The sequence below is a fragment of the Xenopus laevis genome, chromosome 6L (genome assembly GCF_017654675.1).
Source record: "Xenopus laevis strain J_2021 chromosome 6L, Xenopus_laevis_v10.1, whole genome shotgun sequence".
Classification (NCBI taxonomy): domain Eukaryota; kingdom Metazoa; phylum Chordata; class Amphibia; order Anura; family Pipidae; genus Xenopus; species Xenopus laevis.
The window spans coordinates 89,038,350-89,182,528 of NC_054381.1; the positions used below are offsets into that span (position 1 = coordinate 89,038,350).

The window sequence follows — 144,179 nt, forward strand, 5'->3', positions numbered from 1 at the left end:
TGGGGCCCCAGGCTTTCTACTGTGGAAGCATACAAGGAAGTAAGTAGCAGGAACGTAAACAAGGTACCGGCAAGGATGAAGAGAAGGCATAATCAGAGTCAGACGAAGGGTTCAAGGCAGGTGGCAATAATCGTAGTCAAATGATCAGGCAGAACTCAAAACCAGGATATAAATAAACAGGATACATGCTTGATCAAGAACAGATAAACTGAAGGCTAGCTTGGGTACTTTCAAAATGGAGACTGAACCTTTTAAGGGAGATTTGGCACCAAAGTTTGAAAATCCGCGCTTACAGATGATGTCATGATGCTCATGCTCGGCGTCAAAACGTGGAGGTCCTGATGCTCAGCATCTAACGACAGCGATGAGACGCTGGTGTCCATTCGCACACCTGCGCCCCTTGAGAAGAGCAGAGACGCGCCGGGAAGTAAGAACAGAGGAGGATCTCCCGGCGCGTCTTACAGGTGCCAAATGTATATTCAGGAAAGGAGCTGGTAAGGAAGGATTGGGACATAGTCAGACAGGCTGGCTCAGAACCAGATAACAGCAGAATCAAGAGACAAACTCTATGTTAGGAACAAGCTGGGATCAGAACCAGGAAGTCACACAGGGGACATTAGCAGGTAGCGAGAATCAAGGAACAAGCAAAGCAGTATTAAGAGCACCTAGGAACAAGCAAGCTTGACCTATAACGGGCAATGAGTCACTGCAGAGCAGGGAGTTATATAGCCAGACTAATGGCTAATACTAATCACCTGTGGCCAGATTAACAAGTTGAGTTCACCATGCCTACCATGGAATACAAGGATACCAGTAAATCAGGATCTTAGCTGCCTGCTTATATACCACAGCAGAGCCTATACAAAAACCTACATGTTACAAGTTCAAATCCAGACAGGATGTCATAATATTGGGAATAAAAGGGAGCTATATTGGCCGGGGATTTTTTAGTTAAAATTTGTGGGGAGCCCAAATAATTGAATGTTAGTTTCAGCGGAAACACAGGCCAAGGAGCAAGGGAATATATTAAAGCTTTCCAGTCTACATGGCAATAACACAGGTAAATAGATTGGTTGTAGGGTGGTCCCTCACTCCAAATGTATCACGGTTCTGCACAACAGAGTAAGTGGCACCGTCCAAGCCACAATATATCCAAGATAAAAATAAAATTGAACTCTGGAGAACCAAATCAGCTTCTGTGTATTTTATTCAGTCACAACATGTTTCGGACAGATATGTCCTTCATCAGCTAGCTAGCTAGCACCTGATGAAGGACATCTCTGTCCGAAACATGTTGTGACTGAATAAAATACACATAAGCTGATTTGGTTCTCCAGAGTTCAATTTTATTTTTACATGGCAATAACCCATGGGGGGGTGTATGAGGAACAAAAGTGGGATTTTTATATTTAATAATATTGGAGTGGTGCATTGCATCAATAGTCTGACAGCTAATTCTCTGCTGTTTAAGGCAGCTAATACTGTTCTGTCTTCAAATGAATGTCTCTTTTTGAACTAGGCATGTCCCTCTGGTGCTAAAGTGGAATTGGTTTGAAACATCAGTTTCTCCTTTTATAGAATAATAATGGTCCCTTAGTAGGACTGGATCATGCACCCTGTGGGATTTGTATTGTACAATTTGACAGACATTGGATAGAATGGTAGGTTTGAGGCGAAGCTGATTTTTTGTTAATTAGAGAATGCATGTTTCAACGATCTATAGAAGAATGTTATTGCTGTCATTTTTGTAGTGATGAGTGAATCTGTCCTGTTTTACTTTGCTGAAAAATTTGTGAAACTGATAAAAAATTTGCAAAACTGTGAAAAAATTGTGAAACTTTTTTTGTTGCGAGTCCATGGGCATTTTTTTCCTGGCACCTTGTTTCTGCTGTTGGACTACCAAAAAAATTGGGAAGGCAAAATCACCTGCATTTTTTGCTCAGTACACTGCTACACACTTGCCCTACATTGTTAGAGGACCTTCTATCCAATAGGCTTCAACTGCTTTTCCATCAGAAAAAAAGGCTCCCATGTTACCATTACCTCTGGTTGACTGTTATTGGTATATACTACTACACATTGTAACTATGTTGCTGTTTAAGTAAAAATAACCATTTATAGTTTATATATTACTACGGGTATAGGATCCATTGTCCGGAATTCCATTATCCAGAAAGCTTCAAATTATGGAAACTTAATTTTATCTAAATAATCCTAATATTTAAAAATGAATTACTTTTTCTGTGTAATAATTTAACAGTACCTTGTACGTGATCTCAACTAAGATATAATTATTCCTTACTGGAAGCAAACCCAGCCTGTTGGGTTTATTTAATGGTTACATGATTTTCTAGTAGACTCTAGGGGGTATATTTATCAAAGATTTAAGTTAGAGATCACCGCAATCCACTACAGTGATATTCCGCCACTCTCCATTCATTTCTAAAGCATTTTTAAAGGCTTATTTATTGATGGGGGAATTTTCACTTTCACCCATTGATAAATACTCTTTTAAAAATCCCATAGAAATGAATGGAGAGTGGCAGAATTTCACTCTAGTGGACTGTGGTCATCTCTTACTTTACTATTTGATAAATATATCCCAAGGTATGAAGTTCCAATTTATGGAAAGATCCATTATTCGGAAAACCCCAGGTCCTGAGCATTCGGGATAATAGGTCCCATACCTGTGCTAGCTTATTAACACCGGCACAACTAATAATAATTCTGACCACCAGCAGATAATATCTGTGTACTTTGTATCCCATATTAAAATGAATAAACCATATATTTATTTGTATGTCTTTATAAAGATAGTGGGACAACTCAGATCCATTTGTTTGATGGGGAAGGAGAGGGGAAGGATAAAATGTTACATGCAATAGTTGCATGTGCAATTCTTTTTATCTTTTTTTTGTTGTGAAACTAACTGCATGGTGAATTTTTGAAAGTTTCACGAAAATTGCCGGTGGAACTCGCAAGTTCGTGGTGAATCTGTACATTGCAAATTTTTCGCCCATCTCTACTCATGAGTCCTCCCCATTTATTTGCATGGATAAATCTGTCTATATAATTACTGTATCTAAGGTAAAACAAGAGAATCATTGGTGGCAGTAATAAGGGGGCACAGTGAGAGAGTTTTATGGAGGTTTAGGTCATAACATATACATCAGATGTTGTTTACAGTAGAAGATTGCCATATATCTCTATGCAACCTGCACAAAAATGCGTGGTACAAAAATATGATCTCAGAAATTCGGTATAACAGCCTTGCAAGGCTTAACCTTTACTTCCTTTTACCTCTTATAGAACTACAAATGTCTCTATATGACAATTCTAATCCTAATTTAGCATGGTTTCATAAGAGGTCAAAATCACCATCCCCTTAGAAGCTGATTATACCGTGTGTCAGTGCTTATGGTATAACTTTCAGGAATACAATTTCAATTCCCTTATCTTCTTCTTTTCAGAAGTCATTCACCATGGCAAGGAATTCTTGTTCAAAGTGCAAGGTAATTAATGTTATGCCATCAGGTAAAATTTCACAGTCAAATAGCTCCTAAGTAAACTCTCATTCAAGTAGGAAAGCTTACAGAACCTTTTTGTTATATGAAATGACAATTAAGGACCAAAAAATATAAATGTCGATATCCAAAAAACTTTGGGGAATTATTTATTATTGATCAGTAAATTAATTGTCCAGTTCATGAATCCCCACATTCCTTCACATTGACTTCAGGTGAGTGTTAGTGCTCAGAACTACTGCTGAGCTGCATTAAGATCTAACACCCCATTGAAAAGTTATGAGTTTGATAAATGCGTCAAGGCCAACGGGCATTATAGGAATAGAGAAAGCTCCAAGACAGTTTATTGCCAACATATTGGCCACAATAGTGCAAGCTAGAATGCTATATTTATTCTGCAGAATGCTTTACCATACCTGAGTAAATAGCCCTAGACACTGGGGCTCATTTATCAACACTGGGCAAATTTGCCCATGGGCTGTTACCTATAGCAACCAATCAGATTGCTGCATTCATTGTTCTTCTTGCAGCTGGCTTTAAAAAGCTAATCACTGATAGGTTGCTATATAGCCTCAACTGTCTCTGTTTGTTTAGGATAGAAGCTGCCATATAACCTTGGTGTTACATCACTTCCTGCCTGAGTCTCTCCCTGCTCACTTACAGCTCTGAGCTCAGATTACAGCAGGAAAGTCAGACAGCTCGAGGCAGAGAGTTCCAGAGAAAAGCAGAGGCCCTAGAGAAGTCTTGTAGATGAGAATGGGCAGTAGTGATGAAAGGAGAAGCGAGGCGAAGGTCAGAAGCAGAGCAAAGGTTGTGTGAATGGAGATCAGAGATGAAATAGAGGGAGGGGCTTCACTGTTAAGGGCCTTACAAGTAAGTGTGATTAGTTTGAATTTGATTCTAGAGGAGATTGGGAGCCAGTGAAGGGACATGTATATGGGAGCAGCTGATATAGAGCGGTGAGGTTGTTGGAATAACTGTGCGGAGTAGGTTGCAGTAATCAAGGCAGTAGATGATAAGATATGGCTGTATTCAGGCAATGTTGCACAGTTGAATATGACAAGATTTTGCAAGTGTTTGGATATGTGGTGAAAAAGACAGATGCGAGAGTAAGATAACTCCTAGGCAGCGTGCCTCTGTGGTGGAATGAAAGGTAGTGTTGTTTACTGTGAGTGATATCTAAGGGACAGGGGAAGATCATGGAGGAAATATAATGAGTTCTGTTTTTGAAAGGTTTAGTTTACGGTGGCACTGGAGGAGACAGCAGAGAGGCTGTCTGTGACTTGGGAAAGGACAGAAGGAGAGAGGTCAGGAGTAAACAAGAAAAGCTGGGTGTCATCAGCATAGAGCTGATACTGAAGTCCAAACGACTGAATACGTTTTCCTAACAAAGTAGTATAAAGCGAGAATAGCAGGGGTCTCTGATGAAGTGCAGTGACACGAAACGCATCAGACCTCATGGCGCAGGGTTTAACAGTTTGTTAAGATGTTTAATATTTAAATAAAATGAAGTTTTTTTACCAATGACTTGATGAGCAAGCGATTCCTTGATGTTATCCGAAGAGTGCTCTGTCCAGGAATTTGGTGTGTGCGAGAATAGCAGGGGGCCTAGAATAGAGACTTGAGGTACTCCGACAGAGAGAGGGAACGTAGTAGAAGTAGAGTAGGCAACTTTAAAGGAACGGTCAGACAGATAAGATGTAAACAATGAAAGAGTAGTGTCACGAATGCCAGCTGAGTGAAGAATGTCTAGGAGTGGGTGGTCATCTGTGTCAAAAGCTGCAGAGAGAGTATTTGTATGGAATAGTGACCTTTAGACTTTGCAAGTAGAAAATCATTGGTTACTTTGGTGAGTGCAGTTTCAATTGAGTGTGATGGGCGGAAGTCAGATTGTAGGGGGTTGAGAATGGAGTTGTGAGTGAGATGCTGGATCAGGCGTTTGTAAACAAGCCTTTGCAGTAATTTGTATGCGAATGGGAGAAGGGAAAGTTAGCAGGAGACATTGGATCAAGGGAAGGTTTTTTGAGGACAGGAGTGATTAGTGCTTTTCTGCATAAGGATGGAAAAGTACCAGTAGGTAGAATGAAAGGTTGCATCAGTGGGTAAGTGCAGGAGATAGAAAGTATCAGAGATTGGATAAAGGAGGCAAGAGGGTATGGGGTCAAGGGAGCAGGTTGTTGGTTTTGAGTAGGCTAAAAGTTTGCTAACTTCATCTAGGGGTCGATGCATCAAGGGTCGAATATCGAGGGTTAATTAACCCTCGATATTCGACTGGGGAATGAAAATCCTTCGACTTTGAATATCGAAGTCAAAGGATTTTGCGCAAAAATTTCGATCGAACAATCGAAGGAATAATCCATCGATCGAACGATTAAATCCTTCGAACCGAACGATTTGAAGGATTTTAATCCAATGATTGAAGGATTATCCTTCGACCAAAAAAAGTTAGGCAAGCCTATGGGGACCTTGCACGCATGTGCATCCTCAGTTATGCATGCGTGAAATTAGTAAGAATTAGTAAGGTTGGATGGGTGGCACTAGTGGCAGAATATAAGATCGAGACTATGACCCTCAATGTGGGTGGGTGAGTCCACTGAGAGAGACAAAATGAAGTTGTTAGAGAGAGGAGTTTAGAGGTGGCAGGAGACACTGAGTTGTCAATTGGAATGTTAGATAGTAATGTAAAGATAGTATTGAGAGTTCTGTATGAACAAACCCCCACCCATCACTAAGATATAGCCTTTATTAGACTTTGAGATAAGGGGCATCTTATTATTCAGAAGGAGTGCAGAAACATCTGAGCAGAGCAGAATGGGAAATGAGCAGAAAGGCAAGGTTGGCAGACACGGGTACAGAGGTAAGAGACATACAAGAGATAACCCTAGAGAAAGAGAGGACTGATACTAACATTGGCCAGAGATGTGGTCTGTGAAAGAAATATATAGCTATGGAGAGAGGAATTTACGGAGAAAATAATATGCGAGGAGAGTGTTTTGGATGGAAAGGGCATGTATCGGTGCCTGGTGGTATAGTGCGGAGGTGGGAACACCTGCAGCCTCTTCCAAGAAAGTTGTTGCATGTGTCCTGTTGGTTTTATTACACGCATCATTTTGTTTGGTGCTCCGCTTCTGCTGTCATCACGCTTGGCAAAAAATGTAAATATTTAAAGGCACCTTCATTTTCCTTTGCCTATCTTATGTCTATTCTAGATAGTTTCTAGGTGTGCTTCAAATCTGATTCTTTATTCCTTGACCTCTGTCTTTCCTTAACCACCACTGTATCACTGACTGAACTGACATTTGCCTGTTACAGACAACTTCTTTGGATTCCAATTCTACAAGGCTACAATTGTAATACTGTATATATTTGACACCAGAACATTCACCATCACCACATTCAAATTTAATACAAAATAAAACTGAAATAGCTTAGAATGGGATTTTATTTTTTAAATTGTCAATATTAAAACTGACACTGATTGACACTTCTCTCTATTGTATGTCAAGCACAAACACATTAGTAAGACTTGTTTAGCTCACTACAGACATGATATTCTTGACTATCTCGGAAAAAAGATAAAGTGGTCATTTAAACCATGCAGAGCATAGCGTGCACTAGACCTATACTTAGATGTATGTATCATGCTCCATCATCCATAGAAATATTCCCTTGAAGAAAAAGAACAGTAAGCTACAAAAACAAATACAGTGCATTATGAAAACATTTATGAATTAAGTATGACAATGCGATACTTAAGGATGTACAAACAGACATACAGACAAACCAAGACATTAAAGAAGGCCTGGCCCACAAAGGAATTACAATGAAGTTAGGATAAATTATACACAATTGTGCAAATGTATCAATTTTTAAGAAATGAATTAGCAACTCAGGAAAGGACAGCAACTTTCCCCCCCCACAATTCTCAACCAACAGTATATTTAAGAAAATGCTATTGTGTTATGCTTCAGAAAAGTCATTGCAAACAAAAATACATATTTTTATTCATTTTCAACGGGACTGTGATATCTTTTTTATTAATCTTGGAAAAAACCCTCAAACATCATATTCCCTGAATGCTTCAGCTAAAACATCCTACTGACTTGGCAGGTTTTCGGTGTCAACATTTTTTCTTCTTTTTTTTTTACTCAAATTGCGGAAAACACAATCTTGCCTATTGATAAAATTCCAAGTATGTAATTGTATATCGAGATTTATGTTTATTTCATGGCAGACAATAAGGACATACTGTAATAGGCTGGTTGAACAGTGTAAGAAATTAGTTTATGACTTCATTTTAATTATAGAGTAAATCATGCACAAGGGTTCCACAAACTATATGTTAAATACTGCTATCAGTATACCTGTGAGACACATTAAAAAATGACTTGTAAATTTTATGAAGTACATTCCAATCTTTGTATTCCCCCTACACTATTAAAAACAATTAAAAGAGTGCCATTACTCACGCTGCTGTTTCATAGTTCAGCTGGATTCATTAGATATACTCTTGAGGACAGTATTAAGTAATTAAGTATTACTTATTTCACACATTTTTATAATTTCAAAATAATTACATTTATCCCAAGCCTTGCCTGATTAGAGAATCTTACAGTGTAGGACTTATTCTAAATGGATTAGGATTTTAGAAATTTTTATTGCTATGGAAAAAAAACTGAGGTTGCTGGCCATTGTTATTCTACATACCTTGCCCATCATCTCTCAGAATATGGCAGCCTCCAAATTAAAACATTACCTAAAGCAATATCTGCTGAGTGGGTCAATTTTGACATCTAATTAACCAATAGATGTACCCTCAGTGTTTACATATGAACAGAAAGTGTATTAGCTTTTGAAATCTCTTTAATCAATAAACTGTCTACTGTTTTGGATGCTATTACTCAAAAAAATAAGGGTAAATTTTCCTTTGACAAGTTCTTGAGCAGTCATGCGCATACCATAATTTTAATTATTATTTAATTAAATAGATTTATTCATTCCGATAAAGGTAGCACTGTGGATATTTTTGGTAAATATAAGAGCTGATATCTATGCATGTTTTTAGCATTCTCCTGATTGTTTAACAAATCTATTTATTAAATGAATTGGCATTCAGATATTTCCCCCTTGTTCTAACCAGAACTGCAAGGAGTAGCTAGACTTCTTTTGTGTATCCACTGACACAGCCAGCAGCAATCACACAGTGACTCAAATCAAGGAGTTCTATGTACCAAATGTTAGGTACAACCAAGTGATTGTATTGACTTACCTGAAACCCCGGGCCAGTGAAACCCCGGGACCAAACTGCACTGGCTCAGGGTTATACCAGTTAGCACCACGGAGCAATCTTCTTTCATCTTCCTCCTTCTTCGCACGGCTGTGCATGAACAGTAGAACGAAAAGCCGAAGTTTAACTAAAAAGTCGGCTATTTCGTTCAACTTGCATGCGTTTGCATTGGGAAATTTGAAGAAAGAAGAAGACGGAAGTGGATCGCTCGGTGGTGCTCACTGGTATAACCCTGGGCTGGTTCAGTTCTACACAGACACCTATATCTGAAAGAGAATAATTATAAAGCCACATATTGCCACTAGTGATGGGTAAATTTATTCGGCAGGCATGGATGTGTGGGGAATTTTTGCGTTTGCCGCCCATGAATGTTTTTGCGAAACCGAGACGAAAATTCACCGGCAAAACATTTTTGCCGCAGCAAGAAAAAAAATTAGCCACTTTGGGCAGATTTATTAGAAATTAAACTGGGTAATCCAGAAGGATTCCAAGCAGCTTGATATATTGTGTGATTTATCAGTTTTAAGTGAACGGATAAACATTTAAAGCGGATTCCTGTGTCAGTTGTGTTATTACTTGTCGTGCTCAGCACATGCATTGAGCACTATCACCTGAATCTGCTCCCTGGTTCAAGAGAAACATTTTGACCAATCATATTATATGCTGGAATAATTTGGTGTCAGAAATAAAAAGTTGCACTCAAATTTGCACCACTTTTTCTTTGCCAGGCTTTTTCCCATTGAATTAATCTGAGGTAGTGTAAAATTATGGTGTACATTTCTGAAGTAAATTAAAATACTCACCTTCATAAATATCACTATGTTTAACTTTGTATATAACTTTGTGTGTGGTATTGGACAGCATAATGAGAAGAGTTCTAAGGGAACAGACAAGAGGAATACGATGGAGCATGATAGAAACACTAGAAGATCTAGAATTTGCTGATGACATGTTTATTGTCTCAAAGGTATATAGATATGAAAGGAAAACTGGAAAGGTTACAAAATGAAGCAGAAATTACAGGGCTATGTATCAATGCCAACAAAACAAAAGAAATGAGGATACTGCTACAAAGAGATTGAATATTAGCGACTATGAAATAGAACTGGTGGAGTCGTTTACCTACTTGGAAAGTGTTGTTACCAGAGACGGTGGTGCAGAAGATGATGTAAAAAATTGAATAAAGAAAGCAAATGGAGCATTTATCCAGTTGTACCCTATATGGAGAAATAAAAACATCTCAAAAAGAACCAAAGTTTGCATGTTTAATACTAATATGAAAGCAGTCCTTTTATATGCAAGTGAAACTTGGAAGGTCACACAACCTATTACTACAAAAATCCAGATCTTTGTAAACAGGTGCCTACGGAGACTTATGAATATAAAATGGCCGGAGAAAGTGACAAATGAAGAACTGTGGAAAAACACTAACCAGCTATCAATAGAAATTCAGTTAAGGAAAATGAAGTGGGGTTAGATAGGCCACACACTCAGTACCGTAACTAGAGGGGGGCGGGCCCTGGTGCGTGATACGCAGCCGGGCCCCCGCCCCCTCTGTACGGGCCGAATTGCAGGGATTTTAGTGGCCGCTCGCACCCCCTGCTCCCCGGTAGTTCCGCCACTGCACACACTCAGGAAAGGTAAGGAATCTATAGAAAGAAGAGCCCTAGAATGGAATCCACAAGGATTAAGAAGAAGGGGACGGCCTCGAAAAACATGGAGAAGATCAGTGGAAGAAGAAATTATAAAGATGGGAAAAACATGGAATGAGTCTGGCCCCTTATCCGCCCTGGGGCAGCTCACCTTGCCTCATGGCAGACGCATCCCTGACTGCGCCATTATGATTAAACTAATTATGGCATAAAAACAATTCTGTAAGGAAATGTTTTATCAGTAAAATTTCTTAGAAAGCTACAGGTAGAACAATGAGAGCAATTGTCTGATTGGTTGTCATGAGTTACTGCCCAGGTGCAAATTTTCCCATTTTGCCCCCACTGTGTCTGGAAATACTGTATTCGTGAGTGTTTAAGTTATCAGAAGACCTGAAATCAGCTTTGAAGTATATTACATATAAGGAAATGAAAGCAAGAGTCTGATTGCTTGCTATGGTAAACCACAATGGTACAATTCATTAAATACATTTGTAAATCAGTCACCACTTCTCAAATACACAAGAGTCATGAATATCCTGTAAGGTATAGCCTTATAAATGTTGCTTGGTGATGTTATCAGTTTTAATCGGTGCAGTAATGTAATCTGTGTCACACAATTCACTGAAACACATATATTATAATATTAATATATCCCCTGTTGTAAAATATGAGGATATTAGAAAACACTGGGGCATGAACACCTCAGTGACTTATAATATCCTTAAATTTTACTGTAGCGCTATAGTAAACTGACTTGTGCTAGGGCAGTTTAAGCTACTTTCCTTGGTGGGCTGAGACCACCCATGAGCTCTCTTTCTCAGGGGTAAGCCCTCGCAACGGTGTGGAGGAAAGGGTGTAGTGTAATTTATTGAACAATAGCACATAGATCATTTAGCACATTGATCCACAATGGAGCATAGAACATACACAGCAGCATAAAGGAAGCATATACTCACAGCATGTATAGGCTGAATCCCCACAGGCTAGGGAATATACAGCAGAGAGTAAGTTGACAGCAGGTGATGGGTATTGCCCAGTTTTCAGGATATCTTCCAGTGGCAGACTAGGGGAACTCCTGACATCCCTATCTCAATTGGGTTTTGATTTCTTCTATCTCCTCATTTAACCGAATTTGTTCTTTTTTGTATTTACGTATTAAAATTCCCATCAGGTTAAAGGAGCATTCAGATAAAGTCATATACCATTCTTGCATGAGATCCTCATCTTGTAGGTCAAAAGCCGGAATTTTTTTTAAACGTAAACCTCTTGGTACTCTTTCCACCTCCAAATAATTTTCAAGTGTTGAGATCTCCCACCATACGTTGAGTTCTTTATGTGACAGTTTATTTAATTTCTTAAAGAGATCCTCCATTATTTTTTGTGTACCTTCAGGCAAAGGTTGTTCTGTACTATCAGCTGTTACTTTAGTGTCCATACAAAATAGCATCCTTGCTCTTTTTATCCTTTCTTTATATGTAGACGAGCTTGATAACATACATGTTTCAATATCATCATTGCACTGTCCCATCGCCATCTTGTACCATATAATTAATTCGTTTTATGGTTGCTATACAAAATTAAATTTTGGGAAAAAAATATACTTTCACTTTATATTTCCACAATGTATTTTTTGGAAATTCTCACAGCAGAGTTACATGATAGGCGTTTCACATCTTTATAGTCTCTTTATATGTTGTAGGAATCAAATTCTTATCAGTTCAGTACTACGAATCCTACGGACCTATATATAGCGCTTTCGGACTGCTACAATTTCCACCTCCATGTCGCCGCTGCAGTTTCCCAGGTCGCTTATGTCTTCGGATATTCCAGCGGTAGGTACTACTTTCAGTAGGCTCTGTATGTATAGAGAACTGCAACGGTTTCCACCTCCGTATCGCTGCAGCTGATCCCCAAATCACTTATGCCTTCTGGTATTCCAGTGGTATACACTATTTCCAATATACTCTGCGTGTCTATAGCGGTTCAGTACTTCGGTCGCCACTTCATGTCTTCAGAGCGTCACACTAATACACCTTCCACATATTACATCTGCGTTCCCCACGTCTGTCTCACGGAGTTCAAACTCACCACACTGTAACAGCCAAAATGGCGCAGCCTCGCACCATCTATATCTGAACAAACTTTCACTTCAGTGTGGGTGATCTCCGATTGGTTCCAGACATCACGTGTCTCTGAATCCGGGTTCCTGGCCTAGGAACTTTCATCTACATCACACATTACGGATTTAATCAAACATGGTTTCAAATTTAAAAATGATGTTGCTTTAAAATTTGTTAGCTTTGGTACAGTGCATGACAATCACCACTGACGCGTTTCATGCCCTATGGCACTTCCTCAGAGTGTTACAGATTTCCAAAAAGACACAACTTTATAGCAAATCTGGATTGAATTATCCCCAAAAGAGAGAAAATAACATACATGGAAACAAAAAGAGTTCTTTTAATAATCTATGATGGTTTTAAAAATCTTAATGGATATATGTAAGGAATATAAATGTAAAGACAGATGCAAAATTGGGTTTGTATATGTGTAATATACTTTTAAGAAACACATTGTGTAAATTGTTTGCAATCCAGATTTGCTATAAAGTTGTGTCTTTTTAGGAATCTGTAACACAAGGAAGTGCCATAGGGCATGAAATGCGTCAGTGGTGATTGTCATGCACTGTACCAAAGCTAACAAATTTTAATGGAACTAATAAAGCAACATCATTTTTAAATTTGAAACCGTGTTAAATTATTCACTCTATAAACCATATGACCACCTACAATATTTTTTATTTCAAAGTATTGTTCATATTCTCCTGTGGAAATAACAATCTTTTAAGTAGATTAAACAAAGATCAGCATTAAGGGTGATATTTTGTGGATAAAACATACTGCTATGGTTTAAATATGAGGCACTTACAAATAAAAATGATGTCAGGACAGATCAGCTGATTGTAAGCATTAGAAGAAGGGCCTAAAGGCAGTAAATGTCAACTTACATATTAAAATGTGAATGGCTATTAGTTTTGCTGGTATTACATTAAGCTAAACCATCAACAAAGCTATGGTGGTCATTCCACCTGCCCCTTCCCACCCAAATAAAAGCCAGCTTGCATGTGAATGTATTATTTAAAGCACCACAATAAAGTCTTCCTGCTGAATTATGGTTAGAATGAATTAACTAATAATATAATGTTTGAAGTTTGCAGATTATATGCCTCTCATTTTGCTTTCCTGTCTGTTTTTCTTAGAACATTCCAAATTAGGACTTGTTACAGCAGATGGTAACAAGTTCAAGCCTCTCACTAAACGTTATTGTTGTACAGTCACAACATTTTAGCTGTCCCAAAACTTATTGTGACTTACATAATACACAACAAAAGTTCAGGATTCTGTATGCAGAAAGCTCTGAATTACAGAAAGACCATCTCTCCCAGAGTATTTTTTAAGCAAATACTTATTATTAAAAGATAATTTAAAAATACATTTTTAAAAAATTATTTCTGTAATAATAAAACAGTACATACCTTGTGCCTTGATGGTAACTACTTATTTTTGTGTGTATAGTGGTTGTATATTGTTTTTAGTATCAGGGAAATTCAGTTAACGGAGACCACTTGAGGTAAAAGACAAAGATTATTTGACACAAGCTCTGTGAATTCTGAGTTCACAAAGGGTTAGAACCCTGTGTAAAGAATTGACAGGTTTATTTATACCCTTTTTACATGATAAAGTTATGCACAAGGTGAAAAAGGAGTTACATGAGAGTGTAGAGATGTATAGGGCATGTGAAAAGAAGAAACTAGAAGTTACCAGGTGCTCAGAAATATCACTCCACTGTACAGCGAAACAAAGAACTGTTCTTATAGCAAAACAGGAGGCTTAGCCTTAAGGCCAGGGTACTAGTGACCAGAGTAATCTTACACATCACTTTGTTTCTTTCTCAGTAGCAGTTGATAAACTCAAGCGTGAAGGTTCATCCAAGCACCGAAAAAATATAAGTAAAATACAAATTATCCAGGCACAAGTATTATAATTTGTTTAGACTTAAAGGAGAACTAAAATGTAACTAAAAAAAGTAGGCTATAAATGTTGAACATTATGCTTTGGGCTTCTGCACCAGCCAAGGCAACCACACTCTTTTGTCAGTAAAGATATGTGCCTCCAAAGATTCCCCTGTAGCTCCCAATTTTCTTTTATGCTGATTCACTGCACATGCTCTGTGCTGTTGTCACTTACTGAGTTTAGGGACTGACAAAAATATACAGTACACAGAATATAAATATCACAATATAAGGCTGATTAGTAATTAATACAGAAAATTACTACATGGAAGCACAGAAACAAGTGCAACTCGAATCAGAATTTAATAATCAGCCCTTTAGCATCAGCTTTTATAACAAGCCAACCTCATTTTCTGCTTGATAATTTGTGACAATCCCTAAGTTTAGCTTCTCAACAGCTGCTCAGAGCCCTCTGAACATGTTGCAGACACTTTCCAAGATGGTGACCCCCCTGTGACAAGTTTGAAGTCCTGGATCATTGCTGCTATTTAGGCTGGTGCAATAAGTTCAGCATATAAAACATGGCATTTTTAGTCATATTATTTTTTAGGGTATACTGTAGATCTCCTTTTAAAAGCTCCCTTGCTGGTTTAAGCAATATGCTTACTTTGCTACCCAGGTCAAAATAGCATGGTGTGTGTGATGACATTGAAACAAGAGTAATTATAATGGGGCCGCTATTTTTTGACACTAGTCATAGCCATTGGATTCCTTCCTTGACATGGTTTGGTGCCCAGGGCCGGACTGGGAGTAAAAAGCAGCCCTGGCAAAAAAAAAAAAAGCAGCCCACACATAAATGTTTGCAGGTCTTTTGCTTATACACATGCACATTTTTTATATATATATATATATATATATATATATATATATATATATATATATATATATATATATATATATATATATATATATATATACACATATATCTAATATAAAACTGCGATAAATTATATGTTCAAACAACCCCTTAGTGAGTTCTAATATCCTTATCATTTACAGTTGGGGGTACATTATCCCTTATAATACATGAGTGATACTCAGAGTTCCCTGTATAACTCAGCCTGCAGCCTTGTGTCTTTATATGGTCACAGAACCCCTCAGTGACTTCTAATATCCTTATCATTTACAGTAGGGGGTACATTATTCCTTATAATACGTTAGTGATACTCCGAGTTCCCTGTATAACTCAGCCTGCTGCCTTGTGCCTTTATATGGTCACAGAACAACCCCTCAGTGACTTCTAATATCCTTATCATTTACAGTAGGGGGTACATTATCCCTTATAATATACATATAATATTTATACATATAATAATTAATGGAGTCACAGTGGGAGAAACAAAAATAAGCCAAATGCCTGCAAGAGTCTTGATAAAGGCAATGCTTAGGGGAGAGTAAATTAAGACTGGCAGATAGTTTTAGTAAAAAAAAAAAAAAGCTTTAGTTCCACTTACCACTATTCTCCCTGCACATAGTTTAGGTGTGTGTGTGGGGGGGGGGGTTTGAGGGCAGAAGGGGAATCTGGAAAGCAGTCAGCCACAAACTATTAGTCTTACACAGTTTTACCAGTGTGAAGGAGTGCAGCACAGTGCAACAGTGGGTGGGAATTTCGAATGAGTGTCTGCAGCTCATTGGCTGTTCTGCTGTGCTGGCGATCGCTTGTTCTTCACTGGCAGAGGAAAATAACAGGCAGGAGGCGGGTCTCAGACTGAAGAGGATCGGGGAAACCTCTGTGACAGTCTGCACCAAGTAAAAGCTGCTCCTGGGTCCTAAATGCTGAGCGATCGTCCTGCCCTGTGCTCCTCTCCCTCCTCCTCAGCCTGACACGTGCAGGAAGGAAAAGCTGCTCCTACGCTGGCAGCGAGCAGCCGGCCCTGTGCTCCTGTCCCCACCCCCTCAGTCTGACGCTAGTTTTAGCTTTAAAGGCAGCAGGGCAGTACTCAAAAAAAAAACGGGGCAGAGTTTAAGTGCAGCGCCGCATGTAATAAGGCAGTGGGCGGCCCACTTGAATACAGGAGAGAGCGGCCCCTCGGGCATTTGCCCGAAATGGCATATTATCAGTCCGGGCCTGTTGGTGCCTATTCCTTTAGAATTGAAGCCACTGCCTAGTCAGGCCCTCCACCAATGAGATTCTCCAACCTTTCTGTTGAAATAAGTAAGGCCTTTGGTTGAACCCCATACACAGGCAAATAATGTCCTGAAACAACAGCCGCTGGGATGGTCTAATTGGGCTAAGACTTGGTTGTTTTGCTTTTTTGCCAGTTGCGTGAATGTAGCTGAATATGACAGTTTGCATGATCTGCGTCTTCTTCGGAATCAAATGTTTAGCAGTAAATAAAACTTGTAACACTTCTAAAAATGGTCTATCAAAATGTATCGAATGTAATAGAAGCTATCGTGAACACAAAAAATATAAGATATAATGTCATTAACCAACAGAAATTAGAATAGTTAGGGCAACTTACCTAGAGATGTTTTTGTTGAATACCCCCCTTTCCAATGTTATATTTTTAGCAAGAGCTTCCTTTTAGCAGGTGCATTCTTATTCTATAAACGCAATGTTTATTAAAAGGGATACAGGTGTACAAATTTAGAAATACTTCCTAAGATCTGGTTAATTATGCACAAATTGAGATAAACAGCATTATTTTAAACAGTAGACTAAAATTTACTGTATGGCTTTGTTAACTTGCAGTGTGAGTAAAAACACATTTTATACCAAGGAAAAAGCGATCCTTTATAACCTTGCTCTGCACCATTTGGCTCATTTTGCTATTCCGATATGCTGATCATTACTTTAATGCATATTTTTGAAAAATTGCTGTACACAGAGTATAATTTGAATTGGTATTTGCAGTCAGTGATGGATGTGCATATTATATGTTGTGCTTTGGGTACTGATGAATTGAGCTTTATTTATATTATCGAGGCATGTACAGTAGAACACACATCACATTTAATTGCATTTTAAAAAGTAAAAACAGAAATGTACTGGAAGAGTAATAATTGCCTGATATTTATTTAGCAAATAATTTGTTTTGCATGTACTATTGTCAACATGCTTCATACTAGATTTTACAATATGAATTTGTACCTTTGGCTGCACATGTTTCCATTTTTTTCCAAAGCAGTTGTTCCACACAACTTTGTGTAAAGTAATTTTCAAAAGTAGTCTGCTAAGGACAAAAACAAAACAAAAACAGAAAAGGACTTGGAAAGAATGACATAAAAGTGCTCATTTATAAAGGGTGAGCACAAACTCTTAAGCGCTAAATGGCATAAAACTGTTGGTGCATCCGGTGCAAGGTGCAGAAAGTGTACAGTACTCCTGATAACACGACCATGTAGAACAAACGCTGGTACAAATGGCACTTAAAAAAAGTTTTATTTAAAAAAGTATAACACCTTATTGTGTTGCAAAAAAACCTGATTTGTTTAGTGCCCCATCTGAGTACTTAATCATATGCTCACGAGACCATAAGCACACTATTTAAGAGTCAAAAGGCCAATCACAAAGAGTTTAGCAACTCTTCCAATCATATTACACCAATCATATGACACCAATCAATCATATTACACCAAAAAAAATGCTGTCCCTAAACAGCATAGTTTTTTTTTTTTTGCATATACAAATAGTGATGGGCGAATTTGCGCCGTTTCGCTTTGCCGAAAAATTCGCGAATTTCTCGTTTTTGACGCCGGCGCCAGTTTTTTTGACGCCGGCGCCCGTTTTTGAATTTTTGCAGTGAATTTTCGCGGGCGTTTCGCGAATTTATTCGCTGGTGGCGAATCGCGCAAATTCGCCGCAAATTCGCCGCGAATTTGCGCCTGGCGCATAAATTCGCCCATCACTATATACAAATCTTTATATGTCATATACACACATAAATAGAATAAAGTTATGAGCAAGAGTAATGTCAGAATCCTACCGGTGCCTGGTCCTCGGGTCCAGCGTTGTAATGCCGGCTCCGGGGATTCCGGTTGGCGATGCGTGATGTTGCAAGCGTTGCTACTTAATTTGGCGCAGAGGTTCTCCCAGTGCTCGGACATCATTTTCCTTTGAGTAAATGACCGTCTGATACTATTTGAACCCTGCTTGGACTTTTATTCACTGTTGCCAACTCTGCTTTGCCATTTGACTACTCTCTCACAATAACCCTTGATACCCGCTTGGACATTGGTTCACTGTTGCCGACTCTGCTTGCCTAATTGACTATGCCCCGGGTTTAACCCTTGTTATCCTGCTCTCTGTGATCTTCTGTTGCCAACTCGGACGCCTGCCTGACACTTCTGTGCTATGCTGAGATACGTGGCTAACCCTTACTACCGCCGCTGACCTTCATATCTGCCAGACCACGCTAGCGGCTGATGCTAAGCTGCTTGTTGAATCCTCCCCCTTGTGACTTTAGTTCCCTGCATGCTGCCGCTTCTACCGCTAATCCTGCATTTACCTGTACTCATTTACAGCCAAGAAACCTGACCCCTAAAGCATTCCACGGGTGTTACTTCGAAAGACTTTGCAGGCTCCCATACCTCACCTTTACTAGCCTCCCTCTGTACCTAATTGAGGATGCACTTGTGGGGGTGGGGCTGTAATGGTTGTTTTCCTCAACGCCAGTGGTTGGTAAATTACATACAGTAGGTCGATAAAAGTTATGAGCATAGCTATAAAAACTAATCCTAACATTCAAGTATAATAAGAAGCATCACATTTCAAATTAATTCCATTTGACTGTCTACTATTGAGTTGGAGATCCACTTTCTTATGGCAAGAAAAATAACAAGGTAATACCTTTATTGGCCAACTTAGATAATCATAGCAAGCTTTCAGAACCAAGCTTTTCTTAATAATTTGGCCACCATATTGCTCCCTCTGGGGTTTGGGATTAGTCCTTCTATAATTGTAACTGAAAAAATGCCCCATAATTGCTGGGATTGCTTCCTCGGGTGAACACTTGTGCAAATACATAGATTATCACTTGTAACCCTTTGGTCCTATGTTTGCCAAGCTACTTAAAAGATAGTGGTCACGTGATACATGCCTGAAATAAATTTCAGTAGAATAACAAATATATTTGGGCTTGCATCCATATATTCTTGTATACCTCATCACTTAGGGCTTAAAGCCATCAAATTTGACACGCTATAGCACTTATGATTTAAATTTAATTTCTTCTCTTTTAAAAGTTTTACATATTATTTACAATGCTGTGGCATGGCTATGGGTGCCAAATTCGCTCCATCCATCCATTCGCTTAGGTTGGTGAGAATAAATGTTACAGGGAGTGTCTATTCTATGCTATTCACTATTATGGAAGGTTGATGGGTGATTTTCTTTTGATTTGGTCAGGTACAGTACAAAGATTACAAAAACAATTGATTTTATTAATAACACATTAAAATTTACTTATAAATGTAATATACAAGGTATACATTTTTTATAAATTGCCCTAAAAGGAATAGAAAATAGTGTTGTGTCTACTATTTACAGAAAATAATTCTCAGCAAATATATTATTATATGCAGATTCCTGCCATCCTAATCTTTTGATAAAGAACATACCATGAAGTCAGTTTTTTGATGACTTCATTGAAAAATCTAATATATTAAGTGAAAGGTTGTTAAACAGAGGTTACTTAAGATTTTGATATAGCTTTTTAAAGAACTGCACAAATGAAAAGAGATACACTCTAAAAACATATAGAATCAAAAATGATTTTATCCCCCATGTGTGAACAACAAAGATTTTTTTCCAGCTCTAAAGAAAAACTTGGAACTTTTTTTTATTTATGCAAATAGTCCTCAATTCAACACAAAACGTAAAATTACTACTAAAAATATAGACATTTTGCAAACAGATCCTGTTTTAAATGAAATTCTTGGAGGGACCATAGGTTTGTATGTAGAAGAACTAGAACATTAAGGGGATATTTATTAAGGGTCAAGTTGTGTTTTCCACAAAAAAAAAAAAGACTTTCGAGGTTATTTTTGAGTCATAAAAAAAAGAAAATAGCTCATGGTTGAGTTCCCTATTAAGGGTCAAATTGTGTTTTCCACAAAAAAAAAAAAGACTTTCGAGGTTATTTTGGAGTCATAAATTTATTTTTGGGTTAAAAGATCTCCTAGCATTGTGGTAACAAGAAAAAAAGAAAATAGCTCATGGTTGAGTTCTATAGGCATCTAAAATTGTTGCATTACTTGTAAATATGCAGCAAAACATTTTAATTCATTTTATACTAATAAAGTTTATAGCATAAAGCAATTTATCAACACTAAGGGGTCGATTCACTAAGGGTCGAATATCGAGGGTTAATTAACCCTCGATATTCGACTAGGAATTAAAATCCTTTGACTTCGAATATCGAAGTCGAAGGATTTAGCGCAGATAGTTCGATCGAACGATCAAAGGATAATTCCTTCGATCGAACAATAAAATCCTTCGAATTGAACGATTCAAAGGATTTTAATCCAACGATCGAAGGAATATCCTTCGATCAAAAAAAGTTAGGCAAGCCTATGGGGACCTTCCCCATAGGCTAACATTGACTTCGGTAGCTTTTAGATGGCAACTAGGGGGTCGAAGTTTTTTTTAAAGAGACAGTACTTCGACTATCGAATGGTCGAATAGTCAAGCGATTTTTACTATGAATCGTAGTCGAAGGTCGAAGTAGCCCAATTCGATGGTCGAAGTAGCCAAAAAAAAACTTTGAAATTCTACGTTTTTTACCTTCGAATCCTTCACTCGAAGTTAGTGAATCGGCCCCTTAATGCGTTAGATATCTTATAACCTCTACCAAATGTAACAAACAATATGTGGGTCAAACTAAGCAAGCACTTAAAAACAGAATACGGGAATACTTGAATAATATTACTAATGAAAGATGCACTGCAGCAATTGCAAAACATTTTTCTGATCTAGGTCACTGACTTATTTTTCAGTTACGGGTATAGAAAAACTCATCCCAAGTCCCAGAGGGGGGCGATATGGTGGCTGAATTATTAAGAAAAGAAACAAAGTGGATCTTCTACCTCAATACAAGATCATTTTGGAATTTGTCTTTTGTTATACTTCAGTGTTAGGATTAGTTTTTATAGCTATGCTCATAACTTTTTTCTATTTTTGTTATTTACACTTAATCATAACTTTATTCTAATTATGTAATCTACAGTTTTTGTGTGTATATGACATATACAAATTTGTATATACAAAAAAAATGTTTATGCTGTTTAGAGTCAGCATTTTGTTTGGTGTAATATGATGGATGTTGTTAAACTCTTTGTGATTGGTCTTTTGTCTCTTAAATAGCATGCTTTATGGACTGTCTCATTAGCCTATGATTAAGTGCCCAGAAGGGACACAAATCATGTCAGGCTTTTTTGCAACACTATACAATTTAATACTTTTGTTAATAAAACCTTTTTGACTGAAGTCCAGTTTGTGCCAGCCTTTGATCTACTTGGTCATCTGATTATTGAAGGTCTGGGGCATGTGCACCTGGACCCATCATTACTCATGGCTAAGGTCATTCTCTTGTCCATACTGTATTAAATTCTAACTTTTGAAACACTTACTGATTGCTATAGTTAATGGGATTCTAGCTACCATACAGCCATAGAGAGCTACAGAACAGAAAAATGCAGATTGACATAAAATACAATTATTAAACACTAAAAGTACATTTAAGGTGAGCAACTCTTTTAAAGGAGTGGTTAACCTTTAATGTTTAGTATGCTATTCTAAGCAACATTTCAATTGGTTTTAATTTTTTTGTATAGTTTTTGAATTATTTACCTTTTTCTTCTGACTCTTTCCAGCTTTCAAAAACGGGTCACTGACCCCATCTAAAAAAACAAGGGCTCATTAAGGCTACAAATGTATTGTTATTGCTATTTTTTTATAACTTATTTTTCTATTCAGACCCTCTCCTATTCATATTCCAGTCTCTTATTCAAATGAATGCATGGTCGCATGCTATTTTGGACCCTAGTAACCAGATTGCAAACTGGAGAGCTTCTGAATAAAAAGATACATAATTCAAAAACCACAAATAATAAAAGTTGAAAACCAATTGAAAATTCTCTCATTTCATGGATTGATTAGAATCGATTGTTCAATATTGATCATTAGAAAATCAGCCTCTGTGAATAAATTCATTTCCCAAGGCTTTAGACCCGAGAGATGATTTACTCTCCATACTTTCCCATGTCACAATGTTAAACTTAAAAGGCAATGCTGTATGCAATATATCCTAGTGCATCATACCTGGAACAAATATGTTTTTCAAAAGTTGCTTTATTTCAAAAAGATATAAAAATGCACAAGCATAAACATATACTGTACCTCAGCATCACATAGGAACCATCTCACAAAAGTACACATTGTGTTGAATGCAGCCATTTTGCTTTTATGGACGAAAAACACTGTCCCGCTGATTGCACACCAACCTTTGTGTAGAAAATGTTATCACTCACAAATCAAATCCTTTAATGAATAACCAGTTTCCTAGAATTGACTAAGCTTGACTGTTCAATATAAAGCACTAACATATATTGTGTGAAGGAGTCCACGTAATAATATTTAATATGGCTAAAATTCTAAATCAATATTTAGTAAAAAGAATAATCTAGAGCATACCTTGCCCATATTTCTTTTTCCTCTGAATGGAACTGGAAAAAAAAGCAATTAAGAGCAAGGTAACCTTAAACATCAATTTTAATGACCACTTAACACCTTTTTGTACTGAGTCAATGACTATTATTAAGTATGTATTAGGTAATAGTAATTCTTGGACTTAACTTAATAAATGTCCCCAGAGTACTATGTAATATATTTCTAGATAGACTGGCTTCAGAACAAAGCATGTGCTGATTAATGGGTATAAAATACACAGTATACATTTATTGCCTTTGTGTCGTGCAGCGTCTAATGTGCAACCCAAATTTATTGTCATGATAAAAAATAATTCATGCTATTTCCTGTTATACAGAAAGAAATCAAAGCTCAGACTTGTCTTACAACATGCTGAAATATTATTTAATTTAAATACTTTAATAAAAATACTTTAAAGTCAATTACTAAAATATCAGTTAGCTGTAACAGACTTTTGAATGATAAATGGAGGGATGGGGGTGGCTATTTTTTTGATTGTTTGAATAACTTTTTATAATACACAAGAGCCATGAATATCCTATAAATTATATCCTTGTGCTTAGTGATGTCATTGGTTATAATCAGAGTTTAGTGATGGCATTTCTATTACACGACTCATTGAAACTTCTGTTACATTACTCACTGTTGCAAAATATGAGGATATTAGAAGTCACTGCGGAGTTCCATGACCTGTATAAAAACATTCGGCCATCTGCCTCGTGTTTTTATATGGTCATGGAGCTCCTGGGTAATTTATAATATCCTTATATTTTACAAGAGGGGGTATTTTATTCACTATATAATTTACAGTATGTGCGAATGATACAGGAGTGTGTTCTATTTGATTTATTCTCTTCTGGGTGATCCCCATTATGATTTGCTTAACAATTGCCCAACATGAATGATTGGAAAAGTTGGATATTATCCAGAAGATTTAAAAGGCACTGAAAAGTGACAAGTGTCTAACCCAGCAGTTAGTACATTTAGGGGCACATTTACTAAGCTCGAGTGAAGGATTCGAATGAAAAAAACTTATAATTTCGATTTTTTTTGGGTACTTCGGCCATCGAATAGGCTACTACGACCTTCGACTTCAACTTCGATTCGAACGATTCAAAGTAAAAATCGTTCGACTATTCGACCATTCGATAGTCAAAGTACTGTCTCTTTAAAAAAAAAACTTTGACTACATACTTCGGCAGTTTAAACCTACCGAGGTACAATGTTAGCCTATGGGGACCTTCCCCATCACTTTTCTAAGCTTTTTTTGATCTAGGAAAAATCCTTTCGATCGCTCAATTAAAATCCTTAGAATCATTCGATTTGAAGGATTTTATCATTTGATCAAACGATTTTTACTTCATTCGTTTGCGCTAAATCCTTCGAATTCGATATTTAAATTCGAAGGATTTTACTTCGAGGGTCGAATTCGAGGGTTTATTAACCCACGATATTCGACCCTTAGTAAATGTGCCCCTAAGAATACAGATACTTTTTACTACTACCTTTTGGAATATAATTAAAGTCATAAAAGAAATGCAATTCACAGAACATTTCACACTTAAGGGCAGATTTATCAAGGGTCAAAACGAAAATTGTTAAATTTGACTAGAGAATTATTCAAATTCGAGTTTTTTAAAACATTCAAACTCGATTTTCGAGATTTATCATACTCTCGCCGTTTAAGAACTCGAATTTGACTATTTTCCACCTAAAACCTGCGAATTGCTGTTTAAGTCAATGGGAGATGTCCTGGGATCAATTTGAAGTTGTTTTTAGCCTTCATGACTCGAATCGAGTTTTTAAAATTTGAAACAAATGTTTCCGAATGCTAGGATCCAAACTACCCTGCAACATGCATTGATTTGAATAAGAGACAGAAATATGTATAGGAGAGGCTCTGAATAGAAAGATATACAAAGTAGCAATAACAATAATTTATAGCCTTACAGAGCATTTATTTTTTTTAAATAAATCAAATAGGCAAATAATTTAAAAATATTAAAAAAATGAAGACCAATCGAAAAGTTGCTTAGAATTAGCCATTCTATGGCATACTACCTTATACCTTATATCAAAATAACTTACCGTATATACTCGAGTATAAGCTGAGTTTTTCAGCACCCAAAATGTGCTGAAAAAGTCTACCTCGGCTTATACTCGGGTCAGCTAAAAAGTTACTGCTTACTCACTGATTGTAGCGTGCAGTGACTCCTTCGTGCTGCCCATACTTCTCCCCCCTCGTGGCTTGATTCTGTTTCCTTATCCCTCAGCCCCTCCCCTCTCAGCTCTCGTCACTCAGTACTTGCAGGGCAGGATTACCCACAACCACCTTGTTTTAGGGGCCCAGTTTCCCCTCTTCATACACGTGAGATCTGACTCCCATCGATGAACCAACAGGTGCCGCATGGCTACGGGGTCACAGTGTTCCAGTCCCGCTACATCCTCACAAGCTGCCCTTAATTTTTGCCTGTCAATCCCAAATGGCCAGTGCGGCGCGTTCCAGAAACTTTGTGCGCTCCTCCCGCAAGTAAGAGAACCTTGGCACACGTGGATGGTAAGTGAGATGTAGGCTGGCGTTGAGTTTCTTAAACGTAATGTGTTTAAGACTAGGACAGGCAGGGCCAGAACGAGTGGATGACTGGGGGTGTAGCTTTGCAAATGAGTAATGTGGTAAGTCTTTTACCTTCCGTTTGCCTTCTTTTTCAAACAAACCACTTCAGTGCAATCATTTTGGCTTGTAACCCTCTACTGAACTCTGGCCGCAGTCGGACACTGTTGGAGTCACGGAGCAGATCGGTACGGAGTTTCTGCTGTCGCGCAGTGACTGATCAGTGTCAGAGCCAGAGTTCAGCTAGAAGCAACCGATCCACATAGCTCAGTGATTCAAATAATTTGGCTGGGGCCAGAGTTTATCTCTTTTGTTCAATGTGCTCCTCCAGGTTTGTTGTACTACATAGGTCACACCATGACTGTAAATTACAAGCATGTCAAGTCTGAAGAAGAAAGGCACAGTGGAAAAAGTACTAGAGTCTAGACACAAGCTATTTGTGGATGGTGAGGAGGGGGCAAAGGTACAGGGAAAGCAGATATATATGGCATCTTAGGCATAAAAGGAAATAGAAGCAGGGGGTTTAGATAACATTAAAATAAAAAAAGTGAGTGGTGGAAGAATTGTACATTTTGACATTTGTTCATATACTGTGTAGAAGAGAATGACACATGGAAATACAAAGAGGGCAAATTGCATAGAAAATGAAGGCAGAGAAATAATGTTAAAAATAATTAAAAAGGATCAGTGAAGGAGAAAAAATTATAGTAAGAAAAAAATTTAAATTGGCCATGTCCTAAAATGTATTTCTCACCCTAGGCTTATACTAGAGTCAATAAATTTTCCCAGTTTTCTTAGGTAAATTAGGTACCTCGGCTTATACACGGGTCGGCTTATACTCGAGTATATACGGTAAATGTACTTTTTAGTAAGGAACAATTGTATTCTAAGTCAATCTGCATTTTTCTGTTCTGTAGCTCTCTATGGCTGTATGGTAGAAACTAGAATCCCATTAACTATACCAACCAGTAACTGGTAGGGATGGGTGAATTTGACCTGTTTCGTTTTGCCAAAAATGTGCCGCTGTCAAAATGTCGCTGACGCCCATTAAAGTCTACGTGCGTCTTTTTATTTTGACACACAACGCCATACAAGTCTATGGGCGTCATTTTTTTGGCGAAACAAGGCGAAAAAATTTGCCCATCCCTAGGATCTGGTTCAAAAGTTAGAATATAATACAGTATGAACAAGAGAATGCCCTTATAGAAAGAAAATCAATAGAAACTACAGAGACTTACAGAGAACTGGGTTTTAGATTAATAAAGATTAATTGAAAAGACCATGTATCACATAAAAAGTTGTTTTTTAAGTAAAAGTGTTGTTGTTTCATCTTTTTCAGTATAACTGCATTATAAATCTTAATAGATACATTAACCTTTAACACTGGTATCTACATAAATACTAAATCTGTACATTGAGCCAAATGTAATGGTATTTAAACTTGGAATGGGTAGCCTTGGATGGTCCAGATGAGGTAGAATAAAAACTCCCAGAATACCTCTAGGGTTTACTGTAGTTCTGCTACCTCTGGAGCCCTTAAGGTTGCATATCTCTCTTGTAGAATCAATATAAGCAAAAAATAAAAAGAAGTACAAATGATGAGCGCATATTTTACATCTGCTTACTCTTTAGGAACATCTTGTTTTATTGTTTATGCTGATAAAGCATTCTCTGCTCTATAAATTAAGATACATTTAAAAAAGCTAGGGGTACAAAATCAATCACAGGTTTACAACAACATCATAACAAAGTTGCAGTCCTTACATAATGTTTATGTGAAGCAACATTTCCAGTGAGCTTTACGTATTTCTCATTATTTCAGGTCATTAGTCTTTATGTTATAAGTCGGGGCAAAATAAAGATTGCTTTTGCAACTTTTCTGCTCATTTAATTTTAATGTCATTGTCATTTTTTCAAAAACATTTTTATATCATAACTGTTTAACCTTCTTGACTTTCTGCCCATCTGATTACTTTGATACCAAATATCATTACTAACTTATCAAAAATTGCTATGAACTGTGACAGTAACTACACAACAGGGTAACCCATAAATAATTGCTGGAACAGCTAACAGGTACTAGTTCTTTCCTATCTCCTCTTACTCTCATTAATCATACCTTTAAATTCAGTCAAAAGGGTGGAGCAACTCTTGCATACAAACAGTTGGAACTCTGGTTCAAAAAGTGTAAAAAAAGTGTGAATTCTCGCCTCGGAAGGCTCTGCCACACTTTGTGCAACTTCGTAAGACGTTGATTTGGAGGGAATATGCGTATTTATCAAAATGTGCAGATGAACGCTGGCGAAGTTTCAAAAACGTTGTTAACAACGATTACGTCAATTTAAAAATGGCGGATACATATAGGTCATATATATGTCTTTATTAGTGGTGAAATTGCTGGACGTGGCCACTTATTATTAAAAATGTCCAAGGAAGCAAAATAAAGACAAAATAAATCCTCTATTGTCTTAGATATGAGCCCACACTTACACAAATGTGGCATGAGCTTCAAATGGTTAAAAAAAAATTAAAAAACATATTTAACAGTGACAACTTTTGAACATAATACCACATTAAATTTTTTTAAAAAAAAACAGTGTTTTGTCTTTGTTATGACTTAGTTGACATACAGGATATGATGTCACTAACATAAGATTGTTAGGATGTAGCTTCATCTTTGCCAAGTAAATCCTGGAGAAACAGACTCTGGTGAAAAGGGTAACATTTTGGAAAGTTCGATGAATTTGATAAATTTGCGGAGTAATGATCGTTTTCTAGCATTGAGCTTTTTCGTTATCCTCTTTGCCTTTTAGTAAATTGTAAATGTCCCTGCGAATTGCCTTTATAGAAAAGCCCACTTCGACCCATAGTTTACCCAGGTGCAAAAATCCATAGCAATCAATTATACTCTTGCTTTAAAACAGGTGTCCAGTAAATCCTATCTGCTGATTGGCTGATTGACTACCCGCTGCACCTTGTATTACAGTACTCAATTGCATTGAACTCACTGTTTATTTAGTTAATAACCAGTTACTCTGTCAGGTCTTTGGCCCAATACTGAATCCTGGTTAGGCAGCAGACCTAGCAATTAACCCCTAAATACAAAGCCATAAATCTAAAGAGCAAAATTAGCAGTCAATTGCTTAAACAACTCAACAAAGCTTTAATCAGGTGTAATTTTTTGTTTCCTAATTTTGCACTGATCTTGAATGTAACAAATATCTTTAGTCAGAAGGGGGCACTGAGAGGTGTCGAGCACAACTATATTGAAGTGCAAAGAGAGCATTTTAGCTCAAGTACCTTAAAAGAATGGAGATTAACTTGCAACTGATTGTGGAGAAATTGAGGTATCGCAATAAATGACCCCTGAAAAATTGTGAATATGGTTCTTGAATTCTATATTTTGTGTTGCCTTCCATGGATCGGAAGGGACTGTTCTGAAGCTATCACCACCTGTTTTTCAAATATATGCTAAATAAGGAATACTGCAAATTGATGCATGCTGTGTTGGGAATTTCATGCTTTATAGCTGTCGTAGCTTATTCAGGTTGTTTTGGATAGGCATGTAGACATGAGTTGTGAAGTTTAGGGGGTCACAGCAGGGATTGCACCATAAATGCAGGACACTCCAAAGTGAAAGGAAAACCGTTTGTTTACTTTAGAATCAACAGGCTTCCAGCAGCGAGCAATGGTACAGAAAACAAAAAAGCTTTACTTCAGCAATACAAGTTCAACACTGGAATAGCTTACTTCAGCCAACACAGTGTCCCCTCTGAATGGAGTAAACAGCCTGACCTTTTCTTTTGAGAAACTCTTTCTCCCAGTCAACAGCAAAATCACCATCATGTGAATTCCTTCTCACTCTCACACCACATTCATCTGCTGCTCACCTCCTTAACAACCCTTGGATGTTAAGCCCACCTCTGGCTGGTTAACCCCATGGTGTCTCTTAAAGGGTGGCTCTTAAAGGGATTATTTTAAAACCTAAAGAATGGGGATATATACTTATCATCCACAATTTATCCCCTCCGGCTTGTACATAATACAAAAAAAAGGTAGGGCTCTTTCATATCACTGTCTTGCCACTTATTGGCCTCATGCAATAATGTTAAAATCTATCTTCTTTTGACATGCAGAAGAGCTTTTGCACCTGCCAAAGCCTCAAAAGGACCATCAATCTTCTCTTCGCTATAGCACTATAAAAATTATTATGATATAATAATGTATCGACTCAGAAAGCTGATAGATCCTTATGAGGGAATGTAATATGTTTGTTAGTGCAAAAATGTTTGCATAGAGCATTGCCAATGTTAGAATCCATGTTTGCATCCTTTTTGACTGATTACAGACCTTAATGACTTCCTAGCCACGTTTGCAAACATGCACAGTGAATGTAATTTCAAAATCATAAAATGTATTTTGCGACTAAATAGTTAACAAAACTCCAGAGCAGGTGTTAACGCTAAACTTTGCTTAACAATGTAATATCAGCAAACAATATTTTACACATTGCTTGGAATTTTTTTTTATATTCCCCCTTTAGTATACAAAGGACTGCAACTGTTCTGCAATTGTAGGGCTGGCAAATGTTGAAACTCCTCATTTCATACCAGATTTACTATCCATTAAGGTTCATGGCTTGGGAAATCAATGCTAGTGCCTGAACTCACTTTTCAGCAGTTGATTGCTTTTGTTTTGATGGTTTAAAAAAAAATCTTACCTAAAATCAGGTAAACCTTTTCTTTTTGGCAAGAACCAGCTTTTTGGAAAGATTTGCCCAACCACAATTCATAATGGATTATAAATCTGCTCTCAGTTATTAGTCTATTATTACCCAATTGTTTGAAAAAGTCCTTGCTAATAAAGCAACTTTTTCATATCAAGAACAATATGTCTGTTTCCAAACTACACCTGGCCTTGAAAGAGTCATCACACTGTAGTTATCATTACATTACTATCTATGCCTTCTTTGTGTGGTGACAGTTGCCATTTAGTGACCTATATTTCAACTTACATATAATTTTACGTCATTACCAGCAGGTTGAATTACATTCACTTAATGGGATATTTAACATTATACTGTAGATCCATTAGTGGCATCCTTTTAAATGGCACTCAGTAGGCACAAGGTTTCCATAATCTGTTTCAAGGTTTTCATAATCTCAACATACATTATCCACATTAGATTCCTCTTTAAACAACCTTAGCCTTTGCATGAATAATGATTTGCTTTACACAGCCCTCACGACAAGTTTTTGACGAGTTTTCATTTGCATTAGTCTCATACAGAGAATGAAGGAAGCCTTCAGGTGTCAGGAATGCAGGGGTTTATGGGTCATATATAACAGGGGAACAAGTTAAATATCCATTTAAAGGTGCTTTTCACTTTTAAACTAACCTTTAATATGATAGATCGTGATATTCTAAGACAATTTGCAGTTGTTCTTCATATTTTATTATTTGTGGCTTTTGCATACTTTTTTTAGCAGCTCGACAGTTTGCAATTTCAGCAGCCATCTGGTTACTAGGGTCCAAATTACCCTAGTAACAAGGCTGGAGGGGAGAGGGCCTGAATAGAAAGATATATATTTATAAAAATGAATAAAAATGAACAATACCAATAAAATTGTAGCGCCACAGAGTAATAGTTTATGGGCTGCTGTGCCAGTGACCTCATTTCAAAGGTGGAAAGAGTCAGAAAAAGAAGGCAAAATAACTGAAAAACTATAAAAAATAAAGACCAGTTGAAATGTTCCTAAGGATTGCCCGTTCTTTAACATACTATCATAAAGAGCAAAACAATTCGCATCAATAAGACTAAAAATCCACATCTCGCAATGCAATATTGTTCCTTAAACTATTATTGCATTGCAAATTTTAATTACGCATTGCAAATTTTAATTGCGCACTCTTAAGAAGTGCTGGAAGGTGTCATAATCTTTTGGAGCAAACATAACGACTTTTTCAGTAAGAAGTTTTATTACATTTACTGCGCATTGGCGCAAACTATAAAATTCGCAAACGGTCTTCCACTGTCGGATGTGGTCGCTAAACAGTTTCCGGGTTTGCAAAAGGCTATGTTAAATTTGCACAAAGCAAAATTTGTTTGCGCAAAGGCATAACTTTTCGCATTGCAAATAGTTTTTCCATTAGTGACTTTTATTACATTCCCACGAAAGTGTTAACTTGAAGGTGAACTACCCCATGAACATTATCCCATTAACACATGATCATGAAGCTCTCAATAAGAAAAAGTAATATAAGGTGCAAAGTATGCCAACGTCTTGTAACTAGGGATGAGCACATTTTTTAGCAAATACTTTACAAATACTGCCAAGAAATTAGCATTTTCGTGACACTCAAAACATTCATTGACTCCAATACATTTGACATTAAAGAAAGAATTCTAGAAAAAACACACTGACTTACAGTACTGGCAACTGACAAATTGATGCTAGAAAAAAAACATGAAAAAAAGTTGATTGACTCCAATTTATATGGCTTGAGAAAAAAGAAAAAGGCCCATTTACTCCAATGTATTTGCTGGGAGAAAAAAACACAGCCAAAAAAAAAAAAACTGCCATTGACTGCAATACATTCAGTGAAATTTCACCATATCACAAACCAGGTGTTCCAATTTTTTTGCTAAGCAAATTGGGCCATTTTTGCTCATGGCTACTTGTTTTCCAAAGCAAACCATTGTAACTAATAAGAAGTTTGCCTTCAAACAGATGACTTGTAATTTCTACCTGCATTATCTTTCATTCTATTTTGTTGCTGCCACCCAAGAAGCTGTTGGATTGGCAATATTGATGAGCAAATCTGTCCCATTTTTCTTCACTGACAAAAACAACCAATAATTTGTGAAATGTTTATGTTGCACAACAAATTATTTTTTGTTGTGCATCTTTTGTTGTAACAAACTACATTAGAGTCTATGGGTGTTTTTTAGGAGGGCAAACTCACATAAATTATTAGCTCAGTATACTGCTACACACGTGCCCTACATTGATAGGGAACCTCCTATCCACTAGGCTGCAACTGCTTTATCAATGGAAAAAAAGGCTCCCATGTAGCCAATTTTTTTTAAAAAACATGATTTTTGACATAATCTCTGGTCAACTAGTAATGATATCTACTACTACACTATATTGCTTACAAACACAAGCACAACTAATAAGAGATTTGACCACCAACGGATAATATCTGGGTGCTTTGCATCTATAAAATGAATAAACCATATATTTATGTGTATGTCCTTATATAGACTATGGGATGGCTCAAATCCCTTTAGTTGATGTGGAAGGAGATGGGAAGGATAAAATAATGTATGTGTTTGTCACTTGTCTCTTTTTTTTGTTGCATGTCTCTTTTTTTGTCGAGCAAAGCAAAACGAGTTGTAGGGTGACTTTTTTACACAGTTTCGTAAAAAGTTTTGCCGCCAGTGAAACAAGGAAGCTGTAGCAAATCTGTACATGGTGACATTTTTCACTTATCACTAATTGGTAACTGTAGCAGAAATAAATAGCAAGTGATAAAAGATTCCAGCTTTGTTATTATACTTAACTTGGCCTTTGTAGTCTCAATAGCTTTGGGGGAGATAGGAGGTCAGATCACTGCTGCTTAGCATCATCAAATGGACAACTAGGGAAATGTTGTTTGGAGTTTAAAAAAATTGCCAAGAATACATAATTCTAAGCAATTTTCCAATATACATTTATTAAACATTTTCAGTGCTTTTAAAGTTGTTTGTAAACAATTGCTATTGAAACTCCTGCTAGTTACTTTTTAAACAATGTTGCAAAATTCTTAGTTCCCCAGCAAAGACTGGTCTGCTTGTAAAAGCGATAACCGACCCTCCATGTGGTATATAACCTCCAGTAAAGCACACGATGCAGAGAGTTGCATTTCAAAAAAAAATTCAAAGAGTTTCAAAATCCCTCAGTAACGCAGCAGCACATTCACAGGGCTCAATCTCCTAGCCTTTTGCAGAACATTGCCCATAACAACACACTGCCAGGCACCCCTCCTTTGCTCTGGTCAGCTCAATCCAGATCTAGCTTTTTCTCTTAAACCCTGGCAGACGAGATTCCCGCTGGGAATACTATGCCCACTCACTCCTAGTTGGGACCATAGCTGCCCATGCTAGTTACCTCTCTAACTAACACTTCCTAGAGTGTACTATTTCACCACTAGGCCTCACACTACCTAGGCTCAGTACCTCTTCCAGGAGATGACTCTACTGCTGCAGAGCCCCCTGCACATCTTGCTTTCCATGACACATCTCTAATATCACTTCCTGAAATCTTTTCTTATATAACTTACTTTTCTCCACCCACTGGGCCTTTCCCTTACAACTGTTATCCTCTAGCTCCCCCTAGTGGCAAACCTAAACATATTTACTTAAACATTTATATTAAACCATTAACATTTCACCCAATTATTTGTTAATCAGCTGCCTTGTTTTACATTGTATCAACAGTCTGAGCCACCAGGGCAGAGAACAGAAAGGGAGAAATGCTGCTTTTTAATAATAATATATAACATATATAAATAACTTAAAAACCATAGAACATTTGTAATGAATGTATATTGCAAAGTTGCATAGAATTATATTTTGTTTTATTAGGCAAAAACTTGATTTTTTTGGGTTGACTAGTTTGTTAGAAGGAATTTAATAAGAATATAATAAGCAGAGTGCACTAACCTTACAGCTTGCACCACATGCAACAAAGAAGGCACAATCAGCAAATCAATACACAGCGCTAGTAAAGGTTAGTGCAAGTTGGCACAAACATGTTGTTTATAATATTTTAATGGCTACAATTCTGTGCATCCAGCTCTGTACCTTATTAGTATAACTGTGGCATTTTATGTTTGATAATTACATTGTATATATTGCTTACTGCATACTGTATAAAATAGAGTTTTTTTAAGGCCAACATGGCAAATTAAGCTTGAAAAAGTTTTGCTAGATATTAAATTCATCAAAAGGTATTCATCAAGTCTCAGCTGGTAGTAACAGAAGAAATGTAAAGAAACACTTCAGCCCACAAGAAAATCAATAACCAATCACTTAAGCCGTATCAACTTAATAAGTGAAAGAATTCCAAGGATGACTACAATAAGGGCCATAGAATATTCACTATAGGTCAAATATTCATTCTTTTGTGCAGTCAGGATGGAACATACCATATGTTATGTCTTTTGCCAGTCAAAATACTGGTCAATAGCTATTTTTCTTCCATACAACATCTCTATGAATTGTATGCTTTTTATTATTGTAGGGATTGGCAACTTGAGCTAATTGTGACTTCTGCTGTAGGCACTTGGGAAATTATTAAGGTTTTCCAGAAAATGCACATATTTGTACCTGAAGAATATTTTTCCTTTGGTTCTTTGTAAAATAAATGGAAAACACTCCTCTATTTTCTCTTTAAAAAAATAAAAAAAAAGATAGTCAACTATTTTGTGCTCCTTCTTCGAAAGGCATACCCATTTTTGGGTATTGTTCAGTAAAAGAAAGTTATAGCTTAGCATTCTGTACACTATTATGGTAAATGAGACAGTGTCCTGCCACACAACAGCAGAAGAAACATTCAGACAACTAGTTAGAACTACAGAAAAAAAAATAGAGAAACAGACTAATTAGTTATTGAGTCTTTTCATTCGTCTTAAAGAAAAATCATTGATTCTTGCTGTCAAATAGTTATTTGCAGCGATATGCGCCTGTTTGAGTCTGGAAACCTGTAGCTACTGACATTCTACTTCCTAAGGAGGAAAATCAATATTAGACTTTGGGGTATTTACAATACAAGGGAAAATGTATTTTACAGCAGTATTCATTTTCTAACCATGAAAGCTTTTCAAGAAAGCAATTGTTGAAAAAAAACAAAATGATTTTGTAAAATATGTATCAAATACAAAATACATGTAGTGGTTCATATTTATCGATATTTCATTATAAGCAGCAGGAAAATATTCTAAACTTTATACCCTATAAAATAAACAATAGACAGTACATTTGAGTCCACCCCCAGTCCGCTACTTGTTTTATCATGTATACAAAATTAATGCACAATTTCACTTAAATTTAGTTTTTCAAACAAGATTACATAATAATTTAAGTTAAACATTTGTGATTACTAACAATCAAATTAACCCAATATTTGGAATGTCCACCATTTGTCTTATTTGTTTTTCCAGTGTTTTACAAAACAATTTTAGAATATCCTAAATTAAGGTCTCTTAACTTCTTGATCTTGCCCTTCTTTGCCTAGCTTTGATGTATGTTAAGGGTCATTGAATCCTGCTCCATACAACTCTAAAGAAAAAGGATGATATGTCTGTAGAAACCAGTGGTAGCTCTCTTCCTCAGCATATCAATCCTGTGTTAGTCACTGAGGCTAGAATAAGTGCAACATTTCTCCTACTATGTTTAACTGTAGGTTTTATGTGATGTTGCTTAAACCTCTCATGCAATAGTCCCCTCACATATGTTCTTCAACTGCAGCTATAAAGCTCAACTTTGATGTACCTCTAAACACAACTTTATTCCAGTACAAACAGTAATTTTTTGATATTGTTTGTCCCATGTTTAATGTTTACATTGTGAATGTGATATACAAGCCTCATTTGAATCTTGGATGGAGATTCTATATTGCATTGTAATGAAGTTATCTTGATTTCCTGTCCTTCAGACACTCACTTTTATGACCCTGACAGATGGGGCAACTTCCTCCAAAAATACCTACCCTTCTGAATTCATTTGAATTGCTGAATGTAAAACACATTACATATGGCTATCCCAGGTAGTTGTGCAGAAATGCCTCCTTCCACATTTTTGAGTCGTTACCAGGAAATATTACCCACTCAGTGATGAAGCTTTGGATGAAAATTGTTTGGTTTAAGAAAATCTGTTCAGAATGTGCTTTCCTTAAGTAATTTTTTAATTTAGCTCAGTTTGGCAATGGAATATGTTTTCAGCAATTAGAAGAAGAACGTGGCATCGGGCTGCATTAATGAGCCCTCAGGACATTGTTAAAAACATCTGTAAAATCTATCAGAAAAACCTGAAATTTATTTTTAACACACAAATCCATATTTTTTTTAACTTTCCCCTATTAGGGCAATGTGAGATGGTGTATTTTGCCCTCCAATTTTGTAATGTGGATCTTCGTACCTTAAGTCTTCTAGAAAATTATGTAAACATTTAATAAACCCAATAAGTTGGTTTTGATTCCAATAAGGATTAATTATATCTTAGTTTAGATCAAGTACAAGGTAATATTTTTATTATTATCTTCACAGCAGTTTGAAGGAACAAATAAAACTGTCACCATAAGACAGATGTGAAGTTGTATCTTGTTGACATGACTTTCAAATTCGACTATTCGCCACCTAAAACCTGCCAAGTTCATGTAGAAGTCAATGACAGAAGTTCTTTGAACCATATGAAGATGTTAATTGCCTTCCTGACATTTGAGTTTTTTTCGGAGGAAAACTCGATTCAAATTTGATTAAAATTTTGGGGTCATTCATATTCGAATATTAGATGTTGGATTTTTTTCAGAAATAACCCCCCATTTGAGTTGTGAGTACATTCGAATTTATTAGAGTTAAAAAAATTCACATATCAAGTCTGTCCCATAATATTGCTCAAAAGATTTGTATTCTCCTTTCTGCAACAGTTAATCAACTGTCAAGATGGATAAGGGTTAACCTACCCACTGGTTTCCTCCAATCAGCTGTGGTAGGTGACTTTTTATAGATCCTGCTCCTGCCAGATAAACAAACAGGGCCTGTAGGTTAGAGGAAGGGAGTTGAAGCTGAGAGAGATCTGACTAATCTCTCTGCCTTATTAGCGCTCTCCTTTCACCGCTGTTACATTAACTACTGCTTTTTAATATGCAGAGTTGTATGCGGTGATTCCTCCTGCTCTCAATTCTCACCCTCTAGTTTGGGCCTGCTTGGATCTGAGGTGCCACACTAAGAAGTTTTGTGAATTATAGTTTACTACTGTGTTTTCCATTTGGGGGCAGATTCCAATCACTTGTTCGTTCTGCCTTCTGTACTATGTTTAAATTTAGTCACTGATAAGTGGATAATGTCACACTGATTATTTCCTTATATGGTATTCCATAAATATTTTAGTTCTGTTCCATAAACTTTGTCAAGATGTTTTTCCAAGTACCAAAGTCACATGAAGTTACAAAATGCAACCCAAGCCTCATTGGACTGCCTAGGCACACAGCATAATCAGGTGGCAGGGGGACAAATGTCACTCAGAATATTATTGTCACCATAAAGCAGCACTTTGACAACTCATATATACATATTATAGCAAAACACAGCGAGAGACTAATTTTAGAACATTACCACACCAGAAAAAGTATTTTATTGCACATAAAAAACTAAAAAACAATTCAAGCAGTGATTTTCATTTAAACCTTTAGGTGAAATGGTGCCCAATTTTTTGTCCCTGTCTCACCCCACATCTAGGGATGTAGATGCCTAGATGTGGTAGCCTATGTCAATACTACAGAAAATGGTTCACAATAGGTTTAGCTGTATTGATGTCTGACCTATGAGCATCCATGTGTAGAAATCAGTTCTATCTACATATGAAGAACAACAAGGACAAGTGATTAAACAAATTGCATGTGTGTTAGTATATGAGATATATAATGACAGATATTTAACCTTTGTCAAGTCTGTCTATAGGCAAAGCTGCTCCCTGGGTTCATATAGCGACAAAAAGTGCATGAAAAGAAATAAATGACAGATTTATAAAGTTATATATTCACTTTAACTCCACCTGATTGCAGTATTTAAAGCTGTTATTAAGACTCATAATCTGTATTGCATAACCCATTTATAGAAATAGGAAAAGTTTAAGTGTCTGTTGCATTGTGTTCTGGTATTTTACGCTGAAAACTTTTACATTGGAAATGAATACATACTGTACCTGCCAATAAGGCAGCAATGTGTGGTGTATTTGATCCCCATTTAACACACTTTGAAATATTGGCCCACGGATATAAATGTTTAATTTTGTAGTACACAGTATATCTGCTTAGCTTAATAAACTATTTATTGCAAACACTGATTGAACATTGTTGATCTTCAGTAGTCATTCTACAGCCGTGAATTGCTTTTTCTTTGCTTATTTAGGTTTGCAAATGTACAATCCTCCAATAAATGCTTGAAGGAATAATTCATTTATAAAAGTTTCCTAACCATGTTTAAAAGGAAGCTTGGTAAATAGAAAATAGAATAGCTTAATGGACACAGCATGGAACCGTCATTCAGGATATTATAGAAGCATTGATTGTAGAACACTGTTGCAATTGTCCTTCTGTTTCGTAATTCACTTTATTGTATTGTGATACAAACACAGTGCAGACTATTAAGAGCATCAATAACAATCTACACAGGAAAATAAATAGACTACTACTGGAAACCACTCCAGTTGGGAACAAAAACCCAACATGAAGGTACCTTTCTATTCCACATGGATTTATTCTTTTTCCCGCAATTAAAGAGTTGCTAACCCAGCTGGAAAGGTTTGCAGGAAATATATGGCCAAACAACAAGGTAATACTATCTAAAAGAGATTTTTTGTATTTGCTTCAGAACATGTGTTCTATACATAAACAGATGATCAATTTCTTTTTATTTCACAAATCTGGTGCAAAAGTATAATAGAAATATAATTTTGTTTTCAGACATATTTTCGGTATACAATATGTATAAAAACAAATTAACTAATTAACTAAGCAACTTCAATGCAAAGCATTCAGGGTACAGTTCAGCAACCTCAATTCAAAACATTCAGGGGTTTCCCCCCTCTGTGCTCTCACCATCTAGGGAAACTCTCACCCTCTGGAACTCCAGAGCATTTGGGCTTCTCAGCAGATCCGGCGCCAGGTGAGTGCACGCATGCGCGAAACTGAGCTTGAGCGCGCATGTGCAGAAACGCCATGCGTTCATGCGAAGAAACGGCATGTGCACATGCACAGAAACGTTATTAGGCAGAAACCCTCAGCGGCAGTTGGGGAGAGACGAGACCACACATGGGGTAGGCGACAGAGCAGGTACGTGCCTGGCACCCTCCCAGCTTTGCGCCCTAGGCACGTGCCTACCCTGCCTACCCCTAGTTCCGGCCCTGTTTCTCACTCAGTCCTGCTGGCTTCCCCTCCTGGGATTTATACTCATCAGCCGCTGCAACACTCTTTCTGGCAGCAAGACCCTTAAGCCAAGCAATGTTTCTCCCAGCAGCACCACACTTTCCTCCATACTAGGAGGTGTCCGGAGAGCCCCTAAGATGTGGCATCCCACTAATAGCTAAAAGCAACATTTGGAGGGCTCCCCATTCTGTGTTTTTCAAGCTTGATGAATATTGTTCACATTCCTAGGTACAGTAGCTCCTCTCTCATCTGCCACTTAACTACTTGGATGTTAATATAACCCTACCTGTGCTGGATATCCCTCTGCAAAACATATCATGCAACTTAAATGCACTCTTTTCAATCCACTTTCCTCCAAGACAGTGGTGTTTTCCAAACACCCTGTCACAGCATCTTCATGCTGCATATCCAACCTATGTATAGATGACACCAAACCTTAAAATATTACATATAGTAATATAAAAAGAAAAATAAATGTATGGCACATACATAAAGTAGAATAAAAATCACAGTTTATTAATCCAATTTATGATTAAGGGGTGTTCCTGACTAGTGTAAGTGGTCCATTCCACAACAGCCGCCTGAGTTTTGGATTAATAAACTGTGATTTGTATGAGGAAGTGTTCCATATATTTTTTTTCTTTTTGTCTTGGATAAATGCAGCTTGCGGAGCTCTGCAAGAATGCAGGCACACTGAATCCTCCACAGTCCCTCTGAGATAACTAATAAAGGGAGTAGGTGGTGAGTCTGAATTGCTTGTTAAAGTAATACAAATATGAGTAGTGACTAAAGACTAACATGCTATGGGGTAATGTAATAAAAAGTTTGTAGGAAAACTTGTCTAATAAACAATACTAACCAAACAGCAGATGGGATTTCCTGGTCAGCTGTTTGAAATAAACATCTGATATATATATATATATATAAACTCTCATATGGTTTAACTAGATTAATTTAAGTTTTTTTATTACTTTACCCCGTTATATACCGGTATGGGATCAGTTATCCGGAAACTCATTATCCAGAAAGGGCCATCTCCCATAGACTTTATTTTAATTTAAATAATTTACATTTTTAAAATTATTAATTTTTTCTGTTACAATAAAACAGGAACTTCTACTTTATCCCACCTATGATATAATAAATCCTTGTTGGGGGCAAAACAATTCAATTGGTTTAAATTAACGTTTAAATCATTTTTCGTTGACTTAAGGTATGGAGATTCAAATTACTGTGTTAGTGTTTTTACACAAAAGTGCACACCTTATTAAACACAGTGATTAGTGTGTTTTAAACCAAATATTATGACAAATGTTTATGGTTTTTTCCAGTCATTTGTACATGTGAATTAGGAGAGGTTTAATTACCTCCCCCTCACCTCTCCTTTAAATACATGTTCACTATGGTGTACTCATTAGGGGATTTCTGGTTGAGCACCCACCACTTTCAACAAGTGGAAACCCCACAGGTAGAGCACTTCATTATAGTGTAGAGTCATTTATATAGTCTGACTCAGTTTTCAAAGAATGCCCCATCAAATGATCAAAAAGCTTGAAAGTGTGCTTGGACAAATTAGGTAAAAAGTAACTAAAAATTTTAATAAACCTGCTCTGTGAATGAAAAACCCAATCTCTATTATTCACTCTGGATTGTAATTAGTGATGGGCGAATTTGCGCCGTTTTGCTTCGCCGAAAAATTAGCGAAATTCGCGAAACGGCAAAAAATTTGCGAAACGTTGCCGGCGTCTCGTTTTTGACGCCGGCGCCCGTTTTTGACGCCGGTGAATTTTTGCCGCGAATTTTCGCGGGCATTTCGCGAATTTATTCGCTGGTGGCGAATCGCGCAAATTCGCCCATCACTAATTGTAATGCTATTATTACTCTTTCAGCATTTTGCTAACACTCCATATTCTTATTTATATCATGAAATCAGTAATTTTGTCACAAAAAAACTGATTATTTAAAATTTGTATGCAGCATACACTAGTAAGTCGTAAACACTAGTTTTAAAAAAAAGTTGAGAGTACATCTGACCAAATATATTAAAAATGTATTCCCTTAACAATAAAACACATTGTTGTGTGCTTTTCAACAACATATCTTCCTCTCTTTTTCCTACTCATCATAACCATTCAGATCATAGCAAACAACTTGCAACAACATAAAAAAAAAAGAAAATCAGAAAATGTGTCCTTTAATAACATTAAGCTATGGAGTGAAAAGTATATATTTTTTCCTATCCAACACACTCAGAAACATCATTACAGAAGCAGCAGAAAAGGGAGGATTGTGTCTTACGTGCTCTGTGTTGATGAACTGGGAAGCCACATACTGTGTAATAGAACCAGTAAAATACAGTAATCTAGTACACAACTGACAGATATGGCGGTCTTGGAACTACACCATTAGCAAAATCAGAGTATAAAATCCTGTATGTAATGGAAGACTTATAACTGAGAGGGGTTTTAAAAAACAATTTAAAATATATATATATATATATATATATATATATATATATATATATATATATATATATATATATATATTGTTGCTACACTGTACTATATATATATATATATATATATATATATATATATATATATATATATATCTCCACTAACAGGGAAAACCATACCTCATATTCCCTGGAGGGCAGCCCAATAGCTGGTATAGTTTTGTTATTATGAAAAGTATTCCTAACCATATTCAAATTTAAACTAAAACTTGAATGTAAAATTTCCTTTTGAAAAAAAAATATATACCGTAATATAATCTGAGGCACTGGAACAGGCCAGAAATGTAAACATAAATCTGCAAATCCTCCCACGTGTTGACACTGTAGGCGGAAACTGCAGATCCCAAGACTAATTCATTCTGAAGAAAAGGGAATAAGATAATATCTTAGAATGCAGGGAAAACTTTCAGACTGTGGTGTACAGGTTTCAGAATTTTGTGAACAGCTTACTAAATGTGAACAATATTCATCAAGCTTGAAAACCACAGAACAGGGAGCCCTCCAAATGTTGTTTTTAGCTATTAGTGGGATGCCAACAAATGTAGTTCAGCATCTAGAGCTCTGCTGGGCTGGTTGCCATCATTGTTATATATTAAACTAGGTAATTTGGCTTCAATGCCCAAGAGGCCATAATAGTTACTTTTGTAGATAACCCTTACTGAGTGTACATTGAAACATAGAGATAAAAAAAAACCTTGTCTGAACAATCACATAAAAGGGAGATTTTATTTAAAACCATAAATAAAAATGAATGAAAATTAAGAAAAAAATTAAGGAAAATTGTTCCATTTCTTGAACAGCTGTAGATTTACTGCCCGTTCTTACTTGTATATTTCAAATTTCCTATTGATCCGTTGCTAGACACATTTCTTAACCAAATTACCATAAAACAAAATGAGCACAAACAGTTTCTGTAAAAAAGAGGAATGGACTTGCCCTTGTCTGTTGTATTCAGTGACAGCTGGCTTAAGTTGGTTTGATATGAATACAAAAACCTCTGAAAGACTCAAAAAGCAAAACATAATGAACAGTAGAAAGTGAAACATTTAAACAGAAACATGTGAATCTTAATTACTTACTTTTGAACTATTACAAACAAAAATCTTTAATAGTGGAAGTGTCTGTAATGCACATACAGAATTACTGTGAAATGATTTAAAGGAAAACTAAAGCCTGACAAGTGACTAGACTAAAATCTATGGGTGTAATGTATGTAACAGGTGCAAAATTTGGATCAAATCTAGCAACCTATTGCATTCAATCAAAATATTATAATCAATGTTCTATATTTTTCCATTGTATATTGTTCTATGAACTTTGTGTATCAGTGTTAAAGCTATTATCCACAAAACACATATTACTCGTCACATAATTTATTATATGTAGTAGGGAAGGGCATGACTTACCTACTATTCTCATCTTAACTTTACAATGCAACCCACCATGTTTGCTTTTTCAACATGTTTTCTAAACATATATCCTATGATTATATGTGACTTTTTGGTTTTTATTAGGGACAACACTGTTTTGGCTGCAGAGGGCACACAAAAGGACATTGATGGGGTTGCATAGTGCTATGTTACAGGGAGCCAAGGTTCAGGCTATGGGGCAGATTTACTTAAGGGCGAAGTGACTGTCACTAGCGAAAATTCATTAGAAATCCCCTCTTCAGGCACATCTGCAAGGTGTAGAGGACAAATAGCTAGCGAAGGAGATCATCGAGTTTCCTTTCTCACCTTAGACCTGGCGAACTGATAACATGAAGCTACATCCTCCTCAATCTTGTGTCAGGGACACCATATCCTGCATGCCGAAAAGTCATAAAAGTTATAAAAAAAAACAGTGGCATTTTTTTTTCCAACCATTTGAGGGGCATGCAACATTTGTTTTAGGGTGGGCTCATGTCAAGGGCATTAGAGGATCTCTTTTGTCTTTATTTTGCTTCCTTGGATATTTGTAATAATAAGTGGCCACATTTGCATCAACATCTTTAATATAGACCTCTATACGACATATATGTAATGGCCCTTTTCAAATTGACCTAAACATAAGAGTACTAACGAAGTTTCACTAGGCATAAATGAACAATAGCGAAAGTTCTCTATGAAATGCTCGTGCTGGCGAATTAACGTTAGCAAAACTTCGCTCAGTATTCGGCTTCAGAGACTCAACGTGCATAATGGGGGCACAGTAGAAAAAAGGCAAAACCAACTGAGAACAAATTAAATAAACAATGGTACCACAGTAGAGTAAAAGAAAGAGTAAAAGAAAAAATAGGCATGAAAAGTGAATAACGGATTGCAGACTGTGTAGAAAAATTGGAAATGGCAGAGAAAGTGAACAAAGGGATAGAGAACAATTTTTTAAATATAGTGGAAATACAACAGAGGAAAAGTGAATAATAAGGTATTGCAGACAAAAAGCAAAACTAGATATGGGTGAGGAAAATGAATACTGTAGTACAGCAAAACAAATGTCAATAGTAGGAGAAAAAGCAAATGGGACACAGCACTGAAGTACAAGAACAAAGACAAAAGGTCCACTGCACTCAACCAGTTATCAATTGGCATCAAAAACATTAAGACATGTTGTGAATTAAACTACTAAATATGTCCTCCACTTTAAATTAGGGTTTGGATTTGATTTTGGATTCGGCCAGATCTTTCATGAAGGATTCATGAAGGATTTAGGATTCTGTAAGATCCCAAAATAGTGTATTCTTTGCATCCCTACTAGATATTTTGACAAATTCCCAAGCTACTAATGATCTTTAATAAAACAAAAAATATAAAGATCATTCACTCATTCACTCCTCCACAATCCTCAAAAAGACATAAAGGTAGAGACAATTTGTGCAGTACCGCGATGTTAACGGTCAGAACCCTGTTAGCTCTTATACTCAGACGATCCATCGGTTAAGCAGACGGATAAACTCCTAAGTGCCAGGCACTCCCACTCGTGGTCCGGTTTGCTGCCTCTTGCTCCACTTGTCACCAATCTCTGCTCTCAATTTTTTGGCTCAAATTCGTTATTATGCATTTTGTAAGAAGAGTAACCTTCGTAGCCAAATGGTTACCTAAGAGATAGCGATACCCCATGATAGACATTTGGGATACAGTACACATAACTGATTCCTGGAAATATCCAGTTCCATTAAGGTGGCAAAGAGTCAGTCACTGTGGCATATCATGAATCAGAAATATATAACATTAATTTGAGTGACCCATAAAAGATCATTGGAGCCTTTATCACCATAAGTAAGGAATAGGGATGTAGCGAACTGTTCGCCGGTGAACTTGTTCGCGCGAACTTCGACCGTTCGCGTCCGCCGAATGTTCGCGAACGTCGCGCAACGTTCGCATTTTGAGTTCGCGTTCGATTCGAATACAAATCGTTCGACCATTCGAATTCCTTCGACCGCTAAAAATCGAACGATTTCCATTCGTTCGAACGATTGTAAGCATTCGATCGAATGAAAAGCATTCGATCGAATGGTTCGATCGTTCGATTAGAATGAAAATCGTTCGATCGAACGATTAAAATCCTTCGATCGTTCGAATCGAACGATTTTAGCGGGTGTTCGAAGTTCGCGAACTGTTCGCGAACGTTCGCATTTTTTGCCGGTGTTCGTGAACGGCGTTCGCGAACACCAAATCGGCAGTTCGCTACATCCCTAGTAAGGAAGCACAAACTTGACTATTTCCACAAACAAGGTCTATGATAATAACAAAATAGATTGTGTGTTATTAGATACTTGAGAAGAATAATCACTATGATTGTCTCGGTGGACTCTTCTGATAGTTTGAATTAGGATCATGGATTTTACTAATAATAAATTAGACCCCTGGCAAAAGGAGTGATATAAATTTAAAACAGGACCACGTGAATCACACAAGAATCAAACTTTCAATATCACACTCAGTAGCCTTTGAAGTCAAGTTCTAGCATCACTAACCCATAGTAAATTTACAACCTCAACACCGTTGCTGATTGTGTGTCTCTCTTTATACACACATATAGTTTGATTGGGAGCCATTGATTAAAGAAGGCAAGCCTTTCCTGCACTTTCTCTGCCAGGAAGTCACAAAGGAAAAGTTCAGGAACAAGTAGAGACATTCTACGCCACAGTGTGGTAACCAAATCAACTGGCAAAATTCAGTCAGAGTGAGGGTAGTGTCTGGGCAGGCTGCAGAAATATGAGGAATCAGTGTGTTGAAGACAGTCACAGCAATACAGATAGGAATCAGGCTGAGATCAAATTCAGAAACTCAGGAACCAGTTAATCAGTAGGTATAAGGCTCTATTATAGTCAAGCAAGGCAAAAGAGATCACTTTGCAAATACCTTGCTCTATATTGCATGCCTTGACACAGCAATGGAACCTTGTTTGCAAGCCATCATGTAAAGTTGCTGTAGTGTTGTAAGTAGTATAAATCGAACTGATTCAGCGTATATAGGGATTATAAATACTCATTCTATATTATTCACAAATTTGATTCCATGGAAAAGGTTTATAGATGCTATTAACTAATATAGAATGGATACCCGATTTATTTAAAATATTTTAGGAGTAACTTTGGTTGTAATGCTAATACATACAGTACACTACAGTACAGTACAGTATACTATAGTGTATCCCAACCAAATTGGGATACAAAATACAACATTAAAAATCAAAACAAAATAAAAAAAATATTCAGTTCAATCAAAATTAATATGGAAAATGCATTATCCACCACCATAATTACCTTGGGTAAAAGTGCAAGGAGGTTCATATAATCTGTAATAATATTTATACAATTTTACAATATTATATTTAGGGGGTTATTTACTATAAATTTAAGTTTAATCTAAAAATCTAAAAATAAATCTTAAATAATCTAAAAAATAAAATTTTTATTAAAACAAAGTCGACAAATTGATCCTCAAATTGAACTCATTCATCAATAATTCTTCTCAAAAAACATTTCAGCAAATTTGTATATAAATTCGAATTGTATTATTGATGATCCGAAAACTTGACTTTAGCGAATTGCTATTTATTTATCTGATTATCTAAAAAAATCTTTTGAAAAACGCATATTTTAGACAAGTTGTGCTATAATATATTCTGAACTATTAAATGACAAAATAGGTGGTTATACATCATACCATTTCTTACTAGGGATGGGTGAATTTTTTCACCTTGTTTCGGCTTGTATGGTGTCATTCGACAAATAAAAAAGACGCGTGTCAAAAAAATTTCGCCGTGTGACAATTTTTTTTGACGCCCATAGACTTAAATGGGCGTTGGCAAATTTTTGACGAAACGGGTCAAATTCGCCCATCCCTATTTCTTACCAATTACAGGTCCTGAGTACTGGGAAAACTCTAATGGGATCCAGGAATTCACTTGCGGGTGGCTCCATTAGGAAAAAATTTAACACACACACACACACTTGCTTTATAAAAATATTAACTTTATACAAGGAAGTGCAGATTAAAGGGGAAATAAACTGTAAAAGTGCACATATGCATGTAAAAGCATGACCCACTACCCTGGTGACCCTGTGCCAGTCCTATCCTGGTAATTCCCTACCAGGCAAAGTCCCACACTACTCCTTTGGTGACAAAGAGTATCTGTCTCATTTCACAACAAGAGCACAAACAGGCCCGGATTTGTGGAAAGGCCACCTAGGCCCGGGCCTAGGGCGGCAGAATTTTAGGGGGGCGGCATGCTGCCCAACCACACCCACATTGGTTCAGAAACACTGGGGATGTGCTGGAGATACAATCATTTTTTAAATTTCCCATGCACCAATCCCCATTGCTCCTGTCCCCCTGGAGGGGACAGGGGTGATGAACGGTTAGTGGGCCTAGGGGCGCCCACAATGTAAATCCGGCCCTGAGCACAAATGGTCCAGGTAGCGCTATTTTCCCAAGTACCTTTCCCAATGGACAAGGTACTGGCTATTTATAGAAAGTACACATTCTGTTTAATCTAAAGTGGGTAAATATGTCTTTCTTGGCCAGTACAGTTTTGCAGCGAAAAATCTTCTTTTGAGAAACTGCACTAGAATTTTGCCATGTGCTTTGTTTAACTGGAAAAAACACTGTATTTTGTACAAGAAAAAATGCAGACATAATTTTTATGCACCCATTGCCTTCCACATCAATCAGATTGGAGCCCTTCCTAGCACTCCTCCTGCCCCACTGTCCGGGCACAGTGTTTGCAAGAAATTGCTATTCTTCTGTGATGGGTTGTCATTTATTTCATGGCAAACATAAATTACAGCTTTAATGCTACCATGGAGAATAACAAATGAACAAATATGTACTTATTTTCCAGTAAAGTGAACGTTTTCTCCAGTGAGCAACATCAGCAATCTATCTATCTATCTATCTATCTATCTATCTATCATCTAGTGCTCTCACTCCTCGTTAAATCTGCTCTATTTTTGTGTGCTAGGCTGGTGACTTTAGACAGCCCTATCTTAGAATAAGTGGTATATTTTTAAATACAAACTAATTTCAACTAAGATGGAGGGTGGAACAAAGGGAGAGGAAAACATGTAGTGGAAGCGAGAGGAAAGTGCCTAACTAACAAAGTATTTACAATGCTCTTTATATATATATATACATGAGACCATTTAAACAAGTATAAGCCATGCTACCCTTTTCCCAGGACACCCACACCCAACCAGCCCAATCAGGTTGATGTTAGTTGTTTTTACTGATACAAAAAAGCCACACACCAACAAACTTTTCAGGTTCAAAGGCTCTATGAGGCTATAGTTTTCCAGCCTAGAGATTAGTAATTCCCAATTTCCTAAAACAACCAGTTACAACAAAAAACAAGTGTTCTAAAGTAATGAAAATATAATTTACTGCTGCAACATGGGTCACCAATGCTTTTTACCAGTGATCCACATTCAAATGTAAAAGCATTGGAAAAAGTCCCGGGGGTGCCAAATAAGGGTTAAGATTAGCTATTTGGTAGCCTCTATGTGGACTGGCAGCCTTCAAGAGGCTCTATATTTGGCAGTGCATATGGTTTTTATGTAACCAAAGGTTACATCCAAACCAAGAATTCAAAAATGAACACATGCTTTGAGACCACTATGAGCAACATCCAAAGGGTTGATGAGCAACATGTTGCCCACTGGTTGGAGATCACTGCTTCATACTAATAAAACAAAATCTGTTTGCTTCATTAAGACTACTCTAGTTAATATAGACAAGTTGCTGTGTAGCCATGGGGTTGCAATTTAAGCAAAAAAAAAAAAAAAGGCACGGGTTGCATAGCAGATCACACAATACTCTCTGTAGAATACAATGAGTTTAGTTTTTACACAGGAAGATAAAAAGGAGTCAAATGCCATTCCTGGCTCTCTGCAGGACTATATAATTAATATCTTACTCATATAAAACAGGACATTTGCTATCAAGAAATGTTTATTTGTATGCTGTAGATCAGCAGATACATATAAAAAAAATCAACTTTTGATGTTACTGGTCCTTTAAGATGAATTACATAAAAGTTTCTCATTTTACATCTTAGCTATTTTTTAAAAAGTCTTTTACAAAGGCAGTTGAGTACATTGAATTTCCCTCAGGTATCCCATTTAATAGTTCACAAAGAAATTGATAACATTTAAGTCATTGCCTCCATCTGCTTCAGAAATAAACCTTGGGCACTCCAGAAAGTGGCTTAGATCCAGATAATTAGGCTCAGCTCCAAATAAATGCACTCAGGTAACTTATACAGTAGCTTCATTAAATTATTTCTAAAAGGCAGACATCTAAAGCCTAACCTTAATAGATTAGCACAAGATCTAGTGACAATCTCTTTCCTATTATCCAATGAACTTTGTTTTTCTGCTGGACAAGGCCACAGGTAAATCATTTACAGTTCCAAACCTGGTGTTAACACCATCAACATATTTCAGCTACTTGCCATCATTAGAGTAAAGTACAGCCCACAAGATTTGTTTAACAAGAGCAATAAAATGCATTCATTATCGTTAAATTGTGGTCTACATATGGTATCTGTGAGTATCTCAACTCTTCAACATGCAAAACCACTAAATAATAACAAATGTTATTCATCTTCATAATGGCTAAATGACAAGCTGGTTAAAAATAATAAATTACTACTGTTCATTGACATTGCAGAGTGTAACCTTCAGATGCTTTGTGAAAATAACACCCTGTCTCAAAGACTTACAGTTGATAGCTACAGAAAAGAGCATCTTCTCTTTGACAGAATAATCCCAGCCATACTGTCACTAACATTTACTTTAGCTATTTCTCTTTCCAAATGATTGCTTTTTGTTTGTTTCTAGAATGGTACATCCTGTCTAATTACACAGCTAATGGATGGGTTTCATACTATGTTTTGTACTGAATATACCAGCCTTTGTAACAGCAACATGTTACACAAGAAGAAAAAAACCCAGCTTACAGCTAAAACTATGCATTCCATTAGAAATGGCTGAGATACACAGCTGGTAAAAATAAGATACCTCAAAAACCCTTACAAGTGGGATTGGGATAGATTGGTGGCATTTTTTAAATAACTCAGGTGAGGGTTCTGAGTAAAATAATTATACTAATATGCCTGTCTAACGGTACTTACCATCCTGTTGTTTTGGTAGGTTCAGTATGATGAACTGATAGGAACCTATGACTACTTATTGTGTATTTAACAGAGATCTTAAGTGCATTCATAGCCATATAAAATATTTTTAAAAATCTGTTCCACTCTGTAATACACAGACCTTTATTTACTATTTCCCCCTAAAAAAGAACACGCACCACAAGATAAAGTTAATGCAAACATAAAACCAATCACTTGCAAAAAGAAGGAAAGAGAGAAAAAAGTCTGTTGCTATGATTAGCTCTGATTGGCACCTCAAATCAAATGAGTTACGAATGTGGAAAAGAGTGCCAAAAGCACACTTGAGAAATCGCACAAACTGGAAATGGATAGCTGTTTCATGCTATCTTTTGACTATTCAGCTGAGCTGACACATTTTGATCAAAGCATATGATCTAAACTGTCTTCATGGTCATCAACAGAAAATGCCTTTGCTACCTTTGCACTTCAAGTCATTGTGCTTCAATGATAGAGGTATTGCATGCTGGAACATAATACTTCTAAATACTAATGATTTGCTGTAAGGTGAAAGTGAACATATACAGGGGATTTATATATTTATTTTATTTTCTTACGGCCTAAGAGACTGAGTGGATGAAAAGCATCACAACCAAATAAAAAGGACACAAAAGGGCAGTATATTTAAAGTAGTGCCGGCAAAGTCACTTGATAAGGGTTCATTGAATAATCTGTGTAACAGAGGGTGCTCTCCCATAGCGTAAGATATTACAGTGGTAGAAGTAGAATCAGCGCAGGTATCTTTTTCATTTGGCACACTGCATGATGGTTCCCTTGCCTGCACAGAACTCTCCCCCTGGTTCTCATCCGAGTAGTGGAGGGCTCCTCCTGAAGTGAAAGCGGCTGTTATAGGCAGAAGCTTGAGTTGTGACAGAGACTTTGGCATCTTTTCTGGGTTTGGGAAACCATACGTGACAAAGAGTCTATCGCTAACATATCCCCCCCACCCAACTATGTTAAGATGTTAGAAAAGAATAAGAGCTTTTACATGTCACTGAAAGTCTTGCTGCATAAATCTGTAATGTTTTGTTATTGATGACCTTGTCAGCTAGTGTGCCTAGTGTTTGCTTCAGCCCATAAGAAGGCAATACATTGATAATACATTCGTGCCTTTGGCAATGACCATATAAAGCCAAAAACAAATTCAAGTCTAAACAGAGCAGACAGGAGTCTCACTGGAGCATACTATTTGATCAGTTGGGTCACTGTTCAGTGTTGCTTTAAATATCCATCTATAAAGTTGCTGGAATACAGTACCCTTAATAATAAGATGGAGAATGCTGTGACTTGTAGTCCAGTCATTTTTTGGTGGAACATGACTGCTGTGGATAGATATGTCTTCTTTCGAATGTACTTTGCAAGTGTGTCTTGATACAATTATATGATACACTAAGGGGTGACTGGGGTGCATGATTACAAAAATGTGTGGCAATAACTAAGATCTTGAACTTTTTTAAGAAATTTCCAACACTCAAGCTATTTTTAGTCAAGTTTTTTCATAAATATTATAGTGATACTTAAGGGTTTGGTACAGTCAGTTGTAGCCAATGTTGATCAGATTATAACAGGTGTTATAAAGATCAAATTAATGTGTTGTGGGGAACTTCAATAAATCATTTTGTAATTGGTTATTAGGATGTAGTAAAAGATCCTTTATAATGTACAATAATATATTCTGTTTTTCTATTTATATTCTGTTACAGAATGCTCTTTAAAGTGTTCTGTAATAGGGCTTCAAAACAAAGATGTGTTCTCCTGTTTGATGAATTTCAGAAGCTGCATAATTAACATATAGATAGATGTGGCAGAAAAGAAAACTGACCCTAAGGGCCAGAGGTGAACATATTAATTTGCTTTGATAAATTTGCTCCAAGAATCGCTTTTAATAAAAAAAACTCAGGTAAACAGACATCTACAGAAATGTGAAATTCTCACTTGTAATGCTTAAACCTTTAAAACAAACCGCAGGATGCTGTAGAGCAGTGATCCCCAACCAGTATCTCGTGAGCAACATGTTGCTCTCCAACCCCTTGGATGTTGCTCCCAATGGCCTCAAAGCAGGTGCTTATTTTTGAATTCCAGGCTTGGAGGAAAGTGCTGGTGTACTGCCAAACAGAGCCTCAATGTAGGTTGACAATCCACATAGGGGTTACTAAATGGCCAATCACAGCACTTATTTGGCACCCCAGGAACATGATTGTGTTGCTCCCCAACTCCTTTTACTTTTGAATGTTGCTCACAGGTTGTAAAGGTTGGGGATCCCTGCTTAAGAGACACACTTAGAGTTGCCTTCTTAAAAAGAAAGCTATGAAATATCATTTGTGTGCAGGTATGCATCCTGACCCCGTGTTCATACATTCTATGCATGACATTTCAAATAACTTATGTATTTTTAATTTAAATGTTCTTCTACCTTCCATTTGTCAAGGGTCAAATGTATAAGGTTGTCGGAAATGTTGCCATTTAATTAACAGAAATCATTGTCAGTATTTAAAATTTTCATTTATCTCCATTAAACTTGTCAGAGAATATAGCTATGCAATGAGAATACATTAAAGCAATTACAATCCTATGCAAAATGATTGTTTAATCACATAAAATATGTATTTTTCTAAAATACTGGGAGACAAATAAGATAATACTTTACTGATTCCGTGTTGTTCAATGCCCATTATAACAGATTATCATTTGGTGGAAATGTTTTTTTTAAATACATTTCCACCAAATAAACCTGTTCTTAAAATTACTGAATAGGAAACTCTGGATTTTGCACATTTCTACAACATTGCCTGTGTAGAAAGCCTCTGTTTTTATGGAAATGTTTCAATCCAGATGCATTTCTTTCTTAACCTCATTTCCTTTATGTCAATGTCAATATACTTAAATAGTGACACCATTTGTAGTCCAGATTTAAAATCTGGCAATTAGTGATGAGTGAATCTGTCCCGCTTCACTTTGATGGAAAATTGGCGAAAAGTGGAACAACGAAAAATTTGTGTAACACATTGAATTCAATCAGTGTAACACATTGAATTCAATCAGTGTCAACTTTTTGCAAGCCCATAAAAAACTTGTGGCAACTTTTTTTGTCTCTGAGACATTTTTATCTTGGAGACTTTGTTGTGACTGCAATTTTTTTGTCACAGTTTCACGAAACAATTTGCAGATGGAGAATTGTGGAATTTCCCCTCGAATCCGTGGCTGCGAAAAAATGCACCAATCACTACTGCCAACTAAATACATTCTTTTTTGCAAAAAAGGGAGACAACCTGATCAACATGTACAGACAATTTTATTGAAATGTGCTCAGAATAATGGTATTTCAATAGTATTTTACTTTTCTGTTGCAATATATGAACTTTTTTTTTCTAAACACTAAACACTATTTGTGGTGAAACTGAGGTACTACAACTAAATGACTACTTTTTACCACCTTACGTATTCATAACATTTCAGCCAACTTTGCTGTTTGGTGGTTTGGAGTAGAAAGACATATATGCCCATTTTGGGTTTGTCTGAACGTGTATATGCCTTACAGGTAAAAGCAATAGTGATTGAAAAGAGTGAATTTTTTCTGCAGGTATGATTTTTCTGTAAAATTACACACTTTACCATCTGCAATTATTTATGCGGAACAGGTGGCAAAAAACCTGCTGTGAAAAATTTCAGTGCAACAAAAAAGTCGCCAAGACAAAATTGTCACAGACAAAAAGTTGCCATCAGCAAAATGTGGAAAAATTTGGAAAAAGGGTAATAATCTGCAAGACAGATTCGCTCATCAGCAGTTTGATGCCCAGGATGAATTAGTTTACAAAACATTGTGGCCAGCAGAGGTCTTTAAGGGGCAGATTTATCAACTGTCATGAAGTGAATTCAAGGGAATTTTTGAAGTAAAAAAATTCGTAATTCAAAGTAATTTTTTGAATACTTCCACCATCGGATAGGATACTACGACTTCGAATTCGATTAGAAGTAAAATCGTATGAATATTCGACCATTCGATAATAGAAGTACTGTCTCTTTGAAAAAACTTTGACTTCAATACTTCACCAAATTAAACCTGCCGAAGTGCTATGTTAGCCTATGGGGACCTTCTAGAGCAGTTTTCTAAGTTTTTTGAAGTCGAAGAAAAATCGTTTGATCGATGGATGAAATCCTTCGAATCGTTAGATTCGAAGGATTTCATCGTTCGTTTGATCGATTTTACTTTGACCACAAAATGGTCAGATTCGGTGAATAAAGCCATTCGATGGTCGAATTTCGAAGTATTTATCACTTCGAAATTCGATCCCTGATAAATCTGCCCCTAAATATTGCACACAAAATTTTCAGAGACATATACAAGTAATCAAGAACAATGCAGATTGTGATAGAATTAAAAAAAAGCACAATAAAAAATAAATATAAAATAATTAATAACATTAAATTAGTCAACAATAAAAAATGTATAAGTCACAGAGAAGCTCCATGACTATATATAGTATATCGGTAAGATTTATGTGGTTCTTCAATGTATTCATCACTAAAGGTTTCAGTCAAAGGGTCTCCCTGTAACAGCAGTGTAAGATAACAGTTAATTCAGCCATATTACAGTGAAAGGTATTATTTCCCTGGTACACCATTTGCTATAATACAAGGATATTAAACAATAGAACCACGATGATGCTAGACTACAGCTCCCAGCTTTAGCCTTTCATAATATCTCAAATCATGCCGTAAATTGTAATCCCGTAACATACAGGTGGAGCAACACCATTATAGATGTGTAAAATAGGTGGATTTAAAATGCAGTTTATTTGCAATCAGTATGCTCATCATCACGTAATATGGTAAGTCTTTGATTTTAATACATCACCTGCTGCTGAAACTCTAATTCCCAGCATGCCTCAGTTTATTAATGAAGGAATACATGGGGAAATGTCAACTCCAAAAAAGAATTTACAGTGATTAATACATTGTACATTTTTTTGGATTACAAAGGCAAGTTTCACACATTGCTTTGTGACATGCTGGCTTAGATCTGGATAATGATCCAGAGACACACTGCTGATTACAATGCTCTTGGTAATTATCTGTTACTCAAGGGAAGTATTTGTGGTTGTTAACTGCACTGATCTCTGGACCGACAATGCTGTTGTTGCATTACATCCCCCAGCATCACAGAATAACTGTTGTTTAACATTTTGGTTAACAATACAGGTATATGACACAGTATTAAGAATGTTTTACTTAAAAAAAAACCCTTTAAACATTAAATAAGCCCAATGGAACTGTTTTGCTCAATTGAGGATTGAATTAAGGTACAGTTTCATATAGAAAAAAAGGAGATGGCCTTCCCTTAATTATCAGTTTTATGGGTAACAGGTCTTTCATTTTCTGAAGCTCATTTACAAATGCAGTCAAAATTCTGGTCAAGCTAAAATGGACACAAATGTTGTGCTTATTGCTTCCAATCATTAAAGAGATTTCTGTCCAAACATGTTCCTTTCATCATATTACAATTGCACTAACCACCATCACAAAATTTTAATTTGCATCCAATTTGCTACCATACATGCACAATTGTGTTAGTTTTGACACAATGGTCAATAGGCATCAGTGATTATTCTAGAATTATGGATAAAAACACTGCATTATGGTTAAATATGGATTATTGTCTGATCATGCTCTATGCACACTGCACTTAGGACCATGAATAAGCTCTATTCTGTCAATAAATACAAAAGCTTGTACAGTATAGTAACATAGTACATAGTAACATAGTAAGTTAGGTTGAAAAAATACACACATCCATCAATTTCAACCTTTTATATCTATATATAACCTACCCAAATGCTAGTTGATCCAGAGAAAGGCAAACAAGCCCTTTTGAAGCCTCTCCAATTTGCCTCAGAGGGAGACAAAAATTCCTTCCTGACTCCAAGATGGCAATCGGACTAGTCTCTGGATCAACTTGTACTATGATCTATCTTTCAAAACCCTGTATTTCCTCTCTTGCTAAAAAATCATACCCCTTCTTAAAGCTATCTAATGTATCTGGCAGTATGAACTTCACAGCTCTCACTATAAAAACCCTCTACCAAAAATTTAGCCAGAACCTATTTTCTTATATTCAGAATGGGTGCCCTCGTGTCTGCTGGAATGACCTACTGGTAAATAAAGCATTAGGGAGATTATTATATGGTCCCCTTAGTATAGTACATAGTGTTCATCTTAGAGTGGTCCTGATAGGTTTCCCTGTCCTACCCTGCTATACCTGTGCTTGCTCTACCCTACCCATGTGTGCCATATTCTGTCCAACAGTGCCTGTGTTTGCCATACTCTGCCTGTGTATGACATCATCTGCCTGTGTGTGCCATACTCTGCCTGCAATATTCTGCCTGTGGGTGCTATACTCTGCCTGCCCTATGCTCCCTGTGTGTGCCATAAGCTGCCTGCCCTATTCTGCCTGTGTGTGCTATACTCTGCCTGTCCTACTCTGCCTCTGTGTGCCATACTCTGCCTGTGTATGCAATACTCTGTCTGCCCTATTCTGTCTTTTTGTGCAATACTCTGCCTGCCCTACTCTGCCTGTGTGTACCATACTCTGCCTGCTCTATGCTGCCTGTGTGTATCATACTCTGCCTACCCTACTTTGGCTGTATTTGTGCTGTACTCTGGCTGCCCTACTCTGTCTGTATGTGTCATACTCTGCCTGCTCTGCCTGTGGGAGGTGAACCTGGTGGGGTGTGTTAGCATTTGGAAATACTTGTTAGCGACGTTCCCAAGGTGTTTAATAATGTACTGGGATTTGCTGTGATATGCACAGGGGAGGAGGAGGCACATGGATTTAAGGGTATGTCCTAATACTGTATGAACTAATATAAACTTTTTTCAGATATGTTATGAGTGATTTCCCTGCAGTGACCAACAATCATTTGTTTTTTTTTGTGTGCTACCACCATTAATGTGGGTATTCTCTTAACATCTCTTGTGATAACATGGGTGTGGTTTAATAAAAGGGAGTGGTAAACACTGGCTTCCATTACCAGCCCTCCATCATGTAGGCCAGAAAAATTCCATCCCTTGATACCACCGAAGTTGGACAACACTGGTGTATGACATTATGCCTGTCCATGAAATCATCCAACCCCTGTTAAAAGCATTAACAGCCTCACTGGGAAAAACCACCTACTCTGCTTTAGAGTAATTATTTTCAAAGTTCTTGTAGCGAACCCGTAGGTGTTGGCAGTAGTCGATATGAGTCTGCTTTTCTTAACCAGGTGACACCCCAGGGCCCCAGTAACCAGGCACACAAGACGGCAGTGCAACAGGCACAACCTGACTTTATTAAACAGCTGCAGCTGTAAGAGATGATTGGTTAGAAATAAAACAATAATATGACAATTAGTATTCTGCTAACACTGTAGTAAATCTGACAATTTAACAAATACAACCCCTGTAAGACCCTTCAAACCCCGGTGTGCACACCTAAGTCCTGAAACAGTTGTGTACCGATGGGGGGGCCCCTTACTGAGTTGAAAGAACTGGATGGGCTACAAATAGCACAGCAGTCTAAATGAATGGCAAATTCCACATTGGGATGCTGCTGAACAGTGCAACTGGATTATCTCTCTGGATGTGACCACAATAAAAGAACTGGTGATGTGTCCCTTGGTAAGGGTATAGATGGTGCAATGCTGTCAGCTCTCCTTGCACAATATGTCTCACCCTCCAATGGACTAGCAGGATAATGTCTGTTTTATAACTCCCAAAGTTCCTTAAACTGGTAGCACAAAGGGTTAATAACTTACAGTTGACAAAGAACCTTGCTTCTCTCCACACTGTGGCTTTCTCCTTATCAAGATGGCTGACTGTTGTACTCCTGGATCACAATGGGTGCTGACAACAAAACTTCCTCCAGGGAACAGCAGCACACAGCTTCAAGCAGGCTGCACACTGCAGTGTTCTCCCCTTGCAGGTTAATAGCAGTGTCTCTCTCTGGCTGGTCACTCAGCAGGCTGGAACACAAACCCAGTCTCTAGATCTCTCAGCACATCTCTCCATGCTGGCTGGTCTCTCCTCCTCCTGTCCCAGGCTCCTTCCTCTTCCTGTTCCTGGCTGAGAGGGCAGGGCACAGACTGTCTCCTTTATCATTGGCTGGAGAAAATTCCTTCCTTCCTGCAGTCTGAAGCATTAACTAGTTCCTCTGTACTGTAGTGGAAGGCACGGGGGGACTACATTACCCAGCAGTCTTACAGGTACAAATATTAAGTGTGCTACATTCTTTTCTAGTCTAATGGGGTGGCCTCTGGTGCAGTGATCCTCTTTATGGAAAAAAAAAGTTCCCTGCTATTTGTCTATAATGTCCTATAATGTACTTATAAAGTGTAATCATGTCCCCTCGCAGGTGTCTTTTTTCCAGAGAAAAAATTCTAACCTTGACAGTTTACCCTCATAATTTAAATCTTCCATCCCTCAAACCAGTTGCATGTCTCTGCACTCTCTCCAGGTCATTTATATCCTTCTTAAGGACTGGGGCCCAAAACTGCACCGCATACTCCAGATGAGGTTTTACCAGGGACCTATAAAATGGCAAAATCATGTTTTCATTGCTAGAGTTAATGCCTTTTTTATGCAAGACAGTACTGTATTTGCTTTAGTAGCCACATAATTGCTCTGCCTGGAACAACTTGTTATCTACAAAAATCCCTAGATCAATTAATGAAACCCTAAGGGGCACATTTACTATGGGTCGAATATCGAGGGTAATTAACCCTCGATATTCGACCATTGAAGTTAAATCCTTCGACTTCAAATATCAAAGTCGAAGGATTTACCGCAATTCGAAAAAATCATTCAATCAAATCCTTTGAATCAAACTATTCGAAGGATTTTAATCCATCGATCGAACGATTTTCCTTCGATCAGAAATTGCCCTTCCCCATAGGCTAATATTGGTGCTCGGTAGGTTTTAGGTGGCGATGTAGGTGGTCGAAGTTTTTTTTAAAGAGACAGTACTTCGACTATCAAATGTTCGAATAGTTGAACAATTTTTACTTCGAATCGTTCGATTCGAAGTTGAAGTCGTAGTCGAAGGTCGAAGTAGCCAATTCGATGGTCGAAGTAGCCAAAAAATACTTCGAAATTCGAAGTATATTTCCTTCTAATCTTTCACTCAAGCTAAGTAAATGTGCCCCTAAGTGTTTAACTTGCATTTATATTATTTCTACCAAATGTAATACTACTAATCCTTACTTTAATATAGATGTTCTCTAGCTGAACTTAACTGCACTTTATGGAGTGTGATGTGTGCGAACTGCAGAGAAGTAATAAACTGCTCAAAGGGACATACAAAAGATGAGGATAGTTTCAGAATTTAATATTGCTTCATATTATTTTTAACACAATGTCTAGGTCCTGATGCAGTTAAAAAATCAAACTATATAAAATTCAGCAAGTGCATTTTGGCAGCATTTCTATAAAATTAATTAACCTCTGTCATTTTTTAAATTTATTATTTTGCACATTATAGTGCCACATTTAAGTTCGATTTTACATCAATATCTTCATTCCATTTTCCATTTTTAATCATTCAAAATGTCAACCCATATAATAACTTGTAAGCAATTTCTTAAAAGCATAAAATATTTTTTAACATCTACTAACTAGTCTGTTAGCTCCTGCCTACCAGGGATACATTATTGATTTCATACTGGCTTTAATAATAACTTTGATGTATTAAAATCTGGCAACTTTTGTATGTTTTTGCTTCTCTAAATATTCCTATTCATTCCTACATTGTATCCTTTGATAAATTGATATCATATTGACTTGTGGATTCCGTAGTATAATGATCAGTTTTCTGTATACTCTAATTTAACTTTTCCCCAAATTCAGTCTGTAAGATTCTTATGGGGGAATGTAATATGTTTCGTAAGAGAAAAAAAACTTTTGCAAAGACCATTGTGAGCTTTGGCGACCAAGATTTTCACTGTTTGTGTCCTTTTTTACCTCAGTAACTTCCTCACAAAGTTTGGGAACAAATGACTGAAGTGCAGTGTCTGGAGTCTAGAGTATTTAACAATCTGGTATTTCCTTCAGGATGTTCTTGTCCTTTCTGATTTCTCATCACTGTTGTTACTCTGGTGTTCTGTTTTACAGCACACATATAGTGACACCTAAAGCACCACCAAATTAATATTAAGAGCAAGTGGCAAATAAAAAGTACAATTTATTTGCACAATAATCACCCTCATAACAACAATATGCAAGGACCCCATTGAAAAAAAAATGTTTGGTGGGGCCTGGCACAGACTCATATATACCTAGCCCTGCCAAAGGATTTGCTGAAACCATTAAAAATACAGAAATTACAAAAAAAAAACCACTATGAATTTTATGGTAGGCCAATGTATTCCCAGGGAACATATGTATACTTTTTTCAAGAGGCCAGTACAAAGGTCATATACCCCAAAGAAAGACTAATGGCAGAAATATTAACATTTACCAAAATTGGTAAAGGATCCCACTAACATGTGTCATAGACTTGCTACAGAGCACAAAAAATATTTAAATACCCAAAACAGCTGGTCAGATAAGTACCTTATCTGTCTAAAAATACAACTAGTAATAGAAAACAATCTCTTTCATATAGAGTAATGTAAAGGCAATTCAAACCAAAAGCTTGGTCTAGCAAATAGCAACCCTTAAAATGACTCCTGATGTTTCTGATATTTGTTTAGAATGGTGGTTATTCTTCTTCCCCAAACATATTTTCAAGAGATGCAAAAACTGTTTCTGTCATCTGGAACCCACATAAAAGTAGAGTTTGGAAACTCATATGAGACACATTATACTGCAGATACAAAGGCTTCTGTTAACATATTAACATATGGGTCGTAAACAAAAATGCTGCTTACCTAATAAAAAATGTTGACACATATTTAAAACTTAAAGACCTATTTTTAAAATGAATTCAATTTACTTCAAAAACTTGCGAGAGTAAAAATTAGTTATAAAGGTAAACGGGAAAAGCTTCTCCAACAGGAACATGCAAAAGAGCCATGGTGTAACGGTTGGCACCCTAAAGTCGGAACCGATGCCAAGCACCCTGGTCTTGGCTCGTGCTTCTGCCTGTAGCAGCCGCCTTTGGCCTCGGGAGGAGCCCTCAGCTACTCAGATGCCGCCAGGTCTTAAAACAAGAGGTGCAAGGCAAAGGGTTCTGACCAAGCAAAGGGGCACAACGGTTAGCAAAGTCTTTGGGCAGAAGGTCATAGTACAAGACTTAGAACAGGATCGTAGTCAAATCAGGCTGGGTCAGGGTAGGCAGAGAGCAAACAATGTCAGACATGCAAGGTTCAAATCGGGTGATCAATCAGAAGGGATTCAATCAGATAACAGGCAAGGGTCAGATTACAGAAGTCAGGATCATCGAATAGCCAGGCAGGGGTCAAAACAGGAAACAAGATCTGATATACACAATAGCACAATGCTAACAGCTCCAGTAACAAACTCCTATAATGGCAAGTTCCAGTAATCAAAATAGGCTATTTATACCTTTAAATTTCGCGCGCCTCGGCGTATCTTAAAGACGCACTGGCGTGATGACGCCAGCATGCATTTAAGATATGCCGAGGCGAGCGCGCCCTAAGAGCCACGCCACACCGGGTGAGTCTTTAAACATGGTCCAAAGCATTCATGTACAACATATGACTACATCTAAAAATCCTTGTATTGTATCTATTGTGCCTTTTTTATTCAAAGGAATGTTTACTACTGAATCACCTTTGTGCTGGAGGAAATCTAGGTCAAGAGGAAGCATTGGAAGCAAAACCAGCCTATTGGGGCTATTGATCCCGAGCATTCTGGATAATTTGTCCCATATCTGTATTAACATTATTTATGCTGTAATTTTCAATTATATTTTCAAATGTTGTACAAATGCTGCACTCTTTCAAAAAAGCTTGGTTTTTAGCTTTAATAAAACAGACTACAGCTTGATACAGTTTCCATGGTTGAATCGGTTTATCTTATCAGACATCCATGAAGGTGGACTGAATCCTGATGTGATGAAGATTAAAATTCGCCATCTAAATGGGCATCTGGTAAACAATTAATGAATGCCCCTTTGGGAACAGGAAATGTAAATGATTCCATACTTTATGTACTTATGCATTTTATTTTACCTAGAGATATGTTTAACATCTGCCAGTATGGAACAAATTAATTTGTTTGCACAACATGGCTCTGGAAAGTATTTCACTTGTTTCATATAATACCCTAAAAGGCTTTTTTCTAGTGTATTACACACATCTGAATAAGCATATTATTCTTATTCCCTGATAGCACTCTGATGATTACTTTATTACTCAAAAAAACCTCAATTTTATTCAGTTTGTAAATAAGAATAAAGCACTATGGCCTATGGGATGTTAATGAATGACCTTCTGCAGTTTAGATCAGAGACATGTAAGCAATAACTATGCAATGAAAAGCTCTGTGGTGTTAAAGCCGGATCTCCACGTGTCAGACACCAGAATTTATGTTGCAAAATGCTTCACAAGAAAAACCACATTGTTCTGCTCACAAAAAACTCAAGTTGTACTACAGGTCAGAAAACACTTTAAGATATATAATACAATTTTTTAGTTCAGCTGGGTTCAGATAGTACACCAGAAATAAAGACTTTTTTTAAAATTGTTTTCTTTTTTTCTTTTTGACTTTCTTATTTCTAATAATGAAGTTTAAAGTCTCATTTTCACCTCCCTAAAACAAGTGCGAGATGGGGGTCCAAAAACTTTTCCAATTTCATTAGTTGATACATTTATTAGAAAGCATGTACAGTTCACAAGTTCAGTAAGCAAAGTGCACTTTTGAGCACAATCTACATGTTTTCCCATAATGCAACATTTTCCTAAAATTCTAGCATTGTTGTGGCAACCCAAGTGCAGTCGATGTGGCAAAATGTAAATTCTATTATTCTACATTGCGTCAATTCGATGCGTTTGTTAAGATGCTTCCAGCCAGGAAGGGGGTAAATTGCTGGATGGCCTCCTCCAATCAGCTTTGGGAGGAGATTTCTTATAGCCTCTGCCTCCATCATTCCTTGCTTGAGTAAACAGGTTCTTTCTGTGAGTGAGGCCCCAAATACACATGCGAATTTAGCGAGTGGTTTCACCATGGTTCGCCTCACAGTTTTTAAAGAAAAGCTGACCTCCACATAGATACACTAGCGGTTTAAGCTTAGGCAATGGCACAATAACAGTACCGTATATGTGGCAGTTAGCACTGCAGTGTGGACCACGCCAACACCGCTTTCTAAATTCACATGTGTGTCCGTAGCCTTAGGGTGTTATTTGTTAGCAATTGTGTATGATTTTGGCATGTCTGACTTTGAGCATATAAAATCCCTAAATCCATGTTATTTGATTGGTTATTCATGTTTAACCTGGTCTGTTTCCTGATTATTCCTTTGCTAGCAATTCCTGGTTTAGTTGCCTAAGTTCTGCACATTGCTCGGCTTGTTCTGTGACCTCCCCTCTGTAAATTTCGTGGTACTGTGTATAAGTAAAGTGTTTGTAAGCTGCTGCACCTTCATATCAAATCTCTGTGTTCAGTCTCAATATCACCTGGCAGCCTTCCCTGCACCGTATGAGCTGAACTATAAGTCTCTGCTCTCAGCTGTGAATTCTCCCAATGAAGGGTCGTTTATATAATTAGTTGCATTTGTAAAAATGTTAAAGCCTGGGTTGTGTAATCTGTCACTCAAGTTCTTGTGACTTTGTAACCGTTACAGGCAACATTCTGTGCACCTGTCTACTAGGAAACTGCCTGACTATCAATACCAGCCATTGGGATCCACTTCAAGTAGAAATTCATAACAATGTCAAAATGATGTCTGCAGGCAATTCTTTAGATGCAACTGTTTTTTTAGCAGTAATTTATAACAGTTATGTTTTAATGCCAGCTGCCACTTAAATCAAATATACAGTACATACCCCCATCTGAACCAGTCCATTTAAAAAAATCATGTAGTTAATATTTGGTTTCTAAAATGTAATTGTTACATTTTTGGACTGCATCTGGTGACTCTTTTTTGGAAGTAGAATGGTCTTCAACACTGCTAGTTTAGAGTTTAGTTTAGATGCAACTTTGCTGCACCTGTTGACACAGGTACTGGTTCAAAGGTGGCAGAAAGTCCAGGGGTTTTATGCTTCAATACATAAAGGGGCAGAACAAGAGCAGTTTTTGACCAGCTTTTTACAAAATGACCCAAAAGGTACTAAAAAAACCCTCATATGTTCTATTTTACATTAAAAAACATCTACAAAAAATTATAGCATATGTCCCCTTTAATAAATGCAGCGAGAAATCTATCAACTAACTTAGCAAATTAATTAACTAATGTAACAGTTCAGAGTCTGTGCCTGGATTACTGATCTACCAGCCTGACACCCCGGGGAGAGAGAGAGAACATTACACTTTAAACTTCATTATTAAAAAAAAGGTCAAAAATACAAAGTAGAAAACAATTGAAAAAAGTCTAACAATCTGAAAACACTGAACTGAAAAAAAACATTTGGAAGGTTCTTCGGTTCTTGAGTTTGCATAATTAGGTTGGTGAATTTGATACATTTGTTAGCACTTTAGCTAATCTCTATATACAGGTATGGGATCCATTATCTGGAAACCTATTTCCCAGAAAGCTCAGAATTACAGAAAGGCCTTCTCCCATAGACTCCATTTTAACCCACATTTTAAAAAAATCTAATTTCCTTTTTCTCTGTAATGATAAAATGGTATTTTGTACTTGATCCAAACTAAGATATAATTAATAATTTTTTTTATTGGAAACAAAACCAGCCTGTTGGGTTTATTTAATGTTTTAATAATTTTCTAGTAGATTTAAGGTATGAAGATCTAAATTACTGAAATATCCATTATCCAGAATGCCCCAGGTCCCTTGCATTTAGTATATGTCTGGAGAAGAACTCTACTAACAGTAACAACAAGCAGTGTGAGTAAAGCAAATATTCTATGTCACTGTATATGGTAAAACTTCTAAAATGCATTATTGTAAGATGGTGATGATCCTGACAAATTAATATGCAAATGGTTTAAAAACTAATTACATGGGCAATGGATTGATATACATACTGTTTATGTTAAATTTCTATGCAAATGAACACTCAGCTCTTCATTAGAGATTTAGGAGATACATTTTTAGCTCCATCAGGGTGCAATATGCTAACTAATATGTCAGAGAATTAAAACCTTCAGTGGGCTGTTGTCAGATGTCCTTTTGATTCATGTATGATCTTGTTTAAAATAGATGCCACCTGTGAAGTCTAAGACAGCAAGTTAAATATTAGTTTAGGTGTCATTTTAAATATAGGTCATTAATCAATACTAACAACTGAGCAAAAAGGAGTGAGTTACTGAAAAGTACCATTTCAGAAAAAAAGACTAGCCAGAAAATTATAAAAGAATGCAGAAATGGAATGAGGAGGAAGATGCAAGGTATCTCTTAGCTGGGTAGAACATTATGGGCCCCTAGAGTGAATTTGCTACAGAGCACAGCTGTTGAGTGTTGTGGGGATTTTTGTTGTTGAGTATTTCAGGGATGTAACAGTGTGCCTTCTGTTTATATTCTGACTGCAATGGGAGCCTGCAATGAGATACTGTACCTAAGAATGCATCAAATTATAACATTGTTCTGCAGGGTTGCAAAGAATTTGCTTACACTTTGCATACACTTTGCTTATAAAAAAAAGATTGTCAATATGCAGTCTGTCCCATTGCATAATATCTAAAACAAGAGCCAGCGCTCTTTATGATAATTACTGTATATACGTATGCAAGTTGAAAAACTCTGTTTGTGAGTACCCACCTAAAAAGTTTATATAAGGAAAGCCAAAAAATGTTTCTTCTTATTTCCTATGGTGGTGGTGCAATTGAAAGGGATTGACACATATGTGGTGGCGTTAATCAAATCCTTTGAGCACAACAAGTGGTGTCATATTTATAGCAATATTACCCTATATCACCCTAAGCAATATATACCGTATATATGTGTTTTTCTGTTCCCATGCCTTTGGGGCTGGCTCTTGTTTTTAGATAATGTGATTCGGGTTTGAAAGGATTCAAGTGTGAGCCAAATGAAAGGAAATAACTGGTCCTTTGTTTTTTTTAGGGATGCACTGAATCCAGGATTTGGTTCGGGGTTCGGCCTTAAACAGCAGGATTCGGCCGAATCTGAATCCTAATTTGCATATGCAAATTAGGGTCGGAGAGGGAAATCATATTTTTTCGTCACAAAACAAGGAAGTAAAAAATGTTTTCCCCTTCCCACTGCTAATTTGCATATGCAAATTAGGATTCGGATTCTGTTCGAATTCTTTGTGAAGGGGGAGGTTCGGCCGAATCCAAAATAGTAGATTCGGTGCATCCCTAGTTTTTCTAGTTGTAGACTTGGTGTCTGCAGGCATTGTAATTATTGGAGGGGGTTATTTTGTATCTATGTCGTAATATTAAATGCATAAGCCATGTTTTGTCAGATGTTACAAGAAAACCTTCAAAAGAATACCAGCAATAGTTGTGAATATCTCTGAAATACAACCCACATGGTATAAAAAATGCTACTACATTGCCAAGTGACCTTTCTTGTAGAGGTCTGCCTTCAGCAGTCTCGCTTAAAGCTCTGAAAGGATTTTAACCTTGCTTGCATGTTTTAGGTTGAGGGCTAACCAACTCTTTCACTTTCTCTCCCTAAGAGATTTTAAATTAATTAAAAGTCATCATAAATTAAATGAGATTATGTTAATGTTAAATAGTTACCGGTTCAAAATATGATATATACGTAGATTCAGCAGTTAGTGATAGTATGCTAGGGAATATATCACCAGGAAATTAAAAACCTTATTACCGCTTCCAGGGAGTTTGTATTTGAAAAGTCCTTGAGTTATACACGCATTTGCACTATTTTAAGCTTAATAATAGTTGCTCTGATTTGCAATATTGACTATTGTATTTCCAAAGCTCTCTTTCACTAAACGTTTAATATTTTTTTTAGAAAAAGCAAATTTAGTGTCCCCTTTAACTTTAACCTCCTGTCACAAAGTGATGTCTCAAGGTAAAAGATAGGTCATGTATTGGGATATAAATTATCATTTGGTTAGTTTTTCACTCAAAACATATGATTCCTAAAATGATAGTAAAGGTTTAGTAAAGTGCAGTCATTATAGCCATAGATAGCACTGCTGCTTTGTAGCACTGGGGTCCTAAGTTTGATTATCAGCTATTAGCTATCTGCAAGGAGTTTGTATGTTCTCCCCATTCCTAATGCCAGGTTGACTCCACTTGTAAACTGGGTGGGGAATATAGCAAAAAAAAACATTTCCGGGTTCTCTTGGGGGCCAAATACCCACAAGCCTGGGGGGAATCATGGTGGGATCTGTTTCACTCTAGGTTGCCATTGAAAATACATCTGTAAGACTTTCCAAAGGCCTTTGACAGTGGTCCAGAAGTCTAGGGGACCCTTTGATAAAGGCCCCTTGTATCCCCCCTTGACCCTTTGATAAAGGCCTCTTGGATCCCATTGTAAAACAGAAAGTGCTAGTCATAAGCAGGCATCGAGGACAGAGCTGTGCTGCTTCTCTATGCAGCAACTTCTGGAGGGCACAAATGCTGTTAAATGCCACAAAGGGAACTCTCTTCCACTTGCACTCATACCCCCTGAGTTGTAAATGGCCCCTTATTTTTCTGTTTTATAACGCTGGCAACTAATGTATCACATTTAACAACAGCTCAAAGATCTTGCCCTCAGCTGTTACTACTGCAAATAAATATTTTAAAGGGGCAGTATACCTTCTTGTTTTAACACAAGTGCAATGAGTAGGCTTGTGCTCAACAAACTTTTTCCCATTGTTTTCATCATGAAAATTCTATGTTTTTGTTATTTTTTTTTTAGCTAAAAGGTAAACAAGGATCAGCTACTCCATTTTTGGTCCTTGTAAGGTAATAAGATTAAAGTTGTAATAGACTACAGGAAACAAAAGGGTAAAGGAAGGGGGTTGTATAGTGATAACCTAATTATCTACTTTGTAAGGACCAAACATGGAATCTGTTCAAAGCAGGCCAACTGCATACTCGTGCAAAAATACTGCCTTCTGTATTTTAAACACGTAGATTCCTGTATTATTTTGAGGTATTTTAGCACCATCATGAGAGGTGATAGCATGCACAGTGTTCCATTGCCCTAACCAAGCAGTCTGTTTTTCTGACAGGTATATATTCAAAAGGTATTGTGCAACAGAATAGCACCTAAAACTAATTTGTGCTGTAGATGGACCTTTAGGTCTGAAATAAAATAAGTTCTGAATGAAAATCAAAATTACGTTGAATTAGAATACTATTTATTCCATATCCAATATCTCCAATTAATCAGCGACTGACCAGTCTACTAATTTATATACATTAAAATCTAATTCATTGAAAATGAATGAGACCTCTAAAAATGAATACATTCTCCATAAATACTAACAAATCATTAACAATTAAAATTAAAAAATAGAGCTGACCAAGCAAAAGTCAATCCACTCAATTGATAGTAAAGAGAGTCAGTACCCATTTTTATTGAAAGCCTTAGTGCAAATCAAGTGAGCCCATTCAAACTAGAACACAGAGTGTGTTAGTTCAACCTCAAAATTGTGACTGTTGTCAATTATGCAGCCTTATTGGAACACTTAAAGACCCATCAACCAAAAATTATTAAAAATCCTTTTTATCACATAGTCAAGCAAAATTACTTTAATTACACTATATAAACTATTTGAATCTTGTTTCCTTTAGTCTGGGAATTCATAATTATAGCAAGCAGGCAGGGGCCATTTTGTGGACACTGTTATTAAGACAAGCATTGCATCATCTCAGAATCTTGTTTGTGCACCAGAATGGGGGACACACTGTCCATCCCCATGCCCTGGCTACACAATTAAATGGTAAAGAGAACGGGATTATGTGTGGAGAGAAGTAGCATCTCAGAAGTGCTGAATGGAAAGTGAAAGTAATTGTCTGTCCCGCCACTATGTCCAAGACATAGAGAAGGGGCAGACAATATTTGATTGACAGCTGAGATTTTTAAATGAGCTTACAACAGCTATAAATGTTTTAATAAAAAATAAAAACTGGATTTCATCTTTAATTTGAAAAGGACTTTAATTATACAGCTTTTTGTGTCTGGGTGACAGGTCCTCTTTAAACAATGGGGGTTGGACACCACCAATTCACAAAGTCTAAAAGGGGGGAATATTGAGTGCAATTGTTCAGTTTTCAAAGCAACCAGCACTTTGCTTAGGCTTTATAGGGGTGTCCTCCCACTTTAGGAAACTAGTAGTCTGAACTAGTGTAATTAAAATAAATAACTGCAGTGCCCTTGTTATAATCAGATTGATATAAGGATTCTACAAACATAATTTCTTTTAAAATGTGATGCGTTCTTATTTAATCTTACTAAGCACAAAGCTTCATATTCAAATAAGCATATTTCAGCTGTTGCTTTTTTAATGTGACTCTTTTCAATGAAATAGAGTAGCTTTGATTTATTTCACCTTGTCTAGGCATCAATCATATTAAAGCTTCTAGAGTTAAACAAGCAAATACTAAGGGACAAGACTTTAGACTAAGATATGGAACCCTTTGTATAATAACATGAAATCTGTGTTTAAAGTAGTTTGCCTGTAAGCTTTCCTCTATTGTTCCTGTTTTCTGTATCCTTCAGATAACCTGTAACTCATCTATCATGTGAGTCCCAAGAAATGTTCAGGAACATTAGTAGATAAACAATGGGGCTCATTTATCAACACCGGGCAAATTTGCCCATGGGCAGTTACCTATAGCAACCAATCAGTGATTTGCTTTTTAAAGCCAGCTGCAAGTAGAACAATGAATGCAGCAATCTGATTGGTTGCCATGGGTTACTGCCCATGGGCAGATTTGCCCAGTGTTGATAAATGAGCCCCATATCCTTATATAAAACAGTTTCTCAAAATTTTTGAAAAAAAAGTCAAAGTAGCTTCCAGCATTCAGAATACTGTTGTTCCAAATGTGATATTAAAACAATATTGATTGAAAAATAGATATTTTTTGGCATGTTTTATTTTTTATTTGTTATACTGTATGAACTTTAAAAATGATGAAAATGGCAGCACTTTAATATCGTATATAGTGCATGCATCTTAAAACCCCATTCCTACAAAAAAGACCCCAACAACTGATGAATCCCTAGCAAGTCTGTGAAATCTTGAGTGTTGGTTACATAGTTAAATCGGGTTGAAAAAAGGCAAAGTCCTTCAAGTTCAACCCCTCCAAATGAAAACCCAGCATCCATACACACACACAGATCCATACATCCATACTTTCACATACATTATATATACCCATACCTATAATTACTATAAAGTTTAGTATCACAATAGCCTTTGATATTATGTCTGTCCAAAAAATCATCCAAGCCATTCTTAAAGGCATTAACAGAATCAGCCATCATAACATCACCCGGCAGTGCATTCCACAACCTTAGTGTCCTCACTGTGAAGAACCCCCTACGTTGCTTCAAATGAAATTTCTTTTCTTCTAGTCTAAAGGGGTGGCCTCTGGTACGGTGCTCCACTTAATGGGTAAAAAGGTCCCCTGCTATTTGTCTATAACGTCCTCTAATGTACTTGTAAAGTGTAATCATGTCCCCTCGCAAGCACCTTTTTTCCAGAGAAAACAACCCCAACCTTGACAGTCTCCCCTCATAATTTAAGTCATCCCTCTAACCAGTTAACTCATTTATATCCCTTTTAAGGACTGGAGTCCAAAACTGCACTGCATACTCCAGATGAGGCCTCACCAGGGACTTATAAAGAGGCATAATTATGTTTTCATCCCTTGAGTTAATGCCCTTTTTTATGCAAGACAGAACTTTATTTGCTTTAGTAGCCACAGAATAACACTGCCCAGAATTACAGAATTGACAACTTGTTATCTACAAAAACCCCAAGATCCTTCTCATTTAAGGAAACTTCCAACACACTGCCATTTAGTGTATAACTTGCTTTTATATTATTTTTGCCAAAGTGCATAACCTTGCATTTATCAACATTGAACCTCATTTTCCAGTTTGCTGCCCAGTTTCCAAGCTTGGATAAATCACTCTGCAAAGTGGCAGCATCCTGCATGGAAAAAATATTTCTGCACAATTTAGTATCATCTGCAAAAATAGAAACAGTACTTTCAATGCCCATCTCCAGGTCATTAATAAACAAGTTGAAAAGCAAGGGACCAAGTACAGAGCCCTGCGGTACACCACTAACAACACTGGTCCAATTAGAAAATGTTCAATTTACCACCGCTCTTTGTAGTCTATCTTGTAGCCAGTTCTCTATCCAGGTACGAATACTATGTTCCAGGCCAACGTTCCTTAATTTAACCAGTAACCTTTTGTGTGGCACTGTATTAAATACTTTAGCAAAGTCTAAGTAAATCACATCCAGAATCGAGGTCCCTGGTTAGCTTCTCATAAAAAGAAATTAAGTTAGTCTGGCAAGTTATTGAGTTATTTTGATGGTAACATTTTAGCTAGGTAAAAATATGGCATTATTATATTACATTTTAATATACAGCACACAAGCATTAATGAGAGGGGTAAAGGTTCCCTTGTCTGAAAACCCATTATCCAGAAAGCTCTGATTTATGGGAAGGCCATCTTTCATAGAGTTAAATTTAAGCAAATAAAAAACATGTTTTTTTTTCCAAAATTAATCAGTTAATAGTACTGCTTAGGCAGAGGTTGCACTAAAGCCCATTTTTCAAAAGAGCAAACAAATTTCTTTATATTTAATTCTTAAATCTGACATGGGACTATACATGTTCTTAGTTTTTCAGGTGCCCTTGGTCATGTGCTCTGATAAACTTAAGTCACTCTTTACTGCTGCTCAGCAAGTTGAAGTGATATCACACCCTCCCTTTCCCCCAGGAGCCCATCAGTCCATCAGCAGAACAATTGGAAGGTAGCCAGATAACAGCTCCCTGGTAGTTATAAAAATAGCTTTCAATAGTCAATATCCAAGTCCCACTGCAACTCCTCCAGTTACACTGTGTAGGAGAAACAATATCTTATCTAAAAACTATTCCATTGTGGAGTGCTGGCTCTTTCTGAAAGCACATGCTTGAGATGGCTGCCTACACACCAATAATACAACTAAGGAAATACATTTATTGATAGAGAGAATTATTTATAATGTAAACAGTGCACTTTAGAAATAAAAACGACACCATAAAAATCAAAACAGAATCCTTTTAAATAGCAGCAGTTTCGAAGGGGGCGTGGCCGGGATGCCGAACTAGGTAGACGTGCTGCGTGTTTGCTCCGCAATCCTGCACTGATCCTGCTTGCTACCTGCTTGTTCCCACGCCAGTGGGTAGATCTATTGTGGATCCTTTCGCTGTGGTGACACCTCCCGAGCCAGGAAATGCATAAGGCGGCCCAGAAACGCATTGATGGATACACAAAGCCGGCCACCTCGCCACGAGGGCCTACCCAAAATGGCGGCGCGTCCCAAAGCATGGAGTCCGCAGATCCCGCTTCCCATCTAGCTGCGCCGTCTGATGCAGACCGGACGCCGCATTCTACCCAACTCCTGCTACAAGCGATAGCAGAATCTAAATCTACTCTTACAGCCACGTTGGCGACCACCAGTGCAATGCTCACCTCCAAAATAGAAGAAGTGCGCATTGATCTCTCCCTCCTGCGTCAGGATTTGCAGACTGTTCGTGACCGCACTACCGAGGTGGAGCGCAGGGTGGGAGAACTGGAGGATGAGGTGAGACCCCTTCCACAGACTTTACAGCAAATACAAAGGGAGTCTGCTGACTTGGCTGCCAGGATAGATGATCTGGAGAATCGTAACCGCCGCTCTAACCTCAGGGTTGTGGGCCTGCCGGAGGGCTGTGAAGGGGCAAAGGTGGAAGACTTTGTGGAGGGGTGGCTCAAAGAGACACTTGGAGCTGACGCTTTCTCGCAGCATTTTGTGGTGGAACGGGCGCACCGTATTCCCGCCAGGAAGCCACCCCCTGGGGCACCGCCAAGAACTCTGATTATGAAGCTGCTCAATTACAGGGATAGAGATGCAGCCCTCAGAGTGGCCAGGGAAAAAGGTGAAATTCTCTATCAAAACGCAAGAGTATCCTTGTACCCGGACTACTCTCTTGTGATACAGAAGAAAAGAGGAACCTTTGTGGAAGCACGCCGCAGACTACGTGATAAAGGGATCAAGTATGCTATGCTCTATCCAGCTAAGATGAGGATTCTGGATGGGGCAAAGGCTCTCTTTTTCGACAACCCGAGAGAGATTATCCAATGGCTAGAACACCGGCCTCCTCCCCCTCCTTGATGAGTCGGCACCTACCTCAGTTGGACTCTCCACTCAGGTCGTATTGTTTTTTGTTCCTCTGCTAATGCCCAACTACCCGGGCGGATTTCCCCCCCTAACTTTGGTTCCGAGAGCCGCTTGACTGTTGGGGCCTTTGTGTCGGGACTAGTCAGACTATTAGGGCCTTACCGTTGTTCTGGCACTCCTCTTACATAAGCTGGAGGTGGGTTGTTTTTCTCAGTTTTCGCCTTGTTATTTTTGCTCGGTATTCCTGGATTATGGTCCCTATGTTGGGGTGTGAGTGGGTAGCTACTGATACACGAGGTTCAGAGACGGAGCTCCTCACGCAGTGATTTTACGCGTACAGAGACTTTTTTGTCCTTTTTTTTTTTTCATTACAAAAGGTTGGCCAGCGGCCAGGACTCTCCAAGGGAAGGTTTGTAGTTATAGGACGAATGTATCCCCATGTTCAGGGTGGATACCGGGAGGGTGCAATTCTCACTAGAAAGGGCATGGGTCTTGGGGTGGCGGATCTGCACACAGATCCCAAGGGTCGTTATATAGCCATTAAATGTCAATTATTTAGCTATTGTTTTATAATTGTTAATGTGTATGTTCCTCCCCCTTTCTCCGTGACACTTTTAGATGAAGTCCTGACTCGTATAGCTGCTATGGGGTCATACCCGACAATGTGGTTAGGGGATTTTAATGCCTGACCCCTCTATGGATAGGCTTAGGGCCTTGCCTCATGATACCTTGATTTTCCCCAATTGGATAGGGAAGGCTGGGTTATCAGATGTTTGGAGATCTAAACATCCCACTGCTCGCCAGTATTCCTGTTTCACTATAGCAACTTCGGCCTTATCCCGTATAGACTTAGCACTAGTTAACAAAGAGGCTCTTCGTCTCACGCTTTCGGCTGAATACCTGCCCCGGGTTTGCTCCGACCATGCACCCCTTCAACTAACTCTTGCTTTTCCAGGGCCTGGGCAGGTGCGCAGTTGGCGGTTGGCCCCTAAGTGGGTACATAACCAGCCCATTCAGGATAGTTTCCAGCATCTGCTCACTGAATTTTGGGACACTAACACGGGTACAGCCAGGGACATAGTAGTATGGGATACCTGTAAGGCCTGGGCCAGGGGAACCTATGTCTCCCTCATTAAAAGGGAACGTAATATAATGGAGATGGGTCTCGACAAAGCCAAATCTGAGCTTCAAACAGCGGAGGGAAACCTCAGTCGGGAAGACAGTTTATCCCACAGAACGGCTATGATGTTTGCGCAAAGAAACATTGATCTCTTGCTCACTGATAAATTTTCCCAATTCGAAATAAACAGACGGGCAGCTTGGTACGATAGGGGGGATAAAAGTGGAAAAATTATTAGCGATGTTGGTCAAGGAGCCGCACGAAGTGACTGCTGTCCCTAGGTTAGTCCTGCCCTCGGGGGACGAGATACAAGACCCGCAAGATATAGCGAATGCCTTTGGCGAGTACTATAAGGACTTGTATGGCTCTAGAATGACTTCCAGCTCAGGGATACCGGAATACTTAGCTCCCATACCATTTCCTAAATTGACTTTGGAACAAGCAATAGCCCTAGATGCCCCCTATAACTAAGGAGGAAATTGCGTGAAGCGATAGCTAGCTTTCACCGAATAACAGGTCCCCAGGCCCTGATGGTCTGCCAGTTGAGTGGTATATAAGGCAAATACCAAATCTCTTTGCTCCCATTCTTTGCCTCTCTCTGGAATACCACCTCGGAGACGGGTGAAGTTCCATACTCTTGTACTCAGGCAGTAATAGCGGTTCTTTTAAAGCAAGGCAGGCCTGATCAATGCTGTGACTCTTACCGCCCCATCTCTTTGCTTAATGTAGACGTCAAGATCTTCACCAAAGTTCTTGCTTCCCGACTTAAATTGGTTATTGAGCATCTTATCCACCCTGACCAAACTGGCTTTATGCCAGGGAGAGCCACTGATGTTAACATTAGACGCTTATATTCAAATATACAAACTCATCATGACAATACGGGCTCCAGAGTCGTAGTCTCCCTTGATACGGCCAAAGCATTCGACACGGTCGAGTGGGCTTACCTCTGGGAGGTGCTGGCCCGCTTTGGCATTGGGGATGGCTTTATCAGGTGGGTGAAGGCGATATACAAGTCGCCTGTGGGCCAAGTCAGAGTTAACTCATATCTCTCACAGATCTTCGAGCTACGTAGAGGTACGAGGCAGGGATGCCCTCTCGCTATAGAGCCCCTAGCTATTCAAATCCGTAACAATAAGGAAATTGTAGGTTTGCTGAAGGGCCAGCTAGAAGAAAAGACATCCCTCTATGCCGATGAACATGTTGGTGTATTGGCTGATCCTGAGGCTTCTCTGCTCCACCCTGCTTCGATGTGGTGAATGAGTATGGGACTTACTCGGGGCTTAGAGTAAATTGGGAAAAATCCACTGTCTTTCCGATTGATGAAATTGCCACTCAGGACCGAATTCCATCTAGATTAAAATGGACCACCTCGTTTAAATACTTGGGTGTACTTATCTCTAGAGACCCGGCTAATTATATACGGGACAATCTGGAACCGGTTCTCCAGGACTTATCGCAGGAAAACTAACCTCCTGGGTCAATTTGCCTCTCTCTTTGGTGGGGAGAGCCAACATTGTCAAAATGATTTTCCTGCCGAAATTCCTGTATAGATGCACAATGCCCCGAATTATTTACCCCGAAGCTGGTTTCAAACAAATAGACAAAGTTACCAGCTCCTTCATTTGGGCGCGGTAAGGTCCCCGCGTTAGCCTAGCAGCTCTTCAATCCCCCAACATTGAAAGTGGTCTGGCACTGCCAAATTTTTTGCTTTATTATCATGCCTCTCAACTGTGTATGCTCACTGGTGCTAGTGCCTGATTGAATAATCCTGCCCTGATGGTGGAGGCGGCGAGTGCTCCTCGCTGGAGGCATTGGCTAATCATTTATACAGGGGTCCGCACTCTGCCTTCCATGCACCGCCTCCATGACTCCGGTCATGAAGATCTATGATGTGTATATGAAGAAGCTATACCCGCAACCGGAACATGGTCCCCGGGCACCCCCTCTGGGAGAACCCAAAACTTCCCCACTTTAAACAGCTTCCTGATGCCGGACTCTGGGCCTCTTTGGGTGTTAAGTATCTGGTTCAAATTGTTGAGGGTGGGCAGCTTAAGGCTTTCCCAGTCCTTAAAGAGGAATTTCAACTACCAGCTAGAATGATTTTCCGATATTTACAACTGAGTCATACATTTCAAATGCAGTTTCAGGCTAGACCCCTTAATATTACGCAGTGCTCCCTTGAACGATACCTGAGACGACCTGGGCTGCAGAAAGTGGTCTCTTGGATATACGCTATTTTGCTAAAACCCTTGGACTCCCACCTAGAGAGGGTGCGTTTAAAATGGCAGGCTGATATTCCAGGACTACATGTGGAGGCATGGAGTGAGGTCTTGGAGCAAATTCCAATAGTCAATATCTCGAATAGGGACAGGCTTATTCAGATTAAATTCTTTCATAGAACGTATCTGACCCCTCATAGACTTGCTAGGATATATCCAGGAACCCCGGACACATGTTACAAATGTGGGACTGAGGCGAGAACTTTGTACCATGTCTTTTGGGAGTGCACTCACATGCAGAGATATTGGGGGAAGGTCCTGGGTTTTATTCAGGAAAATTTTGCACTTCCCAATATCCTCTCTCCGGAACTTTGTCTCATGGGACTTATCGAACCTCTCACCCTTCCCCCGTACCGTAGGCAGTTTTATCTGCAAATGCTATATTTTGCTAAAAAGGCCATTATTCTCGCGTGGAAAGATACTGCTCCCCCTACTTTAGCCAGATGGAAATCTTTGATTAATGATGTTCTGCCATGGCAAAAAACAGTGTATCTAGCTAGGGGTTGCCCTGGTAAGTTTCGGGCAATATGGGGTGACTGGATTGACTTGCCGGATACTGTAGTTCCACGAGTGTAACTGTGGGTGATGCCTGATTCTCCCTCTCTGCAGCTATGAAATATTTGTAGTAACTATTTGTCTAGAATTGTGTGCTTACGGACCCAATGTGATTGTACTGATGTGAGACAGTACAATCACATTGCAAATGTTTGTCTTGTTAAACAGAAAATTGTTAAATAAAATCTTTTAAAAAAAAAATAGCAGCAGTTTCTCATCTGCAATTATGTGACTTATACTCACCTTTTGTTTGTTATGTGGACTGGGCCAAGTGAGGTACAGTGCAATCCAGTGACTTTTTTTCAGAATACAATCAAACTTTTTTTCAGTTAAAATGATTTATATATACTGCAGAATTTACACACATTCACATCTTGATCAAAGGTAAAATGTAATACGATTTATCAGAAAAATAATTCAAATAGTAAATTAGTGAATCTCTTTAGTGTAAAGAGAGAAAAAACACATATCTGTTTTACAAGCCTAATAATATGCATAAACAGTAGCGTAACCAGTATCATTTGTGATATACATAGAGCATTAATAAGAAATGTGTTTGGAATATTCTATTTGCAGTAATGCTAATACATGATTTATCTGAAGTCATTAGATTAGCAAATACGTGCATGTATTACTGTTTCTTGATTTAGGAAAGTAACATAAATTCAAAAAATTATATCACTGAATTTGTCATATTCTATTTCCATATTCTTGCATTCATAAATTCTTGCAAATAAAGTAAAGTAGCAAAGGATGAAAATGTCTTTTTTGCAGTCTTTGCATGTGTACATTTGTTGATGTCCCTCTGGATGCTGATAGTTTATGAATTTATGTATTTTCAAAATAATAATGAAATCAGGATTGCCAGTTTTGCAGAAAATTCTACAGTATATTTTTTTTCACTTACTTGTTCCCTTCAGTTACATAGTGTAATCTCAGAAAAGCACAAGGAACATTTTTTGCTGGCTTAATCACAATACAAGTTATATTTAATTTGAAAATTTAACTGGAAACCACGTTGCCCTTTATGATATGTATGTGTGTGTTATTGCTGGAACACATGGTGTACATGACAAATTTTAGTGGAGCAAAGGGTGCTAGTTTTGATAATACTGGAAATTTTATATACAGTTTACAAGTTAATATAATTTTTATTCATATAAACATTTACTAAGGAGAACCAGTGTTTCAGTAGTCACCCAACTTTACTTTTGAACATTTTGTATACTTTTGATTTTGCTTTTTAATGAGAATGTTGCAATCATTACTAATATGAAAGTGTTTGCAAACAGATAATAATGTAGGAAATTATTAGATGAGTTTAGGCTTATTTCCATCTTTCTTTGTTTTTCAGAATGGCACAAAAAGAGCTGCTCAATGGGGTACCTAAAAAATGAGAAGCCCTCCCCCACCACAATGTTTTATGATTTCATTGTCCTTTAATAAATCTGCTACAATCTAGGAAATTGTGTTCGGTTTGTTTATTAAGTAACTAAATTACCTTTTTAAAAAATGTTGATGTTTAAATTTCGATCTTTTAGCATTTGATTTTGTAGGTTTTCCCTTGGCAGATAAAATACCAACACTATCTGATACTGACCCAATCCATTCACTGAAGTTTGTACTTTTGAACTATAGTCTGATTTAGTACTGGTGCTAAGATTATATTTCATAGTCTTTCATCACAATCTACTTTTTCAAGCACTGGGAGCTTAAATTCCATTACCATTATTCAAAGACAAGGTCTTTTTGGTAGGATTTTCTTGTTCATTGCCCCTGTTGGTATGGCCTTCTGATTTCCTGTTGTTCCTTGTCCCCGTCAATATGACCTTCTGATTTTCCCCCTCTTCAAATAGCATTATTGCACAAGAATTAAACATAAATCTGAAATAATTTTCTGTGGAGTTACAGAAACATGGTAACATATGCAACAGTGGCATTGATGAAAACCACTGGAGACAGGATTTTTAGGATAATTAGGAAGCTAAAAACAAAATTATGTAGTTTCCTTCTACAAATTGCCTTGGTGAACAGATTCATGCATATGAAAAATCAGATATTGGAAAGTGAAAATCCAGTGTTTGGATAGACTTGATTAAAACAATAATTCTATTTATATGAGAAATAGTCAAAAAAGTCCTGTGGGGAAGGAGAAAAGAGTAAAGAGTCTAAGTACCCCAAGGGTTGAATACAAATGGTTTTATACTCCAAGGGGCACATTTATGAAGGGTCGGATTTCGAGGGTTAATAAACCCTCTAATTCGACAATCGAATTTAAATCCTTCGAATATCGAATTAGAAGGATTTAGCGCAAATCCTTTGATCGATCGATGTAAAAGTCTTTCAACTCGAACGATTTTAAGCGATCGATCGAAGGATTTTTCTTCAATCAAACAAATTTAAGAAAAGTGTTGGGGAAGGTCCCCATAGGCTAACATTGTACCTCGGTAGGTTTAAAGTGGCGCAGTATGAAGTCGAAGTATTTTTTTTTTTTAAGAGACAGTACTTCGACTATTGAATGGCTCGAATAGTCGAACGATTTTTACTTCGAATCGTTCGAATCATATGATTCGATCGAATTCGATCGAATTTGACCCATTCAATGGTCCCAAAAAAATACTTCAAAATTCGAATTTTTTATCAATTATTCTTCACTCGAGGTTAGTAAATGTGCCCCCAAAAGTTAAATATACATGATTCAATAGCCCCGGGGTGCTGCCTCCTAGGCTCGTCCCAAGTAGGCAAAGCCTACAAATAAACATAAAAGAAGGGCCGTGCTCCCATTGTGTAAAATTGTATCAGCACCTTTATTAAAATAAATAAGGTAGTCTCAAAAGGCTAGCGGAGTGAAAAAACAAAACAAACAAGGTCCTTCTCGTTACTGTTAGTTGATAATTCAAGTTTGTACTCCTACAAGTAGTGGTTTGGATTTGCCTTATCCAGCACAATTAGCATACAAATTATAAAATCCACTTGAGAGCATTTGCAGGTGCAAGTCTTGTGCAATTTATTTAGAGATGCATTGCACAACAATTTATTTAGAGATGCATGTCACATGTAAATTGCACAAGATTTGCACCTGCATATGCCCTCCAGTGAATCATTCTTATGCTAGTGGAGTGAAAGTCGGGACACGTATTGCAAATCCCAACATGTTCCATTGGTGTCATGACTTTCACTCCACTACCCTTGAGAAAGTTGGGCCACCAACAGACAAGACCAACATCAGGGGAGGACAGGGGGGTGCATTGTCCAGTGTCCAGAGGGTTTTAGGACTTAAGGGGGGCCGAGCTGTGCTGCTTGGATAGTTGGCCCCACTGTCACTGAGCTGTAGACTTCAGAAATGAGAGTGGACGGAAATCTGCATTTCTAACTGCTCCGATTTGCCAGTGAATTGTAAGTCCTGGTTGAGCCGCATGGTGATTGGATGGGTGAAGTTTGAACCTCGCATGGTGATTGGATGGGTGAGGTTTGAACCTCCCCTCCAGCTTATCCAATCACCATATGGCATTACAGGAACATACACTTCTGCCAAATCAGAGCACATGAAAGATGAAGATGAAGAGACCTGAGCTCCCCCGAAACTGCAGCTGAAGTAAGTACACTTATTTGTTTTAAATAACTTACAGGTGCCCTGACCACCTTTTTTTTTAATATTACTTGTTGGGGTCCTGGCCACCAGTTTTCCTATATAACTTGTTGGGGCCCTGCCACCATTTTTTTATATAACATATAGGGGCCCTGGCCACCATTTTTTATGTAACTTGTAGGTGCCCTGGCCACCATTTTTTTTTTATATATAACGTGATGGGGCTCTGGCCACCATTTTTTTTAATATAACTTGTAGGATCACTGGCCAACATTTTCTTTATATAATATATAGGGACCCTGGTCATGAATTTTGTTTATATAATTTTTTATACCATGTTTTTATTTTTTTATAATAATTTGTAGGGGCCCACGCATTAATGTTTTTTTTTATAACTTGTAGGGGGGTCCTGGGCACTAATGTTTTAATAACTTGTAGGGGGTGCTCCGTGGCCACCAATTTCCTTCTTTAACTTGGAGGTGGGTCCTAAATGTTTTTTGGTTCAATAAGCAGGCAGAAGGTAGCATGGTCAAGGTTCAGGCAGGTTCAGAAATCCAGGAATCAATATCAGATGAAATATCAAGAACCCAGGAATGAACAAACGAAATCCTACAATCGGGCGTTGAACCAGCGTCCTGGGCGTCCTTTTATTTTGAATTTGGCGTCGGCTTGCGTGACGCCATCGTGCCGGTGTCCTGATGCCGGCGTTGATGCGCCACCAATATCCACATGGAGGTTATGAATGCCACCATCTTGGTTCCGGCGCTTGTGACATTGATCTGCCAGTACTGTTGCTCCAGTCAATATCTGGGTAATTAAAATCCCCCATTATCAATACTTTACATAAACTAGCAGCCTTTTCTATTTGCATCAGGAGTTTAGCCTCTTCCTCCTCACTTACATTAGAGGGTCTATAGCATACGCCTACAATTAATTTGCTGGACTCTTTACAATTGGTGAAGAACTCTACCCATAAGACTTCTGCCCCCTCATTTTCTAACATAACCTTGTCCCTTATATAAGCTTTTAAATCCTGCCTAACAAACAGACATACCCCTCCTCCTTTTCTATTGCCTCTGTCCCTCCGAAACAAAGTATAGCCGCTGATATTAACTGCCCAGTAATGCGACTCATTCAGCCATGTTTCAGCCACACCAATCACATAATATTTTCCCTCCAGCACCAGCACCTCCAGCTCTCCCATTTTACCAGTCAGACTCCTTGCATTTGCAAACATACATTTATAAGTGCAGTATAGTTTTCAGTGAGTCATGTGACAGAAATTACATCACTAAGAACCAATTATAAGGGATGATGGCTATTAGGATACAATTTGCTGGATATTCATGGCTCTTGTGTATTTTAAATGTATTTAGGTATGAGACCCGTTATTCAGAATGCTCAGGACCTGGGGTTTTCCGGGTACATACTTAAAGGGAGTTATTTACTAAAACACAAATTTATCTCATATTTTATTGAACCAAGCTAGACCAAACTCCCATCCATGATTTGATTTTATTTATCAATAAAATAACTTGATAAAGTTGGTTTGGACAAATACTCCACAAAATCAATTGAAAACCCAAATCATACAATTTTTTTAGATTATTGGAAGAAACCTAGCGCAGATCACAATATCTTCGAATTGTAAATAGGACATCTCCCATTGACTTATACATTAACTGGACAGGTTTGAGATTACGGATTTTCAGATTTTGACTTTTTGCAGCTTTGGGGTATAATAAATCTAAATTTTATTTTTCTTTAATTTGCGTTTTTGCCCAAAAAACCTTAACCAAAAAAACTCTGAGAGAAAAGGGAAATCATTTTAAAAAATCTGAATTATTTTTTTAAAGTGTAGTCTATAGAATATAGCCTTTCTGTAATTTGAAGCTTTCTGAAAAATTGTCTTCTAATGACTGGATCCCATACCTGTACATATAAGGGGCTCATTTATAATTCACAGGACAGGCACAAGCCATTGATCATCTAGGACGATTTAATGTCAGTCCCTACAAAATATTAACCTTGAGATATTTTTATTAATACATTTTAATACTTTTATTTCCTGGCTCAAAATAGTTGGTCTCTTTCATTGTGACTTTAAACCTGTTCAAAAGTATCAGAGGAATATTTCAGAAGACAAGCTGAAAGCAGTATTGAAAGTCTTTCATTCTCTTTGGAATTGCAGGTTTTTTTTTACGTGAAATAGAACTAAAGGATGTTAGCATATTTAATGCTCTGTAATGTAAGTTTATATGCACAATTAGCAATGCTATATACACTAAAGTGGGTAATTAACAGAGAATTAATTATGTCAACCTTCTTTAAATGTGTGTTTTTATTCCAAGTATGTCCATTAAATTTATAAGTAAATGTTCTTAATAGTTATGCAACATGTCTACATTTAATGAGCAGTAGTGTGCTTAGCAAATAGGAGAAAAAAGTTAAGTACTGCTTATTACATGCAGTTTGTTTGGCATTGTTCATCAGTTTTAATGGTTCATTTACTTATGTTGCTTCAGGGATTTCCAGCTGTTATAGATTTTATCACACAAAACAAAGAAAAAAAATGTAAATATTGAACTTATAATATCATGTTCTTCACTCTTCTCCTTTCTAAATCAATGCTTTTTGTGTATAGTTTAACATTCTGCCACAAATATCAAGCTTTAACAATATGGAGCCTGGGTGATAGAATGTTCATGTAGTCAAGTAAGCAATTTACTGTTTACTGTTTAGCCTTTCTGTTTTCTGCATATGCGGGATCAGACTGGGGGCCTGGGGCCCACTGGGGGCTACTGTCTCAGGGCCCCCTCTGCTGCGCACTGTGTTTTTGCAGTGACTGGCCCAAAAAAGGAAGGTCGCTGCAGGCAGAAGAAGCACAGGGTGCAGTACAGCGCCTTCTATACTACTTCCAGAGGTAAAGTCACAGACAAATACATTACATCTCCCTTCTTTGAAAGAACAATAAAATAATTGCAAACATTAATATTAAACAGTCTTTATAGTGACGGGTACCCTTACTATCCCACCACTTTTTGTAACTGTGAAATTATGGGGCTCAGCAGGATCTTCTCTATTGGTTTCAGAATGATCCTCTGTTGGTTATTGCTGTGGACATGTCACAGTTTATTGGACCTGTCCTCCTTGTTTCTCATTGGTCTCAATGTTTATATTGTATATCTCTGGACTAGTATCTTGCTGCACAGATATTTTGTCTGTCCTGAGATGTCTTCTGTTACTAAATCATAAGACCTGGGTTAATTTCTCCCATTGCTGGCTTTCCATTCTGACTCTGTCCCCCCTCTGAAAAGGAGTGAGAAGCCTGGCTCTGCAGTCATTGTATCTATTTTGGTTGGCTTGGTACTTTGTTAAATGATAGTAGGCATGTTGAGGAACTTTTGATTTTAACACAGATGGTGTTTAGTGATGGGCGAATTTGTCCCTTTTCGCTTCACCATGAATTTTGGGAATTTACAAGTAAATTTGCGAAACTGGCGAAAAATTTGCGAAACTGCGATTTTGAAGCCGGCGCCCATTAACGTCAATCATTGCCGGCAGCTAAATTGGCGCTGGCACCGAAACCGTCAACGGCATTGGAAAAACTTTGATGCCGGCATTGAAATCGTGACGCCAATTCGCAAATGTATTCACCGACGGCAAAACTGGCAAATTCGCCGCAAATTCGTGCCTGGCGAATAAATTCACCCATCACTAATGGTGATGCTGGCAAATTGCGCTGGGCTATATTTCATGCCTGTCACTGGTGTGTTTCTCAGACTCAGCAGTGCTATGTGTGGATCAATCCCAGTTTGAGCAGCTTTAAAAAAAAAGTCTTTTGTCACAGTCTGTATCGTTCTTTCAGCCGTGAAATTAGACTGGGAATATCCTGGGTTTGAAAAAGTAAAGCTGGCCATAGATGTGGAGATTTTTAAAAGATCCGATCGTCATTGTGGGACCACGATTATCTCGGAATGATCGTACAATTGTCCATCAACTAAAAAGACCAATTTACCAGGAAAACAAAGGGTAGCTGCCTGCTTGGCCCTGCAAACATAGATAGATTGCACTGGAACCGACAACATTTTTTTAACCTGGCTGATCAATTTCCTGACAGATGTCGAAAAATCGTAAGATGTTTAATTGTTTGAATCACACTAACCGCACAATAATTTCGAAGGATTGGACGGACTTCGCTAAAATCGGTCATTCGGAAAGAGAAATCTTTGCGTCTATGGGGACCTTAAGCCCATGTATTAGAAGAAGTAAGCATTTCATGACTTGCAAGTTGAACATGGTCAAAAACTAGTTCCTGCGGTCTGCTATGCTGTGCAAAGATAACCTTTAGTTGTGCAATAACTGTATTGTGCTGATTTGTCTGACAGAGGGAGCACCTCATGATATTTTGTAAAGTAATCAATCACAAGTAGGTATGAATGTCCATAGAGATCACACATATCTGCAGAAACCTTAGTCCATGGCATGCTGGTATAGGATAAGTAGTGGTTCCTTCACATTGCTGGGCAGGTATATTTTGCAGGTGCTTACTACTTTCTTTTCTAATATTTGGCCAGTACATAAACATTCAAGTTTGTGCTTTTGATCTCTGAATCCCTTGGTGTGCTACATGCAATCTTTCAATCATATGTGACCTGCAGCCTTTAGGGATGATGAATTTGTAGCCCATCATTACTAAGCCATCTTTAATATGAAGTTCATGTTTCAAAGGCCAATATAGTTGTACTACTTTGTCAGCTGACCTTTTCCAGTTTGGCCAACCATCGCTGTGCATGTGTTTAAATGTAGTGATGGGCGAATTTATTCGCTAGGCGTGAATTTGCGGTGAATTTGTGCAATTCGCCGCCAGTGAATAAATTCCCAAAATGGGCGCGAAAATTCGGCCAAAAAATTCGCCGGCATAAAAAAAAAACGGGCACCGGCGTCAAAAACAAGACTCCAGCGCCGTTCCGCGAATTTTTGCAAATTCGCCCATCACTATTTAAATGCCAATAGTTCTGCATCTGACGCAGTTGCATCTTTCAGTTTTTGCATAAGGTGCTGTGGGAGAACCACAGCAACATCAATGAGATAGACCACTTTCTCAATGTCAAAGTCAATTTCATTGTCCATTTAACTGGACTGTACACTGTAGACTTTATTCGAACACCTGACATTTGCGAAATGAGTGAAGCTAGCATGGGATTTACTTCAGCCCTAGTATCCAGCTTAAAAATATACAGACACAATAACATCTATCATACCATTATCTTTGAATGCTATTTAAAATTTTGCCATAAAAGTATTTACCTGATGCTTTTACATTACCTTTCTTAACCCCATTTTCCTCTATGACAGGGCTGCCATATTTGTGCAGCAGTAGTCCATTAGCATTAGAAAATCTAACTGACGGGCTGAGAAGGGACAGTCAGCTTGGTAAAACAGTCAGGTTTAGGAACTTCAAGTAACAACTAGAGGGTGTCGTTTCTGAAGAAACCACGGGATGTTGGCTATGAAACGCTATAGGTGTCTTGCCCAGTCGCCCCCGGTGCCTAGAGAGTACACAAAGTCGGTAGAATCCGGATTAAAACGGTGAAATTTAAAGCCAATCCAATTTTACCATTGAAATCCATTCAAACAAACTGGCTATTTTTGGCTCCGCCCACTTTTAAAAATTTGCATCCCAGTCACCCCTTCACCAAATGGACCAAGTTTGAGCACTCTTACATTAACAGTGTAAGATTGACAGGAATTTAAATATTCCCATTGAATAGCGTTTGGTAAAATGTGATTGGCTGTTTTAAGCTCCGCCCAGTTTTCTGAATTTTAACCCTAGTTACCTAGTCATGGTCAGTGCCAAGTTTGGGGCCTCCGGTTTTAAAACTGTGAGAACGGCGGTAATACAAAATTTTACATTAAAGTCAAGAGGTGAAAACTGATTGGCTGTTTTTGGCTCCACCCACTTTTCCTAAATTTTGACCGCAGTCACCCAGTGAGTAATTGAGTCAAGTTTGGTACACCTAGCATTTAAACTGTGATAATAGCAGCAGTTTATCATTTTTCTTTAAGGTCAATGGCTGAAATCTGATTGGTTGTTGTTGCCCCGCCCCTTTTTTTCCTAATTATGAACCACAGTCACTCAGTGACTAACATTTCAAAGTTTGTGAATGCTGTGATTTAATGTGTAAAAATGGCAGCATTTTTATTTTTTTCTAGTGAAAATCAATGAATGAAATTCGATTGGTTGTTGGTGGCTCCGCCCACTTTTTCTAAACTTGAAGTGGAAACCCCCAGCGGCCACATTTGTGATATTCAAGGTCCCTGACATCAATACTGTGAGAATGGCAGCCTTCTTAATTGTTCCCATTAAAATCAATCAAAGAAATCTGATTGGCTGTCTTAAGCTCCGCCCAGTTTTCTGAATTTTAACCCCAGTTACCTAGTCATGGTCAGTGCTAAGTTTGGGACCTCTGGTTTTAAAACTGTGAGAACGGCAGTAATCAAAAATTTTACATTGAAGTCAATAGGTGAAAACTGATTGGCCGTTTTTGGCTCCACCCACTTTTCCTAAATTTTGACCGCAGTCACCCAGTGAGTAATTGAGCCAAGTTTGGTACACCTAGCATTTAAACCGTGATAATAGCAGCAGTTTATCATTTTTAATTAAGGTCAATGGCTGAAATCTGATTGGCTGTTGTTGCCCGCCCCTTTTTTTTCCTAATTGTGAACCACAGTCACTCAGTGACTAACATTCCAAAGTTTGGGAATGCTGTCATTTATTGTGTAAAAATGGCAGCATTTTTATTTTTTTCTATTGAAAATCAATGAATGAAATTCGATTGGTTGTTGGTGGCTCCGCCCACTTTTTCTAAACTTGAAGTGGAAACCCCCAGCGACCACATTTGTGATATTCAAGGTCCCTGACATCAATACTCAGAGAATGGCAGCCTTCTTAATTGTTCTCATTAAAAACAATCAAAGAAATCTGATTGGTTGGTTTTGGCTCCACCCACTTTTATTAATTTTAATCCCAGTCCCCCAGTGACCAACTGTGCCAAGTTTGAGGACCCTGCCATTAACCGTCTAAGAGCGGCAGCAGTTTAACATTTTCCTATTTATTTGAATGGCTGAAATTTGATTGGCTGTTGTAGACTCCGCCACTTTAGGTAAATTTTAGCCGAGTCACCCAGTGACCCACGGTGCCAAGTTTGGGAGAGCTCTAGCTTTAATACTGTGAGAATTACAGCTGTTTACATTTTCTCATTGAAGTCAATAGGGAAAATCTGATTGGTTGTTTGCGGCTCCGCCCACTTTTTTGGGTCCCCAAAATAGGACAGAATTTTTCAGTTTCACCCCATGACTAAATGAGCCAAGTTTGGTGAGTGTAACTTCAAAGCTGTACAAGTGGCAAAAGTTTCAAGTTTTCCAATGAAAGTCTATGGGGAAAAAAGGGGTCGTCGGGGGGTCGCCACAGGGGCACGGAGGTTGGGATCGCTTAACAAAGCACAAGCAACCTATTCGAGTATGAGTCGAACAAGTGTGCAAAGTTTCATAATTGTACTCCTAAAACTCTGGGAGGAGTAGCGTTTAGAAAATTGCTCAATTTTCATTGGGCGTTGGTAGCTCCGCCCACTTTGGGGTGCCCCCCAAAATACTTATTTTTATTCGGGGTGACATCAACTATATGTGGTCCGAGTTTGGGGAGTGTATCTTCAAAACTGTACAAGTGGCAGCGATTTGAAATTTTTCCCTGTCAATCTCAATGGGAAAAAAGGGGTCGTCGGGGGGTCGCCACAGGGGCGGGGTGGGTCCCCAAAATAGGACAGAATTTTTCAGCTTCACCCCATGACTAAATGACCCAAGTTTGGTGAGTGTAACTTCAAAGCTGTACAAGTGGCAAAAGTTTCAAGTTTTCCAATGAAAGTCTATGGGAAAAATGGGGTCGTCAGGGGGTTGCCACAGGGGCACGGAGGGTGGGATCGCTTAACAAAGCACAAGCAACCTATTCGGGTATGAGCCGAACAAGTGTGCAAAGTATCATAATTGTACTCCTAAACCTCTGGGAGGAGTAGCGTATAGAAAATTGCTAAATTTTCATTGGGCGTTGGTAGCTCCGCCCACTTTGGGGTGCCCCCCAAAATACTTATTTTTATTCGGGGTGACATCAACAATGTGTGGTCCGAGTTTGGGGACTGTATCTTCAAAACTGTACGAGTGGCGGCGATTTGAAATTTTTCCCTGTCAAAGTCAATGGGAAAAAAGGGGTCGTCGGGGGGTCGCCACAGGGGCGGGGTGGGTGGGATCGCTTATTAAAGCACAAGCAACGTACTTTGCTATAAGAGGAATAAGTGTGGAAAGTTTGGCGCTTGCACCCCTAAAACTGTAGGAGGAGTAGCGTTTAGAAAATGGGGTTCGCCAATAATAATAAGAAGAAGAACGAGCTGAACTCGAAGAACAGTATGTTGGCTATTTCATAGCCAACATAATAAGAAGAAGAACGAGCTGAACTCGAAGAACAGTATGTTGGCTATTTCATAGCCAACATAATAATAAGAAGAAGAACGAGCTGAACTCGAAGAACAGTATGTTGGCTATTTCATAGCCAACATAATTACTTACAAAAGCAGAACTATCAGCAAAAACTGTCAACATGACCTATAAGTAACTTTTAATGTAGATTCATATTTTGAAAATATTTTTTTTAGTGTCAGTATCACTTTAAAGGAAAACTATACCCCCAAAATGAATACTTAAGAAACAGTTAGTTTATACCAAATTAAGTGATATATTAAAGAATCTTACCAAACTGGTATATATATTTACAGTAAGTAAATATTGCCCTTTTACATCTCTTGCCTTGAACCACCATTTTGTGATGGTCTCTGTGCTGCCTCAGAGATCACCTGACCAGAAATACTACAGCTCTAACTGTAACAGGAAGAAATGTGGAAGCAAAAGAAAGAACTCTGTCTGTTAATTCGCTCATGTGACCTAACATGTGGTTTGTTTGTGTGCACCCTGAATCCTATGATCCCAGGGGGCGCCCTTATTTTTTACTACTAAAAAGTATATGATTATGAAAATGGGTTTATTTACATAAAGCAGGGTTTTGCATATGAACTGTTTTACTCAATATCTTTTTATAGAGTCCCACATTGTTCGGGGGTATAGTTTTCCTTTAAGCGCACCATGAGCTATCTCTGGCTACGCAATGTTTTCTAGAGCAGCAATGAATAAAATGTTCACATCTTTAAAGGGGTTTTCTGTTTTTGTACTAGGATTTCTGGCCCTGCACATATTGCCAAAATGATTTCTATTTTTGCATGTATTGCATTCTACTCCATATGAAGGATAAAGCTGCGGAGGATGCTTTCTGCCACATCTGCTGCATGGCTTTGTCTGAGTGCTTGATTCAGGCTGTAGTTTTGCAGAGGAAGTACGTTTACTGTACTTAGGGGCTTGTTGTATCTCTCTGGAAGTGATTTGTATAGCATGAACACTGCTGTCAATAGTGGCACTTGCCATTGCAGTGGTTTAAGCTGAAATGATTTCTTCACCTTTGGATATTTTGATTACCCTTTCTAGAGTTAACTCTCTGCATTCATGCAACTTCTCCTTTAAAAAAGGATTTGTAATATTGAAAAAAAATTGTCTTCTGATTAAGTTTTAGTTAAGTAACAAATTTGTCTATGCCTTGATTTTCTACAAAAGCGTGGGTCCAAAACTGATGTCTTTCAAATACAAAATTTATCTTGGACTAAAATTAAGCTTTAAATGCTTGCATCACAGAGTCAAGGCTTCTGTCTATAGCTTGTGTATATGCAATCCCCATGGTGTTATACACCTCAAGTGCCTCATCCCCAATACTGTGCAGTAATAGTGAAATCTTTGTGGGCTCAGGCTTTTGCTCCAGCCCTGCTGCTGTAAGACATAGTGCAAATTTCTTGATCCATCTGCTCTAGTTTTCAGACAGATTGCTACTCATTCACATGGGCTGTGGAGGTTTGAAATGATCCATTGCTATGCAGCTTAACTAACAGATTTTGTTTGCTGTATCGGTATCTGGTACTTACTTTTACTGGAGACTGCTGAGGTTCTTTTGGGTATTTGCTGACATGTTTCATCCAACTACCTCTTAGGCAGAGAACAGGTTCCTTTTCCTGGTAGCTGTGCTTATGAAAAACTTCTGACACCATGTTGTGTTCACTGTTCAGCCTTTCAGTGTTCTGCATACTAAGGCTGCAGAAACAGGCATCACATTATCAGTAACTTTCTGAAAGTTTATTCAGCAAGGAACATCTAACTGAACACCAAACATCATGGTGCAACTCAGCTGTACGAGAGAGAGAGAGAGAGAGAGAGAGAGAGAGAGAGAGAGAGAGAGAGAGAGAGATAGAGAGAGAGCAGGCCCGGATTTGCGGCAAGGCCGCATAGGCCCGGGCCTAGGGCGGCAAAAAAATAGGGGCAGCATGCCGCCCAGCCGCATTATGGGGACGCGGCTGCCTGGTCGGACCGCGCGGCCTAGGGGCGCCCCTCATTGAAATCCGGCGCTGAGAGAGAGAGAGAGAGAGAGAGATAGCAGAACAGGCAATGAAAAGAAACAACTATAAGTGCATCACAGCACCCTTTATATTACTCCCAATGGTCAGACAAATACACTAGAGGAATGAGGATAGAGTGCAGTGACATCATGTTTATGGTTAGTCCAACAGAGCAGTGTCTTACAGTAAATAGCAGAATGTGGAATGTAGTAAATATTACAGAAAAGTGTCATATCTCATTATATAGATTTCTGCCATATATAAAACTAGTAAGGTTAGGTTACCTGCCACTTATCTGCTGCAAATATGACACAATAAAGTTAGAAAAATCTGGAAATCTGTCTAGGAAAAATTATATTTTACTTGATAGTAATATAGAAGAGAGCAGTTCTTTCAAGTGGAATAGAATTAGCTTCTGTCGGTGGTTTGTCCACATAGTTTGGAGATCCCTGCTAGCAATAACAGGTTCTCAGAGGAACACTTGGGAAATGAATGTACTCTCCTACACTTACAAAAAAAAAAGTTTTGTACATGTGTTTCCTAATGGAGTGAGGCTTCTGACCAGTCCACTTGAAACAAGCGAAAAACCTTGTTTTTGAAAAGAGACAATGAGCGGTAGTTGTTTCTCAATCCATACCTGTAAAATGGATTTGCAATGGGCTACAGATCTAATAATGATCCCAGCTCTCCCACTAACTATCGACCGGTCTCCCTTCTTCCATTCGCCTCCAAATTACTAGAAAGGCTTGTTTATAAACGCCTGATCCAGCATCTCACTCACAACTCCCTCCTCGACCCCTTGCAATCTGGCTTCCGCCCATCACACTCGACTGAAACTGCATTCACCAAAGTAACCAATGATCTTCTATTGGCAAAGTCTAAAGGTCATTATTCCATTCTAATTCTACTAGATCTCTCTGCAGCCTTTGACACAGTTGACCACACACTCCTCCTTGACATTCTACACTCAGCTGGCATTCGGGACACTGCTCTTTCATGGTTTACATCTTATCTGTCTGACCGTTCCTTTAAAGTTTCCTTCTCTAACTCTACTTCTACTACTTTCCCACTCTCTGTTGGAGTTCCTCAAGGCTCTGTTCTTGGCCCCCTGCTGTTCTCGCTCTATACAACTTCACTAGGAAAACTCATTCAGTCATTTGGACTTCAGTATCACCTTTATGCTGATGACACCCAACTCTACTTGTCTACTCCTGATCTTTCTAATTCTGTCCTTTCCCAAGTCACAGACTGTCTTTCTGCTGTCTCCTCCTGGATGTCACAGCGCCACCTGAAACTGAACCTTTCTAAAACAGAACTCATCATATTTCCTCCAAGATCTTCCCCTGTCCCTCAGATATCACTCACCGTAAACAACACCACCTTTCATTCCACCACACAGGCACGCTGCCTAGGAGTTATCTTAGACTCTCATCTGTCTTTTTCACCACACATTCAAACACTTGCAAAATCTTGCCGTATTCAACTGCGCAACATTGCTCGAATACGACCCTATCTCAGTTCAGAATCAACTAAAACACTGATTCAGTCTCTCATCATCTCCCGCCTTGATTACTGCAACTTACTCCTCACAGGTATTCCAACAAGTCACCTTTCACAACTCCAATCTGTTCTAAACGCGGCCGCTAGACTCATTCATCTAGCTCGCCGCTCAACATCAGCTGCTCCCATTTGTATGTCCCTTCACTGGCTCCCAATCTCTTCTAGAATCAAATTCAAATTACTTACACTCACATTCAAGGCCCTTAATAATGAAACCCCTCCCTATATTTCATCTCTAATCTCCAAATACACTCCTTCACGAAACCTACGCTCTGCTTCTGATCTTCGCCTCACTTCTCCTCTGGTCACTTCTGCCCATTCTCGTCTACAAGACTTCTCTCGGGCTTCTGCTTTTCTCTGGAACTCTCTGCCACAAGCTGTCAGACTTTCTCCTTCCTTCCAAACTTTCAAGCGCTCCTTAAAGACCCATCTGTTTAAAGAGGCCTATTCGTTGTACCTTAATTAATCATTGCTGTATCAAAAATGACAAAGTGTTTATATAATCCTAATGTCTCAATTGTACCCTAACCTTTTAGTTTGTAAACCCCATTGTACTCTGTAATCCTTGTCTGTTAGCCACCATTTATTCCCTGTTTGCTATAACTGCAGTAAAGCACTGCGTATCTTGACAGCGCTATATAAATAAATGATGATGATGATGATAAATAAATTCCCCAGCTTCCACAGGTAAATCCAGTATTTGCTATGGTAGGGATTCCAAAACTGCCCATTCAGATCACAGGAAAACATATTTATGTATATTTTGTGTGGCATAGCAGCATAGTGAGTTATTGATGCCCAGAACTTTTTGTTACTACACATTTGTTAATCTGGCACACGTTGCAGCTAAAATTATCGTATTGGGGAATGCACTTCCGGATGGAGCTAAAATGGCATTAGCACATGATTCTTACTGCCATCTGAGTTCAGATGCACTTGCCATTGTGAACATGAATTAGCCTAACAGATTATTCTTTGTAAAAACAAATCTTGGCTGTATGTGTCTGATGTATTTAATACTGATATTGAGGAAATGTGGATAAAAAAACAGTAGGTATCAACTTCCCCACTAGTGGTGATAGTTAGAGAGTACTTCTGACAGCCAGGGCTTGGAAATCATTTCCATTCAATGGAAACTTATTTCAAGTGTAGATTAAGCATCTACTGACATCTGAAATAGTAGTTTCCTATTTTTCAACACTTTACTAACTGTAAGAAAAATGTACTTCAAAACAGATGTTTGTCTGGCAGAATGTGTTGGTGGCTGATTGCAGCTGATAGCAGTGAAACTCTGTCCTGCTTTGCAGCATGTTAGAGATCAAAAGTGTTGAGCTCTAACACCCTCTGAGATGTTGATTCACAGTGAAAATTGCAAGTAAGGATTAAGGATTCAAATTATTCTTCAGTGATGGAAAGACTTATCTGAACGTGGAAAAATTGCTTAATGGAGAACTAAACCCTAAAAATTAATATGGCTAAAAATACCATATTGTATATACTGAACTTATTGCACCAGCCTAAAGATTCAGCTTGTCAATAGCAGCAATCATCCAGGACTTCAAACTTGTCACATGCTCAGTGGGCTCTGAGCAGCTTTTGAGAAGCTAAGCTTAGGGGTTGTCACAAATTATCAAGCAAAAAATGAGGTTGGTCTTTAATATAAGCTGATGCTACAGGGCTGATTATTAAATTCTGATGCTAGTTGCACTGGTTGTCCCTGCATCTTTCCCCCACTGCTGCTCAGACACCCCACCACCCCCTGCTGCCTCCACCACCAGTTCTATTACATCCTTCCCTGATGGCTGTTTATTTTCTCACCTTCCCCACTCATTGTTGCACCTTTGCCTGCTGTTTTGTTGCCTAGCCCTAGATTCGGTCATGCTTCTCAATTGTTTCACATATTGCTATGTACAGGTTGGACATTGTTTTATTGACATTGTTGTATGACAGTGTCACTTGCTATAGGTTTCTGGGTATTATCAATGCTAGGGATGCACAAAATGTGCCTCTCAACCCTTTGGATTTGGTTTGGGTTTTGGCAGAATCTATATTGCAAAATAGTGGATTTGGTGCATCCCTAATAAATGTGACTTTTAGGGGCAGATTTACTAAGCTCGAGTGAAGAATTCAAATGGAAAAAAATCGAATTTCAAATTATTTTTTTGGGTACTTCGACCATCGAATTTGTCAAATTTGATCGAATTGGATCGAATTGAATGATTCGAACGAAAATCGTTCGGCTATTCGACCATTTGATAATTGAAGTACTGTCTCTTTCAAAAATATTTCGACTTCGTATTTCGCCACTTTAAACCTACCGAGGTGCAATGTTAGCCTATCGGGACCTTCCGCAGCACTTTGTGGTCGAATAAAAATCCTTCTATCGATCGCTTAAAATCGTTTGAATCGTTTGGAACGATTTTTATTCGATCATTCAATCGAAGTATTTGCGCTAAAATCCTTCTAATTCGAATTCAAAGGATTTTACTTCGAGGATCGAATTCAAGGGTTTTTTAACCCTCAAAATTCGACCCTTGACAAATCTGCCCCTAGTGTTTAGAATTTTTCTGCTGTATGTGCTAGGAGTATCCACTTCTAAAAGGTACCACCTATTCTGTAATTGTAATTTTGCATAGTTTAGTTCATTTTGCAGTGTATCCTAACTGGTTTCTATAATTAAGGGCTATTTCTGGCATGGAACAAGCAGGAATTCCAGCATGGAAGATAAATGGTTACTCTGCAACATTTCTGCTTAATATAAGAAAGAGTAAAGAATGCTACTGTAGCTCTTACAATTAATGCCAATAAAAAATGCAGCAGCAAGCCAAAACTGTATGAAACAAACAAAAGATTTGAGCCAAAAGGGCATAAATAATGAAATGCATGTTATTAAACTATGCAAACTAAGTAAGACAAAAATACATTAAATGTATCTTTTTTGACAACATGCCCTAAATGTTGACTTAGAGAAATTGAATTAGTGGGTTATGTAAATGTGAAAGAGTATATTCTATATCTTTTTTTTTTCTGGCTCATAATTATCTATTTAAACCCAGATTGGACTAAATACTAAATCTATTATTAACCCAGGGATGTGCTTCACTTGAGTAAAATAATACAAAATATGTTTTTTACTATATGTCACAGACATTAAACTAACCTTATATGTCTTCATACTTTACATAATAAATGCCTTACTATGTTCCAAATGGATGATTTAAAAAAAAACACTTTCTATCTCTACAATGTCAGTTTCAGAACTTAAATATATAAACATATAGGCAAGATTATTCCAAAGATCCTTATCAACTCATTTGAAAGTGGTGGTTCTTCCTCTTTGGCCTCCATATTCTGACCCAGATGGATGTGTCTGGGGAGTCTGAATTCAACAAAGCCCATTAAAGCCCTTGAGGAACAACCATTTAACTTTCAAGGAATGTAAGATAGTAAGGCAAGCTAGAATGAGTAGCTTTGTGCTTCACTGAAGGATTGTAGCTGGAGGTAGCTCTTCTTTAGCATTACTGGCCTAAAGTGAAGTCATTGCAGTACTGAAAGGGGATTTGAGCAGTATTTACTCCCTGAACAATTTCTGCTGTAGGATTCAAAACCACTAGCTGGTAGACATGTAGAGGTGTTCTCACAGTTGCTCCTAGACTCCCTCGAGGACATGAGCATCTAGGACAACAGCTGCCTTCCAAGTGTCTCCACAGAAGTGTCACAGAACCCTGCTTTACCTAACACAGTACCTGACAACAACAGTATTAAATAATTGCTTTGTCAATAAGTCAGTGTAGTGTACCTCATTAAAACCATTTTGTTTTGTTTGCAAGAGGAATTTTTATTTCCATACAGCAGCAGAGAGTTGTAGTTGCCTCTCCCTTCCTCCACCACTACCCATCTGGGTAAGAGAATCCAGCATGACCCTTGTTCTATCTGTACTAGCTTTAAAGGCCAAGATGGGTTTACATTTATTTCATGTTTTATCGAATGAAACATTTTCATTCTTTTTAGATCATCATGTACATCAAGTACAGATATTGATTTTTGATATTGATTTTTGAAATAGGTGGATAAACATATTTTTAAAAAGAGAGAAAAAAAGAGATGTCTGAATATGTGAGACACCAGTGATTGCAAATCTGTCATACTGCGTTTGGTTCGGCCTCTTTTTTCATTTACTCCAAATCAACTTTCTGTAGATATTATACTATAATTCTCTATTTAAAGGGAACCTGTCACCCCAAAAAAATATTCTAAATCCTATTTTATCATGTTAATCAAGCAAAATTAACTCTGTATAAATTATTTGAATCATGTTTCCATCAGTCTATAATTATAGCAAGCAGGCAGGAGCCATTTTGTAGACACTGTTATTAAGGCAAGCCTTGTATCATCTCAAAATCTTGTTTGTGCACCAGAATGGGGGACCTGATGTCCATCCCCATGCCCTGATTACACAATGAAATGGTTAAGAGAACTGGGGGAATGTGGGGAGAGCAGTGACAGCTAGAAAATGCTGAATAGAAAGTGAAAGTAATTGCTTGCCTCGCCTCTATGCCTAAGGTATAGAGGAGGGGTAGCCAATATTTGATTAGCAGCTGAGTTTTTTAAATGAGTTAACAGCAGCTATGAACAGTTTAATAAAAAAAAGAATTTGGATTTCATGTTTAATTTGAAAAGGACTTTTATAAGGACTTATAAGGATTAATTATGGCTTAGTTTGGAACAAGTACAAGGCACTGTTTCTTTATAACAGAAACAATGGAAATCAATTTTAAAAATCTGAATTATTTTATTAAAATGGAGTCTATGGGAGATATAATTCGAAGCTTTCTGGATAATAGGTCTTCGATTCCAGAGCTGTATTGCACCACCCTCAAACTGTGCAATATATGAATATGGTGCAGTAATATGAAAATTTAACCAGCATTATACTTAGGTAAAATATTAAATTCATATATAAATCATGCATTGTTGTATCATGGATAAAAAAAACTCACTTGTATTTACAGTATTATTCCCTTCATTTTTTAGTATTTGTACCAGAACACCCATGAGGGATTTCCCTAAACAGTGTGGTGATGAGCGCTATCCTCTATTTTTTCCTTATTTTAATTTTTTATTTTATTTTATGAATAATCAACAGTTTTTTTTACTGCTTTAGGAAAATAGGAATAATTGCTAGGTATTATTTTAAAGCTCATAAAAGTAGGCAATCATATGATTTTCCTTTAGTCCAAACAGTGCCATTATACTTCCCAGATTTGGCACATTAATACATCATATATCTATATATATATATATATATATATATATATATATATATATATATATATATATATATATATATATATATATATATATATATATATATATATATATATATATATATATACAGTATACTCAAATGAAGCAGACAAGTGAAACATTTATCAAAATCCATTAAAAGAATGGTTCCCCATTGGGCACTGTCTGTATCATAAAAGTAGGCAATCATATGATTTTCCTTTAGTCCAAACAGTGCCATTATACTTCCCAGATTTGGCACATTAATACATCATATATCTATATATATATATACAGTATACTCAAATGAAGCAGACAAGTGAAACATTTATCAAAATCCATTAAAAGAATGGTTCCCCATGGGCACTGTCTGTACCAGATAAGTTAGTATGGTCTGTTGCATTTCTACAATAGTTGATCCTTTTTTTACTGACTGTAATGAACAACATTTTGTAGGTCCTATTGCTGCTCATTAAAATATTCTGACCATGTCATCCATCCATGTGACTTACTGTTAAATGGCAAATGGCTTAGAAAAGAGGGAGCTGAGATGTTATGAATATTCCTTGCATCCAGGTAGGTTTACAAAACTTTTTTAAAATATTTTTCAGATTTGTGAATTTTCTACCTTTCAAAGGTGACAACCCGTGCAATCTTACAGAACTTGAAAGCTTTCTCATATTTTTTTTCCCTCATCCCTTTCTCATATTTTTTTTCCCTCATATTCAGACTGATATTTATAGCATTAGAAACAGACCCTTTACTAAATAATTGACAGTTCCTTATATATTTTTTTTCCTACAGGAAAGGAAAAAGAGTAGAGTTGCTAGGCAGATTTTATGTTTTTTTAATTGTTTCACCTACAGTTAAACAGATTGGACATAAAAAAATGTTACTGGTTTCCTTAATTATTAACTACAACAGCAATAAAAGTTTAGTAAAAGAACGGACAAGACACAACACTACAGTTGTGTGTTTGGAGGAGTTGCACATATAAGACACAAGGAACATGATAGGCTCTGTCTACAGTATATACAGCTACAGAAATACAGTACATGACTTTCCAAACTGTCCCTGCTGAAATTTGGCAACTTTATTAGAAGGGAATAATAAGTAAAAAGAACAATCCTTTTTCACATAAAATCATGATAATTATACAATATACATTAGAAACTTTATTTATATAAATATCAAACACCAAACAATTTGCTATTATTCTGAGATGTTGTCATAAAGAACTAGATATTAATTATGATATTCTTTCAATATTCACATAATATTTACATAAAAGTGGTTGGAGAGCAACATGTTGCTCATGATCTACTGGTTGGGGATCACTGATCTACAGGATATGTGATGTAATGGTTTTACTGAAATACTTTTACCTTGATGTACAGTAGCTAATAAAAAGTGTTGAGATATGAGTCAGTGTATCTTAATTCTCCAAGGTGGTCTTTTAAACCTGACATGATGAATACCCTCTGGTTTAATACATCCACTGAAACAAATGGTACATGCTCTGATTATTTAAATACATCTGGGAGAACCAGTCAGACAGGGTGGAAAAAACATGAACATTATTATGTGGGCAACAGCGCAAGAAATACAAAACTGTGCGCCAAAGGTACTATAAATAATGTATGGGCTAATGTGACATTTATTCAAAGTATCAAAAGTAAAGGTCAATGTTTGCCAGACATTTAATAATGTTTATGGTTTTAGCCAGACAATTCATAATCTTTATGGACTCAACATAAGGATTTCATAGTTCTAGAAAAAAAGTAATTGTTAATTTTAAAAGACTTTAGTTGGCAACAAAGTGTATGATGGGACTGAAGGATTTCAGATATGTGTGAGTTATTAATAAAGGTTGGTCATTAATGTTTTTATTATCCAAAAGTGACATTGTCACTTTCTATTTAAGTGCTATAAATATTATTCTTCATTTAACATAAAATCCATACATATATTAAAACTGATTGAAAAGCTGTATTTTTCTTGCCTAATGGTGTGGGCTTTCCTTGACTGTAGTACCTGTCTGTAGTTAGGTCTTTTTTACTGCGTTAATTTCATCCAAACATTGTACTTACACTTCTGCGTTGTTGCACACCCTTTGTGTGTTCTGAAAATCATGTGCAAGTGCACCTGTGTAAAGGAATCCTGGAGCTCTTGCCACCCTGAATGTGGTGGTAATTCCAGGGTTCCCACCGCTGGCTGCATCAATAATGCAAAAAAATGCTGCAAGCAATTTCCTACTTCAGCCAAACTCTCCCAACCTATGATAAACAGTAGTTAACCTGTGAAGGCACAGGAAAAATGTATATAAGCTTATCTAAACTACACACTGAGACTTTACAGACAGGCATTTCACAATTTAAAAGTTGTTTAAGACTATAGACTATATTTTTCTGTCCTCAGACCCTATGATGCATAATTTTTCTTCATATTTCTCTAAAAATACTGCAAAAAATCAATTGTATTTTTACAATATTGCATATATACCTAAAATTGTAAATAATCCATTGCAAATTTAGGGGCACATATACTAAGCTCGAGTGAAGGATTCGAAGTAAAAAAACGTTGAATTTCAAAGTATTTTTTTGGGTACTTCGACCATCGAATAGGCTACTACGACCTTCGACTATGACTTCCATTCGAATGATTCGAACTAAAAATCGTTCGACCATGCGATAGTCGAAGTACTGTCTCTTTAAAAAAAACTTAGACTACATGCTTCGGTAGTTTAAACCTGCCGAGGTACAATGTTAGCCTATGGGGACCTTCCCCATCAGTTTTCTAAGGTTTTTTTGATCAAAGGAAAATCCTTCGATCGATCGATTAAAATCCTTCTAATCGTTCGATTAGAAGGATTTCGTTGTTCGAACGAACGATTTTTCCTTCGATCAATCCATCCTAGGATTTGCGGTAAATCCCTCGAATTCAATATTCAAATTTGTAGGATTTTACTTTGAGGGTCAAATTTGAGGGTTTATTAAACCTCGATATTCGACCCTTAGGGGCCCATTCACTAAGCTCGAGTGAAGGAATAGAGGAAAAAAACTTCGATTTTCAAATGGTTTTTTTGGCTACTTCGACCATCGAATTGGCTACTTCAATCTTCGACTACGACCTTCGACTTTGAATCGAACGATTCGAACTAAAACTCGTTCAACTTTTCGAGCATTCAATAATCGAAGTACTGTCTCTTTAAAAAAAACTTTGACCCCCTAGTTCGCCACCTAAAACCTACCGAGGCCAATGTTAGCCTATGGGGAAGGTCCCCAAAGGCTTTCCAAGGATAATCCTTTGATCGATGGATTAAAATCCTTCGATTCGTTCGAATCGATTATTCCTTCGATCGTCCAATCGAAGGAATTGCGCAAAATTCGATATTCGAAGTCGAAGGATTTTAATTCGGCAGTCAAATATCGAGGGTTAATTAACCCTCGATATTCCACCCTAGGTAAATGTGCCCCTTAGTTAATGTGCCCCTATGTCCCAATTAATTAAATTCTCCTTGAAAATTTACCAGTGTCTTTTCCCATACAATGGGAATTTACACCATAATGAAATGCATATTTAGGATACTAGCATGGAGGATATGACATTATGGTAGTTTGCCAGCCTAAATTTGGTGATATACTGTACCTCTTGGTCAAAATTAATTCTTGTGCTCTTGATAAACTGGAAAAAAAATAATCAATACCTGTAATGTTTAAGTAAAGTGCTAATGTTGTAACAACTTTTCATTTTTGGAGAAATTGTTTAACCATGTAATCCCTTTAGTAAATAAGACCCATAGGGCCAGATTCAATTTAAATGAGAAAAAGGTTTATTATGTGAAAAGTCATGGACGAGATTAAATCTGAGATGCAATTCAACTCAGAAAAACTTATCTAATGGTTTATCACGTGAAATCTCTATTAAAGTCTCTGGGAAAATACTTGAACTAAATTAGGAAAAAAAAAATATCTCCTCAAATTGAATCCTGTCCATGGGTGTTCAACATACTTCATAATTCTGTGTTCATGGAATGGGATCTATAATCTGGAATGCTTATCTGGAATAGTTTGGATGTGAGGGCTTAATTATGTCTGCAAATGCATATATTTTTCTGGAATTCCAGCATTTGCAGTCACAAGCAGGCAAAATGCTTTGCGCTGCGCCTATAGCAATTGCATTGGATTTGCCAAAATAAATGCAACTGCATGAACATTTTGCTACACAATAAATACAATTCCACTAAAGTCTGATTGGTGTAATTTCTGGTGTTTAGCGTGACTGTGCCTATTGATATTATGTAAAGATAACCCTGAAGCTGACGATAACTCACCTGCATCATTTGGCACAGCAACACTTGAATTAAAAAGGAAGGATGGAGAGGCACTGAGTGCAAATAAACGGAAGTAAAGGAACACATACAGAAGTGCCAGGAAGGAATCACTTGCACTTGCAGACATAAATGAGCCCTCTGAGGTTTTCTGGATCAGGAATCTTTCCATAATTTGGGTCTCCATACCTTATGTCTGCTAATAAATCATTTAAACATTAAATAAACCCAATAGGTTTGTTTTGCCAATATGAATGTGTGCAGCTTACTTACCATGAAGAGCATTAGAAAAAGGAGATAATAAAAATAACTATTTGTGAAATATTAGAATCCATATCCAGAAAGCTTTCTGGATAATTTGTTTCTGGTAAGGGATGCCAAACCTTAACACTATACTTACCTCCTGCTTTTATTATTAAATCAATTAAAGATAGTAAAATAAGTGTAATGGATAATTATAATTAGCTAAAAATAATACAGTTATGGGATCCTGTTATCCAGAAAGCTCCAAATTATGGAATTTAGCTCTCCATTATCTCCAGATTATCTCACCATAGACTCCATTGTATAATCCAAATTGATTTCCTATTTCTCTGAAATAATAAAACAGTACCTTGTACTTGATCCAAAGTAAGATACAATTAATCCTTATTGGAGTAAAACCAGACAATGAGGTCGGTGTATTTAATGTTTACATGATTTTCTAGTAGCCTAAAGGTATGAAGTTCCACATTACAGAAAGATCCCTTATCCAGAAAACCCCAGGTCCCAAGCATTCTGGATAACAGGTACCATACCTGTACTTTATTTAGAATATCCAAATGTATGCTCAGAGCTATATTTTTACAGTCATCATTTTAAACTGACAGAATTACACAATTCCATAAAAGCAGTGTGTGTGGGAAAGTCCCAAAGGATTTAATCAAAGAAAAAAATCTGAACAATTTCTTCCACATATTGTGAGAAGGATCCTAGCCATGAAAATGACAGAAAACGAGACTCGCCTCAGGGATAAACAACTACATTACGGAATTAAAAAAACTAGGGTGTCAATCGTTTATAATTATTATTATTTTTATATATCATTATCTATTATTTTGTATAATCAAATTAGATTAAAATGTTTTCATGCAGTTATGAGTTACTGAGTAATTTTCTAATTTCATAGTTGATGTAATTAGTTCCCATTATCCTCTTCTTTTTTTTTTTTAATACTGTGCTATTAATAACATAAATGTATTCTTTGGGATGAGAACCATTCAGATCAAAGTATTAATTATTAGATGTACTGCCTTCTACTTAATAATGGTTTTATCCCAAATATATATATATATATATATATATATATATATATATATATATATATATATATATATATATATATATATATATATATATATATTTCTTAAATATATTGATAATGGGTTGAGTGCAGAGGACTCTTGTATTTGATTATATGTATTTTGTGGTCACAGCCTCATTGCACCCCCGCCTAATGGTTTGTAAAATGTATAATGAAGCAATAGAATTCTTAATGAATCAGATAAAATTGAGCATAGTACTGGCCAGATATGGGATGACTTTGACGTAGTTGGCCATCTTAAATATATTGCAATATATGGACAAACAATCCCTGTTTTGTTTAAAGGGTAAGGCATTTTTTAGTAGCAGTATGCACAAAATGTCGCTGTCTTAAATATATTGATAATGGGTTGAGTGCAGAGGACTCTTGTATTTGACTATATGTATTTTGTGGTCACAGCCTCATTGCACCCCCGCCTAATGGTTTTAAAAATTAGTGGTGAGCACAACTTTCCCTTGTTTATATATATATATATATATATATATATATATATATATATATATATATATATATATATATTTATATATATATATATATATATATTTATATATATATATATATATATATATATATATTGTGGTAGAGTGACTAGAAAAAGGTGGAAAAAGGTCACTCTAGCCTTTAATTTCTCCCCAGGTACTGAGTTAGGCTCCAGGAAGTGAGTTATGAAACAGAGAATCAGCGCTCTGTTTAAAGACTTTAGTAGCCAGGGACTCCATTCCGCAGATCCAGTCCAGAGATTGGAGTTCACCTTCCACAGGAAAGCTGTCCTGTGGAAAGGCTATTTAATCTTAATTAGAATGGGAGAGTGTGTCTCTCAAGAGGGCACAGCAGGTAGGAGACCTGGCTGTGTGAGGAACTCCCAGAGGAGCTGGGAGTGCTGCCTGTTACTGCAAGAAGCAGAGGGAGCCTGTGACTCTCACAGAGATATTGTGAAGAGAGTGAGGAAGCCAGGAGGCTGAATATTACCTGGGAGAAAGTCCTGTGAGTACAGGGGTGAGCCAAACTATTTGTTGTGCTGGTTGTCCACAAGGGGCCCAGTCTAGTCAGGGACTGCTTCAAAGTGTCAAGGTAGTGCCCAGTGGGCTAGGTTTTATTTTTATGATTTATGTTTTGTATCCTGAAAATGGTCACCCCTGTGTCTGTGCATTATTGATGGTGTGTGTTGAAAAGTTGGAAAATAAACGTGTGTTTTCCTTGAAGAAGCTGTGTCCCTGTCTTTCTGCTCCTTTTTCCTATGCTGCCTGCTCACCATTGACTAATCCCCCTAAAAATTACATGTTCAAGCCGCCAGCTTGCCACTATATATATATATATATATATATATATATATATATATATATATATATATATATATATATATATATATATATATATATATATATATATATATATATATATATATATATATATATGAATATAATGAATCAGATGAAAATTAAGCGTTGGACTGGCCAGATATGGGATGACTTTGACGTAGTTGGCCAGCTTGAATATATTGCAATATATGGACAAACAATCCCTGTGTTGTTTAAAGGGTAAGGCATTTTTTAGTAGAAGTATGCACAAAATGTCTCTGTCTTAAATATATTGATAATGGGTTGAGTGCAGAGGACCTCTTGTAGTTGACTATATGTATTTTGTGGTCACACCCTCATTGCACCCCTGCCTAATGGTTTTAAAAAGTAGTAGTGAGCACAACTTTCCCTTGTTTGTTATAGTTATACAGGAGCAGTGACCAGCTCTATGTTGTAGCTCCCACCCCTCCCAGCTACAGTCAGGTGATCCCACTGGTGTCTAATAAAAGGGCAGCCAAGTTTGGGAGTTTTACTTTGAAAGCAGCTAGTAAGTTGCAGGTAAAACTTAGTCCCTTTGTAAAATGTATAAGCAATTGAATTCTTAATGAATCAGATGAAAATTAAGCGTAGGACTGGCCAGATATGGGATGACTTTGACGTAGTTGGCCAGCTTGAATATATTGCAATATATGGACAAACAATCCCTGTGTTGTTTAAAGGGTAAGGCATTTTTTAGTAGCAGTATGCACAAAATGTCTCTGTCTTAAAATATATTGATAATGGGTTGAGTGCAGAGGACCTCTTGTAGTTGAATATATATATATATATATATATATATATATATATATATATATATATATATATATATATATATATATATATATATATATAAAATTTATATTAATGACAAAAGATAACAAAATTCTAACCCCCATTGCAAACCCATCCTACAAACAAAAAATTATAGTGTATATAATTTATATATATATATGAGTCTACGAGTGCAGTGAGCAAAGTGTAACTTCAAATACAATCACCATGTTTTTTAACATAATGCATCATTTTTATCCACAATTCAAGCTTTTTTGCAGCCACAAGGGGGTGTTACACCTTACACAATTGCAGCCAGTGCATCAAAATCAATAAAATTACTGTTTTGCTTCACTTCGTCTTAAATCACACATAATTGTGTTGATGGTTTTCTTTAGGCGCAAGTGTGCAGTGCCTATTGATGCACAGTGCGAAAGAACTCTTGAGCTACCGTTTGGTCCAGAGGTGGCTGTAGCTCCAGGGTCCTCCATGTCAATAGGTGCATCTAGGCTCAGTGCAGAATGGGAAGCAGGAAGGACGGAGTAGTGCCACAGCATAACTATCTATACAGAAGTGCAAAGAATGCATTTTGATGCAAGTACCTTTAATTAATGGGGAATTAATAATGCGTAACTCACCATGGGGTATTTGCAGTAGCCAGGGCCAGATTTACATAGTGGGAGTCCCTAGGCCCACTGTTGTTTGTGGCCCCTGTCCCCTCCCTTTTATTCTCTCAAATTGTCATCATCGGGACCAGATCAATTGTTTTTTTAGTATATTAATAGTAAAAAGATGCGGGTTGAGAGTGTCGCTCCTTTAAATAATGGTACCAGTATGGTTGTAACAGCTATAGAAAAGGCTTAATAAACATGCAGGGGTTCTCCCCTCCACACTTACCTTTGTGTGCTGGGTGATTTTTTTTTTGCAGTCTTTGGGAGAGGTGCTGACCCCTCCAACCAGCACTAGGCATTTTTCTTTCTGGAGAAGCTGGGGGAAAATTGCTTTCTACTAATTCCAGACATTGTCATTATGTGGCTACTAAAGCAAATAAAGCATTGGCTTGCATAAAAAGGGCATTAACTCAAGGGATGAAAACATAATTATGCCTCTTTATAGGTCCCTGGTAGTGATGGGCGAATTTGCGCCGTTTTGCTTCGCCAAAAAATTAGCGAATTTCGCGCAACGGCGAAAAATTCGCGAAATGGCGCCGGCATCTCGTTTTTGACGCCGGCGCCCGTTTTTTCGACGCCGGCGCCCGTTTTTGACGCCGGCGTCCGTTTTTTCGAAATTATTTTGTGCACAGATGATTTAGCAAAAATGCATAGAATTTAAAGTTCACTTGGTTTGGTTTGCTTTGTTTTACCAAGTCTTTTTCCAAATATCGGGGTAAACATATTGAGGTATTACCCTGCATTAATTAGATATAATCAAGGGACACTGGATTTTGAACTTTTTAGGTAGAGATGTATTGATTTGTTTCCCATCACCTGTGCTTATAAATAAAAATCAATAAAAAAAAGTTCTCCCGAGCAGCTCCGTTTCCCAACTTTACTATGACCTAGATTGCACCCAGAAGTTTTTCCCTTGGGGGGGAGCCTTGGGGGGACAAACTCAATTTTGATTGGCATTGTTTTCCTTTTCTTTTTTTCCTTTAAATGCCAAAGCTGAACAGTCATTGCTTTTGTATTGTGTTTTTTTTTACAGAGTTGTGTAAACTCATATTTGCTCAACTTCCAATTGATGCTAATGAAAAGGTGTTGAGACATTTTTGACAGAATATCAATCCCCATGTGTTTTGTTTGCTTCTTATTTCATTTTGCCTGCCTTGTCTGACACAGAATGGTTCAACTGAAATAGAGCAAGAAAGAGAAACACAAATACAGAGAGACAGAGACTGTGAGAGTAAGATACCAAAAATCCACTCTCAAATAATTCACATGCAGGAAATAGACACACATACGCACACATAACCATACTTATACACTTGCACACAGATGAAGATACTGTATATGGGAAGTCATGGGAAAACCCTTGAGGAGAGAGAAGGGCAAAGTCAAAAAAGATACATGTACCAAGATTATCCCAAAAAATCTAATTTAATTTTCAAGTTTTTTTTTTTATTTTAGCAGACTTGGTGATTCAGATTACAGAAAGACCCCTTAGACAGAAAACCCAAGGTCCCAAGTATTCCGCTTAATACCTATACTATATTTTTATCAGTAATGAAATCTAATTTAAACATTATGGATAAAATAGATACACAGAAAACAATAATCCTATTTCCATAGGCCTTCACCTTGATTCTGTGTATGATTTGGAGGTAACAGATAATAAACCAGACCCAATTATTTAAATTTCCAGCTGTCAAATACACTCTCAAAGATTGTAGTGGGTGAATGTAATAAATGATGTACAAAGTAAAGTGTACAAACTGCAACTTTGGACACAATTCCCCATGTTTTTTATCTGGAATGCAGCTTTTTTTTGTAACAATTCTAGTTTAATTGAGGAGGCAAATTTTTGTAGTCAAGATACTGATGCTCTGCTTTAAATGGTTCCTGCAGGTGACTCTTTAGGCACAAGTTTGCTGTACCTATTGATACAGCCTTCAGTGGGAACCCTGGAATTACATAACAAAACATAATAAAATGTAAAATGCGCAATGCACAATTATCGTTCACAATGTAATCAATGTAATCAAATATTATTACATTGCAGCATACAGTTTTTTGTTACTTCATTTATATCTTTTATTGAGCCCAACCCAATCTATCCTAGCCTCGCCCTTTGTAGCATGCCCCACCCCTTTGCACTCCCTTAAGAAAATCTTGTTTCATATTACTAATGCATGTACCCCACTGAATGTTATGCTGGACATCTTGTATATATTTCAGCAGACTTGCCTTGCCATGGGGGATTTGAACACATGCCACTTGGCTCATTACAGATCCCCACATATATTGCTCTAAAAAGGGTGCTTTTTCATTATTTAAAATGGTAACATATATTCTAAACTGCCCTTCCACAACTAGTGAAATGCAACACTCATAATGGTTTACATATTTTTTGTTCATTAAACTACATAATAATACAAAATATGAAACAAAGCTAATTGCAGGTAAAATGATTGTAGATGTTGTCTAAAACATACAATTTCTCGAAGGTTTTTACGTTTCTCACAGCAGCTACTGTGTTAATAATGGTCATTGATATTGATCTCTCTGAGGCAGACATATACCTTTTTCCTTCAAATCATTGCTGCCATGGCTTGTAAATCTAACCACAAATGTTTTGTAAGCGACGCTCTCTTTACCAAAGTTGACTTTTCTGTCAAGTGGGTTTTTACTGCAGACATTTCTCATAGCAACATAGCTCCTTATCCAAATATCCAATTTTTCAAAATGTATAAGTTAATAGTGTTGCTCCAGCAGACTTCTGCAGAGAATGGGGCTTGACATATTGTCATGTGACTTGTACTCTGAAAAACTTCAGTCACTCTTTACTGCTATACTGCAAGTTTTATATCATTAATAACTAATAAATAAATGTATGTTCTAACCGTAACAGGAAGAATTGTGGGAGTAGAAGGCAGCTGTGTCCATTAATTGGCTGAGCATGCCCTTGGTTTGTTTTTGAGCACAATGCCTATTATGACCCAGTGGAATGTCTTTGCTACTTAAATGGCTGTATTTATACATATATTGGATTTTTTTTACACAAAAACATTCATATACTGTAACATAATGTTTAAAATATAGGTTCTTTCCTAATATGTTTTGTTTGGGTGGTGGACCTTTTTAGTGTTAGCTTAATGAAGAGGGCTTTTGCTGAACCTATTTTTTGACTAGTATTTTAAATATATGTTTTCTTTTGTTAATCCTTGCTGTAAACTTACCAAAATCTGAAATCAAAGTAAAGTCACATTCTATTTATCGGCATAAGCACAAAGGAAGGGAGTATTTCTTGTATGCCAGTTGAGGAGGGTCCCCTCCATCAATTTTCTTTTTTGTTTTACAGGCATTGGGACTGACGCTGGGGGGCCCAAACTCCCAAACCCGAATCCACTAAATTTACCAGTACTTCTTTGCGAAAAAGTTGGTGAGGATAAACGTTGCATCAATATGAATTGTGCAACTTTTTTGACTCAAGTCACACAACTTTAAAGAATTGTCACCAAAACAACTCACATTTATCGGATTGTTGTACGAAAACCAGCGCAGATGACAGTCAACAAACTTTGACAACAAACAAACTTTTTTCAAGGTCATCAGCCATTGACTTCCACATGACCTTGACAGATTTTAGCTGGAGTATTTGGATTCTGATTTTTAGCAGCATTGGGGTATAATACATCTCTAAATATTTGAGTTTTCTCAAACAGAAAAAATCAAGATTTAATAAATTGGCTCCTCACTGTCTGAATGTGCTTGACTGAGGCATGCTGGCATACTCACAGGCTGTATGACTTTCAAAATCCTGATATGAATCTAGTTTTTTCCCTTTAATTGACATACTGCACCTTTTTTCTTTTATGTGTGGTTCCTTGTAATGGCTTACATATACCCAAGCTTGCTCAGTTTAAGTAAATATGTTGCTGAAATCTACAGAGAAAGCTCCCACTTACACAGTTCCTACTTATGTACTGTATCAAGCAACAAAGGTTTCAGGAGGGCATATTCTGTTTAAAAATTGCACTCTAACACACACTGGAGTTAATGGATGAAAAAGAAATAAAATGGTTTTTGATGTACAATGTCTTACCAACAGTTACTGAATTTTTCAGTCAAAAAATTCCTTATATTTGCAATTAAATGTTTTAGTCTACCTCACTATTGCCTATAATGAAAATTATATGAAGAAGAACATAATATAATCATCTTTAATTCAGGCCAAACCATAAGGAAACTTATACAATGTGTGCAGCATACTGTTTGTTTTTCAATTATATTCATGGGCTGGTGGGATATGATAAGGACTAATACTCCAAAATAAACACTAGCAATATTATGAATAAGAAATTATAATGTGAGTAATAGAATGTGAGACTGATTAAATGATACAATGTAAACTGTATAATATTAGACTGATCATGCAGTAATTACACAAAATACACATAAAGTAATTCATTTAGTTTAAAAATGAATGTGAATTGTTAGCAGAATTAATGGGCATTCTTCTGGCGTCCCACTTAGGATATCCAAACTAATTATTTATAATAAAAAGCCATCTGACATGTACTGTATTAACTCAAGTCACAACAACTATTCATAGTATGGAATTCATAAATATGGATAGAAAAATGATATATTAAAGCAATACCTCAAATAAATTAACTTTTTTATTTGATAACATGCTTATTCTTCATGTTCTAATCAGCAAGAACTTTTGAGGATATTAGAATAAAGGGAATAAAATCATAAAATGAAAAATTAACTAGGGGTCCACGATCAGCTTATTATTCAACCTTACCCCCTAGAAGGCAATGAATTATTGGTTTGTATGCATCACTAGAAATATGCTTTCAGTTTTAACATTATATTCCTTTTAAATGACTTCAACAACACCCTATAAGTTTCTGGAGTCATTCTGGACACTTTGTCCACCTTGTTATGACTTGTTATGCATTGTTGCTAGAGGAAGGAGAATTGTTGTAAACCTGGGTATTGCTACCAAGCAAGTGAGTTCCTAGAATGTATAATCATATATTCACAATTTCCCCATTGTAAATAGTAAGTTAGGGGTTTCTTAATATACCCACAGTGAGAGAGAGAGAAAGAGTGCAGTTTGAACTTTGAAAATAGCATGCCAGGTTACCATAATGGGGCATATTTACTAAAGGGTGCAGTGGCCATCGCTAGCAAAAATTCACCAGAAATCCAATTCGCAGGCACATTGCCAATATACTAACAGGCAAGAGGACAATTCGCTTGCGAAAGAGACTTTCACTATCGTATTTGCATGCCCTATAGCCAAGAAAATTTTTGCTAAGGCCAACAATCGTTAAATCCGCAAATTCACTAAAGTGTGAATTTACAGAACGTTACCTTTTTCCCCACCTTAGACTGGGCGAACTGATAAGATGAAGCTACATCCTCCTCAATCTTATGTCAGTGACATCATATCCTGTATGCCGAAAAGTGATAAAATTTCAAAAAAAAAAGCTGGTGTTTTTTCATATTTTAAAGTGAGATTGCCTTCCAAACTTCTAACAAATTTTTGCGTTAACAATTTTTTTTACCAATTTGAGGGGCATTCCACATTTGTTTTAGGGTGGGCTCATGTCTAGGGCATTAGAGGATCTCTTTTGTCTTTATTTTGCTTCCTTGGACATTTGTAATAATAAGTGGCCACTTCAAGAATTCGCACCAACATCTCTAATAAAGGCGTCCATACGACATATACATACCCGTCCTATTTAAATTGACCTAATCGTAAGAGTACAAACAAAGTTTCACTAGGCAGAAATAAACAATAACAAAAGTTCACTATGAAATAATTGTGCTGACTAATTAAGCTAACAAACCTTGCCAGTGCTTGGCTACAGAGGCAAAACTTCGCATTTTGGTGAATTAGCGTAGTGGTAATGAATTTACCTCCAGCAAAGTAGTGCAAAGTGTGAAGGAGCCTTCCCTGGCCAAAATTCGCCCTTTAGTGAATTTGCCCCAGTTAGTCATTGTGACTCATGTATCCACCAGATCATGCTCCTAATCCACCTAAATCCCACCTTTTCTTGGGAAGCCCGCCCCTCCTCCTTGATACTGACAAGTTTCTATGATTTTTATAGGAATGTGTCAGTATCGCTTTAAACAAGTGTTCCTGTCTTTGAGGAAGTGTGGCATCTAACCCCATGAAATACGTTGGACTGAATTGCATTTATCTGTTTTTCTATGTGCTTCTATGTTTTATGTCCAACCTTTGGAGCATTAGAACATTTTTTCACTGCTGGGACATTTGAAGATCTGCTGCAGGGCCATATGCACCTTTATTCCTTTCCATTCGGCTTAATACTGGTCTATATCTGGTGAATAGGCTGACTCACTGGGTATACAGTAAAGGAGAGATTACACAAGTGCACAAGTCATTTTAAAGGAATTATTGAATATAAAAAAATGGGTAAATAGACTGTGCAAAATAAAAAATGTCCAATATATTTAGGCAAAAATATAATGTATAAAGGTTGGAATGACTAATGACTAACACAATAACCATAACAATACTTCCTGTTTTGCAGCTCTCTTAGTTTCCACTGATTGGTTTAAGGGGGGGGAATGAGTCATAACTGTTTGCTTTTGAATCAGACCTACATGCTAAGGATCAATTGCAAATTTACTGAACAGCTATGTCCCATGAGGCCCCCCTTCAAGCCGCTGACTAACCAGAGAGTTGAAAAGCAGGATTCTATCTTTTTCTGTTAGACATTTGCTAACGCCAGCCATTATAGATTACATTTTTGGCTACTTAACTATATTAGAGACATTTTTTATTTTGCAGAGCCTACCTATTTACCCAGTTTTTATTTTTACACTGAACTGTTTCTTTAACTGGATTTTATTGCTGGCAGAATCTGACATGTTTCCTTTGTAGTAAATTCATGAAACTGTGAAAAATTTTCCAAAATGCCTTGAAGTCTATGGGCGAAAAAAATTTATTTGACGTGCGACAAATTGTGCAAAACAAATTTATGATGTGCAATAAATTTTACCAACCATTAGAGTCATTGGTGTTATTTTTGCTCCGAAACTTTGTGCAAAATTTTGCTCATCACTATTTATGGGTCATTTTTCACACAATATATATACACCATTCATATCAACTTACTACACCATATAGTTTTTATCTTATGTGCGGTTTCTTGTAGTACTACTATGTCTATATCAGAGAACTATTTGGTGTGGAAATAAGGTCTGAAATCACTCGTCTCCCATAACTGGATGGTCAGGCAAAGAAACAGGCAAATGAAATAACAATACTCCATGGGCAAGAGCTTTGAAGAAACTACCTTCTGGTTCTCAGTTACTCAGCTACTGTTTATAAAACTTTCTATTTCCATTTGTAATGTTTCTGATCACAAACTACAATTTATTTTACAAGTCTTTTTGTAAATTGTCTGGATTTAAGATGAGCTTCACCTCTGTCGGATAATTGCAGAACAATGGAATCACTGAAAGAAGAATGCAGTCCTTTGGGGAACATAGCTTTTAAATAGTTATCTAAAACCTTTTCTACATTTGTTTCCTCATAAGCCACCATGGAAGTCCGCAGAGGGTTCTCTGGAAGTAGAAGTATTGTGAGGTACATGCTTTTGTGCTCTCTTAGGCATGCCTTTTTGCTGGCATGTCACAGGGTGTTTGTTAGCATCAGCATGAGTGCATGCCTCAGCGAAACCACTCTGGCAGCTCTTTAAGTCCATATTCATAGGTTGAAGCACCCGTACAAACAGAGTATACACTTTAGTACTAGTTGATAAAGGGACTAGTTTTCCAGACTTGCTAGAAAAGAAAAAGAAATACTGATTACCAGTGGTATAAAACCTGTGCAAGAAAAATAAAGTAATGTTAACTTTTCTGGAAAAAAATGACTATATTATTTTATGCAATGTAGCACATGATTTTCAGGCTAAAGCAAAGAGTTTTTATTTTGGTAACAGTATCACTTTACCAAGGTCACACATATATGACACAGCAATTGTAAAAGTCATAATAATAAAGTTAATACAGTAAATATGTGTTCATTCCAGACTTCATTCCAGACTGGACATCCTAGAGATCCTGACTAGTGATGAGCTAGTCAGGATGAGCTTCGCTGAAAAATTCACGAAATTAATTGAAGTCAATGGGCGTCAAATTTTTTTACATGCAAAAATCTTACTCACTCCAAAAGCATAAAAGTCAATAAGAGTTTTTTCTTGTGGCAACTTTTTTTGTCTCTGTGACTGTTTGTCCAAATGCATTAAAGTCAATGGGTGTTTTTTCTTATGCTGACTTTTTTGTTTTAGCAGCGTTTTTGTCTTAGTGACATATTTGTTTTAGCGTCTTTTTTGATGCAAATTTTCTGTGGAAATGTTTGCTGCAGTTTCGCAAAACCATTCACAGATGTCAAAAAGGAAAGATTTGCCGCAATTCCATGACTGGAGAAAAAATTTGCTCATCACTTATTCTGACTTTTGAGTTCAACGTAAGGTACAGCTGAATGTACATTTTGGACAAGATGCATGTGAAATATGCTGATTTTTATCTAAGGCAAACACAGCACCCCCACATCTCACTAGGATGTTAAGGACATACATAACAAATAGAAAACCAAGTAGAGAAATATATGGTAATTTATTTGAAATCAGGAAATGTTTCAGCTTTTTCTTTCACACAATTCCCGAAAATCAAGTCACGAGTCCTTTACTCTTTCTGACCTTCATTTAATTTCCAATTCATGTACCATGTTGCAATTTCCTTAAGAATTACCATGTTCTACAGAATACCTCACATTTCTAAAAGATAAACTCACACTGTATTCATTTGATCATCAAATATGTGGCCTCTGTCTGCTGATGTAAAACAGCACAGAGGAAATCTGTGATATAGTTATTTGAAGAAATAATTGGCATTAATTACTAGAACTGCGATAATAGCAAAACATTTGTTATTCTTTTATTTGAACACCACCACTGTTAATTTATTTGGTTCTTTTATTTTGTTTAGTTAAAAATGCATGATCTTAAAATACAGGTATGGGATCAGTTATCTGGAAACCCATTATCCAGAAAGCTCTGCATTACAGAATGGCTCCCATAGACTCAATTTTATCCAAATAATCCAAAGTATTTCCTTTTACTCTGTAATAATAAAACAGTACCTTGTACTTGATCCCAACTAAGATATAATTAATCCTTATTACAGGCAAAATCAGTCTATTGGGTTTATTTAATGTTTATATGATTTTCTAATGGACAATTCAAATTACAGAAAGATCCATTATGCGGAAAACCCCAGGTCCCGAGCATTTTGGATAACTGATCCCATACCTGTTCTAGTAATAGCAGTGTATTCCAGAAGACAACCTCTAGCATTCACCTTTATAAATAAGCATTTAATTATAATAATTATAATAAATATAATAATGGTTAATCACTGGTGGGTGCAAATTTGTTTGCATTGGGATACACCATAAGCTATCACTGGGATGCCTTAAAAATTGGCACCAATCCCCAGTGATTAAGGTGCTTATTGCATGAGTGCCATAAGTCATGGCAGTAGAACTTTATGATCATAACTTTATAACTAAAAACCTCTGTTTTTGTAAACACATGCACTTGCATATACTGTTAATTGGCCAAATCAGCCGCACTTCCATTTTAACTTTGCCTTGGAGTGCACCCACAACCCCTGTTTTTAAAATGTAGCCAGAAGCTACAGGCTAAGCTTCATGTGGTTTGTAGCTACCCCATACCCACCCCTTTAAACAAATGGTGGTCATATGCTTTTAAAAAAATGAGAGTTAGTATGGGCAGTCTCTCTCTTAAAAGCCACAAAAGCTAGGGGAGGATCTAGCCCTCTGACTGAAACCAAGGTTCAGGAGACACTGATTACAAGCAATGCTATTAAGCAGAGAAGTACAGTGCAGCCATTAGAAATCATGGGACCCCATACATAAAATTTTTGGGGCCCCTGGCATGGCGCCCACACTGGTGCCCAAGCCCCACCCCAGATCCCACCCACTCCACATAGCAGTTAAAAGACCACACAGACATCAGCGCTAAAAAAGAAACCCCCCCCCACACACAAGTTATAAAAAGCTATTGATGGTCAGGGCCCCCTTATAAGTTAAAAAAAAAAACAATGGCGCCAGGGCCCCCCTTACAAGTTAAAAAAATTGGGGCCCCAAAAAATATTTTTTAAAACAACATTGGCACCAGGACCCCCCTTACAAGTTAAAAAAAATTGTGGCCCCAAAAATGGTTTTAGGAATTCAACTTCGCTTCCTTTCGTGACTTTGGTTCTTTTGCCACTTCAGGACTTCAATTTCTGCTGTTTTCATGACTTCGGGTCTTTTTGTCGCTTTCAGGACTTCAGTTTCAGCTGTATCCGTGACTTTGGGTGTTTTGCCTCTTCAGGACTGGGCTTCGGCTAGTTTCGTAGCTTTGGGTCTTTTCGACGCTTCGGAGGTTCGGCTTCAGCTGTTTTCGTGGCTTTGGGTCCTTCGGCTGTTCGGCTTTTCAGCACTTCCGCATTTCAGGGACTTCGAAAATGGCAGCAGGTTTCTGCACTCATATATGAATGCATTTCTATTTGTTCTCATAAATGGTATATTTGTGTATATGCTTAATTATTACTTATGATAATTGACATATTTGAAACTAAAGTGCAAAAGCTCAACTTTCTCAACAACTCTGCTAATTAACTGTCCTAGCAGGTCTAAAGCCCCTGGCACAAAGAGCTTTTATCATTACTGCAGTTCTTCCTGAGACTCTTAACTTCTTCTCTGCATCTGTATTCAACCCTCTTCAGCAGAAAATGCTACCTTTGCCAGACACAAGCACTGTCAAGTGGGTAATGCTGGCTAATTTTTATGGGCTATTAATGAATAGCTATGGTAAAAGGAAGGGTAAGAGCAGATCAAAATAGATTACAGCTGCAGTGACAAAGGAAAACAATAAAAACTGAAAAACATTTGAAAACTCCACTGTACAGTATGGGACTGGCACTAAGATTGCAATGAAAATATGTATAGAATAAAGGTTATGTGTCAGTCTGAGAACTTAAAAATCACTGAAAGGGTATTGTTTCAGTGTACGTAATTTAAAGGAAGAATCAATTATGTGTTGCCTATACAGAAGAATTGCTGAGGCCTCATTTACTAATAAATTAAAAAATAAACACTATTCAGTTAGCAATTGTGCTTAAATTGTCTTGCACCTGTAGCGCTATAGTAAATTGAGTGCACCTTACTCTACTATGGGTTTCACTCCTAGTACATATGCTCCGGATGAGACCTTAAATCTTAGGGAGTGAGCCTTCGCATCGAGGTGGAAGCAGGGTGTAGTGCAACTGTAACTGTAATCAGGGTGCAAAGAATTGGGCGCCAGTGGTTCTTATAACTTAACCAAATAACAGATTTATTGAGCACAGTATACAATCCTCAGTGGAGTGTACATAGATCAGAACATTGCAGGTTCATACAATACATTGAATAGGCAGTACTCACAACACCTTTGGTCAGTATGATTCTCCTCAGAGATAGGAACAATACATGCAGCTTTGAGGAGGTACACCCAGCTTTCAGCCTTTTCCCTAAGTGGAACCTGAGGGAAATCTATCTACCCTAGGTCTGTACACTTAGTCCCTACTTCTGGGCAATGAGTACCCTGGGATCTTAATCCCACTACAATCCTCGTAGGAGCCTCAAACTGCTCAGCTAAATAATCTGACTGACTATCACTCCTAGAGTGATCTATAAAGGTGAGTATCCTATTCTTACTAGACCTGACCTGTCTAGGTTCCACTCGAGCTCTGCCTCCTGCACAGGCTAGAGCCAGCACAAGATGGACCCTAAAAGTATGGCTTCAGAGCCTTTTATACTCTAACACAGTGCCATCTGCTGGTCACTGTGGGAAACAACAAGAGTCAACAGTACCCCTCTGTGAGAAAATCTTACCCTGGTGGTCTAGTGGGGGGACGGCAGGGACGCCTGCCGCCCCCTCGGCGAGGACGCTCGCCGCACTGAGCCGGGTTCACTGTAGCGCCGGTCTGTTAGGGCGTGCGCGCCTCTTCCTGGGTTTATGCGCAAGCGCGCTGACGTGATGACGTCAGCGCGCAGTGGAGCAAATTCAAATGCTATTTAAAGGTACAGTTTTACTTTATGCATTGCCCGTGATAGGATTTTGTTCCTGGTGCTTCTGAGCTTTGTGCTATATTCTGAACCTGTTTGATTCCTGTTTTTGACCCCTGCCTGGCTATTTGACTATTCTGACTTCTGGATTCTGACCCTTGCCTGATTACTGACTACCGCTTCTGATTAACCCTCTGATTGACTCCCTGGTTTGACCTTTGCCTGTCTGATAACGTTTACTAGGGATGTAGCGAACTGTTCGCCCGCGAACTGTTCGCCCGCGAACTAGTTCGCGCGAACTTCGACCGTTCGCGTCCGCCGAATGTTCGCGAACGTTTGGGAACGTTCGCATTTTGAGTTCGCGTTCGATCGTTCGACCATTCGACCATTCGAATTCCTTCGACCGCTAAAAATCGAACGATTTCCATTCGTTCGAACGATTGTAAGCATTCGATCGAATGAAAAGCATTCGATCGAATGGCTTCGATCGTTCGATTCGAATGAAAATCCTTCGATCGAACGATTAAAATCCTTCGATCGTTCGAATCGAACGATTTTAGCAGGTGTTCGAAGTTCGCGAACTGTTCGCGAATGTTCGCATTTTTTGCCGGTGTTCGCGAACGGCGTTCGCGAACACCAAATCGTCAGTTCGCTACATCCCTAACGTTTACTCTCTGCCTGCCTCGACCCGGCCTGATCTGACTACTCCTTTGCCTAAACGCCTTGTACTGTGATCTTCTGTCCAAAGACTTTGCTTTACTGTCGTGCCCCTCTGCCTATCCAGAACCCTCATCTTGCACCTCTCGTTTAAGTCCAGGTGGCATCCAAGTAAGCCGAGGGCTCCTCCCGAGGCCCAAAGGTGGTCACACTACTGGTTAAGCACGAGCCGAGACCAGGGTGCCTGGTGTTTGTTCTGGTGTTGGGTGCCGACCGTGACATTATCACGGGCCTAAGATGGACGAAGAAGGTTGAGCTGCCGCTGCTCCTTCCACCACTGAAGCGCTACTTACCACACTGTTACAGCGCCTGTAAGAACATGAGCAGAGGCAAGATTACCTGATGCAAGGTTTCCACAATTTGACCTGTCGACTGGATGCTTCTGTTCAGTCTCCAGCTCCAGTAGCCACCCCTTCTGTGGCCACTCCTGTGGGTTCTCCTGCTCTGTTGGGTAATGTATCCAAAACCCATGAACCCAAAATTGTGTTTCCTGATAAATTCAATGGGGACAGGTCAAAATTTTTCGTGTTCCAAGAGGCATGTAAATTATACCTCAGCTTTTTCCCCCATTCATTCACTACTGGCGAGGAAAAAGTGAGGTTCGTAATAACCCTATTACAGGGTGATCCCCAAGTTTGGGCTCTCAGATTGCCCCTCTCAGATCCTGCCCGTTTTTCCCTTGATTCATTTTTTAAAACCATGGCTGTACTTTATGATGACCCGGATCGTGCATCTTCTGCCGACTCCGCGATTCGTAAATTGCGCCAGGGGAAACGGGATGCAGAGGTGTATTGCACCGAGTTCCGCCGGTGGGCAGTGGAGACTGGGTGGAACGACATGGCGCTTCGTAGCCAGTTCCGTAATGGGCTGTCTGATTCTGTCAAAGATAGCTTGGTAAATTACCCTTTATCCTCCAACCTGGATGATCTCATGTCACTTGCCATCCAGGTAGATAGGAGGCAGAGGGAAAGAAGGGGTGAAAGGGGGTTCTCCTATGCATTCTGGGTTTACCAATGTTAAGTATAACTTTTCTAATATGGTGTCCCATGTTAAGTCCCCTAACCCTTCCATGGTTCAACCTCAGGAGGAACCTATGCATTTGGGCATATCCCATCTAACCCCTGAGGAAAAAGCCCGCAGGCGTTCCCTTGGTCTTTGCATTTACTGTGGGGAAAAGGGTCATTTCCTGAATTTATGTCCTAAGAGGCCGGGAAACTTCCAAGCCTAAATGGAGAAGGGGAGCTCCATTTGGGTGCAGAAGTTTCCTCTCCCCAGTCTACCTCTAGGATTTTGATACCTGTTAAACTCACCTGGCCTACGGTTTCTGTCAGGGTGTCCGCTTTTGTGGATTCAGGGGCGGAGGGAAATTTTCTGGATGCCACCTTTGCGGCAAAATTTGGTATTCCCTTAATCCCCCTAATTCCTCCTATGAGGATTTTGGCTGTTGATAAAAAACCTTTAGGTTCAGGCCTGGTAACTAAAAAGTCTGTGTCTCTTTCCATGTGCTCTGATAATCATCACAGTGAGAGGTTAGCCCTTTTTATCATTGAGGGTGCGTCTTCTCCTCTTATTTTGGGGTTACCTTGGCTCCAGACCCATAATCCTCATATTGACTGGGTATCGGGGAAGATTCTGCAATGGGGTCTTAAGTGTGGTGGTTCATGTATTCCTCAGGTGGTGGCAACCACTTCTTTAGAAGGTTTACCTGCAGCATATGCTGAATATGCTGACGTGTTTTCTAAGAAAGCTGCAGAAACCCTACCTCCACACAGGCAGTATGATTGCTCTATAGATCTAATTCCTGGGTCTATTCCTCCTCGGGGTAGTACATACCCTCTTTCCTTGCCGGAGGCCCAGGCAATGAAAGAATATATTAAGGACAACCTTGAAAGAGGGTTCATTAGTCCTTCTAGTTCCCCTGCGGGGGCGGGTTTTTTCTTTGTTGGGAAGAAGGATGGTGGTCTACACCCCTGTATAGATTATAGGGGTCTCAATAAGATCACCATAAAAAAACGCTATCCCCTCCCGTTAATTTCTGAATTGTTTGACCAGGTTAAGGGTGCCAAGATCTATTCTAAGCTAGATCTTAGGGGCGCCTATAATCTCATACGCATTAGGGAGGGGGATGAGTGGAAAACTGCATTTAACACCAGGGACGGCCACTACGAATATCTTGTAATGCCCTTTGGTCTCTGTAACGCACCCGCCGTGTTCCAAGAATTTGTCAACGACATCTTTCGGGACCTGCTGGGGATATTCGTAGTGGTCTATCTTGACGATATCTTGATTTTCTCCTCTAATTTGGGTGAACATAGAAATCATGTTCATCAAGTCTTGTGCAGACTCAGGGAGAATAATCTTTATGCAAAACTGGAGAAATGTATCTTTGAGGTTACTTCTGTTCAGTTTCTAGGGTTTAATATTTCCAGCAAGGGTCTTGAGATGGATCCAGGCAAGGTGAGAGCTGTACTGGATTGGACCCAACCCCAATCATTATGTGCTACCCAAAGGTTCCTGGGGTTTGCAAATTACTATCGTCAATTTATTAAGAATTTTTCCGTTATTGTGGCTCCCATCACGGATTTAACTAAAAAAGGCGCTGACCCCAGCATTTGGCCTCCTGAAGCTGTACAAGCTTTTGAATTCCTCAAAAAGGAATTCAGTTCTGCCCCAATCCTTCGTCACCCCGACACTGCGCTTCCTTTTATTGTGGAGGTTGACGCCTCCGAGGTAGGAGCTGGGGCAGTCCTTTCTCAAAGGCACCCGACTACCAACCAGTTACATCCCTGTGCTTTCTTCTCCAGGAAGTTTTCACCCGCAGAGGTGAATTATGATATAGGTAACAGGGAATTGTTGGCAGTCAAATGGGCCTTTGAGGAATGGCGGCATCTTCTAGAAGGTGCTAAACATTTGGTGACAGTCTATACCGACCATAAAAATTTACTGTATATTGAATCAGCTAAACGCCTAAATCCAAGGCAAGCCCGGTGGGCTTTATTCTTCTCTAGATTCAACTTTTTGTTAACTTTTCGGCCTGGTTCCAAAAATACCAAGGCGGATGCACTCTCTAGGAGTTTTGAATCCTTTTCCTCTGACTCTAGTGAGTGCACTCCCATCATTCCCAGGGAAATAATTGTTGCGACCTTGGAGTCTGACCTCTCTTCCTTGTTGTCCCCTTTACAGTCATCTGCTCCTGCTGATACCCCATCTGGTAAATGGTTCGTTCCTGAGGAGCTTAGGGAACAAGTGTTAAGAGAGGTTCATGATTCTAAAGTGGCAGGTCATCCAAGTATTGCAAAAACCATTTCTCTTTTATCCCGTCATGTCTGATACCCCATCTGGTAAATGGTTCGTTCCTGAGGAGCTTAGGGAACAAGTGTTAAGAGAGGTTCATGTTTCTAAAGTGGCAGGTCATCCAAGTATTGCAAAAACCATTTCTCTTTTATCCCGTCATGTCTGGTGGTCTTCCTTCAAACAGGATACTAAAACATTTGTCAATTCCTGTCCAGTCTGCCAAAGGTCTAAGTCATCTCATCATCTGTCCCAGGGTCTATTAAACCCCTTACCCGTCCCAGAGAAACCATGGTCTCACATTTCCATGGATTTTATTGTGGAGTTGCCTCCTTCTCAGGGTAAGACAGTGATTTGGTTGGTGGTCGATAGGTTCAGTAAAATGGCTCATTTTATTCCTCTTTCACATCTCCCTTCTGTTAAAACCCTGGCTGACTTATTCATTACTCATATTTTTAAGTTCCATGGTTTTCCTGAAAATATTGTTTCTGACAAGGGGGTTCAGTTTGTTTCAAGATTTTGGCGTGCTTTCTGTTCCTTGGTGGGTACTGAATTGTCTTTTTCCTCTGCCTATCACCCCCAAACTAACGGTCAAACCGAAAGGGTGAACCAGTCCCTTGAGCAGTATCTCAGATGCTATGTGTCCGATAACCAGTCCACATGGTCCGAACTGCTACCCTGGGCAGAATTTTCATACAATAATGCTACCCATTCCTCCTCAGGAGAGTCTCCTTTCTTTGTTGTCTATGGTTTGCACCCCAAAGCGTTTTCTTTTTCTGATTCTAATTCCCCTGTTCCCTCTGCCAATTCTTCTGTCCTGAAATTTTCCGAAATTTGGTCTCAGGTTCATAATTCTTTATCCGCAGCTTCCCTAGCTCAGAAAAGAGCTGCTGATAAATCCCATAGGGAAGCACCCCGGTACAAGGTGGGAGATTTAGTATGGTTGTCGACAAAGAATATCAAGTTGAAGGTTCCCTCTCCTAAACTGGGTCCTAGGTTCATTGGTCCATACCCCATCATTGCAGTAATTAATCCATCTTCTGTCCATCTTCAGTTACCTCCTAATTTCAAAATTTCTAATTCCTTCCATGTCTCTCTTTTGAAGCCTGCCAATAATTCTAGTCTTCTGTCTGTTCCTCCCCCAGTGTTGGTTGAAGGTCAGCCTGAGTATGAGATCCAAGAGTTCCTCGACTCCCGCCTCGTGAGGGGTAAGTTACAATATCTTACCAGGTGGAAGGGCTTCGGTCCTGAGGAGAACTCTTGGGTCTCAGTGGATGACATCAAGGCTGACCACCTCAGGAGGCAATTCCATGCTAAGTTTCCTGAGAGGCCTGGGGGTCCAGTGGCCCCCCTGGAGAGGGGGGTAATGTGAGAAAATCTTACCCTGGTGGTCTAGTGGGGGGACGGCAGGGACGCTCGCCGCACTGAGCCGGGTTCACTGTAGCGCCGGTCTGTTAGGGCGCGCCTCTTCCTGGGTTTATGCGCATGCGCGCTGATGTGATGACGTCAGCGCGCAGTGGCGCGAAATTCAAATGCTATTTAAAGGTACAGTTTTACTTTATGCATTGCCCGTGATAGGATTTTGTTCCTGGTGCTTCTGAGCTTTGTGCTATATTCTGAACCTGTTTGATTCCTGTTTTTGACCCCTGCCTGGCTATTTGACTATTCTGACTTCTGGATTCTGACCCTTGCCTGATTACTGACTACCGCTTCTGATTAACCCTCTGATTGACTCCCTGTTTTGACCTTTGCCTGTCTGATAACGTTTACTCTCTGCCTGCCTCGACCCGGCCTGATCTGACTACTCCTTTGCCTAAACGCCTAGTACTGCGATCTTCTGTCCAAAGACTTTGCTTTACTGTCGTGCCCCTCTGCCTATCCAGAACCCTCATCTTGCACCTCTCGTTTAAGTCCAGGTGGCATCCAAGTAAGCCGAGGGCTCCTCCCGAGGCCCAAAGGTGGTCACACTACTGGTGAAGCACGAGCCGAGACCAGGGTGCCTGGTGTTTCTTCTGGTGTTGGGTGCCGACCGTGACACCCTCCCAACTGTATTTTAGGACCCAATTAGGTGTCCATAACATGGAGGGACTGCCTGACAATAATACTAGGGGTGCCTATTCTACACATCCCTACATTCTCCCCCTGGTGAATTCCTTACGTCCCGGCAAGGAACATATTCAAATAACAAGACCAAAATACATTGTAACAATAACACAAGTATTGCATTTACTGTATGGTTAACATTTCCTTAGTAGCCTCTCCATAGGCCTACTAGGGAGCAATGGCTAACCTGAAAATCAAGCAGTTAAGGCACATCTTGCTAGAAACCATTTTGAGAAATCTATCTCTATCATAGAGTAGTGGTCTAAGTCTTCTCACTACTGAAGACTTAGTACATTCATATCAAACACTTTACCCAAAAGTGACACTTAGCCATTACCTTATAACCTCTTCGGGGTCACTCTCCTGAGTGTACCCAGGTAACAATGGCATATCTGAAAGAGAACAGCAGCATAGAAAAACATTGGACTGTCACTGAACTGGGCCTTTATTAGCGTCACATTTCATATCATTATAGCAACACCATAGCATTCATCTTATTATACAACCACTCTTGGGTACTGTCCAGGTACCCTTGGTCAATAACTCTCTGAAAAGAAAAGCACAAGTTACACAAACTGTTTTTCCTGAAATACTTAGCATTCCAGTCCATATAAGATCCTGAACCCACAGTCCTTTTGTTTATGCACTTAGGAGGGTAAAGGGGGAATGGGATGAACCTACCGAGTAGGTGTTAACTAAAATGTTATTAGCCTTTGGACTTAACTCTAACTGGAGTATAGAAACAGAAAAATCCTTCCCTTGAGAAAGTCAGTCACTTTAAAGGGACAGGTGTAGGCAGTTCAAATTAACTGCAATATCACTCCCAGTGGAGTATAAATAATCAAAAAGGCAATTCCTCCAAAAACCTCAAATCATGTGGAGGAAACGAGCTTTGGTGTCCTCATAGGGGATGTAATACTTGGGGTGAGGCTTGTCCACCCATTGTCCATCTCCCTCATAGACCTCCAATGAGAAATATTTGGTGGGGTTGTATTTCCCATAACTCTTAACAGCATTCTTCAGAATGGTACAGCCGTACCACCACTCTCTTTCAATAGAACGCAGGTACTCCCAATCCTGCTTGCGCTGCACTTCATTTGGGTTGGCGAGACAACTATGGTGCATTTTCTCTTTCCTCAGGATTTCGTCAATGAGCCAATCCTCATAGGAAGCAGCCACTTTCTCATACACCCACATAGAAGCATAAGGCATAAAATAGCCCCATTTTCGGTAAACTCGAAAGTTTATCACTCTTTGCACTCGAGACACAGACCTTAAAACATTGGGATCTGCTCGCCCAGGCAGGACCCAGAAATCTTTCTCTTCCTCTGGGCCTATCCTGGGAGGTGCAATGAAACTGCGAGACATAACCTCTTTGGGAGCAGGTTGATCATCCAACTCTGGGCTCTCCTCATCATACTCCTCCCATCCTGGGGCAGTCGCCATGGTGGGATCCACTTTGGGTTTGGGGATATTTGCCACCCAATCCTTTTCACCGGCCAAAGATATCTTTCCCCACTCTAGGTGATAAAGTTCAGATACATGAGTGCTTTCCCTTGGCTCACTAGGGGTTACATGCACCATCACTTTGGGGTTGCAAGACTATACGGGTTCACTGACCACTGATCTTTGACACTTGCACCGAATTTGTGCAGCATTCTCTGACACTGACTTCCAGTCATCATCCTCATCTTGGAGGGAAGTCAGCTCTTTCTCCACTTGACTCTCAGACAGTGGGGGATCTCTGAACGTTGGGGTCACTGGCAACACGGACCCAATTCGCCCAAATGAGAATTTGTGCCAATCAATAGCATGAGTTAGGACTGGAGCACAGGTCGGTGTGTTAAGAGCAGTATAAGTAGTAAGGGTTACATCCACCCAAGGTCCCGAATTCCTCAACCGCAACTCACTGGTTGAGAGGCTCTCTTTGGGGCATATCACGGAAGTATCTTCCCGGTCATCCTCGGGGCTTTTCTCCTCTGGGACTCTATCCACATCAACTGCAGCAGGCACTTCAGGCTGCAGGGTTTCCACCTCGGGAACTACAGCATTGGCTTCAAGCCTGAAGTCTGCAGTAGGCCCTGACACATTTTCACCATCTGTGTCTCCCCCTGGTGCAATCGGCACTGCCGCCACTGCAAGCATGGGCATTGGCGACGCCATAACTTCACCCCCACTCTCTGGCTCTTCTGGGACAGGGGCAGTGCCCGTATCAACTGTCCAGTCGGACGGGGTCATCTCACTAACCGCATCCGCGGTCACTAGGGCCTCACCTTCAATCGAAACCACTTCGGAGGGGAATGCACATTCCTCGTTACAGCAGGCCTCACTATGGGGAATAGGTACATGGGATTCCGGTACTGGAGCCGCAGCCGCTGATACCCCCGGGGCCTCCTCTATCTCTTCATAGATTAGTATAGAGTTGCCGCTCACCTCATCCTTGGTCGTCCCCAGGGCCGGACTGGGAGTAAAAAGCAGCCCGGGCAAAAAAAATCAAAGCAGCCCACATGTAAACACATGATGGTCTTGTACTCATCCACTCATATATTGGGGTACAACTGCAAAAAAGTATGTGCATAAAGAGCTGCCTTTCTCGTTTAAGTGTAATTAATGTAAAATATGTTAAAGATTCTGCAGCCTCAGCCTTTATGTGGTCACAGAACCCCTCAGTGACTTTTAATAACCTTATCATTTAAAGTAGGGGGTATATTATCCCTTATAATACATGAGTGATACTCAGAGTTCCCTGTATAACTCAGCCTGCAGCCTTGTGCCTTTATATGGTCACAGAACAACCCCTCAGTGACTTCTAATATCCTTATCATTTACAGTAGGGGGTGCATTGTCCCTTATAATACATGAGTGATACTCAGAGTTCCCTGTATAACTCAGCCTGCAGCCTTGTGCCTTTATATGGTCACAGAACAACCCCTCAGTGACTTCTAATATCCTTATCATTTACAGTAGGGGGTACATTATCCCTTATAATACATGAGTGATACTCAGAGTTCCCTGTATAACTCAGCCTGCAGCCTTGTGCCTGTCCGGGCCTGATAATGTCTATGAACACTGTGCCAGGGCAGAAAATATTATATAGACTGTGTATGAACACTGTGCCAGGGTAGAAATATTATATATACTGTATGAACATTGCCAAGGCAAAGAGATTATGTAAACTGTATATGAGCACTTTGCCAGCAGGTCACTTAGGTTACAACTCCATTCTCCCTCCCATTAAATTCGAATGTTAAAACCTTTTTGCTTGTGATCTGCCTGAATGTCACTGCTCTGCTCACCACTAGAACGTGATTCCTCCTCCTTTCTGATCGGATCTGGGCAGTAATAGGCAAGCCGTGGGAAGAGAAACCCGACCAAAGAGGGAGACCGTGCAGGAGCGGGTCCAGGGCCCCCAGCCACAAACTGAGTGCCGCCGATATCACCTGCACCCCTCTGCATGTGAGCGCATATGCGCGCAATGTATGCACGCTTGTGAGTTTATTCTGCAGAACAGGGAGTGCAGTAGCGGCTCCGGGCCCCCAAACTATTGAGTATCTCTTTTGTCCCCTTCACATGCGCTCTTTTTAGTTTAGAAGAGGAAGCGCAGGAAGCGCAGGATCGGATCTGGGCTGGCGGGGCCCAAACACACACACACCTCTCTCTGTCTCTCTCCGAGGCTTCTTGCTCCAAAGAAGGACGACACGAACTCTCCCTTGCTGATTAGCTTCCCAACACATTTCCTGGACAATGAGAGGGGGCGTGGTGTTTTAACTTTCCCTGAAGGAGAATCAAAGGAGGAGGGAGGAACGAAGGGTCTGCTTAGTACGTGTGCGAAGAGAGAAGCACAGGGACAGCGTGCAGTCTCTACCCGCCCGTGATAACCAATACAGTTTCACTTCACAAAAGAGAAGCAGCCCATTTTAACAGTAAATACAGCAGCCCTTCGGGCATTTGCCCGATCATACAGATTCCCAGTCCGGGCCTGGTCGTCCCCACCAATGGAAGCTGGTCTGCCCGAATAAAAGGTCCCATCCATAGTTGAGAGCCGCATTGCAAACAGGCTCCGCCGGGATCCTCTAGGGCATTGGGTGCTTCCAAATCACATACTGGAACCATTCCCCGGGCACTGGGTGAGAAAGTCCCTTGATATACATACTGCCGCTCATGCTCCACAAGGGTAGGAGCGCACGGCACTGGCTTTTCTTCAAGCGCTTGAACCTCCGGTTCAGCAACAGGCTCTGCCATCTGCTTTTTCGCATCCGCTAACTCCAGCAGGGTTGAAGCAAGATACAAAATGGCTGTGGTAATGTCTTCTACACTGGGGCGCCTCGCCATGACCTTGGAGGCACCTCCTCTGTTTGGTCTGGTACGCCTCCTTTGTCTCTTTCGCACGCTCCCCAACTTAACCCTCACTGAGCAGGGTATTGAGGGGGAATGTGACGCAGTACAAAATTCCACAGCAGTAACTCCTTCGGAAACTCCCCCTGGTGGATCACTCTCAGCAGGGGCACATTCGGGCATCACATTAACACAGGCCACTTCTATGGCAGGAGAGTTGTCCATATTCACTGCACACAACTCAGTTGTTAATAAAGTAATAGTTGAAGCCACTTCCAAACATGGAGACACATTAGCACTGGGCCCAGACTCTTCCTGGGGCAAGGCCACTACATCACTCGCATCTCCCTTGTCACCGAGAGCAAGGGGAATTACAGTTATTGGAGGGCTTTCTTCTAGCAACAGCACTACTGGGCTCTCAGGCTCACCCGGCCGCTCAGTAGCAAAAGCCTCCTCGGTTGAGCAGTCCCCTCTATCAGTAGATTCAATTAGTCCCGTACTCTCCCTTGATTCTACCGGGCCCTAGGCGGTAGTTCATCAGTGGGGACCCCGGACTCCTCCGGGTAATCTACTCTGTCAACGGACCCAGTAACCCTTACACTCTCTTCATCTTCAGAAGGCGGGTTACGAGTGCAGCAGCACGGGCCTCACTAAGGTTCTGCGGTGTATAATATTCCTGATAAACACACGGGCAACCTTCTGCAGGGGCGCCTATGGGATACACTCTGGAGGGCCAAGTTTCCTTGTAAGGCTCATCAGGGACCCATTATAAGAACCTGACCTTTCCTTTTTCCATTGAGGGCCCCTGGGTGACATATTCAAGCCCGTCGAATAACGGGTTATCTATTAGAGCGTGATGCACACTATCTGGAGGGCAACACTCGGGTATGCCGTCAACTACAACGGCCTGACACGGCTCCACTTTCTCTAAAAGAGCCCACAGATACACAGCAGAGGGGGTTATCACAACCGTTTTCTCCTTTTTGTGGGACTGTGCTGGCAGGCTTGCATAAACACAGGGACAACCATCCGGCAATCCATGAGGGAAAATCATAGAGGGCCCCTCACCATCATCAGGGAGCTCATTTTCTACTTGCCACAATAGCCGCACAGTGTCCTGAATCTCTGAAGGAGCATGGGCTATGAACCGGTACCCTATAAATCTTGGGAACATACTTAAAGGCCATGCAGCTAAGTACACAGGAGCGAGTGGGTGAACTCCATCTATCACCACCGCTCGCCGAGGGTTTATACCTTCCTTAATAGCCCAGGCATACACTGCATCAGAAGTTATCAAGCCTGGGATAACTGAGGGGAAATGACCCTCCATTTCTTTGGGCAGTATAGTAGGCATTTTTACTATGGCGCAATACTATACTGTGATTGCGCCAGAATATTTGAGTGGGAGAGAAGAACCACAGAAGTCTCCCGCCTCTTTCCTGGCCTTTTTCCTATTGAGTCCGCACCTGCAGCGCCTGTCACACTAGGCTGCAGTGCGGTGTTACAGTTTAAACCCCTCGAGCCCCACGTACTGGGCGCCAAAATGTAGCGCTATAGTAAATTGAGTGCACCTTACTCTACTATGGGCTTCACTCCTAGTACATATGCTCCGAATGAGACCTTAAATCTTAGGGATTGAGCCTTCGCATCGAGGTGGAAGCAGGGTGTAGTGCAGCTGTAACAGTAATCAGGGTGCAAAGAATTGGGCGCCAGTGGTTCTTATAACTTAACCAAATAACAGATTTATTGAGCACAGTATACAATCCTCAGTGGAGTGTACATAGATCAGAACATTGCAGGTTCATACAATACATTGAATAGGCAGTACTCACAACACCTTTGGTCAGTATGATTCTCCTCAGAGATAGGAACAATACATGCAGCTTTGAGGAGGTACACCCAGCTTTCAGCCTTTTCCCTAAGTGGAACCTGAGGGGAATCTATCTACCCTAGGTCTGTACACTTAGTCCCTACTTCTGGGCAATGAGTACCCTGGGATCTTAATCCCACTACAATCCTCGTAGGAGCCTCAAACTGCTCAGATAAATAATCTGACTGACTATCACTCCTAGAGTGATCTATAAAGGTGAGTATCTTATTCTTACTAGACCTGACCTGTCTAGGTTCCACTCGAGCTCTGCCTCCTGCACAGGCTAGAGCCAGCACAAGATGGACCTTGAAAGTATGGCTTCAGAGCCTTTTATACTCTAACACAGTACCATCTGCTGGTCACTGTGGGAAACAACAAGAGTCAACAGTACCCCACCCAACTGTATTTTAGGACCCAATTAGGTGTCCATAACATGGAGGGACTGCCTGACACTAATACTAGGGGTGGCTATTCTACACATCCCTACACACCAATTTAAAATCTACTGATGCATATGAGGCAATAGATGCAAGGGGGTCAATTTTACTTTCAAATTATAAATATTCTATTGCACCATTTTCACACAGCAGCAACTGATTACATTTTTCCCTTGAAGCAATTGTTGATTGGTTGCTATTGGCAACTGTACATTAGGGGGACTATTTATCACGCTGCAAAAATAAAAACATCCCCAATGATGTTGCCCATAGCAACCAATCAGATCTTTGCCTTTGTTTTTTAACTTGTAGGTGACTGTTAAAATCAAATTATTGATTGGTTGCTATGGGCAACATCACTGATTATGTTTTTCTCCAATGTTTTACACAGCATGAAAAATAGGCCCCTTAGAATTTAGAACTTAAAGGAAAACTATACCCCCAAACAATGTAGGTCTCTATAAAAAGATATTGCATAAAACAGCTCATATGTAAAACCCTGCTTCATGTAAATAAACCATTTTCATAATAATATACTTTTCTAGTAGTATGTGCCATTGGGTAATCATAAATAGAAAATTGCCATTTTAAAAAATAAGGGCCGCCCTTTGGGACCGTAGGATTCACTGTACTCAGAAACATACCAACAAATTATACATGTCAGGTCACATGAGCCAATTAACAGACAGAGTTGTGTCTTTTGCTTCCACACTTCTTCCTGTTACAGTTATAGTTGTAGTATTTCTGGTCAGGTGATCTCTGAGACAGCACAGAGACCATCACGAAATGGTGGCTCAAGGCAAGAGATGTAAAAGGGCAATATTTACTTAAATATATATTCCAGTTTGGTAAGATTCTTTAATATGCCACTTAATATGATGTAAACTATCTGTTGTTTAAGTGTTCATTTTGGGGGTATAGTTTTCTTTTAAGTTAAGTTAATAAATGAGCACTACGAAGCACTGTTTTATACAGTACCATTCTCCTGCTATTGGAAGTTGACAGGCCCTCTATGCCCTCAAGGGCCCCAGCCAGCCCAGGCCCTCTCCCCTAATCTGCCGAGCACCAAGAAAAAAATGTGTGGCGGGATGCGTGCTAGTGTTTGCGCATGCGTGCCAGCGTTTGGACCGGTGTTAACGCATGCATGGTGGACGCCAGTGTTTGCGCATGTGCGGGGGGCCCGGAAGTGTGGAACCTGGCGGGACCCCCGTGTTCCAGTCCGCTTATTCTACCATGACAAACCATAGTTGTATGGATACAACCAATGCTCTTATTTCCCATAAAAAGGATTAATGCACAAGATGCCACCCCTTTAAATTAGAGGAACTATCATTTGAAGGGGGATTCTTCACAGTGAGGGCAGTGAGGGCAGTGAGGGCAGTGAGGGCAGTGAGGGCAGTGAGGGCAGTGAGGGCAGTGAGGGCAGTGAGGGCAGTGAGGGCAGTGAGGGCAGTGAGATTGTGGAATGCCCTTTTGGGTGATGTAGTGATGGCAGATTCAATTCATGCCTTGGTTGATTTCTTCTTCAAGCATAATATCAAAGGCTATTGTGATACTACAACTTATAAATAGTATGGGAGTTTATATGTCACTAAGATTCTGTAGGTTTCTTTCAGGGAAAGCATACAGGAAGGTTGCTTCCTGGAGAATTGGGTGTGTCAGGACGTTTGCAATCTCAAATAGGGCAGGAACTGATGTTATATACAGTTTAAACTCTGTAAAGTGCTTCATCTGTTGGTGCGATATAAATAAAAAATTTGAAGCCCTTGCTCCCTTCCTAGATTAACGGTACCTACATTTTCGCTTCTCTGTCGCTTCTTTTCTTTTAACTTCTGTTCTATTTTCTGTTCTTTCTTCCCATTCTCCTCTCTTGTATTGCCACCATTCCCTTTAAACTTTATAATTTCAACATTGAATGAGCTGGTAATTGCTATTTTAACAGTTCATTTTATTGCATTGGCAAAATATGTTGAGACCTTTACACCAAAAACGACATTCTGATATCAATCGATTTTTTAAATTTGCTATGAAAGTATCATATAGAATATTTGTACAAGGCCTGAGAAAATACCTATTGTACCAACACAATATTGTCTGTCCATCAAACAGTTTACTTTGAACTGTTATTTCTGCTTTTTGTGTCTTTGATAGGATGGTGGTTTTACTAGCAGAGACTAAAATACTGTACTTTGATATTCAATAGAAAGTATTCTTCTGTCAGCAGTGAAATGGTACAACCTGGAACCAGCAGCAATGTCAAGCATACTGAGTTTATTTATATTTCAAGAACACTCTTAAAACATGCACTCATTTTTCTGAAGAATTTGACTTGTGTTACATGTTTTCCTTTTCTGCCATAGAAATGACACATTTTGAAAGGTCCTTGGTACATGTTTGATAATTTTTCTTACATACCTTAGTACTGGCTAGGTTCTCGCTAACAAATTGGAGACAAAGGTGTTTGTTAGTCACAGTACAACTCATTTTTTCTCTGTGACACATTTTTGCTGCAGTATTGTCCAAGATTTTCTTCTTTATTCGAGATGCATTGCATGTTTCAAATATAATTTTGTACAGTCTCTGTAGGCAAATCTTTTCATATATTTTTAGTGATAACATTTCTCTTGTCAACAGTTTATCATGCATGTGCCCCTTAACCCTTTAACCGCCAAGCACGTACGGCGTACGTGCTGGCGGTTCAGTGCTCAGGCTGCCAAGAACGTACCATGTACGTTCTCCTGCAGCTGAGCCCTACACTCTGCATCGGCGGCTTTTGCCGCCTCCGCAGAGTGTCAGAAGGGTTGACAGCCCCCTGGGCAACAAGGCTGGGGGGCTGTCGAGTCGGATCTGCGACACGATTGTCGCAGATCCGACTTCAAAGACGCAAATGCGCTGGAAAAAGCGCTGCTGCGTCATACTCACCTCTTCCTTCCTGAACAGCCGCCCACACACTTCCTGCTGCGCAGTAACTCTGCAGACACGCTGTTCTGGCTGCCTCTATCTGTTCCAGCGATCCTCCTGCTACAAAAACGGTAAGTGCACGTTTTTTTACCCACTTACCTGCACTTACACATACCTACAGTACATTTATACACTTACACAAACATTTTAGTAAAAATTTGTATTTTTTATTTTTTATTTTTTTATTTTAGCACACTTGGTCAATTTTGTACACTTATTTACACTTAATTACATGTATTTGCACACTTAGACAACTTTTATTAGTGCACAAATATGTATACACAAAAACTCACAAACAGGTTTTTTTTTTTTTTTTTACTTATTCATTGTACTGTTTGTTTTGCCTAAAAACATGTTATTTTGACAGCGTGACTATTGGATAATCGATTTCGGCCACTAATTACGCTGTCGGATCAATTATTTTGTTATTTCATTGATTTACGCTATTTTTGTGGTTTTATTGCAATTTTATCCCTGCATTATTGTTCCTTTTGAATCTTTAGTATTGTTTTGCTGTTTGGTGCTTTGGTATAGAAAGATTTATTTTACTTAGTTTGATTCGCCAGAATATATGCTTTCCAAAAATATATAGTTTTCTAGGGGTCTTTTTACATTTTGTGGGTCATACGGCACATAACGCACAGTTGGGGCTCTCTTTTCTGCAGCTTAGTTGGCCAGCGTGAAAATTCATATGCATGTTTTTCATTTGGGGTCCGTACACGCCACATACTTTGGTAAATCTTTGCATATTGGGCATCAAACTATTCAGTAGACCTCTGACGTCCATATTTAGGGTGATTTCTCTTTATACGTAAAACATTGTGTGTGATAAATGCGGCAAACTGCAACAATTTTAGGCGATTTTCAGAAATGTTGTAAAAACCTCTACGTTTAGAAAAGCTTTGCAGTTTGGTAGTTTGGTGTAGAAAGACGTCTTTATCTTTGGTGGATTCGTCAGAATGTGTACTTTCCAAAAACATATGGTTTTCGGGGGTTTTTGCTGTTAGGAGGGTCTTGAGGCACATAATATGAAGTCAATGGTCTATGTTCACAGAAGGCGAATCGGCAGCGGAGTAAATCATATGCACTATTTTCATTTGGGGTCCGCATATGCCAGCTGCCTTGGTATATCAATGCATATTGGGCATCAAACTGTTCAGTAGACCCTTGGCATCAATATTTATGGTGTTTTACAATTGTATGCAAAAAATTGGGTGAAATAAATGCGGCCAATTGCAATATTTTTAGGCAATTTCAAAAATGTAAAAACTGTTGCTTTTATCGCCAAATTTAGGAAAGGCTCGCGACTTGGTACTTTGGAATACAAAGACATGCATACCCAATTTGGATTCGCGGGAATGTGTACTTTCCGAAAATATATGGTTTTCTGGGGTGAATGTGCATTTTTCTACCTTTGCTCCCCCCCAAAACTATGTTTATGTGTTGATTTTGCAGTACCTAAAATGACAGACCATATGGGGGTCTTCCTTTTGGGGGTCCTATATGCCACGTGCTTGGGTACACTATACATATTGGGCATCAAACTGTTCAGAGGACCCTAGGCTTTCATATTTGGGGTGATTTCTCTTAATACCTAATAGTATGTGGGTAATACGATGCTGCAGGTTAGAAATTTTGAGGTGACTTTTGGAAATGTCACCAAAATCACCAAATTTGGGAATGGTTTGCGGCTTGGTACTTTGGAATACAAAGACATGCATACTCAATTTAGATTCGTGGGAATGTGTACTTTCCAAAAATATATGGTTTTCTTGGGTGAACTTACTTTTTTCTACATTTGCCCCCGTCAAAACAATGTAAATGTGTTGATTTTGCAGTATCTGAAATGACAGACCATATGGGGTTCTTCGTTTTGGGGCCCCTGTATGCCACGTGCTTGGGTACACCTATACATATTGGGTATCAAACTGTTCAGAGGACCCTAAGCTTTCATATTTGGGGTGATTTGTCTTGATACCTAAAAGTATGTGGGTAATACAATGCTGCAGGGTCGAAATTTTGAAGTCATTTTTGGAAATGTCCCCAAAATCATCAAATTTAGGAATGGTTTGCGGCTTGGTACTTTGGAGTACAAAGACATGCATACCCAATTTAGATCCGTGGGAATGTGTACTTTCCGAAAATATATGGTTTTCTGGGGTGAACTTACTTTTTTCTACATTTGCCCCCCTCAAAACAATGTAAATGTGTTGATTTTGCAGTACCTGAAATGACAGACCATATGGGGGTCTTCGTTTTGGGGCCCCTATACGCCACGTGCTTGGGTACACCTATACATATTGGGCATCAAACTGTTCAGAGGACCCCAGGCTTTCATATTTGGGGTGATTTGTCTTGATACCTAAAAGTATGTGGGTAATACAATGCTGCAGGTTAGAAATTTTGAAGTCATTTTTGGAAATGTCACCTAAATCACCAAATTTAGGAATGATTTGCGGCTTGGTACTTTGGCGTAGAAAGACATGCATACCCAATTTGGATTCGTTGGAATGTGTACTTTCCGAAAATATATGGTTTTCTGGGGTGAACTTACTTTTTTCTACATTTGCCCCCCTCAAAACAATGTAAATGTGTTGATTTTGCAGTACCTGAAATGACAGACCATATGGGGGTCTTCGTTTTGGGGCCCCTATACGCCACGTGCTTGGGTACACCTATACATATTGGGCATCAAACTGTTCAGAGGACCCTAGGCTTTCATATTTGTGGTGATTTCTCTTGATACCTAAAAGTATGTGGGTAATACGATGCTGCTAGAAATTTTGAGGTGATTTTTGGAAATGTCGCCAAAATCACCAAATTTAGGAATCGTTTGCGGCTTGGTACTTTGTAGTACAAACACATGCATACCCAATTTAGATTCGTGGGAATGTGTACTTTCCGAAAATATATGGTTTTCTGGGATGAACTTATTTTTTTTTACTTTTACCCCACCCCAAAACGATGCAAATGTGTTGATTTTGCAGTATCTGGAATTACAGAACTGATAGCTCAAATGAGGTGTCTACATTTTAGGGCCCCTATATGTCACGTGCTTGGGTACACCTATACATATTTCGCATCAAACTGTTCAGTGGACCCCAGGCTTTCATATTTGGGGTGTTTTACATTGATACCTAATGATATGTGGGAGATACGATTCTGTAGATTGGAAGCTTTGAGGTCATTTTTCAAAAAATTCACCAATTTCTATAAAACATTATAACTTTAGGAAACAATTGCAACTTGGTAGTTTGGAGTACAACGATATGTTTACCCATTTTTGATTCACCAGAATCTGTTCTTTCTAGTAATGGGTAGTTTTCTAGGGTAAACCTACTGTTAGCGGAATGTTTGGCCTTGAAATCAAAAGTATGCCGTTTGGGGAGTGTTGCTTTGGAAATTTGGTTGTGTACTGCTTGTAGATTTTGAGCTATACAAGTGAGAAATCTCCATAAAACTATATATATTTGGTATTGTCGCGTTCAGGAGACATAGACCTTTCTAAATCGGCTGTGTTCTCGTACATAAAATGAATGATGTTTCTGATATATGTGATTGTTCTTCGTGCAACATGATTTTTTTCATTTTTTTTGACACTTAGAATCCAATATTTTTTTAGAGAAGTAGAATTACACCAAAATTCTTGCATATTGTGAAAGTTCAGGTTGTCCTGAAAAAAACAATATATTGTTTTCCTGGGTTAACTAAAAGACCACCCCAGGAAAGGCCCTTAAAGTGAAAGAGTGCAAAATATCTAAAAACTGCTTGGCAGTAGATGTTCGCATCTAGGACAAAACGGCTGGCAGGGAAAGGGTTAATGCTGCTATGGCTGCATTTGTAAGGATCAAATTGAAATTCTCACCCCCTTTGAGAATCTGCAGTGTTTATCTAAGTTCTCAGAAGGAAACATATTGCTTTAGCTTTAGATTAGCTTGGGAAGCAAAGAAGTGCTCCCCAGGTCCTGGTAATAAAATTATCGTATTTCTAACAGCTGAAAAAAATCTGTTACAGTTGCTTCTGGGCAAGTCATTCTCCAGATGAGCATGCCATTTTCTTCATGGTAAAAGGGTATATATTAGTTAGGGGAGGGCCAATGGTAACATACTCTGTTGTTACAAACCAGAGAATCCCTTGTAACAATGCAGACAAAATCATTATTAATAAGTATTATACAATGCATATATATATATACAGGGCCGGACTGGGAGTAAAAAGCAGCCCTGGCAAAAAAAATCAAAGCAGCCCACACAAAATGCATGCTGGTCTTTTTACTTATACACAAGCATATTATAGAGAGAGAGAGAGAGAGAGAGAGAGAGAGAGAGAGAGAGAGAGAGAGAGAGAGAGAGAGAGAGAGAGAGAGAGAGAGAGAGAGAGAGAGAGACCCATACATTGGTTTAAAACTGCCTTTATATGGTTAGTGACTTCTAATATCCTTATCATTTACAGTAGGGGGTACATTATCCCTTATAATACATGAGTGATACTCAGAGTTCCCTGTATAACTCAGCCTGCAGCCTTGTGCCTTTATATGGTCACAGAACAACCCCTCAGTGACTTCTAATATCCTTATCATTTACAGTAGGGGGTACATTATCCCTTATAATACACGAGTGATACTCAGAGTTCCCTGTATAACTCAGCCTGCAGCCTTGTGCCTTTATATGGTACACTGTAGTGTATTTTTTAATTAATGTAGTTAAGTACAAATTCTCAGCCTTCAAAAGGGCACTCAAAATAATAAAAACAGCAGTACTTACATACTGCTGTTTCCATCTTCAGACTGTTGAGGCACTGCTGACCCACTCTCCAATCCACAGGTCCACTTTAAGCACCAGCTCTGCTTTGCCCTAAAAAAATACCTCTCTCCAGCTTCCAGCTCTGCACTTTGTTTGTAAATAAACCTGCGTGTGGTGACGTCACGCAGGTGTCCTCACCCACAAATTGAAAGTTGCTGCAGTCCTGCCCCCCTCTGCTCTAATGTTACAATACACATAGCAGCAGGGCTGTTTTAAGCCCTTGGTGGGCCCTGGGCAAAGCTCATAACAGAAATAGCAGGATGGCACAAAGATTATTTCGTATATACATACCCCCTGAATTTAATTGTGACGATGGGCCAGGCAAGAGGCACCACAGGGTGGCAAACCAAAAAAACATCTTTTTAAATATTTGTGCAGTCACTGACAGTGGGCCCCAAAATGAGTGGGCACTGTAAGAAGTGCCAGTCAGCTGTGGCAATAAACATTTTCTAACAGGGGACATTGCCTTCATACTTAGCCAGAGGAGGGGGGGGGGAGAGAGAGAGAGAGAGAGAGAGAGAGAGAGAAATAGACATAAAGATTTTTTGAGAGAAAGATGATAGACCAGGAAGAGGTTAGAGAAGGTGTGCATGAGGGTGCCTGATTCAGCTAGCTTGGACCTGGTGGCGAATGTGGAAGCCGGTCACTCACTGTGTGCGACAGACTCAGTGCGGTGTGGTCGGTGATTCCCTGATGGCTCTTGGCTCATGACGTGTATGTGCAGCGCAGGACCAGGCCAGCTCGGCGAGTGTTGTTATGTGGCAACGCGATGCGTCGGCTCCCTTTGGACTGTTTATCATAGCAGTGGAGGTGGGAGGAGGCTGCTAGAGTCAGCGTGCATGCCAGAGTGTGGGGGAGGAACCGGAGAAAGAGCAGAGAGATGACAGGAGGATTAGAAGCTGCAGACTGCGGGTCGGTGGACTGCGCGTTCTAGTTCAGGGCAGGTACGCAACTCTGGTGGCTGTGATTAATAGCTAACAAGTGAAGTGCCGCACCGCATCTAATTAGACAGCGGGCGGCCCACTTAGGCAGAGCGGCCCCTAGGGCATTTGCCCGAACGGACAGATTACCAGTCCGGGCCTGTATATATATATGTTATTATTCAAGCAAAAGCGACAGCTAAACCGATCTTAATTTAAATCTTAATCAAGTAGCTATAAAAAATATAGTTAAATATAGTTAAATTATGAGTGGGTTTATGTTTCAAGCTGTGTTTAGTGAAATGTTAAAGTCAAATTAAACACCTATTATATTTTATCTTTATTATTATGATTAATATGTGTAATATGTGTTTATAATGTGCCAACACAATCAGCAGGGCTGTACAATAAATGGGTTTATACATTGAACATACAGTATTACATACAAACAACCAATAACTGATACAAGAGGTGAAGAGGACCCTGCCCAATAGAGGTTACAATCTTTGCCAACTTTATAAATGATTAAAGGACAAGATAGGTATAACACCTTTATGGACAATGGGCTGTACTTCAAGCAAGGACTTGCAAAAGTCATCAAATATGGGCATGTATGATCTGTTGAATATAGTTAGGATAATTGGGATACAAAACAAGAAAAATGTGAATGAAAGTTCTGTTTATAGGATTCTTTGAAATTAGTTAGTTTCAAGGGTCAGTAATACAGAAAGGTCCTAAATGTGTTCACACATTATGGATCTTTTATTATGGGTTCAATGTAAGTGCCAGAGTTCTAATGGGTGCAAAATGTATTTTCTTTGGGCAATACACATGAAGCTACTGTGCTATACCCCTAGTGCATTTTAGTTGGTACTTCTCAACTGTATATGCTGAATACATTGATCAAGGGACTGGAGACACGTATATAATATTGATAATGAAAAATATTTAGCCTAAGAATAGATGTATAGGGGCAAATTCACTCAAGCGCGAAGCGCCTAACATTAGCGCAAATTCGCCAGCGTCATGTCCTTTCATTAATTCGCCGATTTACTTACGGGCACTGGCGTAAATTCGCTAACGAAGTGGACCTACTCTAGCGCTACTTCGCACCTTTACGCCAGGCGAAGTTGCACTTTGGCGAAGGGTCAATGTAACTACGCTAATTCACTAACTTGCACGTTACCTCTTGCGCCAGACTTGCCTTCGCCACCTCAGACCAGAAGAAGTGCAATAGAGTAGATAGGGATTGCTTCAAAAATAGTTGAAATTTTTTCTGTGTCAAAAAACGCTGGCTTTTTTTCCTTTTTTAAGGGTGATAGGTAAATTTTTTTGGGGGTACCCTCCTTCCCCCCTACATTTCCTTACATATGGCACATAAACTATACAGTGGGCACATGTGTAGGGCAAAAATATTTAATGTTATGAAGGTTTCCCAGGCTTGTGTAGTGTAATGTATTTGCTGCTACATATACGTCCATTCAAGTTTAACTTGGCGCCGTATGCAAATTAGGCATCGCTATCTTGACGAATTAAGGCTTGTGCAAATTCGCTACCGTTCGCCTCCCTGAGCGCAACTTAGGATCTTAGTGAATTAGCGGCGCCCTGGCGAAATTTCACCTGGCGAAGTGCGGCAAAGGCGTCGCTAGCGCATTTGCGCTGCTTAGTGAATTTGCCTTTAGTTTCTGGTAGCCAGATCAATTACTTTAGCTATCAGATAGCACTGTAAATTTAAATCTGGACAGATGCAGAATAGGAGGGCAAAAAAATAAGACTAATTAAAAAATTTTATCAGAAAATGTTATTATTATATTACAGTTTATTGAAAGTTAATTTTAAAATGAACTGTCTATGGATGAGCAAATATTTGGCTGTGTTTCACAGAGTAAAAGTGCCCATAGACACTAGAGTATAGTTAAAAAAAAGTTGCATGGCTTAAAAAATGTTACACAAAAAAGCCCATTAACACCAATGCATTTGCCAATTTTTTGCAGTTTCACAAATTTTCTGCGAAGCAAAATGGATCAGATTTGCCCATCGCTAGAACTTTCCTATTAAGTACAACAAGAAAGTTCCAGGCTACTGAAACTAAGGCCCAACTGTCAGGATTCATTGGTAACCACATCCATGATCCAGCTCCAGGTACAATAGCCTAATCAGGGGGCTATTTAAGCCTGCAGGTTCCAACATCCGGGCTGGATCATTGGCCAATCTGCCTTGTTCTAGCTGTCGTTTTTTTCTTGTTCAAGTTCATACCCTGATCCTGGGTTTCTGTCCTGATCCTGAGTCATGTCCTGTCATGTCCTTGTTCCCGCTGATCTGACTTCCTGGTTTGACTTATCTTTAAACATTTTCTGCCTGTCCGAACTTGACCTGTCTCAAGAACTTTTCTGTTCTGTACCCTTTTGCTGTGTGTTTTTTTTTTGTTATACATTTCTAAATATATTTCGCCAGGTTCTGCCTGGCTAAATTAATACAATGACGCTACATCCTCAGCATTATTATGTCAGTGACATCATATCCGGTATTCCAAAAAAGTCATAAGCAAAAGTCAACATATTTAAGTGGGAATATATTTGTAACTGTTAAAGATATCTTATTTTTTAACA

The 144,179-nt window shown here is 38.5% G+C and overlaps 1 long non-coding RNA gene across 1 annotated transcript; it reads left to right on the forward strand.

Annotated features, from left to right (window-relative positions):
• The first annotated feature begins 25,491 nt into the window (after nucleotides 1–25,491).
• On the forward strand, nucleotides 25,492–79,996 carry LOC121394683. Its single transcript, XR_005961928.1, has 2 exons — nucleotides 25,492–25,742; nucleotides 79,890–79,996. It is a non-coding gene; the product is annotated as an uncharacterized LOC121394683 (long non-coding RNA).
• The last annotated feature ends 64,183 nt before the right edge of the window (nucleotides 79,997–144,179 follow it).